The 144179-nt window shown below is 40.3% G+C and overlaps 1 protein-coding gene across 1 annotated transcript; it reads right to left on the bottom strand.

The window, feature by feature from the left end:
- Positions 1-35924: 35924 nt before the first annotated feature.
- On the bottom strand, positions 35925-101026 carry LOC126262774 (V-type proton ATPase subunit C). The gene is made up of 10 exons (XM_049959589.1): positions 100880-101026; positions 100479-100631; positions 98408-98561; positions 93299-93485; positions 93105-93203; positions 92838-92999; positions 86784-86877; positions 47852-47949; positions 37329-37464; positions 35925-37218 (listed from the first exon to the last, which is right to left on the bottom strand). Exons 2-10 carry the CDS (start codon positions 100608-100610, stop codon positions 37123-37125), a joined length of 1158 nt encoding a protein of 385 aa, XP_049815546.1. The 5' UTR covers positions 100611-100631; positions 100880-101026; the 3' UTR covers positions 35925-37122.
- Between the last annotated feature and the right edge of the window lie 43153 nt (positions 101027-144179).

Consider the following 144179-nt stretch of genomic DNA (forward strand, 5'->3'; position numbering starts at 1 on the left):
AGCCCTGAATGTTGAAAAATGTAAGTTAATACAGCTGATTATACTCCACATGTTGAGAGAAGAGCTCTGATGGCTGGCAGCGCAGTTGCCAGTATTCGACACGGACGGGTAGCAAGCCAGCAGTGGAGGGTGGAGCGGTTGTGACAGATCTTCCCGTCCTACCCTTCGACCGGTGGCAACACTCGGCTCCTTCAGAGCCTAAAAATGCCGATTCATTCATTGCAGCATTCCTGTAGGGGCAGCATTCTGCTGACTGATGTGTTCCTTCATGGAATATTTTTTCACATGCTCTACCAGTGTTTGTCACCTTAGACAAACCTGCACATAAATATTTTCTTTAATGATGTTGCAGCCATTCGACTGTGACAACTTTTATGTTGTTGTTATACAGTTCAGATTTTGCTGTATTTGATACCAGTTTGATATCTTTTGACATATAAATAAGTTACTGTACTTGAAAATCGCCTATGGCCAAACTCTGGATCGTATAACAATAAAATAAAAATTATTACTGTCAAACAGCGGTAACATCATTAAAAAAAAAGTTACCATGACTGTGGTTCCAGCCAAAATAAAAATGACACACAATCAGATTTTCAACATAAACTAGGTAAAGCAAATTGCACAAATGTTATGTGTAAAATATTGAATAAGGATGTTACCTCTATTTTTTGGGCGGGAGAACAAGAACCCCAAGATCATTGTCATCTGATTGGTCAACTCTCATCACAACCACATAGTCTTCGGTATCTTCGCTGCTGCATCTGATAAAGAAATTACGATATTTTGAACAGATTCTTCTTTTACACCTTCTTCACGTGGTTCACGACATTCTTACAATTTTTTGGTGTTATTCGTGTGACAGCCTCATTTACCAGCCTCTGTGTCTTGCAGCATAAAGGTTTTGTTTTGCTCCACATCTGCTTTTATTTGAGCCCAGATGAGTTCAATTGCTTTGTAATGGCAGTGGTACACTGGAAAACATATAACTTTGTAGTCATGGTTCTTTACTAACGTATCAATCACATAATGTGTCTTCTGTGGTTTGTATCGTTCCACTAATTCCAGAAGTTCCACTTTCCACATATTCTGTTCAAAGCCTATTTTACTATCTTTCAACCAGCTGACTATTTCATCTCTCCTTGCAGCAGCCTTTGGTGCCTTATTTAATTGTACAGAATGGCACGGTGCATTGTCCGTTACAAAAACGCTACCAGAACTGACGTTTGGTAGCAAACAAGTAACGAACCAATCTTTGAATGTATCTGCATTCATCTCCTCGTGGTAGTCGACAGTTTTTTTTGACTGGAACATCATCATAGCACAGGCCACAAAACCATTCATAGAGCCAGCATGAACTATAATTAGTTGTTCTCCCTTACCAGCTGACACACACACAGTTTCGTGGCACGTGTCAAATGTCCATACAACGGAATGTGCATATTGCATGTTGACCCATGTTTTGTCAATCAATATTGCATTTTCCGGATTCACTGCTAGCAACTCGCACAGGAAACATCTCGTTGCTACAATGTCTCCACGTTCCATTAATACCTTTCGTCCTGAGAAGTTTTCCCGACAGAAGCCAATTTTTTTCAAAACAATGGAGAGACTTGTCATTCTGCCTGTGAACAAACCCCTGTCTGACACTGATGCCACCAACATTTTAAATGTCAGATATTCCTTCCTGCTGTAGTATGGTTTTATGTGTTGCCTGATAGCACTTTCGTCAAAGTTGTCTGTTTCAGTCACATGACACGATCTCTTCCTTGACTCTCCAGGTGCCACAATAACAGGGCTAGTAGCTGAATTGGTAGCCTCTTTTCATTTGTGACACTCTTCACTGTCGCTGTAGAGATGTTCAATGCTTCTGCCACTCTGTCAACTACTTTACTCACTGATATCAAAGGCCCACCATTGTCCCTTTCCCTTTCAAAGTAAACAAGCAATCTGTATATAAATTTGCATGCTTGGGATTTCAGCGTAGTTCCTTTCCCAAAAGCCCTCTTCTCTGCACTACAGGCAGCCGTTTTCCACTTTTACACACTTTTACACTTATAAGCAAGGCAAGAAACTTGCAGAAGTAGCGAAATGCACATGTATACACACAAACTTGAACGTAGCACATGGCGCAACTGACTGAAAGCAGCAGTCGCCCAGCACTACGGCAACACTGGGGCGTTGACACGGAAACAAAAACAAAAGCTCATGATCTGATTGACCGTCGTGGATGCACGAAGCATGTGTGCCAAGGCCGCATCAATTGTCAGAGCTTTTCTCTTGGAATATAGAGTATAGGAAGATCAAATCTGTAATGTTCAGATACAGAATCACTAGTGTCCTGCTTGACACAGTCAAATTGTTTAAATATCTGGGCTTAATGTTGCAAAGCGATAAGAGGTGGAATGAGGATGTGAGAACTGTGGTAGGGAAGGCAAATAGTTTACTTCAGTTTATTGGGAGGATTTTAGGAAAAAGTGGTTCACCCATAAAGGAGACTGCATATAGGATGCTGGTGCGACCTATTCTTGAGTACTGTTAGTGTTTGGAATCCATACCAGGTTGGATTGGAGGAGGACATCAAAATAATTCAGAGGCTGGCTGCTAGATATGTTACCTGTAGATTTGAATAACACATAATTCTTACAGAGATGCTTCGGGAACTCAAATGGGAATCCCTGGAGGGAAGGTGACATTCTTTTCAGAAACACTATTAAGAAAATTTAGAGAACCGGTATTTGAAGCTGACTGCCAAACGATTTTACTGCCGCCAACATACATTGCACTTAAGGACCACAAAGATAAGATACCAGAAATTAGGGCTTATACAGATAGTCATTTTTCCCTATCTCTATTTGCGAGAGGAACAGGAAAGGAAATGACAAGTAGTGGTACAGGCTACCCTCCACCGAGCACCATACAGTGGCTTGTGGGGTATCTATGTAGATGTAGATTTCTGCACTTGACAACACTGAATTTTTCTTGCCTTTTTTAAGCAACAAAATATTTACTGAACTTCTGACATCAAACTTTATCACCAAAGTGTGGGAGTTGATCAGATGGTTCAATCCGCAATAGAGCAATGCGCTAATCATTGTCCAAAGTAAGACTTCCCTGAAAAATCAAACTAAAACTATGGAGATTGTTCACCAGCTCTGAGGGAGCAAATTTTATGCAACATTTCTGAAGGAAACGTGAATGGATTTAAGTTTCGGAAAAAAAAACTTTGTCTGACATCATTGTTTAAAGAAAATGACTTCACTTTTAAACTGAAATATTTATGTATTCTGCATTAAACCTTTATGCAAACTCAAACAAAATGGAAAAGCTGACTTTAGTTTAATGGTAGCTCATTCGCTACTAAATGCAAAACACTGTTGTGCAATGTGACTAAAAACTGAGGACTCCATTATCTTCCCAGCAGACAAGGGATCTATCACTGTGGTACTTGACTGATGGGAGCACGTAATCGCGGATCTACACCATTTGTCTTGACAACTTTACATACCGCACCTGCCATCAAGATCCCATCCCTGTGACACAAACTTATCTACAGTACCTCTTCAAAACCTCAGGCCCCCTCACAAGGGTTAACACCTCACTCCCTAGACTTTCTTGGCCCAAGTAAATCAAGCACCTCCAGCTTTTACCTTCTTCCTATGGCCCACAAACCCAGTCTCACTGGCAGTCGCAGAGTTGCTGGCTTCAAAGCACCGACCGAATGTATATCTGCATAATTGATCAAAAGCTACAACTCGGAGTACGAAGACTTCCCTCCTATATTAAAGACACCAACCATTTCTTAGATAGTTAACCCATTCCCACCGCCCACCTTGCTTGTTATCATTGATGCCACCTCTCTCTATGCCAATATCCCTGTGAACATTTTCTCAGTCGGTGTTCACTTGATTCCAAACCTTTGAAGCCCTTCCTGCTCACCTTAAACTGGATGGCTCCTTCCTCATGAATCGCTTGAGGGGGAGTTCTTTCCTGGAATCCATAAGCCTTCAGCACGTGGTTTGGTTTAGATCAGGACCACGCACAGTGTGCCGAACTTAACACGCATTGGGTATACGGGACACGTGTTGGCCAAGGCTCAGCCTGTTTCTCTCGCAATTTATAATCAAATACCTTTAAAAATTAATGTGAAATACAGAAGAGAGGAATGAAAATTTTCAGTATCTGTTATGCAGTCATATAAGTGACGGGTACTGCACATATGCTATGAAAAACATTACAATATCACAGAGAGAGAGAGAATCTAAAAGATATTGTTGACAATGAAAGAACAAAAAATTGTGATCTTCAAATGGAATCCATTGTTCTGTACATCAAGAAGTACTCTGTGCTAAATTTGCAGCCATAGAGCAAAGGAAGAAATTGGTGGTACAAATAGTAAAATTTCTGAAGTCACATTCATTGTTCCACTGTCATACACTTGAAAATTCAGAATGGAATACATCGTCTTCCTTCCACTGTCAGTTGCAATGGTTTACAGTGGAACTGAACTAAGAGTATAGAGAGTTCGTATTTTACTGGAAAGTATGTTGGTTAAGTCAAAGAGCATGCCTTGGACAATTTTTTGATTTCAAACCAGCTGTTGTTGAATTTATGAAGGAAAAAGGAGTGCGGGAACGAAAATTAGAACATCCATAATGGATTACAGACCTTATATTTTAAGTGGATGTGGCTGCTCACTGGTCACAGAGAGACATTGGAAGGTGAGAAAACTTTCTGATTTGATGGGGATGCATTTAAAAGGAAAATCACATTGTAGGATGGACACGCACATTACAGTTCCCTGAACTTCCTGGTGTTAAAGAAAACATGAGGTTTGAAGAATTCATTGTGGCCTTAAAAGAATTACAAGGATAGTTTCCTAAACATTTTTAAGGAAACTGGCAATCAAATATCTGTTTTAGAGCTGTTTTCGAGACCGTTTCAGTTTAAAGTAACCCTGTGCATGAGCAGATGTAACTGATTTTAAAACTGCCCAGGACTTCTACATTGTTTTCCTCAGGTAGAGATTCTGTGGCTCCAGAAAGAGCCAGCAAAAGTATTACAATATCTCGGTCAACATGAGTGTATGAAAGACCTTTTTCTGATTACGAAACTAAATGTGTGTCAATTATATGGCAGTCTGAATGCAAAAATCTGTGAAAATGTCTGCATCTGTCCATATAAACAGTTGGAACCAGATAAAAATTGTATCTTCAGTGCACCAAAAATGAACAATGCAGAAAATTTGTTTTGAATCTGTGTTGTTGATAAATGTGAAATATAAAACAAAGTTCTATGCAGTGTGATTTAAATGTAGTGTGTTCACAATTTCCCCCTCCTTGCAATCAGACAGTGTGGCATGGTGGTGGGGAAAGTGTGCCAGACAGACTGAGCATTGTGACACTTGTGCTCACAAGCCGAATCCATGTCCATCCCTGGTTTATATACATCGATGCCTCCTTTGCCATTTGGACAAGGTATGGCCGACCTGTTACAATTATTGGAACCTCTGTATACAGTCTCCCAATTAAATTTCACATGATCCTATTCTGAATCTGATGCCACTTGTTTTGACATCATCGCTGAGGATCAGATAAACACTTATATTCACAGTAAACCTACTAACAGCAGTACTTACATTTTGACAGTTGCCATCCTTTCCTTATCAGATGTTGCCTCTCGTACAATCTTGGCATTCGAGGCAAACACATTTGTTCAGATGCAGACTCTTTACAGCAACACCCCACCATTCTCACCTCAGCATTTAGTGGATGTAATTACTCCAAATATCTAGTTAAAACACAGATTTCCCAGGCCATCACATCCGATCCTGGTACTTCTGATACCCTCCAAAAACCAACTTAGGAGTCTACCTCTTGTCACTCAGTATTAAGCTGTTTTTGAATGTATTAATCAGCTTCTTCAACAAGGCTAAGATTTCCTAGAATAATACCCTGAAATGTGTTCCATTCTGTCTGTCATATTACCCACCACACCTAGAATACCTGTTCGTTGCCCTCCTAATGTCCACACTACCCTTGTCAGACCCTATACTTCTGCACCCATCTCCCTAACCTATAGCCCCTACCCTGTGAACTGCCCACTACAAGACTTGCTGTAAACACCCTCCTACCCTCACCTATACCAGCCCTGTAAGTGGCAAAACATATACTATCAAAGAGATAGACACCCGTAAAATGACACATAATATACCGTCAGTTATGTAAATACTGTTCGGCCTTTTACATTGACATAACTACCACAAAGTTATCAGTTATGTTGAATGGGCATAGGCAAATGATGTATACTTAGGGTGACCAGATGCAATTGTTTAAAAAGGAGGACAAACGGCTTCAAAAAGGAGGACAAAGGATGAAAAAAGAGGACACATCAAACGGGTCAACTGCAGATGAGGATACCACCTGTCAGCTTTGGACAAGTCACGTGACTGCTGGGCCGGTAAAACTAGTAGTTAATTGTTACTGGTGGTCAGGTGGTGATTCCCAGAGCAATATTTTTTTTATTTTAAATTAAAAACATTGATTGTGGTGACAGTGTGGCATCAATTGTTTTTATATTTATATGTAGTTTTAAGATTTAACAAAGACAGCTTCCTAAAACGCCACTCCTGATTGACTACTTTCATGTGACTTGTCCAAAGCTGATGGGTGGGATCCTCATCTGCAGAATTCCCCATCAAACATACGTTCATTTTAATAAATGAATTTATTATTTATAGACATAACATACACACATTCTTTAACAGGTATTGATACTTCTCGAAGGAACCAATGGGTTTAATCTATTCCTCTCATCAGTGCACTGTGTGGTAATTAGAGAAAATATTCTTTCAGCGTTAGCATTATGCCCTGAAATACTGAAAAAGTACTCAGCAAGTTTCAGTAACTCTGAGTGACAGTCAACTGACTTACTGCCACAAAAAAACTTTGCCCACTTTTTACTACAAAATAAAGTCCTAAATTCTGGATCATCATTATTCCTTTTTAGAAATTGCAAATGATCAAAACATTTTGCATCTTCAGTTTCAAAGGCTTTACATTTCTCCTGCAAATACTCAAGGCTTTTCTCAACATCACTGTGGCAAAAATTATTTTTAAGTGACATCCATCTAAAACGTGAGAATTCCTCAAACATACAGAGCCACTGTTTCAAATATTCATGGCATGATTGATAAAGTAAAATAGCTTCCTCCATAAAAAGTTTGACTTCTTTCTCGAAGCCTTCCTCTGTCACAATTTTCAGGATCTACTTGATCTTCAGGCAAATGAATTTTTCACTTAATCTGTCTTCAAGCACCTTACATACTGACTCTAAAATTAGTATGACGTCAACCACAGAGTTGTCCTCCTTTTCTAATTCCAGAATACTTGTACTGAACAAAGACATGAATGAATGCAAATACCATACATAAGCTTCACTCAACCTGTTCTCAAAATATTGAAACAAAACCTTTGATGGTTTGCTTTCAGAGAGAAAGTAAACTTTAAGAGCAGCATACATTTCCAGTACCCTTTCAATGGCTGGAAAAAGAGACAGCCACCATGTCTTCGCATTAGACAGGACTTGTTTGTGACTAACTTCAACAAATTCACAGAAAGATCGCAACTATTCTGTTCTAACTGTGTAAATAGAAAAATAATTATGTATTTTTTCAATAATACTCTTTAAATCAATAGAAAGACAACCAGTAAATGACACACACTTATTAACAATACCCAAATGCTGTAAAGTTTCTGTAACGTGCTCTGCAACTGTCTCAGATGTTTCATTTGGAGTAGATTTTAGCTCGATTACTTTTGTTTTTAAACCACTCTGTTTGTAGTCAAAATATTGTATAACAATTGGAAACATTTTTATATTGCCATGGTTACTTCCATCAGTAGAGACACCAAAACAAGATATGCCACTCAAATCTTCCATTGTTACAGTCGAAGGCATGCAGAGCAATCGCATTATTTACAATACTTTGAGTATTGGTGCCACCTACTAACACCACCTTCGTGTGTGTTTATCACAAAGGCTGTGCCAATAGTTAAAGTATTTCCATCCTAAACCTGATGGACAAAAAACAGGAAACAATAGGAGTCTTTATCGACTTGTCAAAAGCTTTTGACATGGTGGACCATAAAATTCTGCTATCAAAGCTAGAAAGATATGGTATTCGAGGTCTGTCCAATAAGTGGATCAGTTCCTTCCTGACTAATCGTATGCAGGCAGGCAGTGTGCATCAAGCACACAAATATTGAACTAAAAAATGTATCTTATCATTTATCCGACTATAAACACATTAAATGTGGTGTACCCCAAGGATCAGTATTGGGACCCCCTTCTGTTTCTTCTGTACATAAATGATCTAAGCTTAAATGTTGACGCACACAAAACAATCATATTTGCAGATGACACCATGATTCTACTAAAAGGAGACGACAATGAACAGTTACAGCAGACAGTAAACACGGTCACGAAACAACAACAGTAGCTGGGCACAGAGTAATCAGCTTGTAATAAACAGTAAGAAAACCATTGCTCTAAAATTCCACGATGTTCCTAACAAGGACATGTTTATCTCCTCAGACTCTATCAACGACGAACCAGTTGGTAACAATACTGAAACCAAATTCTTAGGACTTTGGCTGCAGAGTAACATCAGATGGAATAAGCATATTGAATATCTCAATGCAGAACTGAGCAAAACATGTTACCTTCTTTGTTCATTAAACTCATGCTGTAGCGAGAAAACAGTATTGAATGCATATCATGCGTACTTTCATTCTCGTCTTAGATATGGGGTCACCTTCTGGGGAAGCTCTAAAGCAGCTAATAGCACTTTTAAACTACAAAAAAGGGCCATTAGAATCTTGTTTGGATGCAAGCCTAGAGACTCTTGTAAACCCCTGTTTAAGAAATCTGGTATTCCTCCATTACCATGTGTATACATTATGGAAACCCTTTTGTTCTTTAAATTAAATGTAATAGGCAAGGACCGGAGACTGCAGAAAAACTGTGATATACATGAGCACTTTACCAGACAAAACAGAAACTTACATATGACTCAAATCAGCACAGCACTGTGCCAAAAAAGTACTTTTCACATGGGAGTGAAAACATAAAAGCTATCACTGAGGTCAATACATTTGGAAAATCTCTAAAGTCATATTTACAGCATCACTGCTTTTACTTCATTGAAGAATATTTAAATTTATGAAATGTGTTATATAAATACATACGTGTAAAGTGTATTATTGTAACCTTAAATATGTATGCCTTGTAATGACTTTCAGCCTGTATATTTATAACTTGACTTGTCCAATGTCTTATGCATAAGCTGCTATGTAGACAACCGGACCAATAAAAAAAAATACAAAAATACGAAAAGAGCAATAGAACGGGATGAATTGTAAATTTAACTGTATTACGCTCAACTTTGCGAAAAAGCCGGACAATGTAAAAATCCGCCCGGACCCCGGACAAAGAGCTAAAAAGGAGGACATGTGCAGCTTAATCTGGACCTCTGGTCACCCTATGTATACTGGCAACACACAATATCCTGTTGCAGAGCATGTTCAACAACATGACTCTACAGTGCCTGTTTCAACACACATGCCATGTAGACTCTGCTCCCAGATGCCAGTTTCTCAGAACCTTCACAGGTGGGAACTGGGGTTACATGTTCTTGGTTCTCACCACCCACATGGCCTTGATTTATGTAAATTTCTTCAGTCTCAGCATTCTGAGTAACTATTCTTTTCTTAACTCCCTTTAGTTTCCTGTATATTTTATTTTCTGAGCTATCTATTCCCCCTCCCCTTACCACATACAATGCACTTAGCTTTCCACTCTTATTAACTTGAGCACGATGTTTTGTCAATAAGCTCTGCCTTGCGTATTACCTTATCTTCCACCTTTAAGCCCCCAGATTTTCAAATTTCAACCAATGCGTTCTGCAACAATCAGTCTTCCCATCTCATCCTGTCTGGTAAGTCTCCCCTCATCCAGGATTCTGGGCAACTTTTTGAACTGTCCCCATTTTCTAAATCCCATCAGTCCTTTTCCCTCGGCCCTCTTCCTTCCCCCTCAACCCTTCTGGCAGAAGAAGGAGCCACTGGCTTCTAAAGCTTGCAAGTTTCAATAACTTTATGTGTGTGTTCTGCTGCCACCACTTGGTGAGTAGATATTTTTATCCACCCAGTTACAACATTTTTTTATTTTCTATTTTTTTAAAGTTATGTTTATAATTACTTTAGGAAATTCGGTCAAGAAGATTAAACTGAAACATATTCTCAGCAAATTTAAATAAGAAAAGCAACCATAAAATTTATTATCAATTCTTTAGAGGTGAGGTAGCATTCAATGTATTCATACAGGGTGTTTCAAAAATGACCGGTATATTTGAAACGGTAATAAAAACTAAACGAGCAGCGATAGAAATACACCGTTTGTTGCAATATGCTTGGGACAACAGTACATTTTCAGGCAGACAAACTTTCGAAATTACAGTAGTTACAATTTTCAATAACAGATGGCGCTGCGGTCTGGGAAACTCTATAGTACGATATTTTCCACATATCCACCATGCGTAGCAATAATATGGCGTAGTCTATGAATGAAATTACCCGAAACCTTTGACAACGTGTCTGGCGGAATGGCTTCACATGCAGATGAGATGTACTGCTTCAGCTGTTCAATTGTTTCTGGATTCTGGCGGTACACCTGGTCTTTCAAGTGTCCCCACAGAAAGAAGTCACAGGGGTTCATGTCTGGCGAATAGGGAGGCCAATCCACGCCGCCTCCTGTATGTTTCGGATAGCCCAAAGCAATCACATGATCATCGAAATATTCTTTCAGGAAATTAAAGACGTCGGCCGTGCGATGAGGCCGGGCACCATCTTACATAAACCACGAGGTGTTCGCAGTGTCGTCTAAGGCAGTTTTTACCGCCACAAATTCACGAAGAATGTCCAGATAGCGTGATGCAGTAATCGTTTAGGATCTGAAAAATGGGCCAATGATTCCTTTGGAAGAAATGGCGGCCCAGACCAGTACTTTTTGAGGATGCAGGGACGATGGGACTGCAACATGGGGCTTTTCGGTTCCCCATATGCGCCAGTTCTATTTATTGACGAAGCCGTCCAGGTAAAAATAAGCTTCGTCAGTAAACCAAATGCTGCCCACATGTATATCGCCGTCATCAATCCTGTGCACTATATCGTTAGCGAATGTCTCTCGTGCAGCAATGGTAGCGGTGCAGAGGGGTTGCCGCGTTTGAATTTTGTATGGATAGAGGTGTAAACTCTGGCGCATGAGACGATACGTGGACGTTGGCGTCATTTGGACCGCAGCTGCAACACGGCGAACGGAAACCCGAGGCCGCTGTTGGATCACCTGCTGCACTAGCTGCGCGTTGCCCTCTGTGGTTGCCGTACGCGGTCGCCCTACCTTTCCAGCACGTTCATCCGTCACGTTCCCAGTCCGTTGAAATTTTTCAAACAGATCCTTTATTGTATCGCTTTTCGGTCCTTTGGTTACATTAAACCTCCGTTGAAAACTTCGTCTTGTTGCAACAACACTGTGTTCTAGGCGGTGGAATTCCAACACCAGAAAAATTCTCTGTTCTAAGGAATAAACCATGTTGTCTACAGCACACTTGCACGTTGTGAACAGCACACGCTTACAGCAGAAAGACGACGTACAGAATGGCGCACCCACAGACTGCGTTGTCTTCTATATCTTTCACATCACTTGCAGCGCCATCTGTTGTTGAAAATTGTAACTACTGTAATTTCGAAAGTTTGTCCGCCTGAAAATGTACTGTTGTCCCAAGCATATTGCAACAAACGGTGTATTTCTATCGCTGCTCGTTTATTTTTTATTGCCGTTTCAAATATACCGGTCATTTTTGAAACACCCTGTATGATGTTTATGATGATAAGCTTTGTTGTAATCATGAAGTTCTAAAAAACTTGAATTATTCTATTTTCCAAAATTGCGCCACATATTATGAAATATTAATTGAGCCTTCTGACAACTCTGAAAATGGTTAACAAACATAAGAACTGCTGTGCCTCAAGTATGTAGATGTTGAGATGCTACTATTGAGAGGTGGTGGTGGATGACTGATCTGATGTCCTCGTGTTCTAGTATGGGTGACTATTATTACAACAAGCCCTTGTACTCATTGGTGCAATTTTGCTCTTTGTAGCTGCACCCAATGTTGCCATCAATTTTAGTAAAGAAAATCTTGCATTCCACAACTTACATAATAACAAACAAATGACTTTTTCCCACACCTGCTGCTGCGACTTTTGATGTTAGAGATGGTCACATTTTTCTGAAATCTCAACATTCCTAATGTGAGTAATGAACTCTACTCATGTCCGCACCCGTCTATTTCACCGTTTGCACATGCTCAGCATTGCAAGGTCACCTTGTCTGCCATAAGTAAAGTTCAAAGTGGGACCCCTTTATATATGCATTTACATCACTTAACTGATCAAAACTATTAAATTTGAGAGAGTGTCAGTCAATTTCTTTTAGAAAAATAACAGTGATCTACTTGAAACTATTAACATTTATTGCATTACATATCTTCGTTCATATATGTTGCATGATGGTCACATTCTAGGTGTCATGGCATCCCCAATATGAACGTACCATCGGTAAGAGAAATTTCTTTTACATTTTTTTTTTTTTTTTTTTTTTTTACAGGTTATGAAAAATTCTGAACATAAATTTAGGTTATGTTACATATGCTGCACTTCTTATGAAATATCCTTATGAGATAGTTCAGTAAATAGTAGTCTGCGTAATGTAACCTTTTGCATTGCAAACTCAACAATGATACTCTGATTTATTCCAACAGCATAACACCCCAAAAAACTTGTCCATAATTATATACTGTAACAACAATTACCAGTACTTTTCTCTATTCTTCTATATAAGTATACCTTGTACATTAATTCTCGTGTAACACTATGTAAACGTGTTTTTCCATAGTTTTGTGGAATGTACCAAATTCAGAGTATCAGAATATCCCTAACTAAATCACATATTTTGATATGAATATACATAACAAAACACTTTATAATCTAATGCCTTCAATTTCTCATGCGGATGACACATTCTGTTAGCATCTTTCGCCTTTATGCCACCCTTCTCCTTCCATATCAGTTCCATTACTTCTTAATGAGTTTTCTGCTCACACTTTCCATTTCACTACGTATTTTACCTGACGTGTATACAAGGCTTATTGTGAAGCAAAGTTTTTCACAGTGACATTACTGGTTTCGAGGTTTTTTGTGACTTGGAGAACTCTTTTGGTATGTGATGCTTACATGAATGTTACATTCGAACAGACGCAAACTGAATACATACACACTTTATATATTCTCTGTTTCCTCTTAAATCTTAACATTTAGATACATACAACAGTATTTTCTTAGAACTTTACTGCGTCTCAAATCAGACTGGTTTATACTCTAGTTTCATAACTCTTTAAAGCTCTCATACTTCTGCCCCCCTAGTGTGTGCCTCTTATTGTTTATTCAAAATACACTCCTGGAAATTGAAATAAGAACACCGTGAATTCATTGTCCCAGGAAGGGGAAACTTTATTGACACATTCCTAGGGTCAGATACATCACATGATCACACTGACAGAACCACAGGCACATAGACACAGGCAACAGAGCATGCACAATGTCGGCACTAGTACAGTGTATATCCACCTTTCGCAGCAATGCAGGCTGCTATTCTCCCATGGAGACGATCGTAGAGATGCTGGATGTAGTCCTGTGGAACGGCTTGCCATGCCATTTCCACCTGGCGCCTCAGTTGGACCAGCGTTCGTGCTGGACGTGCAGACCGCGTGAGACGACGCTTCATCCAGTCCCAAACATGCTCAATGGGGGACAGATCCGGAGATCTTGCTGGCCAGGGTAGTTGACTTACACCTTCTAGAGCACGTTGGGTGGCACGGGATACATGCGGACATGCATTGTCCTGTTGGAACAGCAAGTTCCCTTGCCGGTCTAGGAATGGTAGAACGATGGGTTCGATGACGGTTTGGATGTACCGTGCACTATTCAGTGTCCCCTCGACGAACACCAGTGGTGTACGGCCAGTGTAGGAGATCGCTCCCCACACCATGATGCCGGGTGTTGGCCCTGTGTGCCTCGGTCGTATGCAGTCCTGATTGTGGCGCTCACCTGCACGGCGCCAAACACGCATACGACCATCATTGGCACCAAGGCAGAAGCGACTCTCATCGCTGAAGACGACACATCTCCATTCGTCCCTCCATTCACGCCTGTCGCGACACCACTGGAGGCGGGCTGCACGATGTTGGGGCGTGAGCGGAAGACGGCCTAACGGTGTGCGGGACTGTAGCCCAGCTTCATGGAGACGGTTGCGAATGGTCCTCGCTGATACCCCAGGAGCAACAGTGTCCCTAATTTGCTGGGAAGTGGCGGTGCGGTCCCCTACGGCACTGCGTAGGATCCTACGGTCTTGGCGTGCATCCGTGCGTCGCTGCGGTCCGGTCCCAGGTCGACGGGCTCGTGCACCTTCCGCTGACCACTGGCGACAACATCGATGTACTGTGGAGACCTCACGCCCCACGTGTTGAGCAATTCGGCGGTACGTCCACCCGGCCTCCCGCATGCCCACTATACGCCCTCGCTCAAAGTCCGTCAACTGCACATACGGTTCACGTCCACGCTGTCGCGCCATGCTACCAGTGTTAAAGACTGCGATGGAGCTCCGTATGCCACGGCAAACTGGCTGACACTGACGGCGGCGGTGCACAAATGCTGCGCAGCTAGCGCCATTCGACGGCCAACACCGCGGTTCCTGGTGTGTCCGCTGTGCCGTGCGTGTGATCATTGCTTGTACAGCCCTCTCGCAGTGTCCGGAGCAAGTATGGTGGGTCTGACACACCGGTGTCAATGTGTTCTTTTTTCCATTTCCAGGAGTGTAATAAGCATTTACATTAGGAATGTCTACTGTTTTAAATGGGCCTTTGTAAGTGAATATAAATTTGCTGTTCTCACTGTTTATTTCATTTGATTTCTTGTAGGTTTTCACAAGTATGGGATCACCTATCTTAAATTTGGGCATTCTAACACTCCTGTTGTGCCTACAAATTCTTTCCACTGCTGCTTTTCCACCTTGTCTTTGAGCATCAGTTTTATGACACTGATGTTTACCTCATCCCATTTAGGCAACTCTAGTAGCTGCTACACTAAATTCTTAGCTCATCTTTCGTTTAGGATCTCTTCTGGAGTGAAACCGATGCTCTCATTTGGTAATGAATTCATAATTTCTTCAAAATCATTTCCATACATGCCTCAATTCTTATGGTTTCTGTGACAACACATCTGACATACATGGCCTATTTTACACATGTACTGTTCTGCCAGTTTACTCAAAGGATGGTAGCTGAAATGGGGACCATTTCCACCTTTTGCTCAGCCATTCCACTTCACCATTAATTCGAGCAAAACTGAACACTGTCATCTGACAGTATTCTTTTCTGCTTCCCTACATTCACGAAATAGTCTCAAACCATCTTTTCCAGTGTGTATACGCCCTGGGGCAACCGGGAAATTCGGGAAAAACCTGGGAATTTTTCCATCCCGGAGAAAACTGGAAGAGACCCTGGAATTTTCTAGAATTCTGTGAATTTTTCATTGTTTTAGTAGTAAAATACTTGTAATTTTGACAGGTAAGAGCTGAAACTTAGCCCACTACTACACCAATAAAACATAAATGAGAGAAAAACACCAAATTAAACTTAAGTTGTGCAATTAAACATAGTGCACAAACAAGCGTCTGCTGACAGCAAAATGTGTCAAAGGCATTAGGAAAAAGACTATGCAATACTTCATAACAACAAACTGTGTTCGATGAGTGTGAGGTCGCAGTTGTTTGAATTAGGTTCATTTGAGCAGTTGCCAGCATGTGCAAGTGCAGAGCTGAAGTCACATATAAGCAGTGCTTTCTCCCATTTCTGGCTACTTGAAGTGTGACTGTTAGCTTTATGAGAAGCAAGCAACTAGATGCTACCCTGAATTTTTTTTTTAGCAAGTCCGTGCTGCCAATTTCGCACATGCATAGAGCAGTGCAAGTTGTTGGGGGGGGGGGGGGGGGGGGGAGTGACCTGTGTTTAGTTTTATGATTTTGCTGTTTTCTCTTTGTTTACAGCTCTTACATAAAATGAAAACAAAATGGATTTCCATGGCTGGGAGCTATCAAGTGAATTAACATACATTCACGTAATTACGGAAGACGAAAATATGTTATTAGTTTCAGTTTTTTATTACTTTATTTTATTTCCACATAAATGGCAATCAAACATTAATCATCTTGCAAGACAATGAAGCTATTTTTGTCACTTTGTTAAAGAAATTTGGATTTTATTAATCTTCTCTGCAGAGGCAGTCAGTTTATTAAAAACGAAGTGTTTCATTACACACTACTGGCTGGTTTAAACTGTTCACTGAACTTCAAGTGCACGTTTTCATCCTCTGGCACGTATGGCATTATACCATAATAAAGAACCAAACATGAGATAATACAGGTACTCCAAAAAACTGGCTTCCTGAAAACCACACTAAAAAGCTTAATACCAGGTAGGGGCCTACTTCATACCGAATCTGGACATACAAATGTTCACTTTAATCACAATTATGTATTTTAGTATGGTTTATGAAATTCTGATGCTCTGTGAGTGTTCTCTGATGCCCTGGTTCTTTCGTGACATAATGCAAGATCTCTTAATACTATATGCGAACGAACAAAGGTAAATTTTCACTTGAAGATGAATAAGCGGGCATATTTAGATAGTAGTGCTGAATAAAATGTTTTGTTTCAAATATATTGACAGTTTCAGCAGAATTTTACCTATCTGCCTTCCATAAACACAGTGTTTTTCAATCACAAGACATATTTCAACACTTGTCCGCCCCTTCCTGTAGCTTGAAGTTATTTCTTAATTTGTGTTGCAGACATCTTAAATTTACACGTCATTCTTAATTATAGATGGGCAGCACACCATGTTTTATCATTGTAACTCCCCACAAGGCTTTTCATTTAGTTTTGGAGTAGAGTGTAAGCTGCCAGTTATACAGTTTCTTAGCTTCACAAATACAGTAACTTTGCTAATTTTTTATACTTTTTGAAAAAGTCATGAAAAGCAAGTTTTTTTTTTACTTTTGCAAGAAATTGGTATTCCTTTTTACTAGCTTTTTACAGTGTTGTGTGGATGTAAACCTGATTGGAAATGTTACATAACAGGATTGCAGAATAAGAACAAAAAATATGCAAAAAGTTACAATACCTTGAGTTGTAGAGTCTAGTTTTGAAATGGATATTGTGCCAAGGACTGTTTTCTTATTTTGAATTCCTAGTCTGTATAGGACCCCTCCAGACAACATGCTGCAGTGTTGCACATGGTCACGTGATGCTCCACCACATGAAATGCCAAACAGAAATGTGATGTAAGGCTTATGAGGAGAGCAAACACCAAGCACTGGCTTTCTATGCCATCACTGCTGCACATGCACAGAAATGTGCGTTTCCTAGTGCTCTCTGGCAGCTGCTTAAATGAACCTATTTCTAGCAGGTCATGGGAAAAAATGGCGAATGGTGTAATTTCATTGCTTTGGAAACTAATATGCTATGTTTAGTGGAATTCATATATATATACTTCTGTGCATCACAGATCTTTCCAATAGTCTTTATTTTTTTTTCTGGGTTTTGTTCCTTAAAGTATTGGTTCTCCCTTCTATGCCTTCCTTGTTGGGTATAGTTTAATATATTTAGAGAAAAAAATTTTCTTGAATTAAAATACACCCAAACCACTCTTTGGCAGTGGACAAAAAATGTCTGCAGTCACAATATCCAGTACTACTACTGGCTTTATGGTTTGTGTTGGTTGCATAGTCACTTCTGACTTATGGCAAAGGTCACATGACTTTATCCTATGTGCAACCTTGTGCACCATGTTATTAAATGTCACAGACTAAGACATCTTCTTACTACATTGTCTTGTCGTAAAATGTCCGTAGGCTAAGTGAAAATGGTCTACAATTGCTTCTATGTGCTGCTAAGGCCAACACACTCTCTGTACGCATGGCGTAGGTATTTTCTTCATATATGCGCCCCTTTGTATATTATATATGAAACTCTTTGGTTCCTGAAGAGGGGCAGTAGCCTTCTCAGTAGTTGCAAGGGCAACAGTCTGAATGATTGACTGATCTGGCCTTGTAACAATAACCAAAACGGCCTTGCTGTGCTGGTACTGCGAACGGCTGAAAGCAAGGGGAAACTACGGCCGTAATTTTTCCCGAGGGCATGCAGCTTTACTGTATGATTAAATGATGATGGCGTCCTCTTGGGTAAAATATTCCGGAGGTAAAATAGTCCCCCATTCGGATCTCCGGGCGGGGACTACTCAAGAGGATGTCGTTATCAGGAGAAAGAAAACTGGCGTTCTACGGATCGGAGCGTGGAATGTCAGATCCCTTAATCGGGCAGGTAGGTTAGAAAATTTAAAAAGGGAAATGGATAGGTTAAAGTTAGATATAGTGGGAATTAGTGAAGTTCGGTGGCAGGAGGGACAAGACTTCTGGACTCTGACCACAATCTATTGGTTATGACCTGTAGATTAAAACGGAAGAAACTGCAAAAAGGTGGGAATTTAAGGAGATGGGACCTGGATAAACTAAAAGAACCAGAGGTTGTACAGAGTTTCAGGGAGAGCATAAGGGAACAATTGACAGGAATGGGGGAAAGAAATACATTAGAAGAAGAATGGGTAGCTTTGAGGGATGAAGTAGTGAAGGCAGCAGAGGATCAAGTAGGTAAAAAGACGAGGACTAGTAGAAATCCTTGGGTAACAGAAGAAATATTGAATTTATTTGATGAAAGGAAAAAATATAAAAATGCAGTAAATGAAGCAGGCAAAAAGGAATACAAATGTCTCAAAAATGAGATCGACAGGAAGTGCAAAATGGCTAAGCAGGGATGGCTAGAGGACAAATGTAAGGATGTAGAAGCTTATCTCACTAGGGGTAAGATAGATACTGCCTACAGGAAAATTAAAGAGACCTTTGGAGAGAAGAGAACCACTTGTATGAATATCAAGAACTCAGATGGATACCCAGTTCTAAGCAAAGAAGGGAAAGCAGAAAGGTGGAAGGAGTATATAGAGGGTCTATACAAGGGCGATGTACTTGAGGACAATATTATGGAAATGGAAGAGGATGTAGATGAAGATGAAATGGGAGATACGATACTGCGTGAAGAGTTTGACAGAGCACTGAAAGACCTGAGTCGAAACAAGGCCCCCGGAGTAGACAACATTCCATTGGAACTACTGACGGCCTTGGGAGAGCCAGTCCTGACAAAACTCTACCATCTGGTGAGCAAGATGTATGAAACAGGTGAAATACCCTCAGACTTCAAGAAGAATATAATAATTCCAATCCCAAAGAAAGCAGGTGTTGACCGATGTGAAAATTACCGGACAATCAGTTTAATAAGCCACAGCTGCAAAATACTAACACGAATTCTTTACAGACGAATGGAAAAACTAGTAGAAGCCGGCCTGGGGGAAGATCAGTTTGGATTCCGTAGAAATACTGGAACACGTGAGGCAATACTGACCTTACGACTTATCTTAGAAGAAAGATTAAGGAAAGGCAAACCTACGTTTCTAGCATTTGTAGACTAAGAGAAAGCTTTTGACAATGTTGACTGGAATACTCTCTTTCAAATTCTAAAGGTGGCAGGGGTAAAATACAGGGAGCGAAAGGCTATTTACAATTTGTACAGAAACCAGATGGCAGTTATAAGAGTCAAGGGACATGAAAGGGAAGCAGCGGTTGCGAAGGGAGTAAGACAGGGTTGTAGCCTCTCCCCGATGTTATTCAATCTGTATATTGAGCAAGCAGTAAAGGAAACGAAAGAAAAATTCGGAGTAGGTATTAAAATCCATGGAGAAGAAGTAAAAACTTTGAGGTTCGCCGATGACATTGTAATTCTGTCAGAGACAGCAAAGGACTTGGAAGAGCAGTTGAATGGAATGGATGGTGTCTTGAAGGGACGATATAAGATGAACATCAACAAAAGCAAAACGAGGATAATGGAATGTAGTCAAATTAAGTCGGGTGATGCTGAGGGAATTAGATTAGGAAATGAGACACTTAAAGTAGTAAAGGAGTTTTGCTATTTGGGGAGCAAAATAACTGATGATGGTCGAAGTAGAGAGGATATCAAATGTAGACTGGCAATGGCAAGGAAAGCGTTTCTGAAGAAGAGAAATTTGTTAACATCGAGTATAGATTTAAGTGTCAGGAAGTTGTTTCTGAAAGTATTTGTATGGAGTGTAGCCAGGTATGGAAGTGAAACATGGTCGGTAAATAGTTTGGACAAGAAGAGAATAGAAGCTTTCGAAATGTGGTGCTACAGAAGAATGCTGAAGATTAGATGGGTAGATCACATAACTAATGAGAAAGTATTGAATAGGATTGGGGAGAAGAGAAGTTTGTGACACAACTTGACCAGAAGAAGGGATCGGTTGGTAGGACATGTTCTGAGGCATCAAGGGATCACCAATTTAGTATTGGAGGTGTTTTTCTTTCAAAAAAATGATTTAAAAGTCTCTTTCTTTTTTTGACGAAGGCGGGGGCCAAAAGCTTGTGTGTAAGTGTCTTTTAATTGTACATGTCTGCAACTTAACATGTCATTTTTAAAGTAGCAGTCTATCTTTTCCTATGTTGTTGAGTTTCCAACCTGGGGTTTCCATTCTTCCATTTAAAAAATCTGTATTACATAGATTTTTAACAGTGTCATAAGTGGAACTTTTTTACGGCTACTTAAAAGTTGCCATTTGTCTTACAGTACATAAAAAGGATCCATACCCCCAGGCCTAGCCCTTCCACCCTTACAGACTGTCATTCAAGAGCCTTTCCTCCATACCCATGGCCCAAGTTACCTGTAACCATATGTAATGGCTCATTTGATTTAGCATGCCACAACTTAATATTCTTGGCTAAATTCTCCTTAAGTCGATTAAATGCTGCATTATATTCATCTGTCGAACAGGATGCACAGTGTTCTTCAATAAGTTGTTTAGATGTGCACTATTAAATACCTGATTGTCCACATATTTGTGGTAAAATGAACATAAGCCAATAAATGACTAATTGGTTACACGTTCTTGGCACCAAATGACTTTGACAACTTTTCAAGATCTTTTTCTGTCCCTTGTGCCATAGAAATATGTCCTAAGAATTTTTTTTCTTGACAAACTCACACTTTTTTTAACCACATGGTCATCCCTCATCTTATTAGAGCTCAGAACACCCTATCAATCGATGTCAAATATTCTTGCCACGTCTTCAGGTTTTGGTTGTGATCATTAGGTCACCTACATATAACGCTATCAACAAACTGATTGTCTAACACACTTATGAAAACAGTGATGGAAGTATGCAGTATGAGTGGGACCACAGTGTAGTGATAAAACTTTCCTGCAAACGGAAATGCTGTATACTTCCATGATGCTGCATCCATTTGATTGTGATTGTCGTACATCTGGTTCTGATTGCGATTGTCATAAATCTGGTTCCTTTCCTTCCCCTTCTAGAATACTCTGCAGTGGGCACTATTTATATCTAGATTCTAAACCTAAATTCACTGATTTTTCATACAAGTTACTTTGAAAGGAAATCTATTAACTTCCCTCCTGCATAATATACAATAGTTTCTCAATCACAGTCCATTATGATCGTCTTCTTAACCAATCAAACGCTAAGATAACCTCTGCATTTAGTTCCAGTACAACGAGAAATATGTAACTGAATAGCTCTCCTTGTGTTCTAAAGTCCAATAACACTTTGTACTTTATGGCCTTCCTACTTTTTCTCTTAGCACCTATTACTTTAATTCCCATTACTAGCATTAGTTCAACCTGAAATTTGTGCATGATCATTTCAAAGAAGCATTCAAAATAGCACTTACTTGCACTCCTGTGTCCAAAATTACAAACATCTCATGTCCATTTACTTTGATGTGTATGATCATATGCAACCTAGTATCTTCCTTTCAATCTTCTTTGCATACCCACAACAGATCCTTTTCGACTGCAAGGTCTTGCCATGATATCCGGACTTTACACAGAACGTCTTACCTGGAAGTTGTTTCCTCCTCTTCACCTTAACATTTTGCCCTATTTTTTCCCATAACCCAATGGCTATGATTTCTACTGCTGCATCCTCGTCTACTGCATCTGTCGCATGTAGAAAACTTCTTCCTCTCCTACTTCTTCAGCATTGTTCTTTGATGATAATGATGCCTGATCATTTACAGATTCTTTCTGTCCAACCTCTTCTTTAAATAACTCACTCAAGTTAAAAGCAATTCCATCTATCTCTTTTTCTTGAAAAATAAACTCATCATCACAGCTACTTGTGTCTTCCTTGTCTTCCTTTAGATGCTCTAATTCATACAAGATGTCTATGAAAGTACAGTTATGTTTTTAAGTTTCATCACTGTCAGATACCGCTTGTTCCTTTCTAATATACGATTCACTTCTGTGGGTATGTACTTCTGCTATCACTAGGACTTATTGACTCAGAAAGGGTCTCCACAAACATCATGTCAGGATCAGAATTACTCTCATCTTTCAAAGTCACTAGTTTGCATGAACAGGATAATCTCTGAATATGCATGTGTGTCTGCACCATGCTCCTTTTAACTATCTCTCTTTCCTGTAAAACTCCTTCTTGTCATAATTTGTTGACTTTTTGATTGAGTTCTGTATACTGCTGCTGTATGCAGTCTCTGTTGACGCCATTTATGGCAACATGTGCCATGATCGGCATTTCCTTTTATGATTCCACTTGTTGACCTCAAACCCGCTTATCTTCTTTACTTCTAGCTGTGATTCTGCTCGATTCAACTGTATCCCCTCTCCTCCACTAGCAATTGTTTCTTCTTCTCTTTCCACAGTTTGAATCCCGATGGTAGTCCTTTTATAGGTTTGGTTTCGAAACTGCTCTTCATGGGAACACCACTTGACGGTTTTGCTGCTGTTGTCTATTTCCCAGTACTTCGTGAAACGCCTATTATTGTTTTTGGCCATTTCTTCTTTCCTGTGAGCATTAGGTCTTCAACCTGCACTACACTCACTTTTTCACTTCCTTGGACCCCGTTACTACTAAAATTTCCTCTGCCACAGTGAGAATGACTTCCTTGTCCTCAACTCATCATATTAGACTGTGGGCCGTTTTGGTTCCTGAACCCTCTATCTCCATTCTTGGACAGCTTTTTCAAAGCTCCCAAGCAAACTCTGATTCAGACCTCCTACTCTTCAAATATTCCTTCAAAATTATCAATACTCTTTTTTTGGATCCACATCCATGTTTTGGCATTCTAGTAGCGACAGATTCTTGTCATAGGCTGTCCTCCTTCTGGATAGACTAAAACTCTTCCAGAAAACTTAAAATTTCAACTTCTCCATGTCCAAGTTCAGTCCCCAGTTCTTAGTATGCCCTGCTAATGAATCAATCACCACACTGATTTTTCCTGTTTTTGGCATATCTACGGATAAAATATGCTCACAGGTTTTTAATGAAGTTACATGGATGCCAACATCCCTGTCTTCTGAGGATCAAACTTACTCTCTTTACTCAAGATCACAGATGTCTGTACCACAAATGGTATACAACTATTATGTGTCAGGCTCTGGACTTTTACTCTCAACAGTTCCATCTCGCTATGAAGTTGCTGTCGCTCCTTGCTTCTCTATACAAGAACCTATGCTTTGTTGCACAGTGTTACACAACTCTTTAAATTCAGCCATAGTCAATTCTGAATGTTCTGTGTTCACTGCAGGTACTATCTTCTGCAGTTTCCCATAAACTAGAGGTTCCACCATTTCCTCTATCCTCTGAATTTCAGAGTCAAACCTTTCCTAAATTTAGGTAAACTTTGTCTGTACTTTTATCACTTTTTCTTTCACATTACATACTGATTTACTTATTTCTGTGATGTGTTGGCTTTGTATAGTCAAAATAGGTAAGTTTGCCTCAATTTTTTCTGAAAGGTTTGTATCCAAATTTGATGTTATGCCTTCTAACTTAGAATACTCGGTTTTCATTTTGCTCTTGATTTCATTTTTAGATTTTAAATTCCCTACTTGAATATTGGTTTCCAACTGATTCATGTTGGTTTCCATCTGGGTCATAATACTTACACTCATATTGTTCATATTAGTTTACATTTGAGCCACCACACTGTTTAAAAAACTAACAAAATCAGCACCAGTATCCAACTGTGCTGCCTCCATTGTTAGATTTGTTCCACTTTTAATTTTTATGGGAATCGTATCCTGCTACACAGTTCAAATCAGGGTAGATTTGTTCAACGGATTGTGTAAGCCACTTGCACCATATATATTTCCTACTAACAACATGTTCTCTGTGGTGTCACAGCCAGACACCACACGTCCTAGGTGGTAGCTTAAATCGGCCGCGGTCCTGTAGTACATGTCGGACCCGCGTGTCGCCACTGTGTGATCGCAAACCTAGCGCCACCACAAGGCAGGTCTCGAGAGACTGACTCGACCTCAGCCCCAGTTGTACGGACGACAGAGCTAGCGACTAGACGTACGAAGCCTTTCTCTCTCATTAGCCGAGAGACAGAATAGCCTTCAGCTAAGTTAATGGCTACGAACTAGCAAGGCGCCATTAGCCTTACAGTGATTGTAATTAGAGTCTCACTTGTGTTCACCATAGAGATGTACAAGAAGACATTAAAGATAAGTATATGAGAAGCTCCGTTCTTTTCTTCATAGCATTAATTACGTATCCTGTTCCAGTACTTCACGCCCGTCTGCGTTAGTCTCGCGTGCCCTTTAAGCCACCTCTATCTACAAGGTGTTGGCCCAGCTGCCGACACATCATTCTCCATTTCTGATGCTTGTTGAAGCATGTTGGAAATGTCTGCCAAGGTGTTGTTCTGCCCTGCTTTATCATCAGGAATCTTGTGATCCATGCACAAGGTGTCATCTTGTACATTATGACCTGATGCCATTTTGTACTGCATTTATTTGGGCCTAATTCAATTTTTCACACAGTCAAGTATTAACTGTTTAATTGTTGTATTTGGTCATTTATCTATTTTTTACAGATAGTCATCATGAACCTACCAATTTTGCTATGCAGTTTAGAACACAAGACGCACAAAACTGAAGGTTATTTTCATCAAAATTTTGTTGTGATGACATGCAAAATTAACTAAGTCCTGTCACACAGCACTATGTATAACTAAATCACTTGTCACAACTTTCACTAATATCCCATGTGCAGCTGTACGTGAAGGGTTAGAAACTTAAGTTCACAAAATTGTGACCCACTATATCTTTTCGTAGTATTGTAATTCAAGTTTAACTGTGATAAACAGTAACTTATGCACCTGGGCATGTGGTTACTGCCACATTCGTTGAGAAGATTGTACTAAATGAAGAATTTTTCTCTGCCTTGGAGGAAGTTAACAGAATCTGCGCCCATGCACTACAAACTTTGCCAACACATCTGCCTGTTATTGCTGCAGAGAGTGGCCACACAACTCTTAGTCACAAAAAAGAACCATCAGTCCTGCCTTCTGTGTGTCACTGCTCTATCACTGTTCACCTGCATATGCCCAGTTAGTCCACTGCACATTTCTACATTTGAAAAAACTAAATCTTTTTCACCTTTTTTACATTACAAGATAATTGCTGTACTTTTGACTGTTGTTGTTTCCTAATTTGATAACACATTTTATAGTCTCAAAGTACATTGCTAAAGTACAAGAGTTGACTGGATGGTTCAATACATGATAGAACAATATCCTAACCATCACACAAAATAAATCATGACAAATCTTTTTGTGGTTTTGATCAACTTCCACAACAGCAGTTAGCCTCAGTGAGACTTGATGAGAGCTGTGGTCACTTAGCATAAGACTTCCCCTGATAAGTTGAACTAAAACTATGAAGATTGTTCACCAGCTCAGAGGGAGCAAATTTTATTCAACAAATCTGAAGGAAACATGAACAAAATTCAATTTAGGAAAAAAACTTTTTCTGGAATCATTGTTTCAAGAAAAGACTTTGTTTTTATACTGAAATATTTCCGTATTCTGTGTTAAACATTTCTGTGAACTCAACCACAACATGGATAAGCCAACTTTAATTTAATGGTAGCACATTTCCTACCAAAGCAAAACCCTATTGTACAATGTGACTAAAATAAGTTATGTTAGTAAGTACTTCTTTATTCAAAAGAATCTGCTTTAACTGAAACATATTCCCAGCAATTTTAAATAGAAAAGGCGCCACAGAAATTATTAACAATTCTATAGCTCTGAGGGAGCATACAACATTGTATACTTATGATGTTTATGATACATTTTTGTCATAATTTTGAACTTCTGAAAAACTTTTTATATTCTCAAACTTATCAGTTAAACTCTCTGAACAGGGGAAACAGGAAAGTTGTTAAGGCAATTAACTTGAATTGCTCTCTTCGCCAAGACTGCACCACATTATTTCAGATACTGTACTGACTGACATTCTTACAATTCTGAAAACAGTTACCAAATGTAAAACTACCTTCCCTTCAGTATTTAGTTGCTGACATGAGGTGGTGGATGATTTATGTCATAACGTCTCAGTATGGGTGACCATTATGACAAGTCCTTGAGTTCATTGACACCATTTGGGTAGTGATAGCCATACCAATGTAGCCATCAATTTTAGTTAAGAAAATCGTACATTCCACAACTTACATAGTAGAGATGACTTTTTGCCATCATCTGCTGCTGCCACTTTTGATTTTAGAGATGATCACATTAATTCTGAATTCTCAACATTACTATTGTGAGGACAAAACTCGACTCATGTTTGCACCCTCTGCCTACCCATCCCCATGTGTCTTTTTCACCACTTGCATACAGCTCAGCATCGCAAGATCACTTTGTCCACCAAAAGGAAAGCCCAAAGCAAATTCCCTTCATAACTGCATTTACATTATTTTACTGATCAAGAGCTATTAAATCTGCGATAGCATCAGTCAGTTTCTTTTGTAAAATAACAATGATCAACTTGAACCTATTTGAATTTATTGCATTGCTATCTTCATTGAGATACGTTGCATGATGTTGCTTTCTGGGTGTTATGGCTTCCCTGATACCACTGGTATGGGAAACTTTTACCACTTTTTCTATAAATGAAGAAAAATTCTGAACATAAATTTAGGTTATGTTACAGCCTTTGAAAGATGAATTAGCAGAGAATCAAATAGGCAAAAAGATAAGGGTCAATAGAAATCCTTGGATAACACTGGAGACGCTGGATTTAATGGATAAAAGAAGAAATTTTTTTTAAAAAATGCAGTGAAGTAGGCAACTGGGAAAACAAACATCTAAAAATGAGAGTGAAACAAAGTGCAAAATTTCTAATTAGAAATGCCTAGAGAACAGATGCACAGCAGTGCAAGTATGTGTGACTATGGGAAAGATATTTGCTGCTTACACGCAAATTAATGAAACTCAAGCTGAGAACATTCTCAGGTGAAGTATGTTCTTAGACTCACTTTATTCGTGCAAACCTGAGAATTTTCTCTGATATTCCGAGAAAAAGGTACATTCTCTGCTTTATTTCTATGACCCCTTGAGGCAGTTGTAACAACAATGATTATCAAAGTACAAAGGGCAATTAAAATGAGTAGAAAGATTTACATGTTAAGTAAACTAGATAAAGAAGTAGTAGTGTCAGTTTCAATGAAGAACTTGAAACTTTTAGCCAAGGACAGAAGGATGTAAAGCAACTATAACCCAGGGTTAAAAGAATAGTTGACTATCCTCTAGAATCATAGATGGATGTGTACCCAGTGAAACAGTTAATGATGTGCTGGGACCCTCCATGATATACCGTCATTGCAAAGAAACTTATACAGAAAAAGAGACTACTGCATAATAGGTGTAAAATAAAGCATAGGGTTACACACAGATTGATGCTGAATGAAATGCATTTGGCTGCCAAAGACAATGCAGAATACTGTTGAACGATCTCTCACAAAACTCACAGAAATTCCGGTCATATGTAGAGGCTGTTAGTGGCACTAAAGTGTGTCCACTCACTCACACGAGATGGGGTAGCACAGCAAAAGCAGAAGTGCTCCACTCCATTTTCAAATGTTCCTTTAAATGAGAATTGTCCCAATTTAATCATCATACCACTAAAAAGATGAATGGAATAAGTATTAGTGTCAGTCGCATTGACAAACCGTTGAAATCGCTAAAATTGAACAAAGCTTGAAGGCCCAATGGAATCACTATCAAGTTCTATACTGAAATTGCGTTGAGTTATCAGCTCTTTTAAATATAACATACCATAGGTGCCTCAAACAAAAAACTGTGCCCAGTAGTTAGAAGAAAGCACTGATCACACCCATCTACAAGAGTAACAGAAGCGATCCACAAAACTACTGTTGAATATCCTAGACATCCATTTTTTGTAAAATCTTAGAACTGATATCAAATGTAATGAGGTATCTCAAACAGAATGACCTCCTCGGTAACAATCAACATGGATTCTAAAAACATCAGTCATGTGAAGCCCAACCCACTCTTTTCTCATATGAGATTCTGAAAGCCATAGATCAAGGCAGGCAGGTAGATGCAGTATGCCTCGATTTCCGAAAAAAATTTGACTCAGTAACGACAGTTATGCTTATTATCAAAAATATGACTGTATGTGGATGTCAAGGGAAATTTGCAACTGGATTGTGGATTTTTTGCTAGAGAGGACACAGCAAGTTATCTTGTATAACGTGTCATCATCAGATGTAGAAGTAACTTTAAGTGTGCCCCAGGGAAGTGTGTTCGGCCCCCTACATCTACATCTGTACTCTGCAGAAGGTATGTCCCACTGGACCAGTTATTAGGGTTTTTTCAAGTTCCATTCACATATGGAGTGCGGGAAGAATGATTGATTGAATGTCTCTGAGTGTGCACCAATTATAGAAGTAGAAGTAGTAGCAGCTGCAGTCATCCGTAGATCTCTTTTTACAAGGAATATAGGACATGTCAAAGTATTTACCAGTTTAGACCAATTTAAAATAAGCTAATTCTTATACATATACATTTACAGACTTCTAGTTAGACACACACACACACACACACACACACACTGGTGATCTCTGGGTCATTTTCTGTACTGCAACTTCCCATTTGCTATCCTGAAAAACTGAGTCAGCATCCCTCTATAATGAGTGAGATGTTGAGCTCAGAAAGAGGAAGAGGTGTTGGTATTGTGCTATGCATAGCTTGGGGGGGGGGGGGGGGGGGTTATGTATTTCTAGAAAAGAAAAAAAAGGAGAAAAACAGTGTGAAGGCATTATGTGGAATGTTGGATGTTTTATAATCATTATGATTTATTTATTTGTAAAACTTTATTTTTACCAAACTCCTACTCTGTTTTATCTAAGTAATCCTTCAGTGTATAATATGTATTGCATAGCAGGTATTTTTAGCTGCCTTTTTAAATAACTGTATTTTTGCTGTTTTTTAATCTCTTTTAGCAATTTATTGTAGAGTTTTATTCCTTGGTAGAAAATGCTGTTTTGAGTTTTCTGTTTATTTTTTCTTAGTAAATGTAAGTTGAGTCTAGCTCTTGTTCCATGGTCATGGATAGAGCTGCTTGTGCAGTGAGATTTTAAACTTTCCCAGCGCACATATTGTTCCACAAAATTTCGGGAGAACTGCCAGATGTTTGTAACTTCCTGCCACAATATTTCAGCACAGAGTCTTCTGGCCATCTTCAGGTGCTACTGGCGAAAACTCCCTCAGCTCTGGTATTTAACTGTGGAACTGTTTGCACAGTAATTACCAATGTTATTTTTGATGCATACAACTGACTGGTAAATGTATTCACACGGAGCAGTTAAAATCCCCAGTATTTTGAACACACCTATACAATGAGCTCGACTACTATTTTTGGTTATTATTCTTATGGATCTTTTCTGGAGTTTGACAATTGTGTTTATATTTTGTGCATTTGTTCCCCAAAAAAGAATGTCATAGCTAAGAATTGACTGTACACATGAATAGTATGTAACTAAAAGACACTACCTGTTACACACTGATGATAGGATTCTAAGGGCTTAACATGTTGGTGACATTCTGTTTGTACCTTTGTGTGTTCACACCACTTCAACTGAGAATCAATATTCATTCCTAGACATTTTGCATTTGTTACACAGTCTATAGAGGTGTCATCTACATTTAATTTAACACTGTCATTTTCCCTTTTCAAACTGAAATTCATGGCATTAGTTTTCGTTATACTCATTGTCACTTTATTGCTTATTGACCAATCGCAAACTTCCTTCAGAGCTTCATTTGCTTTCGCTGCAAGTAGTTCTCATTTTCTCAGCGACTATAATATTGCTGTCATCAGCAAAGAGAAATTTTTCGCCATGAGTAACACTACTGGGAAAGTAATGGCCCTAATATGCTACCTTGTGAAACCCCCTATGTTGATGTATTTTGGTTCTGTTTTACTAAATGTTTGGATCTATTTGAAGTATGTTTTATTTCTACTCTTTGTACCCTATGTGCTAGGTATGACTGAAACCAGTCATTAGCTGCCCCTCATATTCCTAATGCTTCTTATATAATAGAATCTTGTGGTCGACTGTATCAAAGGCCTTAGAAAGATCCAAAAATATGCCTGTGACATACTCATCTTTATCAAGAAAGTACAGCTTTTGTGAATTCTACAATGGCTGACTCCGTATTTTTGCCACTTCGGAAACCAAACTGTGTTTTGCTTAAAAGATTGTATTTATTCAGATAATTCATTAATATCTCTTTCATAATTTCTTCTATTATTTTTGAGAATGGTGACTGCAGGGAAATGGGCCAGTAATTTTCTCTGTCTTCTGCATTACCTTTCTTAAGCAAAGGTACAACTCTTGCCTGTTTTAATTGCTTTGGAAATGTCCCTGATGTGAAGGATTCATTTATTATATTTGTCAAGAGGCCTTGTATAATCTCTATGCATTGTTTCAATACACACATTGTTACATCACCTGAGCCTACTGACTTTATTTTTTTTTTAGTTTTTGAAGAGTTTTATTGACTTCATTCTCTGTGGTTGGATGTAACATCATAGTACTTAGTGCAACATTATTTACCGGTGTTATATTTGCTTTGGGGAATTTTTGCTGTAACTTCTCTAGAATACTTGAAAAATGCTTGTTTGCATAGTTTGCTGAGTGTTGTGGATCATTTATTATCTTATCCCCCTCTCTTAGCAGAATGTTATTCTGCCTTTGTTTGTCTCTCCCCGTTTCCATTTTTAGAACATGCCAGACTGCTTTGCTTTCATTCTCTGCATTATATATAATTTTGTCATTAAGTGACTTTTTTGCAGCAATCAGCACCTTCTTATAGATCTTTTTGGATCTATGATAGAAATTTAAGAATTCTGGATAATTGCGACTCTTTTTCGTGGAAGTGAGGTATTTAAGTGTTTGGGAGGACTTCTCAATACCTGCTGTTAGCCACCTATTTTTGTGAGATGTTTATACAGACATGCATACTTTTGGAAATGCCTTTTCAAAGTTCAACTTAAAAAATGTGGAGAATTTAGAGAATTTCATATTCACATTGATTTCCTTATACACTTCATCCCAGCTTTCATTTGCTAGTTCTTTTGAGAAATCTTTAATTTTGATTTCAATGTAGTTTGTAGGCTTGTAGTTTAGGGAATGAACTGACATCTGATTTTACTGTTGTTATTTGACAGAGAGGGTCTGATAGTCTGAGATCTTTTACAGCTACATCAAATTTTTCCCTATCTGTATTTGTGGCCACATGGTCAATTACTGATGCAGTCATTGTATAACCCTTGTTGCACTGTAGACTAACAGGGACATGCCAAAACTCTGAAGGATATTTATGCTGCTGGATTCATTTATGATATTAGTGTTGATGTTAATATCCCCACACAGAATTATGTTGACCTTTGTACTTGAGACTGTATCTAGAACTTCTGTTAATTTATTGAAAAAAGTGTCCACACTACCACTGGGAGATCTACACACACAAAATGATTAGTTTCTTGGTGATATCAAGCCCTGCTAATTCAATAGCTGATATTTCAAAGTGTTTGTCTTCACTTACTGTACTGAGGTCATGTCTTGATTTGAACTGTGTTCCTTTTCTAATATAAATGTGTGATCCTCCACCCCTTGAAGCAGTTCTGCAGTAAGAGTTTGCCCTTTCATACAATGATAATACTACATGTAGGATTTCTGTGTCTCTACACCACTGCTCAGTAACACAAACTACTGTGCAGTTCAAAGACTGGAGCTCAATTTCTAATAGTTGTATTCTATTTGTTATTGACTGCATGTTTTGATGGAGGATTGTTAAGTCTGTGAAATGACCATGTTACTCTTTCCAATGGTTTGTTTTTCTTTGTCACATCTGGTACGTGTGATATCTGAAGTGTTAAAATCTGTCTTGCGAGTGATTGTTTCAGAATTTTTTAAACTGCTGGAGATACTCTTTAGGCAGGGGAACCAGTTGTCTGGATTTATCCTAAAAAAAGATATTATTTTTCTAATCTTATCTTCACATCCCCTGTGTGAGCAATACATAGGGGGTTGTAGCATATTCCTAGAGTCATCATTTAAAGCCGGTTCTTGAAACTCTGTTAATGGACTTTCTCGGAATAGTATATGTCCATCCTCCAAGAATATTTCAGTTCAGTTCCTTCAGTATCTCAGTGACTCTCTCCCATGGATTAAACACACGTGTGACCATTCGTGCTGCCCTCCTCTGTATACATTCAATATCCCTGTTAGGCCTATCAGGTGTGGGTCCCACACACGTAAGCAATATTTTAGATCCAGTCACATCAGTGATTTGTAAGCGATCTCCTTTGTTGATTGATAGCACTTTCCCAGTATTTTACGCATAAATTGAAGTCTACCACCTGCTGCTTTATGCATGACTAAAGCTATGTGATCATTCCATTTCATATGTCTACAAAGAGATATACCCAGGTATTTGTATGAATTGGCCGATTCCCTGCTGTTCCTGTTGTATATTAATGACCTTGCGGACAATATCATAGTAACCTTAGACTTTTTGCAGCTAACACAAAGACCTGGGTGTAACAACTTGCATAGACTGGCAATGGCAAAAAAATGCATTTCTGAATAGAAGAAATTTGTTAACACTGAATATAGATTTAAGTATTATGAATGAAAACATACACAACTCTGCTGTAATATTGTACAGTATTTATCAGTTATTTCACAAATTTCAGCTGTTACGCCATTTATTTTTTTTTTTTTTTTTTTTTTTTTTTTACCAAAGATTTTAAACTAGTGTGTCTACAATGTACCTCCATTTCCAGAGACGAAAAATGTTAATTTCATATTTAGGAATAAAACATAAGGGATTTGTAACTAAATCTAACATTAACATTTTCCATCTCTCAAAATTGAGAGACGCTTTAGATATACAAGTTTAAAACCTCTGATCCAACAAAACTGCACCACATACTTATCTTTGTATCTGCTGATGGTGTAAAAGCTGAAACTGGTTTGTGAAATAAGTAATAAATATTATGCCAGTGCTGTGTGTATTTTCATTCACAATGTATAAAATATTCAACCAAAAACTGACAGAACAATCAATCAGTGCAATACATTTAAATGTCAGGAAGTCTTTTCTGAAAGTATTTGTATGGAGTGTTGCCATGTATGGAAGTTGCAGTAATCAACTGGAGATGAAGAGGCTTGCAAAGACTAGAGTTGCATGGAGAGCTGCATCAAACCAGTCGTTGGACAGAAAACAATAACAACGAGAATTTGTAGGAATATGAAATGGAATTGTCACGTAGACTCAGTGGTAAGTAAAGCAAGCCGCTGACTGTAAATCATTGGTAGAATACTAGGGAGGCATTATCAACCTACTAAGGAGACTGCATAAAAAGCGTTCCTGCGACCCGTCCTAAGAATACTGCTCCAGATCGCGGTACACAGACCAAGTAGGTCTGACCGCGAATATTGAAAAGATACAATGAAGGGCACCATGAATGGCCAAAGGTTCATTTGACCCACAGGAGAGAGTCACATAGAGGCACAAACAACTGAACTGGCAGACACTCTAAGATAGATGCAAACTGCCCTGTCAGAACCTGCTTAGAAGTTTCTAGACTCAATTTTAAAAGTGATGAATCTAGGAATGTAGTACAACCCATGACGTATTGCTCCAATAGGGATCACGAGGACGAGATTAGTCTAATTATAGCATTCAGGCTATTACTCTTCCCATGCACCATATATGAATGGAATGGGATAAAGCCCAAAGAACTGGTACAATGGTATGTAACCTCTGCCATGCACTTGGCACTGGTCTGCAGGATATAGATGCAGGTGTAGAATAAGCTTTCACCTCAAAAAAGCCAAATCTTCTGTTCACCAATTTTTGCAATTTGACTAAAATTATGGTGGTTCTTATCAGACAAATGCTACACATTTGGCACAAGAATGGTGATGTATTTTAAATAAGGATTTTTTAGTTACATTTTACCTCAGTAAAGAAATTTCCTTACATTAAAAATGTATGCAAAGACACAACAGCTAAAAATCATAGCCTTTCATAGGCATTGGTCTTGCCACAGATTCAGTCTCCAGAAATTTCAAGAACATTATGTGGAACAGATTTAGTTTCCAGTGATAAGCTTACTTTGAAAACACACAAAAATTCTTAAAGAGTTCCATGAACCTCTGTACAGTCCTGCAATAATTGTGTACAATAGCATCAAGTATGATTTAATCATCTCATTTCTTTTGCTATAGAAAGAGAACTACCAAGTGGCCTGCCCATTTCCAAGGCCTTTAGATGTGTTGCTATTTTCCTGAGGACATTTTAACTGTGACATCGGAAAAGTGGATGCAAAACCCGCGTACACCGCCAGAACATATGGAGCAGAAGTTACGCAAACTGGATCTACAGCCAATACTGATGATGGAAACACGGCTTTAAAGAAACAGGATTGTGTTCCTGTCTTGACTGTGGGTGGTGGATAAAAACTTTGCCACTAACCGCTTTTACATACCGCCAGAATTTCTTTGGGTTATGCGAAAGAAGCTTTTTTTAATTGGTTTATTGCTAAAATCTTTTGTGACATCTCTCTTCAGTTACCTCTCTTCAGTTGTCTGCTATGTAGAAATCAATGTCTCTCTTGAAGATGATTTACTGCATGGAATATCCACAATGTCAGATGTATTAGATTCTGAAACTTCACATCAGTGCACACTCCGCTGCAAAGCGAAAATTTCATTCTGGAAAAATCACCCAGGCTGTGGGTAAGCCTAGTCTCTGCAATATCCTTTCTTCCAGGAGTGCTAATTCTGCAAAGTTTGCAGGAGAGCTTCTGTGGAGTTTGGAAGGTAGGAGACGAGATACTGACAGAATTGAAGCTGTGAGGACGGGGCGTGAGTTGTGCTTGGGTAGCTCAGTTGTTAGAGCACTTGCCTACGAAAGGCAAAGGTCCCGAGTTCGAGTCTCGGTCCAACATACAGTTTTAATCTGCCAGGAAGTTTCATATCACTACACTCTCCACTGCAGAGTGAAAATATCATTCTGTATTAGATTCTGCTTGACATACATCCTACTCATTTCAAATCACTGTGGTTACCCAAAGACAATCCTTATATTTCTTCAGCGACATCATTTTATTGGATATATCATTAGGCACTGAGGCATTCAATATTTTAGGCAAATGTAGATGCAATTTTTTTATTTAATAAAATAACACTCATAAAATATTCAGGAAATCTCTTTAATTTATTGACAACACTGGCATTGCATATTTACTTCACAACTTGGAATGTTATTTACAAATGAATGAACAGAACCACAAATTCTTCACTGTACAATCTATGGGTAACATACCCACAGAAAGAGGGACTTCAATGATCAGAGATAAAACATTTAACTTGCAACCATATCTTACACACTTGACTTCATGGCTGTACTCTTGTGCTTACCAAAAATTTACAATAAATTAGTCCTGACCAAAACCAACAGTTATCCATGTACTGGATCCAGGCACCGGAGCACTAATGAACAGTCTAAACATCGCTTCTACAACAAGTAACAACAAAATTTAAAATATCTACAATATATTACATAAGGAGAAAGGTGCCCTACCATATAACTTCCTCCAGCACTCCACACTGAGCTGTAACACTAATCCCTCATAACTGTCAAGTTATTTTTATATACACACTTTCAATAAAAAAGAATGCTCTGCATACTGCTGACTATGGGAGACACTTTTTTGTAGTTAGTAACTAAAACTGAGTGATCATATATGACAAGTTCAAGTATGTTTTAGTTTTTATTGGCAATGTGGTATGGTCTTCAATAAAATCTAGTAAACTATGCAATAAATATAAACATAAGATAAAACTGTAATTAAGAGAGATAAGACGGGTGAGGATATTATATGAAGCAGGAGTATTGAGTGAGATTCCACAGATTACCATTAATAAAATGCAATTTGGAATCCAGTTCCTTTCCTTTGGGAAGTTAAAGTACTACTGTTATTTGATTATAAAATATTCCAATAACAAATAAGTAACGTTTGATATCTCAACGGCAAGGCAGATGCATGGAGAGCATTTCTTTTTTAGGTTTAAAGTGAAAAGCTTCCTGGAAGTAAAAACTTGAAGTTGTGCTACAGACAATGTACACACAGTTTCAGCTTGCTGCATTTCAGATGATTCTCTCTCATCTAACATTCAATTTATTTTAAATACCAACATTCCAGTGGAAGACTGAATGTCACTACTACAAGAATACTGGCAGCACTGTGCCATCTACACAGAAACAATGTCTGATACAATGTGGAATGTTCTGGAGAAGCTTTTACATTTAAAAAAAACGAACACATACCAACTTCCCTTATTTGCTGTACATAATACTATCCGTAATGAGTTGGCAATATTACAGAAAAGCTTTTTACACTTTAGTATCAACCATATCAACATTAATTTTGTAATAAACATATGGGTAATACTCAGCATGGCCAAATCCAAGTCCTGGTATCTCCACACTCTGCAAAAACATAAAACAAGTTTTAATTGTGGATAAATACTTAGTTTCAAGTCTCACATTACACGTACTTTTTGTGTCTAATTATTTAAAGTACCACGAAAGTTACTCACGTCATGAGCCCCCAGGCCTTGTGAAGCACTGCTGTCTAAATGCCCATACAACTGGTTTAAGAGGTCTCGTAACCTCTTGGTACTTTTTTTGTGTGGATGTAGCAGCATGGCTTGAAAGTTAACTGGCAGTCCATACCTGCACAATTAAAATTACTGTAAAACATGATGATGTTAAGTAAGGTAGCACTTTCACTTTAGGAGATAATTATTTTTTACTGTGTTTAAATAATCATGTTTCCGCAACTATTGGACTTCAGCTGCGGCACTCAACTTTTTATATTCCTGCTGGTGCATATTTTTCACATACTTTAACTCTTCAGGGGCAGATTGTGTGAATTAGTGCTTCCTCCTGGAATTTTGGTGAAACTGTTTCGGACTACCTTATTTTATAGCAAGGCACACCAAAATTTGATCAAAGCAAATTTATCTTTTTTATATTGACGTTTCATGTTGCACTACTTCTAAGGGGAAGACATATGAAAAAAACACACAACATGCATCCAATCTGTACTTAAAGAATTTCTGCATTTAAGGAATACACAGTCTGAGATCCACTGATGGAGAGAGAACTATTTTACTGACAATAATCTGTTCCCAAATGACTTTTCATTGTGCAGCATTGAGTGCGCTCATTTGAAACTTCTTGGAGAATTGAAACTATGTGCTAGATTTGAACTTGGAACCTTTGTCTATTGTGGGTAAGTATTTTACAGGTTGAACTATCCAAGCTCCACCTACTTCTGCCAGTGCCTCTCTCCTACCTTCCAAACTTCACAGAATTTTTCCTGCACATCTTGTAGGACTCGCACTCCTGCAAGAAAAGATATAAAGAAGAAATGTCTTACCCGCAACCTAGGCATTGCTTCTGGAATGAATTTTTGCTCTGCGGCAAAATGTGTGCCGATTTGAAACTTCCGGGATATTACGTAAAAGCTTAGCACACAGTTTTAACTTACCAGGAAGTTTCAAATCGGCGCACACTCCACTGCCAAGTGACAGTTCATTCTGGAAACAATCCCCAAGACTGTGTCTAAACAATTTCTCCATAATATAGTTTTTTTTCTGGACTGCTGGTCTCACAAGGTGTACAGAGGAACTTCTGTGAAGTTTGGAAGATAGTAAGGATGTGCTGGCAGTAGCAGAGCTTTGAGAGTGAGTAATGAATCATATTTGGGTAGCTCAGGATGCAAAGGCCTTGCCCAAAAAAGGCAAAGGTTCCGGGTCCAAGTCCAGTACCGGCACGCAGTTTTAATGTGTCACGAAGAAGAGATCTTTTGTGTGCTTACGGACAGTTAAGACAGAAAACCCAATGGAGAATGAAAGATCCTGTATCTGAAGCCAATGTGTACATTATTGTTTGAGAAATCAGTCTTTCAATTGGTTTGATACTGCTCTCCACATGTGACTACTTCATAATAATTTTTTTCATCTACCCTTACTTACTACCAGCATCCTTTGAAACCAGTTTTACATATTCTAATAGTTGTCTGCCCAAGTGTCTTTCACTTAAACTGCTTATCGCAGTATCAGTTTCACTATTCACTGAGCCCTTGGTATATATTTCATTAACTCATTTGTTCATTCATTCATTCATTATGTTTCGGAGATTCCTCTTCCCCCCCCCCCCCCCCCCCCAGGAGGAAAACATTCTTGGATGTGAAATATGTTGAGGCAGACAAACGAAAGATGAGGAAATCACAGAAACTTAGTCAATACATTGTATTAACATTAAATTATCACTAAACTGTTTAATGTTGTTTGTACTTTTGGCAGCTAAATTTAACTTAGTAAAGCTTACTTTCAAGAAATGTTCTGCTTCCTTGATACTAATCAGTTACTGTTTCTATTCTATTTGTAGGTGGTTAGATGTAAAAGAAGGACCTAATCTTCATCTACATATACATACATACTCCATAAGCCTTCGTATGGTGCAACGTGTTGGGTACCTTGTACCGCTACTAGTCATTTCCTTACCTAATTCACTCAGACACAAAGCAAGAGAAAAATGACAGATCATATGCCTCCATACAAGCACTGAATTCTCTTATCTTGACTTAGTGCTCATTATGCAAAATGTATCTTGGTGGCAGTAGAATTGTTTTACAGTCAGCTTCAAACACTGGTTCTCTAAATTTCCTAAATAGTGTTTCATAAAAAGAATGTCGTCTTCCTTCCAAGGATTCCCATTTGACTTCTTGAAACATCTCTGTAACACTTGCATATTGATATCTAGCAGCCGGTACCTGAACTGCTCTGATGTCTTCCTTTAATCCAACCTGGTGGGGATCTCAAACATCTGAAGCAGCACTAAAAAATAGGTTGCACTAATGTCCCGTAAGTGGCCTCCTTTACAGATGGGCTACATTCCCTAACATTCTCCCAATGAACCAAAGTCTACCTATCACCTTCCCTACCACCAGCCTTAAGTGCTTGTTTCATTTCATATTGCTTTGCAATGTTAAGCACAGATATTTAATGGATGTAACTGCGTCAAGCGGCACGCTACTAATGCTGCATTTGAATACTGCAGGATTATTTTTCCTACTAATCTGCATTAACTTACATTCTTCCACATTTAAAGCAAGGTGCCACTCGTCATACCAACTACAGATGTTGTCCAAATTATCTTGTATCCTCCTACAGTCACTCAATGACAACTTCCTAAACACTACAGCATCATTAGTAAATAGCTGCAGGCTGCTGCTCACACAGTCTTTCAGATCATTTATGTATATAGAGAACAAGAGCGGTACATCTCGTTTCCCTGCGACACACCCAACAATACCCTTGTCTCTATGAACATTTGTTGTCAGGGACAAAGTACTGGATTTTATTACTTATGAAGTCTTCGACCCACTTACATCTGAGAATATATTCCATATGCTCATACCGTCATTAACAGTCTGCAGTGGGGCAGTATTTCAAATGTCCTCTGGAGAGCACTGTGTCAAACACCTTCTGGAAACCCAGGAATATGGAATCTGCCTGTTACCCTTCATCCCTGGTTCTCAGGATATCATGTAAGGATAGATCAAGCTGAGTGTGCTGAATTGTGGACAGAAGCTTTTTCATCTTCAGGAAATTTATTGTATTCACATTCAGAATATGTTCAACAATTCTGGCAAAATCCAATGTGGGTCCATTCTTTAATAGTTCATATATACAGTAGTCACCTGCAGTTTTTTCCATTGCTTGGGACTTTGCAAAGGGTGAGAAATTTGTGATAAACAATAGTTCAGAAAGTGCCAATGCCAAAGATTCCATCTGGACCTGGCCTTGCCAGGGTAGATATCTATTTATTTATGTAACATTTCCTTGATTAAAGTGGTCTTCTTGAAAGAAAATTACTTACATCTGTAAGTACCAAGTCATGTTTACAATTCGTTAATATTTGATACGCTGTTTTACAATGTACACTTCTAGTTGCCTTGTAGCTCACAGAATATTTCTACCATTGAATTTAAATATTCAGATGATTTGCAGAAGCAGTATACAATATGGCATGGTTTTACTTTTATTTTAAATTGGTTAGGATTCACAGTTTCTTCCTTTATGTTATATGTGAGCCTGTGGAATACAGTTGCACTATAGTACACAACTCCACTCTGAGCCCGACACAAAGTCTACCTGAAATTTGATTTTGTGTCCTGCACTGTGTACATGTAGACCAGAGTTCAGGTGAAACTGTTTTTTACTGTCAGTAACAAAAACCATTAGAAGCAAATGTGTGAGTAAGTGAGTGCAAAAATTCCAAGAGCCTTAAAAATACCTCTGCATGAAGTGCAGTTACCTGCTTCACAGAACATTCTTACAGCTTACTTCTTTTGAATGAATACTTTTCTTTAGGTGCACTGCCCCATCAGATAACACCATAAGCAACTGTGTGGAAATACACAAGTTAAGTCAACACTTGTTCTTAGGTCAATACAATGAGAAGACTTCTAAGGGTGAAACATACTGAACTAATCTCCTTTGCCAGTTTGTCTAAATGTTGCTCTCATTTTAGTTCATTATCTAACTGGACTCCTAAGAAAGTATAAACAGTGTTTCACTTACTGTATGATCATTAAAGTTTATTTCCTGTGCTAGCAGGTCATTTTTGCTTTTTGAAATACTATGCGTATTTGTGAGATTAAGGTGGAAAGTGTGTGCAATTAACCAATTGTATAGAGATAATTAGAAATAAAAGAACTCTTAACTGGCCAGTATGTAGACAGATAAATTTATTTTTTATATTTTTTAAAAGCTGTATATAAGTATTCCATGTTTGGTTCTGTTGACACCATTTCAAACTGCAATGTTTGTCAGGAATTTGATACATGGAACTAACTAACTAATTGTTCAGTTACCACATGAGCTGTCCCTGCTAAGATTAAGTTTAGGACCTTGATAAGAAATCTTGTTTCATCAACAAGCTTAGCCTTTGAACTGCTGCTTAAAGTCACCGGATGATCATTTGTGTATATTAACGACAAGAGTGCATCCAGTGTTAATTGTCGTGATCCCACATGTTATGTCCCCCCTTTTTCTGAGGTTAGTGGAACGGTCTGAAAGTGGTTACATAATATACCAACAGGATCATTTTTGTTATTTAGTTCTGCTAGCACTTAACTTATGAGTTATTTCATTGCTTTGTCAGTGGAGAAAGATTTACAAAAGCCAAACAAATGCAATTAACAATTTTTGTTTAGAAAAATAAGTGACTATTCTAACATAGACCTGTCTCTTCTTGATTTGCTCCAGATATGGCAAATGGCCTGCATCTCGTGGTCGTGCGGTAGCGTTCTCGCTTCCCACGCCCGGGTTCGATTCCCGGCGGGGTCAGAGATTTTCTCTGCCTCGTGATGGCTGGGTGTTGTGTGATGTCCTTAGGTTAGTTAGGTTTAAGTAGTTCTAAGTTCTAGGGGACTGATGACCATAGATGTTAAGTCCCATAGTGCTCAGAGTCTACCTATGGCAAATGCAAATTCTGAGAGATACAGTGTTAATTCTTTATGCACCAATTCACTGTTCAATGTTGCATCTACATGACGAATGGTTGCCTTTCCTCACACCAATGTTTAACACGTCACCCAAATCACTTCAATGATATATTGGTTCAGAATGAAATACTCGTAATATTTGGCCATTACAATATTCTCTCATTACTCACTCTCTGTGGTAATAGTAAGTACCATGAAGTACATTAGTTCATACCGTGTCTAACATTCATTTTATACCTTAAACTGTGCAGTGAAAGATATGTAAAGACTGCTTCCTGTCAGGAAACAGAGTTCCAAGCATAACTGAATAAAACAAAAGCTGTAAATGTTACCATCAACACAAGGTAATTAATCATTAGATTCACATTATTTGGTTCTTAAGAAAGAAACCTTGTTTAGGAACTTGGTAGTATTTTACTATCCCATATTATTTACATGTAAGCATTTTAATATAAATTATCTACATAAATAAAAATCAGCTGCCACATGTTTGAAAGATCGCAATTCAGAATATCTGGTGGTGGAGGGAAGGATCCAGATGGCACGGTTAGGGAAGCAGCCATTGAAATCAAGTGTGTTATGTTCAGCTGGATGTAGTGCCACAGGGTGATCTACTTTGCTCTTGGCCACAGTTTGGCAGTGGAAGTTCATCCTGGCGGACAGGTGGTTGGTAGTCATACCAATCTAAAAAGCTGTGCAATGATTGCAGCAGAGCTGGTAAATGCCATGGCTACTTTCATATGTGGTCTGGACCCTGATGGGGTAGGATGGACCTGTGACAGGACTGGAGTAGGAAGTGCTGGGTGGGTGGATTGGGCATGTTTTGTACCTGGGTCTTCCACAGGGATCCTTGTGGCAAGGGGTTGGGATTGGGAATAGCATACAGACAGAGTAGGATCTTGTGGAGGTTGGGTGGGTGAAAGAACATCACTTTAGGAGAAGTATATTGGGTAAGATGTCCCTCATTTCAGAGCATGATGATAGGTAATCCAAGCCCTGGCAAAGAATGTGGTTCAGTAGTTCCAGACCAGTGTGGTACTGGGAGATGAAGGGGACACTACTTTGTGGCTGGTTCTTGGGGATGGTGGGAGGATTGGGGGAGTGTGAGGGGAAATGGTACAGGAGATCTGTTTGGTGACTGGGTCTGGGCGATAGTGACGGCCTTGGGGAGACCCTCAGCATACTGACAAGGGAACCTCCCCATCACACCCCCCTCAGATTTAGTTATAAGTTGGTACAGGGATAGGCCTTGAAAAACTGAACACAGATCAATCGAGAAAACAGGAAGAAGTTGTGTGGAACTATGAAAAAAATAAGCAAAATATACAAACTGAGTAGTCCATGCGCTAGGTAGGCAACATCGAGGAGAGTGTTAGCTTACGAGTGCCGTGGTCCCGTGGTTAGCGTGAGCAGCTGTGGTACGACAGGTCCTTGGTTCAAATCTTCTCTCCGGTGAAAATTTTAATTTTTTATTTTCAGATAATTATCAATGTTCAGGCACTCACACATAATCAACTTCGCTCTCCAAAATTCCAGAACATGTTCAGATTTGCTTGGACATATACAGAATTTGACGGTCTACGCACGGAAACATTTGAAAACATAAAAAACATATGTTTTGACAGAGCACAGGGAAAACTGTGCGACTCTGAAACTGTTGCATTCATTTGATGCAGTTTATGTGACAAACTCTTATGTTTTCATCACTTTTTTTGGAGTGATTATCACATCCACAAGAAAAACATAAATCGGGCAAGGTAGAAGAATCTTTTTACCCATTCGCCAAGTGTGCAAGTTAGATGGGTCGACAACATATTCCTGTCATGTGACGCACATGCCGTCACCAGTGTCGTAAAGAATATATCAAACGTGTTTTCCTGTGGAGGAATCGGTTGACCTATGACCTTGCGATCAAATGTTTTCTGTTCCTATTGGAGAGGCACGTCCTTTCGTCTACTAATCACACGGTTTTGCGGTGCGGTCGCAAATCACAGACATTAAACTTATTACAGTGAACAGAGACGTCAATGAATAAACAGACAGATCATAACTTTGCGAAAATAAAGAAAGGAAAATTTTCACTCGAGGGAGGACTCGAACCAAGGACCTTTCGTTCCGTAGTTGCTCACTCTAACCACGAGACCACGGCGCTCATCAGCTATCATTGTCCTTTATGTTGCCTATCTTGCACATGGACTACTCAGTTTGTATATTTTGCTTATTTTTTTATAGTTCCACACAACTTCTTCCTGTTTTCTCGATTGATCTGTGTTCAGTTTTTCAAGGCCTATCCACTGTGTCAATTTATAACTAAATCTGAGGGGGGTGCGATGGGGAGGTTCCCTTGTGAGCATGGGAGTTTTTGTCACAGCAGATATGCCATCCCTGGGTGGACAGGCAGTATGGGAGTGATTTTTTGGTGTGAAAGGGATGACAGCTCTCAAAATGCAGGTACTGTTGGAGGTTGGTGGGTTCCATGTCAACAGAGTTGTGCATGGAGCCATCAAAGAAGAGGTGGTCAACAGCTAGGAAGGTGTCACATGGATTGAGGAGAACCACATGAAGCAGATTGGGGAGAAGGTGTTGAGGTTGTGAAGGAATGAGGATAGGGTGACTTGGCCCTGAGTCCAGATCATGAAGGTGTCGTCAATGAACCTGAACCAGACTAGGAGTTTGATGTTTTGGCCAGCTAGGAAGATCTCATCTAGATGGCCCATAAAAACATTGGCATAAGAGGGTGCCATTTGGGTGCCCGTGGTTGTGCCGCAGATTTGTTTGTCTGCCTTCCCTTCAAATGAGAAGTAGTTGCAGGCTGGGATAAAGTAAGTAACCTGCAACTACTTCTCACTTGAAGGGAAGATATACAAACAAATTTGTGTCAAGCCAGGGGCACCCACATGGCACCCTCCTCTGCCCACCTTTTCATAGGCCATCTAGAGGAGATCTTCCTAGCCTCGCAAAACACCCAAACTCTGGTCTGGTTCAGGTTCATTGATGATACCTTCATAATCTGGACTCAGGGCCACGACGTCCTATCTTCTTTCCTTCCAAACCTCAACATCTTCTCTCCCTTCCGTTTCACGTGGTCCTCCTCCATCCATCTTACCACCTTCCTAGATGTTGACCTCTTCCTCTCCGATGGCTCGATGTGCACCTCTGTCCACATTAATCCCACCAACCACCAACAGTGCCTGCATTTTGAGAGCTGTCATCCCTTTCACATCAAAAAATCCCTCCCACACTGCCAGGCCACCCGGGGACAGCATATATGCTGTGACAAAAACTCCCTTGCTCAGTACACTGACGGTCTCACCAAAGCCTTCACAGACAGACACTATCCTCTAGACCTAGTCTGCCAACAGATCTCCCCATGCCATTTCCTACACATCCACAAGAACCAGCTACAAAGAAGTGGCTCCTTCATCACCCAGTACCACCCTGGACTTGAACAACTGAACCACATCCTTTACCAGGGCTTGGGTTACCTACAATCATTGCCAACCCAACCTCCACAACATCGTAATCTATCCCTATGTCATTCCCCATCCCAACTCCTTGCCACGAGGATCATATCGCTGTGGAAGACCCAGCTGCAAAACCTGCCCTACCCACTCACCCAGCACTTCCTATTCCAGTCCTGTCACAGGTTTATCCTAACGCATCAAAACCTGGGCCACCTGTGAAAGCAGCCACATCATTTACCAGCTGTGCTGCAAACATTACACAGCTTTTCATATAGGTATAACTACCAACCACCTGTCCACGAGAATGAACTGCTGCCGCCAAACTGTGGCAAAGAGCAAACTAGGCCACCCTGTAGCATAAAATGGTGAACATAACACACCTGATTTCAGTGGCTGCTTCCCTACCTGAGCCATCTGGATCCTTACCTCCTCCACCAGCTTTTCTGAACTGTGCAGATGGCAGTTATTCTTATAATGCATTCTCCACTTTCTCCACTCCTCTGTCCTATATCTCCTCCCCATTCTCATCTTCCACCCTGTTTATTTGCAGTCCTTTGCCAATGCATCTGCCCATCCTTCTTCCCCACTCCTCCTTTTTCACTCTTCACTCCCACTCCACTCCCCCCCCCCCCCCCCCTGCATCTCCCTGCCTCAGAACCTCCTGACACTGCACCTTTCAGCAGTCTGGTCCCTGCACATTCCACCAGAGAGCATTTGTCTCTCTCCCCACCTATACACTACTATCCCTTCCCCTTCCCTGCCTCCTCCAGATTGCCACTTGCATCCCATGTGATAACTGCATTCTTGCCCAAGAAGCTGGAGTTGGCACTCGTGTGTATGAGATGTGCTTGCTTGTATGTGAATGGTGTCTCTCTCTCTCTCTCTCTCTCTCTCTCTCTCTTTTACTGATGAAGGCTGTGGCCAAAAGCCTTACATAACTGTCTTTTAATTTTGCCTGTCTGCAACTTGTCGTACCTGTCTTTTCCTACAGTGTTGGTATTTCTTCCTGGTGTTTCCATTGTTTTAATTTCACCAGAAAAGTTTGGAAATTTGGATGGCATTTTTGTATGAAAATTTCAAAGAAAGAAATGTGATGGTCCAACTGACAGTTTTGCCATCACTCGTTTTCATAACAACAACAAATTCCGCATTGAATGTTGATATTAAAAAAAAAATACAACCGAAAGCAAAATAATCATACCCGTAACTTTGGTGTGTTGCAAAGATCAAACTGATCTCAGTTAGTGTTAATTTGATGTGTTGCAAATATTCAGTTGATTTCAGTTCGTGGTTTATTTCTTTGGAAAAAATGCCATCAGTGAAGCGTCAAAATTTCACCGGCTTGTGCGTAACACAAACCGGCTACGTGATCGAGTCAATGAGATTGACAAAGAGCGTAGACAGCATTTGGAGGCAAATCGAATAAGAACTATGCAATAAACAGTTTCTGTTACAGCAGCTGTGAGAAAGAACTCGCTAAGTTGTGTTGTGAAAATGTACGGTTTTGTTTTCGCTTTTTGCGGCCATTTTTAACAGAAAACAGAGAAGCTGTGTTAATGGCTAACTTTATAATCCTACCCTGTTCATAGATTAAAACCATGCAAAATACTGTCACTAAAGCTACTTTCCTCACAGATCCAGCAGCTGCAAAGTTCTCTCTCAGAACCTGTGTACTGACGATTCCAACTGATTCACCCACTCATTTTGAGTTATATTTCCAATCAAACTTCCATTTGCAATAACAATAAATAACGTCATAGAGGGGGGGGGGGGGGGGGGGGGAATGAGATGGACAGAGAAGGTGACAGAAAATGGATATATAGAAGGAGCAGGAGGATATGAGGAAGGAGGAGATGGATGGACAGAGTGTGGGATAAGAGATGTACAGGAAGCAGGGGGGAAGGCGATAGACAGAGATAGGGGGAAGAGGAGGAAGTGGATGAGGGAAGAGGGGAGGAAGAGAGGGAGGAAGAAGGAGATTAGTACATATACTAAATGCCCATGCACATTTAGCAACTGCGAAGCATTGCTGGGTTCGCTAGTCTACGTATAATTATTGTTACCAGGAAATACTCACCTTAGAACAGATTCTACAAACACTCTGAGTGCTTTAACATGTATCCACGCACAGAAACATTCACTGAAGTTGACTTTGAGCCAGCGTACTAATGGGCCCTGTAAAGAGATGTTCCTTTCAGTGTATGCTTTAAATTTAGCTCACAGTGTATTTTCCATAAATATAATTCCACCCCCTCCATGCCCCCTCCTCTCTCTCTCTCTCTCTCTCTCACACACACACACACACACACACACACACAAAGACTAATGGTGCAACTTTAACAAACAAGCCCGACGAGAACTGATTACTGTAGAAAATACATTGAGATAAAAGACACTGAGGTAGGTGCACCCAAGAAGTCTTCATACATTAGCATTCATTAATAACTAGTAATTACAACAAATTTAAGATTCAATGGATTCAGTGACAACACTTTCAGTACACACAAACACACATACATTCTCTTAGAATTATGCTTAAAAGTGTCCAAATGAAGCGGGAATATTTCAATACACTGCTACCAAAGACTGGATATTCAGCCTGTATCATTAATAGCTCAAAATGCAATGAACACTAGTGTTAAAAATATTAAACAAACCACAAAAATGCTTTAATTAAGTTAAAGCTTTTCTACATAGTCCGAAAAGGGTCTAATTACAATGAAAGCAAACTGGTACCAGCATCATGACATGAAATTCTGAAATCTGCTCCAAAATGTGTTTTGACAGCATGAAGTTTCTGAACAAGTACATCACTACAGTGATACTAGCAATATATGGTATGTCATCTGGAAATGCAAACACTGTTTGCAACTGACTACAATCTTCCACACATCTCCTGAACAAGTACATCACTACAGTAATCGGTGAGAAAAGGAAATTGACGGAGATCCGAAATGTGAAATAATTTGGGTAAAGGTCACGGTTAAAGCAGGCTCAAACATGATAAGTGGATGTCTCTATAGGTCCTCTGGCTCAGCAGCTGTTGTGGCAGAACACTCAAAGGAAAATTTGGAAAATATTTCAAGTAGATTTCCTAACCATGTTATAGTTTTGGGTGAAGATTTTAATTTACCAGATACAGACTGGGAGACTTAAATGTTCATAAGCAGGGACAAATAATCCAGTGAAATTTTTTTAAGACCTTCTGGTGACAAACAGACCCGAACTATTTGAAACAGTTAACGCACAACAGGGAATCAGCCATCATAAAGCGGTTACACCATCGGTGATTTCAGCCATAAATAGAAATATTAAAAAAAGGTAGGAAGATGTTCCTGTTTAGCAAAAGTGACAAAAAGCAGATTTTGGAGTACTTGACAGCTCAACACAAAAGTTTTATCTCAAGTACAGATAGTGTTGAGGATCAGTGGACGAAGTTCAAAACCATCGCACAATATGCATTAGATGAGTATGTGCCAAGCAAGATCGTAATAGATGGAAAAGAGCCACTGTAGTACAAGAAACGAGATAGAAAACTGCTACGGAAGCAAATGGAACTTCACAGCAAACATAAAGATAGCCAAAGCCTTGCAGACAAACAAAAATTACACGGAGCGAACTGTAGTGTGAGGAGGGCTATGCAAGAGGCGTTCAATGAATTCGAAAGTAAAGTTCTATGTACTGACTTGGCAGAAAATCCTAAGAAATTTTTGTCTTATGTCAGAGCGGTAGGTAGATCAAAACAAAATGTCCAGACACTCTGTGACCAAAATGGTACTGAAACAGAGGACAACAGACTAAAGGCCGAAATACTAATTGTCTTTTTCCAAAGCTGTTTCACAGAGGAAGACTGCACCATTGTTCCTTCTCTAGACTGTGGCACAGATGACATAGGGATAGAGAACCAATTAAAATTGCTCAAAAGAGGAAAGGCCGCTAGACCTGATGGGATACCAGTTTTATTTTACACAGAGTATGCGAAGGAATTTGCCCTCCTCCTTGCAGCGGTGTACCGTAGGTCTCTAGAAGAGCGCTGCGTTCCGAAAGATTGGAATAGGGCACAGGTCATCCCCATTTTCAAGAAGGGATGTCGAACAGATGTGCAGAACTATAGACCTATATCTCTAACGTCGATCAGTTGTAGAATTTTGGAACACGTATTATGTTCGAGTATAATGACTTTTCTGGAGACTAGAAATCTACTCTGTACAACATGGGTTTCAAAAAAGACGATCGTGTGAAACCCAGCTCGTGCTATTCGGCCACGAGACTCAGAGGGCCACAGACATTGGTTACCAGGTAGATGCCGTGTTTCTTGACTTCCGCATGGCGTTTGATACAGTTCCTCACAGTCATTTAATGAAAAAAGTAAGAGCATATGGACTATCAGACCAACTGTGTGATTGGATTGAAGAGTTCCCAGATAACAAAACACAGCATGTCATTCTCAATGGAGAGAAGTCTTCTGAAGTAAGAGCGATTTCAGTTGTGCTGCAGGGGAGTGTTGTAGGACCGTTGCTATTCACAATATATATGGTAGACAAGTGTAATGTGCTGCGAATACATAGAAAGAAAGATCCCTTATCATTTAGCTACAATATAGCATGTCAGCAACTGGAAGCAGTTAATTCCATAAATTATCTGGGAGTAGGCATTAAAAGTGATTTAAAATGGAATGACCATATAAAATTAATCATTGGTAAAGCAGATGCCAGACAGATTCATTGGATGAATCCTAAGGAAATGCAGTCTAAAAACGAAGTAGGTTACAGTACACTTGTTCGCCCACTGCTTGAACACTGCTCACCAGTGTGGGATCCGTACCAGATAGGGTGGATAGGGGGGAGGGGGAGAGAGAGAGGAGAGAGGGGGGGGGAGAGAGGGAGAGAGAGAGAGAGGGAGAGAGAGGGAGAGAGAGAGAGAGAGGGAGAGAGAGAGAGAGAGAGAGAGAGAGAGAGGGAGAGAGAGAGAGAAGATCCAACGGAGTGCAGCGTGCTTCATTACAGGATCATTTAGTAATCATGAAAGCATTACGGAGATGATAGATAAACTCCAGTGGAAGATTCTGCAAGAGAGAGACGCTCAGTAGCTCGGTACGGGCTTTTGTTGAAGTTTCAAGAAATATACCTTCACCGAGGAGTCAAGCAGTATATTGCTCCCTCCTACATACATCTCGTGAAGAGACCATGAGGATAAAATCAGAGAGATTAGAGCCCACACAGAGGCATACCGACAATCTTTCTTTCCACAAACAATACGAGACTGGAATAGAAGGGAGAACCGATAGGGGTACTCAAGATACCCTCTGCCACACCCCATCAGGTGGCTTGTGGAGTATGGATGTAGATACTAGCAATATATGGTATGTCATCTGGAAATGCAAACACCGTTTGCAACTGAATACAATCTTCCACACATCTCTTTCAAGTGTATCCTATAAATATCTTATGACCATGGCTAACACTAAAAATGAAATTTTTACCAGTACTTATTATGTTAACATAATACTCTTTTCAGTTACAGTGATTTCCCAGTCCCCCCCCCCCCCCCCATGTTCATTAAATTAGTTTGCCTCTTCGCAATATGCAATAAGAAGTAAATTTTTGTACTAATTTTTCTTTGGTTTATAATATTAGTGACAATTATGGTTTTTGTGTTTCCTTTCCAAAACTATCATTTCAATGCTTCATCATTTTCCTGACCAACAATGCAGTGTTATACCTGAACTGAATTTGCTAGGTTACTGCCTCTCAAATTGCTTGCAAAGGTACATTATAATAAAACTATAATTAAATACAAAGCTTAAGACTGCAACACATAAGACAGCAGGGCACAACTTACAAGCACTTCATTTTAACTAGTTTACTTATTACTTTCAAGCAACTCCAATACTAGCACACAGAAAGCGGAGTAAAGACGTGGGTTCTCTCTCTCATATTCTGGCACCCACATTCTCTTTTTCAATAACTTTATCATGTAATGATAATGGGTCATATCTAAGTGGGCCTTCATATGGTAGTAAATAGCAGTGATGTGTGCTGGAAACACCAATGAAATGTTGGTAGACAGTTACAACCAATTTTTGACATGGTAACATAAGGGCGATGAATATTGAAACGTGAGGAACTAAAAGGTAGACAGAATTCCATTCAAATGTTAGCCTTGTAACACTAAATGTGGCTAACAAGTTTTATATTGAATGTTATGTAGAAGTAATAGCATAGTTCATTTTGAAAAAGAAAGTAGAAATTTATCTACATTAAAGAGCATTACACTTACAACAGATTTACAGTTTAAAATTACTCATAATAACCATAAATACAATTCAAGTGTCATTGTAAATGAGTTTCATCGTATTTTGTAATGGGGTTGCATTATTTTCAAAATGAGCTGTTTGAAATATTATTTAATTGCAAGCAGTTCGAAGGTGATAAATATATTCATAACAACAACTTCATTACGGATTTACTGTTTTTTATACTATACAACAAGGAAATGTTGAGAATCTATCTCACCATCAGACAGTATACCATAAAGTGCTTTTCATCTTACAGAAAACCTGAAGGAATTTTAATACGTGGAATGATGACATACACAGTTGAGTAGCTCATAGCACGAATTTCCATGTGATTAAGAGCTTTTCACAAATTACATTTCTGGCCTTTCCTATCATAAAAGTTCACAAAAATGGTGGGTAGCTCCAACAACAGAAAAAATATTTTCTTTTCTGTCATCACAACATACCCTGAAGTCAATAAGTAAAATATAACCAAATCAAAGCCACGCAATGTTTACAACAAATAAAAATAGTTAATGCAGTTCACAGTTACGTCCAAACACACGATGTTAACATGAACTAAACAGTTTTCAGCTGGCACAGAGAGAGCACATCTGCACTACAGAAGCAGATAATATATTTCCAGCAAGCTCACGCTTCAGCATTTATGATCATTAGCAACACATTAGTCTATCAAATGGCTAACATTTGTTTGATTCAATTCTTGTTACAGCAGCCTTTAACAAAAAACAGGCTGTAAAATAGTACCTTTTGCTAGGAATGTTATTCTTGTACAGAATTTTTGTTAGCAAAACACTGTAAATCAATAAGTTTTCAAAAAAAGCCTTCTGATATCACTGCAAAAAATTTTAACTCTACAAAAAGCTCTAGTGTTTTCATGCTGTCTCAACAATTATGATATTTCTTTTAAAATTACACAAAATCTGTACTACCAATGCATAAAATATTCCAAACAAAGACAGAGAAATTTTCTAATAAAGCTGTTTCTCTATTCGCTTGACATAGCAATCATGTATAAAGCCGAAACATTATTTGTCTATTGTTAACTTGGGTCTTTAAATCTGATTTACCAAGTTCTATTTTTTAGAGACCACAATTCTGTTTTGTGTTTTCTATGCATTATATGCTAATTATGAACATATTTTTTTGTCTAGGAGGGCTATTTGTGAAAAATTTTCCAACAAAAGTTTGTACATTAATACCAGGCATGGTGTTTTCAACAGTACCAATGTAGATTTGCTGATTAACTTGAGAAGCCCTTTTCATTTAACACTGCAATAGGAACTGTAGCTATGACAGTTGGCTTATATTTAACAAGTTCTGAGAAATGAAGCTCTACTAATCAATTTCTTGTGCCTCATACCAGTATGCAGACACAGATCATTGACTGTGAGAGCTTCACCTTTTCCTTTAAAAGGCAATCCAACTTTTTCCAGCTTTTAGTGTCTCCCGTACTGGCTGAACAACAAACTTCCAGCTGCAGAAGCTCACAAGTCAGTGGCTCAATTTTTTCACCTTTAGTGACTTTGGAACTGACACTTAACAATATTTAAACTACATCAGATTTTGGATTGAAAGATAGTACATGGTGCATTTTAAAATTGAGATCTGGCCAATGAAAACAGAAGAGTAAAGGTATTGTCTTCCATTAGACAGATTTGTAGGGATTGTAATGTGATGAAATGAAATGCTGCTTAATATCCAGTTCAAAATAAATACAAAATATGTTAGAAGAATGTAGCTAAAATGGTGATCTACAGGATATCAATCATCTTCAAAAAAAGGTAGGTCCCTCCTATTGTGGGATCTGAGTGTCCTCCCCTTCCTCTGTAAATTTCCCAAACCCATCATTCTCCTCCTCCCCACCCAAGTAAGGAACTATTACTGTAGTTCTGCCAAAAGCCAGGGTAGTATTACCTATAAGTAAATGTTCCTATCAGCAATAGTGATATTTCACCTCCTGAAGGTAAATTTTGGCCAACACTTCTGTCTCATATTTTCAGTCATTCTACATTTTGTTCCCAATCACATGAAATTTCTAGTATGCATTCAACTAAGTTGTACACACTTATCACTGGTAAAACCAGTTGTTGATACATTCCAGGCCATAAATAATTCATTCACTCATACAGTGACATAGCCTGTACTGTAAATTGCAGCATGTAGCAGAACCTACGGGAATGGTATAAGAGTAATTTTATACATTAACAGGTAGAAGCAGCCACTAGAGGCCAATTCAATAAGATATACCAACAAAAAATTATGACCAGTGCTCATCTGCTTGCTCCCACAACTATGCGAATTACTGCTAAATTACTTCATATATGTGTGTTAGGAGAAATACAGCTACTTTGAAAACAGCTACTGCTACTTGTCCTGTACTACTCAACTGTTGTTTTTATCCAGTGCAACAAATAATGCTTTTGTGTAGTGATCCGTCCAATGCCAACATTAGAGTTGTGCAGTATTTACATCTCTGAGTCGAAATACTCTGATAAATTGTAGAAACAGAGGTTGATGAGACGTTCTTTTACTTTTTTGAATATCTGGTGATTTTTAAGTATCTGCCTTATGCCAGTAAGTAGCTTTTATAAGACATTTGTGTCAGAATATAAAACTCCATTCTGAGCCCTAGTTTACATGAACATTATTTTTACTTCTAACACTATGGTTGAGAATTTTACAGTTCATTCTATATACTAACACATGTTTTACTAGGTTGTTTGTGTGTTGGCATGTAGATGTTTCAATGTTTAGGTCTCTGAAGAGACTTCTGCAATTTTTTTGTTATCAACCATACACACTATTCGCACTTCTGTATGATAAATACCTTTTAGCCTTATTGTGCTCCCCGCATAAGATTATGCCACCAAATAGTGTTAAGAGAAAATAAATAGCAATCCTGTCTGCAAGTCAAAATAATGAGAAAGTTTTCTAACTATAAGCTGGCAGAACTGGGCTATTTGGTTAACCTATCCATGTGGTGGTTCCACTTTGGTTCATTATCCATATGGATGTGAAAGACATACTGTTTGCTGTGAACAAGCTGCAAGCCTATTCCATTATTCTCATAGGTATGCCTGGTATGGATGTGTCTGGGCAATTTACAGTACCATTATACTGGTCTCATCAGCAGACCACAATTTTTTATGAGTACTCTATGTCCCAGGTAAATCATTTGTGAAGATAAAGAACAGGAGTGAGCCATGCACCAAACCATGCAGGATACCATATCAAATATTTCCCCATTCTGAATGTAGTCTTATTCCTATCCTACCGTTCATTAATGTGATTTTCTTATTTTCAAGAAATGACTTCATCACTCACACAAGGGGAATGCCTTTAATGCCATACCATTTTAGTTTCTGTTGCACAGTTTTATAATCTATACCATGAAAGGCCTTGGCAAGACCACAGAAAATGCCAACAGCATTCTCGGTTGGTTACAGCAGAAGTGATTTTGTGAGGTCATAGGTGTCTTTCTCAGTAGGGAAGTGTTTATGGAAAAGACAAACTGTGTTTACGTTGAAAGATTATTCTCAAGAATGTGGCTCAGTAGTCTGTTGTAAGCTAAATTCTCAAATATTTTTGAGAACACAAAAAAGAGGTACATGGATCTACAATGAGAGATCACTCATTTATCTCCATTTTTATAAATGAGTGTTATTACCACATACTTCAGCCTTTCACAAACTGTACCTTGATTCATTTACTTATTACATAGATATCTAATGATTTTTGTGATCTCTGTAGCAGATGATTTGGCAAAACTGATGTCTGGTGGCACACGAGGAACCCTTCAAGCGCGAGGTCGCAAAAGGCCAATGAATTTTACAGAATTTGATGCCCCACATATTGTCTACAATGAAACTACAATATTGGCTTCTAATGGCAGCAGTGGGCATCACTGGAGATATCCAATGGTGAGCACAGCAAGAGGCTATGGAGTGTAGTTGAACTGGTTAGTCAACAAGAAACTCACAACAGTGCTGGTGGTGCTAATACAAAGTGCAACAATCAACAATGCGGCCATTACATTACATCTACAGCAGTTGTTGAAGTTGACGTTTCATCAGAAAGGAACTCAAGGAATTTTGCAAAGTGAGAAAGAAATGGTAGATGGAATATTAGCACTTCTGCAAGATTAGTCACTGGAATGTGTGGTGTCATGGACGTTCAACTGTGTGGACAATGTGCACAGGGAGTACAATCAAGATGGTACATGCATAACATGTGAAAGTATTGAAACAGATGTCGAGCCATGTAGTTTATCATTCTTGTCCAGCAGGGAGCCACAAATCCTGTCTTCAGTGACATGTAGTAAAGGAAAATTGTTTTCCAAGGAGCAAGTATTAAACATAATTACATATATGGAAGATCACCCGCAGCATAGTTTAAAAAAATATCAGCATAGTTAAAAAAAAAGTACAGACTTCAAGTAAGTCTACAGCAATATGACTGTAGTGCATAAGAAAAACTATGGCTATTCAAAGGAGAACAAGGCACACTTGTTACATAAACAGGCATTTGCACATTTCAAGGATGCTCGATACAATTTACAGGAAGTGCATAATAGTGAGTTTCTATGTTAAGCACATCAAATTGTGCATGATATAGACTACAGTGATTTCAAGGGAAGCAGTGGATGACAGCATGATTTCAAACAGTGCTACAGAATTGGAAGACATACGATAATTTCAAAGAAAGTGTCAACTTAATGGTGCAAAGCAAACTGCAGAATCAGCCCAAAAATTTGAAGGTGAGAAACAAACTTATCCCATCATTCAGTAAGGAATTTGTTTCCAACTGAGACCAATCAGGATCTGAAGAGGAAATGCACATGAAAGGAACCCTGGAAATTAGAGGTATCACAAGATTTGCATCACGATCCAGTAACATCAATGCCTTAATGAATTCGTATACAATTATGCTGACTGTTAATCTGGATGGTAAATTGGCTGGAAAGTTATTTATTGTGCTGTGACAAGTTGGAGGTGCTGCTCCTGCTCCTGCTCCTGCTCCTCCTCCTCCTCCCCCCTTTGTGATTCTTTCTTGTGTGTGTGACCTTGCAAGGGCAGTAGGGAATATTTACAAGAGATCTACAACTATGGTATGAGCACTGCTTTTGGCCAGTAGTTGATCAAAATAACTTCATTTTCCTTGATTCCTGGTCTGCATATAAAAATCATACTCCTTTAGAGAGAATTACCCCTCCTGGAAAGTGCATGAAATTCTAAGTCGTACCACCTGAAACCAGTGGACAAATTCAGCCTCTGGATGTTTATTATTTCTGTACCTATAAAACCTATTATCACACTATCTGCACAATAAGCTCCACAACAGACTAGTTTGCATTCAGTTGCATGCCATCAGTTCTCATCCCCCCTTACATTCTGTGCATATTCTTTAAGAGTGGATACTTAGCTGAACCTCCTGCACAATTTATAATTCCCAAGGAGTTTGCTTTCGATCTTGATGGTGCGAACCTTTGTGATCATTGTGGCATGCCATTATTCATTCAGTGTTCATGATGCTAGTTAATGGTTTGTTTTGAACATTTCTTGAATGTCAGTGATGTCCATTTTGTGAAGTGTAATACAAACATGTCACAGAAGGTTGATCTCTGCACACTCATTTTCTGTCAGCCTCCTGATGCACATGGTGAGTCATCAGCAGTTAATATTTTAAATGATCACTACTAAAGACTGAACTTGCAACATCACACTCAAAGGGTTCCTCGTAAGAAAGTCTACAGTATCTGCTTTCATTGCTCCATTTTTCTCCCTGTGTTTTCTATTACTGTTAAAAAAGAATTCATTGAATTTAGTAATCAAAGACTGGAATTTAATATAATCTTCATTTTTGCTGCTGTTGTCAGGGAGTCGAATATAATTTGCCTTACCAAGTTAATTCATTTTATACCCAATAATAGTCCAAATTGTCTTTGCTTTGTTATTGGAAAAGGATTCCGTGTGTTTTAAAGAACATGATCACAGGCATATCCTGTGAGAGTCAGGGGAGACTAGATGCTCTCAACTATTAGGGAGAAACAAAATCATCATCTTCACAAACTGAACTCTCATCTTATTCATGTTTCAATTCAGTGACTGTCTGAAGAAAGAAAGCCAGAATGTGTAATGGATACTCACTAGCAGCAAGTGATTCAGAGATATCTGCCATGACACTGTAGGCTTAAAATAAACTGTGTTCTTTTAAAAAAAATTTCAGAACAGTAGGCCTATCTTTGTTCAAAATCATTCTATTACTTTAATGTACAGTTACATGATAAACAGGTTATTTTGAGAATTTTCGGATGCTTACAAAATTATATTTTTGTATGTTACTGGTACAAGTGTTTTGGATGCGTAATTTATTTCATAGTGAATCAGCATCTGTGGTTTACAGTTCAACCATAGAATATATCACCCATGAATCTCATTGTGTATCAATGCAAATAAATGTACATTTTCGAGAATTTTCAAAAGCTACCACTGTCCTTTGCATATCTATGAGCAATCTGTAGCAAATCAGCATTTGTGATTTAGCTCCTGTAGCAGATTTTCTAACTAACATATTGTGCTACACCTAGCTTTCCCTTGAATAGGAGTAGCCCTATATATTATCTGCATTTATCGTAAAGTAACCCTTTCTTCAAGTTTGCTAACAACTATAATTAACATCAAAACATTTTAGGAAACGATTAATTTTTACCACAGGTTTTTGTGTTGCCTTAATAGAAATCTCATTTTTGTGTATCTTGTTCAGTTCTTATGGAGAATTAGCAACTTTTTAGCTCAAAATCTTAAAAGATAATCAGTGGGCTTAAAGTTATTTGTTTACTGCCTTGTAATACACTGAACCAGCCAAAATGCAGGCCCACTGTGAACGTTCTTCTCCAACATGGGATGAGTTGGTTGACATTCATAAGCAGCTGGAAATTGCCCTGACTACAGTCAAACGAGTGGCAGCTGCTGCGAATCAGTGTGTTGCAAGAGCTCCCAAAAGTCATGTGCCTATACCAGAGGTACCTCAAGTACTATACTCTCCTGTGGATCTTGTCTCCTATGCAGAAAGTACATGATCTGTCATTACCTGTCCATTTGACTGTGAGTGGTGTGTCAATGGTACAGCATCCTGTACGGGGTGGATGGGGACCAGGGAGAACTCAAGGTGCTCTACCAATCCCCCAAACCAACAAGTCTGAAGTGCTGCCCTTCACTGAAACTGAGCCAGTGGGACTCACTTCATCTGTTTTGCAGAAACCTGTTTTGTCTGGTGTCAGGAAGAGGCAAACACAAAAGAGTACGGGTCTACTAATTGTCAGCATTTCTTAGGGAAATGGCAGCAAGGGACAGAAAAGGACACCAGGTGCACTCTGTGTGTATGCCTGGGGGGTCTCATTCAACAAGGTGAACAGGCTAGTCCGACAGCCACTGAGTGAAAAGGATGCAACAAACTGCAAATTTTGGGCACACTGGAACGAATGATGCCTGTCGTCTGGGCTCCGAGGTCATTCTTGGATCATTCCAGCAACTGGCAGAGGAGGTTGAGAAGACCAGCCTTGTGCATGGAGTTTCACAAGGCCCACAATTTGCACCATTATCCCCAGAACTGATCATGGCCCTTTGGTTCTGGGTCGAGTGGAACAACTGAATAAGAAACTTTGAAGGTTCTGTGACAAGCCAGGCTGTGACTTCCTGGACTTGCACCATATGATTGGCTGTGACTTCCTGGACTTGCACCATATGATTGGCTGTGACTTCCTGGACTTGCACCATATGATTGGCTGCGACTTCTTGGACTTGCACCATAGGGTTGTGCACTGTAGGGCCCCCCTAAATAGGTCAGGCGTGCATTACACAACAGACTGCTACTCAGGTAGCTGACTGTGTGTGGGTTGCACACAAGGGTTTTTTAGATTAGGCAACTCTCCATCCAATCCAGATAACAATAACTGTAGGAAAATCTAAAGTATCAGTGTCTGGTCGAAAGAAATGCCTCCCACAGGTGAGAGTATTAAAATCCTAACGGTAAACTGCCAAAGCACTCGCAACAAAGCGTCGGAGTTTTAAGCACTTATGAAATGCAGTGAATCTCACATAACACTAGGTAGAGAAAGCTGGTTGAAACCTGAAATTGATATCAGTGACATTTTAGGGGAAAATTTAAGTTTATATTGAAAGGCTAGGCAAATGGGAAATGGAGGTGGTGTATTTGTTGCAGTAGACAAAAAACTCAAATCTCCCCCACAGTAGAAACTGAAGCTGAATGTAAGACTGTTTGGCAACAATTAGTATCAGGGGTGGGCACATAACAATAATTGGATCCTTCTATTACCCATCAGACTTGTCTCCTGATGTAACTGAAAACTACATAGAAAACCTCAGTTAACTTGTATGTAAGTTTCCCAGTCATACTGTAATCATTGTGGAGACTTTAATCATCCAACAGTTAATTGGGAAAATTAGAGTTATGTTAGTGGCAATCGTGATAAGATATCCTGTGAAACTTTACTAAATGACTTCTCTGAAAACTACCTAGAACAATAGTTTGGAACCCCACTCATGATGGAAATACATTGGATCTAATGGAAACAAATAGATCTGACCTATTTGAGGATGTCCACATCGAAACTGGTGTCGGTGACCATGACGTGGTTGCGGCAACAATGATTACCAAAATACTAATGATAACTAAAACAAAAAGAAAGGTATATGTGTTCAGTAAACTAGATAAAAAAATCACTAGTGTCATATCTCAATGAGGAACTTGGAAGTTTCAGCACAGGGCGCAAGCATTAGATGAACTCTGGCAAAATAGCTGATCATGCGCTGGATAGATACGTACCCAGTAGAACAATTCATATCGGGAGGTAAGCTCCGTGGTGTATAGTCACTGTAAAGAAACTTCTGAAGAAACAGAGATTACTGCATGATAAGTGTACAACAAAGGGTAGGGCTATAGATAGAGAGATGCTGAAAGAAACATGTTTGGCTGTCAAGAGAGCAATGTGTGATGCCTTCGATGACTACCATAGCATAATATTGTCAAGTGATCTTTCACAGAACCCAAAGAAATTCTGCTCATATGTAAAGAGGCTGTTAGTGGCACCAAAGTCAGTTTCCAATCCCTAGTGAATGAGACAGGAATTGAAACTGATGGCAGCAAAGCAAAAGCAGAAATGCTTAACTCCGTCTTCAAATGTTCCTTTAAAAAGGAAAACCCAGGAGAATTGTCCATTTTTATTGCTCATACCACTCAGAAGATTAATGAAATAAGCATTAGTGTCAGTGGTGTTGAAAACAGCTGAAATCATTAAAATTGAACAAAGCTTCAGGGCCCAATGGAATTTCTGCCAGATTCCATACAGAATTTGTGGCTGAGTTAGTCCCTCTTCTGACTATAATCTATTGCAGATCCATCGAACAAAAAGCCGTACCCAGTTCTTGGAAAAAGACATAGGCCACATTTGTATACAAGAAGAGTACAATCACACTTTTCTCATAGGACATACTGAAAGCTTTGGGTCAAGGTAGATACAGTATTTCTTGATTTCCGAAAAGCTTTTGACACAGCACCACACCTACACTTATCATCAGAAGTATGATCATATAGGGTATCAAGAGAAATTTGTAACTGGACCGAGGACCTTTTGGTATGGAGGACAAGCATGTTATCATGGATGAAAAGTCATCGTCACATGAAGAAGTAACTTCAGGTGTGACCCAGGGAAGTGTGTTGGAACACTTCCTTTTCATGTTGTATATTAATGACCTTGCAGATGACATTAATAGTAAAATCAGGCTTTTTGTAGATGATGCTATTATCTATAATGAAATACTATCTGAAAGAAGCTCAGATCTTGATAAGATTTCAACATGTTGCGCAGATTGGCAACTTGCTTTAAACATTCAGAAATTTAAAATTTTGCACTTCACAAAACGAAAAAATGTAGTATCCTGTAACTATAATATCAATGAGTCACTGTTCGAATTGGCCAGCTCATACAAAATACCTGGCTGTAACACTTTGCAGGGATATGAAATGGAACAATCACATAGATTCAGTAGAGTGTGAAGCACATGGTGGACCTTGGTTTATTGGTAGGATACTGAGGAAGTGCAATCACTCTACAAAAGAGTGCTTACAAATCACTCATGAGACCCAGCCTAGAATATTACTCAAGTGTGTGGGACCTCTACCAGATAAGACTAACAGGGGATATTGAACATATACAGGGAAGGACAGCACAAATGGTCACAGGTTTGTTTAATCCATGGGAAAGTGTCAAAGAATTACTGAAAGAACTGAAATGGCAGACTCTTGAAGACAAATGTAAACTATCCTGAAAAAGTCTATTAAAAAAGTTTCAAGAACTGGCTTTAAATGATGACTCTAGGAATACACTACAACACCCTACGAATCGCTCAGATAGGGATTGTGAGGATAAGATTAGAATAACTGCTGCATGCATGGAGGCATTCAAACAATCATTCTTCCCACGCTCCATATGCGAATGGAACAGGAAGAAACCCTAATAACTGGTACAATGGGATGTACTCTCTGCCATGGACCTCACGGTGGTTTGCAGAGTATAGATGTAGATGCAGACACCTTAATCCTGTTCCACAAATTGGCATCTACATCTACATACATACTCCACAAGCCACGTATGATGCATGGTGGAGGATATCCTGTACCACAACTAGTCGTTTTCTTTCCTGTTGCCTTCACAGACAGTGCAATGGAAAACTGACTGTCTATATGCCTCCATATGAGCACTAATTCCTTGTATCTTATCTTCGTGGTCCCTGCATGAAATGTATGTTGGCAGCAGCAGGATCATTGTGCATTCAGCTTCAAATGCCAGTTCTCTAAATTTTCTCAATAGTGTTTCTCGTCGCCTTCCCTTCAGCGATTGCCATTTCAGTAGGGTGAGCAACCGCAGTAGTATTCTTCTAAATGAATGTCCTCTTCCCTCCAGGGACTCCCATTTTAGCTCCCGAAGCATATTCGCAACACTTGCATGCTGATCGAACCTACTGGTAACAAATCTAGCAGCTCGTCTCTGAATTGTTTTGATGTCTTCTTCCAATCCAACCTGGTGCAGTCCCAAACACTCTAGCAGAAGTCAAAAAAAGGTTGCAATTGCATCCTATATGTGGTCTCTCTTACAGATGAACTACCCTTTCCTAAAATTCTAACAAAAAACTTCCCTAGCACAATTCTCAAACACTTGTTCCATTTCATATTGCTTCACAGTGTTATGCCCAGATGTTTAAATGACATGATTGTGTCAAGCAGGAACTGCTAATGCTATATCCAAACATTACAGGTTTGTTTTTCCTTCTCATCTGCATTAACTTACATTTTTAAGAGCCAGCTGCCATTCATCTACATCTACATTGATACTCCACAAGCCACTGTATAGTGTGTGTCAGAGTGAACCCTGTACCACTACTTATCATTTCCTTTCCAGTTCCATTCGCAAAAGGAGCGAGAGAAAAATGACTGTCTATACGCCTTGGTGTGAACCCTAATTTCTCATATCTTATCTTCGTGCTCCTTACGCCCAACATATGTTGGCGGCAGTAGAATCACTTGACAGTCAGCTTCAAATGCCACTTTTCTAAATTTTATAAATAGTGTTTCTTGAAAAGTAAATCGTCTTCCCTAAGCATCTACATAACACTATGTGTTGGCTGGTGAAAAATCTAGCAGCCTGCTTCTGAATTGCTTCAATGTCTTCCTTCCAACCTGGTACGGATCCCAAACACTCAATCAATACTTAAGAATAGGTTGCACCAGCATCCTATATGCGGGTTACTTTACAAGTGAACCACTCTTTCCTAAAATTCTCCCAATAAAACAAAGTCGGCCATTCGCCTTCCCTACCACAGTTCTCACATATTCATTTCACCTCATACTGCTTTGCAATTTTACACTCAGATATTTCAAGAACTTGACTGTGTCAAACAGGACACTACTAATTCAGCATCTGAATGTTACAGGTTTGATCTTCCTACTCATCTGCATTAACTTACATCTTTCCACATTTAGGGCTAGCTGCCAATCACCATACCAACTGGAAATTTTGTCCATGTCATCTTGTGTCCTCCTCAACACCTTACTGTACATCACAGCATCATCAGCAAACAATTTCAGATTGCTGCTCACCCTGTGTGGCAAATCATTTATGTATATATAGAACAGGAACAGTCCTATCACACTTCCCTTGGGCACTCCTGACGATACTCTTGTCTCTAATGAACACTCGCCATTGAGGACAACATACAGGGTTCTATTATTTAAGAAGTCTTTGAGCCACTCACATGTGTCTGAACTTATTTCATATGCTCGTACCTCTAGTAACAGCCTGCCCCATCTGCCTGTTCATGCATAGTTCACAGCATATCATGTGAGAAAAGGGCAAACTGATTTTCGCATGAGAGATACTTGCTAAGACCATGGTGATTCATGGACATAAGCTTCTCAGTTTCAAGAAGGTTTATTATGTTTGAACTGAGAATATGTTAAAGGATTCTGCAGCAAACAGCAGTTAGGGATAATTGGTATGTAATTTTTGTGGGTCTGTTCTTGTACATTTCTTAATTACCGGGGTCACCTACGCCTTTTTCCAGTCGCTTGGAACTTTGTGCTGGGTGAGAAATTCACAACACATGCAAGCTAGGTAAGGAACCAATGCCATAGAGTACTCTTTGTAAAATCGAACTGAGATTCCGTCTGGACCCGGTGATTTATTTACTTTCAAATCTTTAAATTGTTTCTCTATGCCAGAGGTGCTTATTACTATGTTTTCCATACAGGAGTATGTCTGATGATCAAATGATGGTATGTTTGTATGAATCACGGTTATTCTCCCTAAAATTGGAAATGCCAGGTGGACTTGTGTTCTAAGAGCTTCCAGTAACATTGTAACTTCAATTCACAATGTTTTTTTCTTGTCTTAACAGCCAATGTCAAAAATAACTACAAAAGTGTATACAATTATTCATATGTATCCAAAGATTACATGACCCCAAATTAATATGTACAAATCTAACAGAAATAACAATCACTCAATTACATTTACTGTCGGTATTAATATAGGAGCATTTGTATGTTTGGTGTTTATTAATCACAGTTGCACAATAGTTTCATAAGAAACTGTGCTTCGTCTTCTTTAAGGCTCCCCCTTCCAGTAAACTGATGTTAGTTCTGAAACAGTGATCTGCACAATCTTCTTACTTTTATTGACACACTATCAAAAAAATTTAATATATTACTGATGAGACTTAAACCTAAGAAGCTTCACACTGTGGCTTTGTCATATAACAACTGAATAATACTACATCACTGTTTTATTTAATTTATTAGTTTTGGTCATGTATCAGATAAGGTACTATATTCTAAGTTGTTTTACAATTTCTATTCCCTTGTATAATCGAACTTCCTGTAATTTAATTTTATTATTTTTTACTTTTTCACCACTGATTACCTATGCCTGTGAATACAGTGTCAGTTTACTCTTTCAGTACAGTTACAGTGGAAGGATTATACAATGAAGCTTGTGCGTGCTGACTAAGTAACATACACTTCTGCGTGATGTGACAGTTTTAGTAATAAGAGCATGCTGAATGTATCATAAGACCTGATACAGGGCAGGTAAGTACACCTGAAAGACACCACTGAAAAAAGAACAGTCACATCAGTAAAAGAAAGAGCACAACCTAATCAAAGGAGTTCCCTGGAATGATAACTTTGATCATCTTTTCATTTGTTAACTTGAGCATTAACAAAAAGCATAGGGTGTCATGCTGCATCCATGCTAACATTGAATGATGAGTCGAAATCAACAGCAAACAATGATTAAAGCCACTATTACCAATATCCAGTGAAACTAATGAGGGGCAATGTTTCTCTACACACAGATTCAGCAAACAGATTTTCTGTACAGCCTTAAACTACGATCACATCTGTCACTCTGGAACAGTAAAAAGTGTACAAAGTTGAGAAATCACTTAGATGTTGATTCATGAAAAGGGGGCACTGTTCCTAACGACACATTCATTAGTACAGCACCTACATCCTGCACAATTACAATGCCATTTGTTCATGAAGCTCAAGGAAATGAATTGCAATTTGTGATACTTATGCAAAAATAAACTTGTGCAGAAATAAATTTTAACTGAAGAGCATGAATATTCCTTTTCATAAAATATATTCCTAAAAAATCAATTTGACTTCAGTGCATCATACATGACGAACATATTTAATAATTTTTTATGTATTATAATATACACAGAATGTACTTTCTTTACAGAAAACTTTTATGTTGCACCACAGATGTACAACAAATAATACCCAACATCACATCTTTCACTTACAGTTCATCAATCCATGTTCCTCTTTACTTTTCATTTGCTGAAACAAGTTCACACATTTTGCCTTGTACATTGTTCCTCAATACTGAACACTACCTACGTGTATTTGGGCCTAACAAGGAACATTTGAGAAATAAATAATTAGCTTCTGTATGTGTGTGTGTGTGTGTGTGTGTGTGTGTGTGTGTGTGTGTGTGTGTGTGTGTGAGCAGCTCAGTGGTAAAATGCCAACCTATGGCTGCAAAATTCTTAGATTCGACCCCTGTTAGTCCTAGGAATTTTATCTGTCATTTTTCATGTGTTTCAGTTCTGGCAATGTTCGTTAATGTGAAAAGCACCGAGTTGCAAGATAGTTTGGAATCAATCTTTAGTTCCCTTTATAACATCTGGGTAAGTCAGTTCAGAAGCAGCCAAGGGCACACCAATGGCTGTAGGACCATGACTAACTTAAAACACTGTGGTGTTCAAACCAACTTTTGGGTTGATAACAGTTCCAACCTTTTTTTTATGAGGATCTTAACTGTGATTGCTGCATTTACCTGTCTTACAATGTAAACAAGGATAACCATGCTAGGAAATAGGTTCACTGTTGCATTTTTACATAAGATTACAAAATTCCTTTAGTTATGGAAATATATTCTCTTGTTTTCTATGCACTGCATTTGCTCATTCATTTATATTATAATAAAATACACATAACATAACAGAGGTGTGTGAAAAAAGTTGACAGCCATGGGAACCAGGATGGCTCCCTCCTTATACCAACCATTTATTGGGTCATTTCAAGGGGGCCTCCCAGGAATCCTAGAACTTTCAGACTCTTGTGTAGTTTCAATACATTAACAGTATTACATTTAATTATCCAAGATTTGTAGTGATAACTACAATTTTGTAACTGAGAAGACATCCTGTTACACAATAACAAATTCTTTCTCTGAAAACTACTTAAAACAGATAATTAGACAACAAACTCATGGCTGAAATATATTAGATTTAATGGCAACAAATCGATCTGCTGTCTTTGGGTGTGTCCTGGGATCAGTTATTGTAATGCAGTTGTAGCAACAATGATTACCAATTATTTTCTGTTTACTTCAGTCCACAGTACTGCAGTATTTTAGAAATGACCATTTTCTGTCTGGAATGTTACTACACTTATTTGACCACAATCACAATTTCAGCCTATCATGTCATTATGATGTGTCAACTGAAACAACATAAATCGCTTAAGGATGAGTTAAATCTCAAGACAACATTCTGGTCTCAAAAATTATAAAAACAACGTTCTTGTTTTTAAAAATTATACCTCTTCTTACCTCACCATGACATGGGTTAATGCACAATCATTCCTTTTAACTGTTACACATATTAAGACAGGAGTCTTTGTCATTTATATACACTATAGGTATTACCTTAGGTAGCAGCACCAGCACATTTATACAACATTAGTTGTCAAATGTCACAGCTGGTGGACGCACAGTGAAAAATGAAGAGTGCAGATGACAGGAACTTGATGAGAATTATTACAGTAAGTAATGGGTGTATAATATTGCAAGTGAATTCAACCTTAAAGATCATCATCAGCATCATATGCTGTAGAACATTACAAGATAACAAGGTATTTCGAACAGAACAACCTCTTCCATCTCAGAAAATATGAATTCCAAAAACACTGGTCACGCTAAACCCAATTTACAATCTTTTCACATGTATCCTGAATGTCATGAAGCCAGGCAAAAAGATGGATGCAGTATTTCTTGACTTTCAAAAAGCACTTGACTCAGTACCAGACCAAAGTTTATTAACAAACGTATGATTGTATGGGGATATCAAACAAAGTTTGTGATTCTATTGAGGATGTTTAGGTAGACAGGATGCACTATGTTATTTTGGATGGGAAGTCATTGACAGATGTAGAAGTAACTTGAGCTACGCCCCAGGGAAATGAGTATTTTTCAAAATTTGATAAATGCAAAAAAGGAAATTTTCAGGAAACACATTTTTTATATATCATACTGAAAAGCTAATTATATAAATGACATATTTTAATGTTTACACAGCTTCTGTAGGCACCATTTCAATTGTCTGTTTGAATTTTCTAAAATTTTCATTGCTTATTTCTGAATAGTAAGACAAAGTTTACAAGTTTTTCCAGAGATCGATAAATGCAAAGATGGAAGTTAAAAGTCTTTTTGATGTACATTTTCAAGTTAATTTTTCTCCATTTTTTATCTTTAACATTAATTACAGAGGAAGCTACTTTATTGTTCATTTTGCAAAGAAATACAATAATGTACAACTTCCACTTTAGTATCACACTTTTCCTTAAATGTATGATGAAAAGAAGTGCAACTTGTGACTGCTTTCAAAAACTTTTGTTTTAATAGTCACTCCCCTAGCAGGCAATGCCTGCTCTTGCTACACTCTGCACTGTGACTGTAGAGTGTGGAACCCATAACAAACTGCAATAGCAGAGAATACTGTATGTATACAAAGAAGGGCAGCACAAAGGGTTACAAGTTTGTTTGAATCAAGGGAGAGCACAAAAATGCTGGAAGGAAACTGAACAGGCAGATACTATCTCACAAGGGCCTATTTTAAAAGTTTAAAAAAATCAATATTAAGTGAGGAGTCTTGAAATATGCTGCAGCCTCCTACATATCACTCCCATACGGACTGTGAAGACAAGATTGGATCGTCTGTAGTGGGCACTGAAGCATTTACACTGTCATTCCTTCCATACCAGAAAGGAACAGGAAGAAACCCTAACATGTGATACAAGGGAAAGTGCCCTCTGCCAGCACTTTATATTGACTTGCAGGGTATGGATGTAGATGCAAATTTTTCATCAGGCCTCCATAGTGAGATTAACTGTTGGAATTCTGTGGTCTCTTGCCTCCTTTTCACAGTTAAATTTCACATGGCTCTCTTCTAAATCTGATGCCATTTTCCTGGATGTTGGATTCAACATCACTGAAGGCCAGTTCTACACTTCTGAATCTGTGTGTCAAGCCAACAAATGAAACTCAGTAGTTACACTTTCACAGTTGTCATATCAATCATAGTAAACATTTCTGCTTGAATGCTGTGTCCTCCCATGATTGTTAGTTTGTAGCCTATCCGTCTTCACTGCCCTTAACTATGACAATAGCTTACATCAAAGTTCACTTGGCACTGCTGATTTCTCTCAGTTGTACACCTCTCATTACCCAGTATTAACCTGTTCAAAAATGCATTAACCAGCTTCTTTGGTTATGGCTGTAATTTTCAGAAATCATAATCTGAAATAATGTCCATCCCACACACGAACAAAAAATCTCCATAATATCCTGGTAAAATGCCAGTTTGTGTGACTACTCCCACCGAAAGACTAGCCAATGCATTCTCCTATCACTACCAACATCCTACACCAGCCCCATTACCAGAGAGACCATAAACACCACTTGAGAAACTACTACTGTCTTGTACCAATTATGTGCAATCCCTGCCATGTCTCTTGTGCTGTTATGATAACCACCAAGTTTCCAAGAAGGATATGTTGAAAAAGAGTGTACTACTTTACTAGCTTCACGCAGTATCCCATTACAGAGCATGCTCTGCAAAACAATTGTGGAGACTATGTTCAAACTAACTATATCAGAACAAAGGTCATGTTCCTCCCATTATTACTATTACAATTCAGGAACTGCTGGCTTTCTAAAAGGAAATGGTTCAAAATCTTATAGCAATTTTTTTTCTAGACAAAAATGAAAAACAGCTACGTATGTGCAGGAGTCTGACTTCAAAGTGTATTGTCTCTTGTAGTTATTCTGACACTGTGTGCAAGTGTCAGCTTTGCTATAATGCTTTGTTTAGAATATTTTATCATTGTATTAACTGCTGTGTTACAAATGGTCATATATGCTGTGCCTACCACAACCTCGTCTTTCAGCACATGTAGATCTGTGCCATTGACAACAAAATCACAGTCGCATTCAATCTCCTTATTTTCATTGGAAAGCTGTTTGAAGAGCAAAAATGTCAAAAAACATGCATTGTTTTGAACAAACAATAAAATATTTATACAAGTGAAGTACACCAATCCTCCTCAACAATCTTACCATACAGTTTTAAATGTTCATTACTGTATCTGTAACAAGTACTTTATAATTACCTAACAATGCTACATTGTCCTCTTCTTATAGGAAAGTCAATATATATGGGTCAAACATGGTTCAGAGGATTGTCATCAAAAAACTATTAAACTTATATAATTAGTTACACAAATATTGTCTTTGATTGTAAAGAGCAGTGTTCTGAGACAGCAAACACAATTTCCATGCACTTGAGCAGTATTCATGTGATGCTTCAAGGAGCTCACCAATTCTTATGCTGTAGTATTAACAACTGATGTGTTTCATGCTTAAAACACAACAAGTGCCACACATAAAAAACCAATTTATTCATAAAGATTAATAACATGTGATCCACAGTATATCTGGATATGGTTACATAAGAAATCTACTCATCAAGATGCAGCAGAAGGAAACAGATAAAAAGATGTGGAAACACACGAGCTTTCAGAGCCAGTGGCTTCTCTTCCTGGCAGAATGGTTAGCAGGAAAGGAATTGGGATGAAGGAAAACAACTGGTGTTATTTAGAGAATGGGGAGAGTTCTGTAAAAGTTGCACACAACCCCAGGACAAGGGAGGCTTATTGAATGAGATGAGGAGGAAAGACTGGTATCTACATTAGACAAGATTTGAAAGTCAGAGCTCTTAAAACTGGAAGTTACAGTATAAATAAGACAGAGATTACTGGAGAAACATCATGAAAGAGTTCTAAGAGTGGTAAGCTAATTGGATTATACGTAGTAGCAGGTGGCAGGATGGAGAAAAATACACAGGACAGAAAATAAATCATACAAAAAGAAATAAATATAATAAAAAATGAAAGATAAAAGGAAGTAAAGAAAAGGAATAGTTACTTACAAGAAATTCTGAGGTCATATAAATTAACGTAAATTTAGAACAACTGGATAGTGAGAACTCAGCACGTTGTGAAGCAATTTCCATCTGCGAAGTCCTGTGGAACTGGTGTAAAGAGTGAAAATTTAGATGGCAAGTGTGGTGAAATAGGCACCAAGGTTACAACTGTCACTTTGTGTGCTCTGCAACAAGTTGTTTTCTGTTGACGTCTCCTGTTTATCACCTTTCATCCTTACTGATAACTTGATGGTAGTCATACCAATGCAGAAAGCCAAACAGTGTTTACTTAACAGTTGGTACATGACATATGTAGTTTGACAGGTGCCCCCCCCCCCCCCCCCCTGGTAGTATATATTTTACCGACTACGGGGCTGGTGCATGAAGTGGTACGACGATGCATTGGGCAAATCCTACAGTGGCAACAATCACAGAGATAGAAGCCATTGAATACGGAAATGGTAGCAGAAGGAGCATAAGGTCTGACCAGAACATTGTCGGGAGGGACAGAAGGTTAAAAGCTATTCCATCAAAATATCAGACAAAATGGACCTCATTTCCGGGCATATTTTAGGAAGTCATAGCCCTCTCATAGTAGCTGATTAATATATTCAATACCAAGACAGTACTGAGTAACAAGAGGTTTACTCATAAGCTGTGTTTCAGAAACATCATCAGTACTATGATTGATGACCTTGGAAATCTGCTTTTGATCTAGGATGGTGAGATAACTGCACACACAGTGAAGGCTGAGGTAATACTAGTGCTGTATTGCTGTAAGGAGATTGCTTGTGAACAAGTATGTTTACATCAAATGCCATCCCTGTGTGGGAAAGATTTACAAAGAAAGGATGGTAACTGACAAAATGAAAGTATTGTTATTTGTTTACTGGTTTGATGTGAACAGAAGTGTGTAGCTGACTCTTGGTGAGCCTGAGATCAATACCAAGGAAAGTGGCTTGAGATTTGGAATAGGACTATGTGAAATATAATTAGGAGAATGTATTACACAATTACAAAAACTTCAACAGGTGAGCCTCACCCTGAGTCTCTATGGGAAAAATGTCATCCATGTATCTAAACCAAACAAAGGGATGAAGCCTTACGGATGTCATGAAAGCCCACTCCATGTGACCCACAAAAAGGTTGGGCATGGGAAGGAGCCATCCTGATTCCCATAGTGATACCCCTGATCTGTTTGCATACCTGCCCCTTCAAAGATAAAGAAGTTATTGGTAAGTATTAAGTTGGTTAAGGTGAGCAGGAAGGGCATCATAGGTTTGGAATCAGGTGGCTGCTGGTTGAGGTAATGTTTATCAACAGACAGTCCACAAAGATTGTATTGTGAAGTATATTTCCAGTTGACATTAAGTGTGAAGGAAAGTAAGTCTTTAACCAAAGCTGTATGATTAAAAGCAAGGTGGGGCTGACCTTAGATGAGAGGAAGAGAGTACTTCACAGTTATGGCTGGTCCCTGTGATCAAGAGTTGCCACTGCTCTAGGAGACAGTGCTGTAGGCTGAGGGATGTTAAGAAGAATGACCAGATTTGTTTTGTAGGAGAGGAGTGGCAGTCGATGGTATGCCTGTTTAGGGAGAAAGAGTGGGACAGGGATGCGACACCACTGGGATGGCTTAGGAGAAGATAGGATAGCTTTTGGAGATGAAGTCTCACCTGTGGTTGCACTGATGGATGATACCATCTAAGGAAACATGAAGAGCAGATAACTGCAGGATTTTATAAGAGAAGCCTGGTGGACTGAAAATTGGCAGACAAGTTGTATATGTTGCAGATTAGGTGGGATGCTGTATTTGAAACTGTAAGAGGGGATGGTGAAAATTGAGATTACATCAAGAAACAGGGACCTCCCAAATTAGCTCTTTGAGCATAACTCCCAGGGACAACAAGGTTTGCATAGTGCAAACACATGTTTTTGAAAGGACTGAATGTCATGTGTGATGGGATTCACTGTGGCACTAGATGAAGGTTTGGATTGGAAATGGTGGGAATGATGAATAACGCGAAGAGATAACAATCAAGTTATCGGTAAAGAGTAGTGGCGAAAGACAGAGGGTGTATACTGCCAACACACAATATCCTGTTGCAAAGCACACACTACAAAATGACAGTTTTGACCTCAATGCCTGTTTCACCTCACAATGCCATATTGATTCTCCCTTCTGACAACAGTTTCCCAGAACTACGCAGATGAGAACCACTTTACAACTTGTGCCTAGTTGTTGCCATTTAGCTGGCCTAAATTTATGTTTATTTCTGCGGTCTCCACATTTCTTCCCAGTAGCTAGTCCTTTTCTTCACTCCTTTTTATCTTTTATTATATTTATTTCATTTTTTATTTTCTAACCTATTTTTCCCCCCTCTTACCTGCCTACCATGTATAATGCACTTAGTTTTCTGCTCTTAAGACACTCTCACGGTCTTTCTTCAGTACTCTGTCTTGCTCAAGTCTTGTCCAGCGAAAGAAACAACAATGAGTTTTTACTTCTCATCCCATCCAATAAGTCTCCTTAGCCAGGTTTCTGGGCAACTTTTACAAAATTCATCCTATTCTCTAAATCTCACCAGTTCTTTTCCTTCACACCTCTCCCTTCCCTTCAACCGTTCTGCCAGGAGGAGCCACTGGCTCTGAAAGCACTCATGTTTCCTCATCTTTAATGGGCTTTATCCCACAGCCACTTGGTGAGTAGATTTTTTATCTATACACATTATATTTGCAATACCTCTAGAGAATTTTAGTCAGTGTTTTAACAGGAGAGTCATCATCTCAAACTGTCCTCAAATTATGTTGAGGAAACTAATGCTAAAATTAACAAAACTTCAGGTATCCTAGTATGAAGCAAACCTTCAGCCACACAATCATGATATTATATACCCAGGCACACCAGTTAATATCAATTACTCGTACAACTAAAAAGAAAAGGATTTGAGTGCTAGCTGAACAAGAGAGCAATAATCAAGCATATCCCTGGATCTAAACTAAACAGCAGCTATTCAGCATGAAATGCACGTCACACACATTTCAAAATTAGGTCTTTCAACTATTCAAGAGATTAGTAACTTTCATTTTGCTGCCAAGTGATTCATGCACTGTTTTGAGTGGTGTTACTGAAACTTCATTGTATTCCAATAAAACATGTATTCATTTGCTACAGTCAATGTTTGTGAGCCTCAGGAAAGTACAAACTTTCCTCAGAGAATAATTATTGGGTGTATACGTGGATTTGTGTGTCCAGCAATCACAATACTTCAGTAAGCAACCACACTGCCATAGTCATCCACCTCAAAATACAGTGCCTGTTGGAAACCAAGTTGTTCTATCATCATCATCATCATCATCATCATCATCATCATTACCACCACCACCACCACCACCACCACCACCAATGCCACGAGAAACTCCTGAGCCACAGTAACTGTCTTTGGAAAATAAGGTGTAGGCAGTGGCCAAGCAATTATTTTTGGCACCAGGAAGTACAGAGCATCCTAAATTTCTGAAAGATGATTAACAGACCCTCGGCTAGAATGCTGAATACAAGGGTGCAAAGTAATGAACCTTTTCTTTCTGTTGTTGTGCCATTCTCCATAATTTATGGGATTTTAGCGTAACTAATCACAAATCCTATGGCTTGCTGAGACTGTATCCAGTATTAATTTAATTATCAGTTGTGTGGATCAAGAGAATCTACCTGCCCCAGACAAAGGAAGTAGCAATGAGAATTTTTGTAAAGCTTTCATGTACTACACATCTGGAATCACAATAGCTACAACCGTAGTAGTGAAAATAACAAAATTGGTGAATGAGTTTCTAGTTCACTATTCATAGTAAATACCTTAGGAAGAGAGATTAATTCACTAAAGAATGAAAACTGTGAACTACAATCGAAGCAAAAAGAACAAGAAAATTTGCAAGCCACTATCACTTTCTGATAAAAACAAATGTGATGTTATATAGTCAAGTGACTGTGAATAGCACTGTCCAAATTATTGTGAACTTACAAAAATCAGTGAGGAGAAAATGAATGGTCATTTTGAAAATAATCATAACAGCAAAGATGTATCATCAACAAAAACAGATAGCCAAGGAAGAAATCTATCTAGCATGTTCTGAGAGATAAATTGAGACATAGCAGCGATTAGCGTGGTGAAACAGAGAGGGGGAACTAAACATATTGCAGACACTGACTTTCAAACAAAAATAACACAACAAACAGACTATCATTCATATAACTGGCTTGAATCATATAGCAAAAAATGAAGCTGTGGTTTGTGCAAGGAAAAAGGTTTGTGTGAGACCGTATCAATGAAGTAATCAAAGGCAGATTTGAACAGAATCAAACTATTTATCAGAAACAAAAATGAACAAGAAAGAAGACAGAAACTGTAACATTAATGGTGATCCTAATTTAAACTAAAGGTATGAGAAGCTGTGAATATAACACACCTACCCAGCTGTGAATAGACACAGCCTAAAAATTTGTCACCGTAATGTACAGTTCCCTGTATAATAAGACTGGCAAAATTAACACACTATTAAAAGATGAATTAAAGGATATCTCAGTATTTGCATTTTGAGGACTGGCTTAATCCTGAAATTATTTAATATACTAAAATACCTAAATTCATTTAATCTTCTTATTATAACAGCAAGCAAGGTGAAGCAGAAATTTACATAAAGGAAAACAGATTTTACTACCCTACCCGACTTAACTGGAAAAAAATGCAGAAAAGAACTGAAATTGTAGCTCCACAAATTATTAATAGCAAGATGGATTAACAACAAATTACAGTCATTGTAAAGCAAAGTAAATAAAATGGAATGTGATTTGATAATCTGTGTCGACTTCAACACTGATTTTTCTCCCAAATAGTAGAAACAGAGGGAGGCACCCTTTTGAATGTTGCTGCTTCCTACAATTTAAAGGTTGAAGTAAGTAGTGCTACCAGGGTAACAAAGACACTTATGAAACAGCTTTAGATCAGTTTATAATCCACAAGAATTTACACAGTACTTCACTAAAAATTTTCAGTGGAGCCTTTCGTGACCATCTTGTTCAAACACTAGGCTTGAAAATAAAATCCAGTATTGTCAACAACATGTCTTTAAGAACTACAAGTAGAAGCTATCGTCAGTGTAACATAAACTACTTCCACAGCTTATTAAACAAAGAAAAATGGTCATAGGTTTATAAAATTAGTGACCTAAATGAATAATGCAACACCTTCACTGATACAGTAATACATTTCTTCCAAATTGCAGTTCCATGGAAACTACACCTCTAAGGGCCAATTGTTCTAGAACAAATAGTTGGATCACAAGGGGAATAAGGATTTCATGCCGGAAGAAGAGACTGCTTCCAGAAATGTATAATCTGAATAATTCCTCGCTTGAATTACTCATGTACTAAAAAAAATATTCCAAAATACTAAAAAAGTACTATGAGCAACAAAAATACAGAATGATGATTAAAACATTTGTAATTCAGCGAATAAAGTGAAGACTGAGCTTGATTGGTCATTAAAATGGGAATGGTGAAAACAGAGCACCACGTAAAAAAATAAAATGAAAAAGTAACAAACCCCTTAAAAGAAGCCAAAACATTTAACAACTTTTTCACAGGTGGTATTGACAATATGAAAATATCAACCATAAATAAGAATATCCAATTCAATGAACATAAAACAAGCTCACAAAGTAGGTCAATGTACACCAGCACTGTGTTAGAAGATGAAGTAGCAAAATCAACAAAAGGACTAAAAAACTCCAGCTCTGCAAGCATTGTGACACCCTACAACAATCTTAAAGAAGAGTGCTTTAAACCTAATTGTAGTACTTACACACTTATGCAGCTACTCACTTCAAGAAGCCACTTTCCATGATGTTTATTCCAGTACAGAAAAAAGGTGTGTGTGTGTGTGTGTGTGTGTGTGTGTGTGTGTGTGTGTGTGTGTGAGAGAGAGAGAGAGAGAGAGAGAGAGAGAGAGAGAGAGAGAGAGAATGTAAATAACTACAGACCTATCACAATTACCTCTTGTATTTCAAAAATATGTATGACAAACTTACAAAATTTGTAAACAGAAACAATATCCCCTGTAATGAACAAAACAGATTTATAAATGAGAGGACAACACCACCTGCCATTTATGAGAGCGTCAACTGTACACTAGACCTGAGGGACAAAAAATGTGAATCGACAGGAGTATTTACAGACCTATCAAAAGCTTTTAACAAGGTAGATCATAGCAGTCTATGGACAAAGCATGAAAAGTACAGTATTGGAGTTCTGTCCAACAATTGGATCAGTTCCTTCCTGAGCAATCGTGAACAAGCTATGAGCATAAAGCACACTAATGTTGACCTAAAAATTATTCTGAGCACTTTTCAGACTACAAAAAAGTAGATAGTGTCTGCCCAGAGGCTCTGTCCCTTCTGTAGATTAATGATCAAAGCTTAAATGTGGATGCTAATAAAATGATCATACTTGCAGATGACACCAAAATTCTACTAAAAGAGGAAAATAAGGAAGAATTATAGAGTTAGGAAGTATTACACAAAACAGTAAACATTGTCAGAAAAGAACTTACAAGGGGAGGCCGCCAATTGTGAAATTCAGATTCGATTCATACTGCGCATAATAAAAGCTCATGGCCAGAGGTGTAATGTGGCAAATCACCAAGATGCACTTCTCAGCCGTTGCTGAAAAAATCGACGGTTAAAAAGAAACCATTGCGGTGAAATACGCTCTACGATTAATAATTTTCAACAGCGTCGTGGCGCAGCGGTAAGCGCTCGGGTTCGTAATCCGAAGGTCGCCGGATCGAATCTCGCGCCATGCAACTTTTTTTTATTATTAGTTTTTTGTAATTCACACACACACACACACACACACATATATATATATATAAAAAGATGATGTGACTTACCGAACGAAAGCGCTGGCAGGTCGATAGACACACAAACAAACACAAACACACACACAAAATTCAAGCTTTCGCAACAAACTGTTGCCTCATCGGGAAGAGGGAAGGAGAGGGAAAGACGAAAGGATGTGGGTTTTAAGGGAGAGTGTAAGGAGTCATTCCAATCCCAGGAGCGGAAAGACTTACCTTAGGGGGAAAAAAGGACGGGTATACACTCGCGCACACACACACATATCCATCCACACATATACAGACACAAGCAGACATATTTAAAGACAAAGAGTTTGGGCAGAGATGTCAGTCGAGGCGGAAGTGAAGAGGGAAAGATGATGTTGAATGACAGGTGAGGTATGAGTGGCGGCAACTTGAAATTAGCGGAGATTGAGGCCTGGTGGGTAACGGGAAGAGAGGATATATTGAAGAGCAAGTTCCCATCTCCGGAGTTCGGATAGGTTGGTGTTGGTGGGAAGTATCCAGATAACCCGGACGGTGTAACACTGTGCCAAGATGTGCTGGCCATGCACCAAGGCATGTTTAGCCACAGGGTGATCCTCATTACCAACAAACACTGTCTGCCTGTGTCCATTCATGCGAATGGACAGTTTGTTGCTGGTCATTCCCACATAGAATGCATCACAGTGTAGGCAGGTCAGTTGGTAAATCACGTGGGTGCTTTCACATGTGGCTCTGCCTTTGATCGTGTACACCTTCCGGGTTACAGGACTGGAGTAGGTGGTGGTGGGAGGGTGCATGGGACAGGTTTCACGCTGGGGGCGGTTACAAGGATAGGAGCCAGAGGGTAGGGAAGGTGGTTTGGGGATTTCATAGGGATGAACTAACAGGTTACGAAGGTTAGGTGGACGGCGGAAAGACACTCTTGGTGGAGTGGGGAGGATTTCATGAAGGATGGATCTCATTTCAGGGCAGGATTTGAGGAAGTCGTATCCCTGCTGGAGAGCCACATTCAGAGTCTGGTCCAGTCCCGGAAAGTATCCTGTCACAAGTGGGGCACTTTTGTGGTTCTTCTGTGGGGCATTCTGGGTTCAAGGGGATGAGGAAGTGGCTCTGGTTATTTGCTTCTGTACCAGGTCGGGAGGGTAGTTGCGAGATGCAAAAGCTGTTGTCAGGTTGTTGGTGTAATGGATCAGGGATTCCGGACTGGAGCAGATTCGTTTGCCACGAAGACCTAGGCTGTAGGGAAGGGACCGTTTGATGTGGAATGGGTGGCAGCTGTCATAATGGAGGTACTGTTGCTTGTTGGTGGGTTTGATGTGGACGGACGTGTGAAGCTGGCCATTGGACAGGTGGAGGTCAACGTCAAGGAAAGTGGCATGGGATTTGGAGTAGGACCAGGTGGAACCAAAGGAGTTGAGGTTGGAGAGGAAATTCTGAAGTTCTTCTTCACTGTGAGTCCAGATCATGAAGATGTCATCAATAAATCTATACCAAACTTTGGGTTGGCAGGCCTGGGTAACCAAGAAGGCTTCCTCTAAGCGACCCATGAATAAGTTGGCGTACGAGGGGGCCATCCTGGTACCCATGGCTGTTCCCTTTAATTGTTGGTATGTCTGGCCTTCAAAAGTGAAGAAGTTGTGGGTCTGGATGAAGATGGCTAAGGTAATGAGGAAAGAGGTTTTAGGTAGGGTGGCAGGTGATCGGCGTGAAAGGAAGTGCTCCATCGCAGCGAGGCCCTGGACGTGCGAAATATTTGTGTATAAGGAAGTGGCACCAATGGTTACAAGGATGGTTTCCGGGAGAACCAGACTGGGTATGGGTTCCAGGCGTTCGAGAAAGTGGTTGGTGTCTTTGATGAAGGATGGGAGACTGCATGTAATGGGTTGAAGGTGTTGATCTACGTAGGCAGAGATACGTTCTTTGGGGGCTTGGTAACCAGCTACAATGGGGCAGCCGGGATGATTGGGTTTGTGAATTTTAGGAAGAAGGTAGGGGTGCGGGCTGTCGGTGGGGTCAGGAGGTTGATGGAGTCAGGTGAAAGGTTTTGCAGGGGGCCTAATGTTCTGAGGATTCTTTGAAGCTCCGCCTGGACATCGGGAATGGGGTTACCTTGGCAAACTTTGTATGTGGTGTTGTCTGAAAGCTGATGCAGTCCCTCAGCCACATACTCCCGACGATGAAGTACCACGGTCGTGGAACCCTTGTCCACTGGAGGAATGACGATGGATTGGTTAGCCTTCAGATCACGGATAGCCTGGGCTTCAGCAGTGGTGATGTTGGGAGTAGGATTAAAGTTTTTTAAGAAGGATTGAGATGCAAGGCTGGAAGTCAGAAATTCCTGGAAGGTTTGGAGAGGGTGATTTTGAGGAAGAGGAGGTGGGTCCCGCTGCGACGGAGGACAGAACTGTTCCAGGCAGGGTTCAATTTTCCACGACCGTGGTACTTGATCGTCGGGAGTATGTGGCCGAGGGACTGCGTCAGCTTTCAGACAACACCACATACATAGTTTGCCAAGGTAACCCCATTCCCGATGTCCAGGCGGAGCTTCAAGGAATCCTCAGAACCTTAGGCCCCCTGCAAAACCTTTCACCTGACCCCATCAACCTCCTGACCTCACCGACACCCCGCACCCCTACCTTCTACCTTCTTCCTAAAATCCACAAACCCAATCATCCTGGCCGCCCCATTGTAGCTGGTTACCAAGCCCCCACAGAACGTATCTCTGCCTACGTAGATCAACACCTTCAACCCATTACATGCAGTCTCCCATCCTTCATCAAAGACACCTACCACTTTCTCGAACGCCTGGAATCCTTACCCAATCTGTTACCCCCGGAAACCATCCTTGCACTTCCTTATACACAAATATTCCGCACGTCCAGGGCCTCGCTGCGATGGAGCATTTCCTTTCACGCCGATCACCTGCCACCCTACCTAAAACCTCTTTCCTCATCACCTTAGCCAGCTTCATCCTGACCCACAACTTCTTCACTTCTGAAGGCCAGACATACCAACAATTAAAGGGAACAGCCATGGGTACCAGGATGGCCCCCTCGTACGCCAACCTATTCATGGGTCGCTTAGAAGAAGCCTTCTTGGTTATCCAGGCCTGCCAACCCAAAGTTTGGTATAGATTTATTGATGACATCTTCATGATCTGGACTCACAGTGAAGAAGAACTCCAGAATTTCCTCTCCAACCTCAACTCCTTTGGTTCCACCTGGTCCTACTCCAAATCCCATGCCACTTTCCTTGACGTTGACCTCCACCTGTCCAATGGCCAGCTTCACACGTCCGTCCACATCAAACCCACCAACAAGCAACAGTATCTCCATTATGACAGCTGCCACCCATTCCACATCAAACGGTCCCTTCCCTACAGCCTAGGTCTTCGTGGCAAACAAATCTGCTCCAGTCCGGAATCCTTGAACCATTACACCCACAACCTGACAACAGCTTTCGCATCTCGCAACTACCCTCCCGACCTGGTACAGAAGCAAATAACCAGAGCCACTTCCTCATCCCCTCGAACCCAGAATGCCCCACAGAAGAACCACAAAAGTGCCCCACTTGTGACAGGATACTTTCCGGGACTGGACCAGACTCTGAATGTGGCTCTCCAGCAGGGATAAGACTTCCTCAAATCCTGCCCTGAAATGAGATCCATCCTTCATGAAATCCTCCCCACTCCACCAAGAGTGTCTTTCCGCCGTCCACCTAACCTTCGTAACCTGTTAGTTCATCCCTATGAAATCCCCAAACCACCTTCCCTACCCTCTGGCTCCTATCCTTGTAACCGCCCCCGGCGTAAAACCTGTCCCACGCACCCTCCCACCACCACCTACTCCAGTCCTGTAACCCGGAAGGTGTACACGATCAAAGGCAGAGCCATATGTGAAAGCACCCACGTGATTTACCAACTGACCTGCCTACTCTGTGAAGCTTTCTATGTGGGAATGACCAGCAACAAACTGTCCATTCGCATGAATGGACACAGGCAGACAGTGTTTGTTGGTAATGAGGATCACCCTGTGGCTAAACATGCCTTGGTGCACGGCCAGCACATCTTGGCACAGTGTTACACCGTCCGGGTTATCTGGATACTTCCCACCAACACCAACCTATCCGAACTCCGGAGATGGGAACGTGCTCTTCAATATATCCCCTCTTCCCGTTACCCACCAGGCCTCAAACTCCGCTAATTTCAAGTTGCCGCCACTCATACCTCACCTGTCATTCAACATCATCTTTGCCTCTTCACTACTGCCTTGACTGACATCTCTGCCCAAACTCTTTGTCTTTAAATATGTCTGCTTGTGTCTGTATATGTGTGGATGGATGTGTGTGTGTGTGTGTGTGCGCGCGAGTGTATACCCGTCCTTTTTTCCCCCTAAGGTAAGTCTTTCCGCTTCTGGGATTGGAATGACTCCTTAACCTCTCCCTTAAAACCCAAATCCTTTCGTCTTTCCCTCTCCTTCCCTCTTTCCTGACGAGGCAACCGTTGGTTGCGAAAGCTAGAATTTTGTGTGTGTGTGTGTCTATCGACCTGCCAGCGCTTTCGTTCGGTAAGTTACCGAACGAAAGCGCTGGCAGGTCGATAGACACACAAACAAACACAAACACACACAAAATTCAAGCTTTCGCAACAAACTGTTGCCTCATCAGGAAAGAGGGAAAGACGAAAGGATGTGGGTTTTAAGGGAGAGGGTAAGGTGTCATCCCAATCCCGGGAGCGGAAAGACTTACCTTAGGGGGAAAAAAAGGACAGGTATACACTCGCACACACACACATATCCATCCACACATATACAGACACAAGCAGACATATTATGAGATCCATCCTTCATGAAATCCTCCCCACTCCACCAAGAGTGTCTTTCCGCCGTCCACCTAACCTTTATGGATCTCATAAAATATGTCTGCTTGTGTCTGTATATGTGTGGATGGATATGTGTGTGTGTGCCCGAGTGTATACCTGTCCTTTTTTCCCCCTAAGGTAAGTCTTTCCACTCCCGGGATTGGAATGACTCCTTACCCTCTCCCTTGAAACCCACATCCTTTCGTCTTTCCCTCTCCTTCCCTCTTTCCTGATGAGGCAACAGTTTGTTGCGAAAGCTTGAATTTTGTGTGTGGGTTTGTGTGTCTATCGACCTGCCAGCGCTTTCATTCGGTAAGTCACATCATCTTTGTATATATATATATATATATATATATATATGGACCGCATCTACCTTCTTTCGAAGTTAGCAGGCAACTACGCTGTTATGCGGTGGCTCGTTTCGGCCCATTCAACATCTGTCCTTCAAGTGTAATGAGCGAGTAACGGAGTTTATATTTCATACCTGCCACAGCAAATTTGTGTTCGTGGGGTCTCTATTCTAATTCGAACGTTTGACTTAGGCTATACGTATTCGTTTCGGAATATCGTTTCTACGTCTTCCGTTAACTATACGTGGTTAACATTATGAAGACAATAACATTTGTGAAATACAACTTTGTTTGCGGAAAACATAATGATGTTCGAAGTTGCCAGTTTTTCCACGACAAACGACTTTCAACAACTTATTATATGCATAATTGTTGCAATTGATTGCCGGGAATATATATATCTGATATCGACCTGCCAGCACTTTCGTTCGGTAAGTCACATCATCTTTGTTTATATATATATATATATATATATATATATATATATATATATATATATATATATGTGTGTGTGTGTGTGTGTACACATACATTTGAATTACAAAAAACAAATACTAAAAGAAAAAAAAAAAAAAGGTTGCATGGCGCGAGATTCGATCCGGCGACCTTCGGATTACGAACCCGAGCGCTTACCGCTGCGCCACAACGCTGTAGAAACTTATTAATCATAGAGAGTATTTCACCACAACGGTTTCTTTCAACTGTCGATTTTCTCGACATCGGCTGAGAAGTGCATCTTGGTGCTTTGCCACATTACACCTCTAGCCATGAGCTTTTATTATGCGCAGTACGAATCGAATCTGAATTTCACAATTGGCGGCCTCCCCTTGTTAGCTACTGGGAGCAATACAATCATCTTTTAATAAATAGTAAAAAAACTAATGCACTAAAATTTCACGATGCTCCACACAAGGATGTGTACATCTCATTTCTCTCTATCAACGACGAACTACTGGTAACAGAAGACAAACCAAATTTCAAGGACTATGGCTGCAAAGCAAAATAAAATGGAACAAACATTTTGAATACCTTCATGCAAAACTGAGGAATACCTGCTACCTTCTTTGCTCACTAAAATCCTGCTGTGGAAAGGAAACAGTTAAGTATGCATATCATGCCTGCTTTCACTCTTGCCTTAAATATGGGGCCACATTTCAGGGAAATTCCAATGCAGCTATCAGCACATCAGTACATTCAAACTGCAAAAAAGAGCTTTTAGAATCATGAAATCAAACAATGGAAAACCCAGGATGGAATGTAACAATATGCATGAATCATGTTTGGATGTGAAGCTCGAGACTCATGTAAACCTCTATTTGAGATCATTGGTAGTTCTCCTTTACCATGTATCGACATTATGGGAACCATTACATTATTTATAATAAATGCAATGGGCAAGGACAGTAGACCGCAAAAAAGTGATATTTATGATAACTTTACCAGAAAGGTCAAAACCCTTGGAAAATCCTTATCATCATATTCACAGCATCACTGCTTTTACTTCATTGAAAAATATTGAATTTTATGAAGTGTACTATATTAATACTTTATATATACAGTGTATTATTTGTAATTTTAAATAAGTATGCATAAAAAATCACTTTCATCTGTATCCTTGTAAACTGACTTATCTAATGTCTTCTGCACAGGCTGCTTTTGTAAACAACGGGACCAATAAACACAATACTATACTGAGACAGTATTCAACAGAAGCTGATTTTTTGCATCTTTCCTATCTGTGATATCACCAGATCCATCCTTAACAAAACAATTTAGAAAATATAAAGTTTGATCAATATGGGTGTTCATGCAGTTGAATAGAATCTCAAGTACTTATTGTCTGAAAAACAGGTTGGCATTTACAGAAACCAGGAGAATGCAGACGATGTGAAAGGGAAAAAAGAACATTTTATCACTTAAAATTGGCTGGATCCTTAAAAACAAGAATGGACTTTGAGCCCTTATTTAGGGTGTGTGTCCTCTCAAGTTCTATTAACATGTTGATGCAGGTGATTGTGTGTCACTATACCTAACAGACACTGAATATAGACTCTAAGGGCTGTGGGATCTGATGCTGCCCATGACATAGAGGATCACATATCAAGAGAATCAAGTAGTCACCACTTTCCACGCCAGCCCACTTTTGTTTCCTTTCAGTACAATGCACCGTTAGCCATTGTTTGATATTTGTGCACCAACTGTTCTGCTGCGAATGTTTGCAACCTCCTGGCACCTTTTACCAATAGTGATCATCGCCATAAGATTGTGAGCTGATGCTCTACTGTATTGTATTAAAGTTTCAGTGACAACATCCAATGTAATGCCAGAGAACCTCCGTAAAATGTATCAAACCATGCAATTCTTAAATAGCACAACTTTTGTTGTATTACCTTAGTTGTCAAATATTTTGCAACATTGCTCATGATGAATTAATGTATTTATTTTCTCTCTGTAACTGTTTGAAATGCATCTGGACTTTTCTTCTCTTTTCCTTTAAAGTTTCACAGTGTTATACTGAACTTTGATACAATTCAAAACAAATGCTATGTGAATGCACTGTGAAATATAATTGTCAATGTCCTTTTCATCAAATAAGTGAGTCCTTTTCAGTAAAATCACTGCATCCTTGTGCATTTATTTGCAATCTGTTCTTTGATGTTTTGTCTGAAGGACTGGTATTGTAACGTTCAAGACAAGAGTGAAATGCAAAACTCAGTATAATGTTGATTAAGACTACATTGAACACCAAATGATTTTTAAGCCACAAGTTTATTTTAAAAGCTTCTCCCATTGGTTAATACAGTAATAGTGTTAAATCTGTGGTTTTATGAATATTGTTATCATTGTTGGTAAAGCACGACTGTGCGTGCATATGAAATGCAAGTGTGCCCACCTCAACAAATGTACCATATTTATAGCTAAAAAGAAATAAATCATGAGTGGACTAACAGTACAAGCTCCTACAACCCCTGCAGCTTCAGATGCTCTAAATAGATATAGACACTATTAAGTTGCTTAGCAGGTGTTGCAGAATTCACACTCCCCAATGAAGCTTACAACTGAATGTACCATCTGAAAACTTGAATCATGGAATACCTCCAGCAAACCTTATACTACGTAACATCTCTCCATTAACAGAACAAGCAATTTTCTAACTTCATCTCCGATCAAATCTACACAAATCACGTAAATATATGAGGGATACAATTGTTACTACAATACAAGAAAATGTGAATTAGATTATTTTTTAAAGGTACTCACAAATTGTTTCTTTTTGTCTGTAACCAATTTTGTCATCTCATTTTTCCCAGCTAATAGTTCTTCCTCATTGTACGTAAAATCTCTCACGACAAACCTGAAACATTACAATAAGTTAAAAATACAAAGGCAACTGTAAAATTAACTTTTTCAGTGATGACTTTCCAATTCGATGTGAATTCAATGGTCTAGTTCATTAACATAAATTTCTCGTACATGGATGATGTGAAAGTTGAAAAACAAGCTTTCACTACTGTGATAATATGATTGCTGTTCAAACTCTTAAGTCTTGGTTGTTGTCTTTATCCAAAGACTGATTTGATGGAGATCTCCACCCTAGCCTATCATCTGCATGTCTCTTCATTTCAGTATGACTACTGCAACCTACATTCATTTTAATCTGCTTATTATAGTCAAGCCTTCGACCCCTCTACAATTTTTAACCTCCCCCCCCCCCCCCCCACACACACACTTCCTTCCAGTACTAAATTAAGGATTCCCTCATGCCTCTGGATGTGTCCCAGCATGTGATCCCTTCTTTCAGTCAGTATTTCCTCAGCAGTTATCAGTACCTACCTAATCTTCAGCGTTCTCAAGTATCACAGTCCATAAGTTTCTCTTCTCTTCTTGTCTGAACTGTTTATTACCCGCATTTCACTTTTGTAAAAGGCTACACTCTATAACAATACTTTAAGAAAACACTTTCTAACACAGAAATTTATAGATGATGCTAACAAATTTCTCTTTTTCAGAAATGCTTCCAAGTGACCCTTTCATAAATACACAAAGTATAAGGGTGCAGCAGAAGAAAAAAGGGCACATCTTTTTACCATTCATTTCCAGACAAAGGACGATTATTAATGCTAAAATAACATTTCAACATTTTACTAATATTCTATTATTATGTTTGCAAAGTTCAAAGGTTGTTTTTAGTGTTTACTCTCATTTTAGGATAATTTTTCTCAGTATTTGAGGAAAAATGATTTTTTTTAAATTCTACTCCATAAATAATTAAAAAAAGTAATTTATGTACAAAATGTAATTAAGAAATTAAAAAACATATAAAAAAAGACATTATACAAGTACCCGATATCATAAAAGACGTATTGAAGCACTCCTATCTGCTTATGGAATCCACTAATCTAAAATGATGTTACATTTTATAATGTAACATAAGAAAACTACTGAAGCAGTTGATACATTACATTTACTTTCAAGAGACACTCGCATTACTATTTCTTACAATCCTTAGGTTCATTCATGTTTTCTCCTCATCTCTTTGTGAGCAAGCAACTGAGCCTGGTCACGTTACAATGTATCAGACCTTACACCTTAATGAGTGTACTACTTCCCCATTTCACAGAAAAATGGAATAAAATAGGATAGCAATTTGTGTTTCTTTTATCACTACAGCAATCACAAAACCAATGATTCCCTTTTCAAGCAGATGGTTCATACCTGCAAATCTGAAAAACAGTTCTTCAAGTAAATTACAACACAATATTGTACGTAAACTCATGGAGTGTAAGAAAGATGTGATGGCGTCAAGCCATGTCGTAGGCCTAATGAAGATTGAAGAAAGTTGCGGCAAGATGTCGGCACTGAGAAAAGGTCTGCCGAACTGCAGTTTCCAATTGAAGCAGATGATTGCTGGGAGACTGTCCCTCCCAAAAGCCACACTGGCAAGGAGACAAAAGGTACCGAGATTCGAGGACCCAACTGAGATGACAAGCTACCATCCATTCATATAACTTGCAGGAAACATTCGTCAGATTGGTTGGTCGATAACTATCGAGGGATGTCAGATGCTTAATTGGCTTGAGGACAGGAACCACAGCACTGGCCATTCACTGAAAGGGTGAAACATCTTTGAGCCAAATACAGTCTTACAACTGGGGAAAATATTGATGTTGTGGAGGATTGATGTGTTTTGGTAATCTTGGAGGGTCCGGAGCATAGCCCATACCCGTGATGAAGAGGCAGAAGAACCTACGAAGGAGACAAAGCATACCCAACACACTCACTTGCTTTGTCTTATTACATAATGGGCTTTGGCATGAAGATGTTTAGTGAGACCAGCAGAGGACTGGTGTCGCTGAAGGCAACACAAGGCCTGACAGTGATCACAGATGGCAATGGCACGCTCCACCGAAGGACCAGCTGGTGGTGAAAGGGACCTGTCAAATGGAGGATGGCAACGCCGGCAGCATGAATAAGTGTATTTGAAATGTCGCGGACAACATCATTAATACAACCTGACATAATCTGAGAGGTAATATAGGACAATCAGTGCAATGGAAAGCACAGCGAGGTAACCTGATCATCATGAGATGGGAAGGGAACAAGAGACTCAACGGGAAGTAGTCACTATCACAGAGGTCATCATGCAGTGACCACTGAATGAAGAGAGAAGGGGAGGGTAAGTGAGAGAAGGATCTATGGCAGAGAAAGTGCCATATGCAGCACTGAAATGGGTAGGGGAACCATCATTAAGTAGGCACATGTCATGGCCTGTAAGAAACTGGTCTATGGGGAGACCCTTACTAACCAAAGAAGCACTGCCCTGTAAGGAGTGATATGCATTAAAATCCCTAAGGAGTAGAAAGGGAAGGTGTACTTGCTGAAGGAGGAAAGTTAGGGTAGCAGATGTAGGTGGCCTGTCAAGGGGAGATAGAGATTGCAAACTGTGACCACAGAGTTCAAGTGGACCTGAATGGCAGCCACTTCCAAAACAATACAAAGGGGGATCCATGTACTAATGACATCCATGCGGACCAACTTACAGACACCACTGCAAGATTTCAAAGGGCTGACACTGTTCCGACAGAAAGTATGATACCTATGAAGGCTTGGTGGGTGAGCATCAGCAATATGTGATTCCTGAAGAATGGCACAAGCTGTGGAGTAAAAGGAAATATGAGACTGCAACTCTGGAATGTGACAGTAGTATCTGTTACAGTTCCATTGAATAAGCACCAAATGGGAGTTGAATGGACCAAAACCAGTCATGCTGCCGGGCCACCATCCAGCACCAACAAGGATGGGGTGACATCCATAAACAAAAGGTCTGACTCAGATTTGTGTTTGTGTGTGGTGATTGGAGGGGAGGGGGGTTAAAAGAGAGGTCTCATCCTATGACTTCTTCTTCTCTTTCACAGTTCAAAAAAGGTAGGGCCCAGAGATGAACTCTGGGTCCCGCAGCCAATTATTTGTGGCAGCAGATCTCCAGTCTGGGAGTTACAGGGGGAAGGTGCAGGGGGGGGGGGGTTCTGGAGGGGGCAGGCACTGAAGAAGTATTGAGCAATAGCAAAACCTGACCGCAGCTTACTCAGAAAGTTCAATTCAACAAACTTTTCTTCAATAGTTTCCAAGCAAAATAGTGGCTTGCTGGTGATGAAAGTGTCCCGGTCAGTTCTGGTGCAAACTACATAGCAGGGAAAAGGTTTCACCACAAGCGAGCAAGCCTGGCCGTGCTCCCAGGGTGTAGCCAGGCAAGGAAAGGCCACAGGGTTATAAGAAGTCAGCATTAAAAGATCCACTGCCAACTACAAAGACGACCACAGAGGAATGGCCAGCTTGAAGTTTAATGTATTTAATACGCAAAGTGTCTGCCCTGATACCACCCTCTACAATCAGAGGTTCTCCCTGTGAATCCCATCCACCCACAGCAAGGGACATCTGAAACAGCAGCTGTTGCTGGGAGTGTTCCAGAATGACAAGCAACCACTCTTAGTCATAGATGGGAAGGTATCAGTAGTGTGATTTCTGTGTTCAGGGGGCTCAACCAAAAGGGTTGATAACAACCTCACCACATGGACTAGTTAAAGAACAATGGTGTGGAGGAAGAGATGGAAGAAGTGGTAAGGCCACACACCAAAGATACTAGGTGTTCTTCCCCAGTTGGCTCACACTACGGAGAGAAAATTTAGAAGGGTAAGTCACACCCCAAAGGGGGGACCAAAAAAAGGTAAAAAGGAAAGGTGCAAATGAAAAAGCAAGATGAACAAAAACTAGAAGGAATAACAGAAACCAGGAGGATAGCCGGACCATTATAAGCCAATGACACACACAGACAGGGAGGGGGGGCAGCAAAGTGGAAGGAGCAAGGACAAGGGAATGCAGCCCTAGAGGGAAGAAAGAGCCGCAACAGCTCAGGGTCTGTTTGTACCACACACAAACTCATAAAAGAAATGTGATCCCAATTGGGCATTCCAGTCCAGTGGGCCTGCATGAGATATACTGTGTCATCCACTAAAATGACAGGAACTGCACTTCCAAGGCAAAGAGGTCATGTGTCAGTCTGAGATTAATGGTTGTAAGGAAACAGTAACAAGCTGAGAAGGGCCTGACCAATGTTTCAACAACTGTGTGCCTCTTTCCAGTCATTTAGGCAATGATCTATAAACTGATTCCAGCCACAGCAATAGAGCAACAAGAATGTGACAGAACACTGGAGCTGTGTTCCTGTTACCAAAACATTACAAAAAGTGCGTATGAGCTTGGGTCTGAAAATCTTTTGCTAGGAGTTACTTGGCTTTATTACTAATGTTATAGGTCATACATTTAACAATGTACATATACAAAAATTGCTTGAAGTAACATCCTCCTGTTTCAATGAAGGCCCTGAGCCTCCCTTCCGTGCTTTGTCGTAATGTGTTGAAAAGTTCTGGAGTGCACTATATTTGGTCAAACCTATTTTGGACAAGATCCCTCAGAACATCAACATTAGCTACAGGAGTTAAATACAACAACAATTGTAAATATCTCTAGACATAAAAATTGAATGGATCCACATCTGGTGATTGAGCAGGACTTCAATGAATCCCTCCTCCCTTTCTCTCAAACTATTTATTAATTTTGAAACTTGTAATTATGATGTTTAGAGAAAAGTGAAGTGAAGCACTACTGTGCATAAACCACAACCATTAGATGTTTCAAGGTACATTATCAACTGACAGAAGCACCTCATTTCTGAGAAATCTTGTGTGTTTCATCCAGTACAAGGTTCTGAGAAGAATTACAGGTCAACGAGATGAACATGAATGATTCCAGCCCCACACTCATGTTGAACAAATGACAATCAGACAAAAAAAAAAGGCCAAGACTATCTGTAACGAAGAATGCAAGTAAAAATGCACATCTGAAGTGCACTGCATCCAGTACAATGAGACTGTGGTGCCAATCAATGAGAAATTATTTTAAATTTTTGATGTCAATGCGAACTTCAAATATACTTAATTGCCAAGAATGGTTTAAGTTTCTTCAACAGCTTTACTGCCCTCTTTAGGGTTCTTCTCACACTTTCGCAGTATTCTTTAACACCTCTTTCATTTTTATCATTACAACAAAAACAATAATTGTGACTGGTAGTAGCAAATGTTTTACAATGAGATGGTCATTATCTTAAATTGAGAGACAAAATTGTTGGCTATTACTTACATTTATGAGTTGCAATATTAGGTACTGTCACAAGTAAAAGCATACAACACTACTGAAGCTTTCAGAAGTATCAGACAAAAGTGTAGGACCCAGCACATGGGTTCCCTCTGAGTGACCTACCCATCATTTTTAATCTTCCCTGACCCATTCCTTTCTCTCCCCAAGGAAAGAACTGTTAGTTCTGAAAGACAAACGACAGTGTCATTTAGTTTTACGTGCACCTATTGGTATAGTCCTCTATATTTCACTTCCTGAAGGTAAGTACTGAGCCAGAAATTCCATCTTGCACTTTAACAGTTTTCTCAATTGGGTTTCTCTTTTCATACAATAAATGATAGTTTTACTACAACAGGTTTTCACTATCATTTTAGAAGGGATAAAACAACTACTTCAGTATTTTCCCTTAATTTTTAGTATTGTTCTTTCTATTGTAATCTGATTTCCTGAATTCATTCCAGGACAAAACAATTTTCTCCAATAAAGTTATATGATGATTAGAATAAATGGAGAATATGAAGGCAAATGATGAACAGACAAAGCAATAATTGAAAATATGTTAGAAAATTGTAGGGAAAACACAGCAAGAACAGATTAATTTATATGTGAATGGTCACTCACTTTCTCTCCCGAGCATGGAGTTTAAATTCATCCACAACTTTCTTGAACAAAGTCACTGTGTACAAGCCAAAATCTGAGTCCTGGTAAATTAACTGGCTTGATCGAGGTACAATCATATCTGTAATCTTCTCATAGTTCTGATTCCATTCATTGAACATTATTCTGGAAAATTTGGCATAAAATCACTTAAAAAGTATGTTGTTGGGCTTCTAGCTACACCTAAAGAGCTAAAAATAATAGCTGCAAACTTGTAATTTCTATACATACTTTGGTACAATAACCAGTAGGGTAGTAAGATATTCAGAATCCAATATGAAGTGCTCTTTCTTCACTAAATCAGCAAGATTTCGTGTCATTAGACTTCCACTGTAAATTTAAAAAAAATTGACAATTTCACAATCGCAATTTGCTCAGATGGCAAGTTTGACAACTGCACTTAAATTAAAACCATTTATACTTACGTCTGTTTCTTCTCCAGATTCTGTAGGTTGCCTTTCAAATTATTATAAGCAGTAGATTTCGTTTTCAAATCAGCATCTATCTGACCTACTTGTTTACTGATGATGTCAGCTATGTTCCGCAAGGATTGTTTGATGGGATACTTTGCCATATCCCACTGGAAACGTGTGATGTACCCAGGTAGGTCACCTATTACAAAAACATATCTCTGACTTGACTTTGAAATGAACAACAACTAAAAGGCAGCATGAAAACCACCGAAATCGATGTTTCAATTTCTGTTATTTACAAGTGTATAGTTTTTTTCCCCACACATGTAATATTTCTTGAGATTATGAGCTGTGATCAGATTAACACCAGGCAAGGAGGGGATAGATGGATGGAGGCACTCGGCAGTGAGGACATGAGTGGTGAGTGAATAGGTAGTAACACAGGGTGAAGCAAGGAGATCTTGTGGGAGCAGGGTTGATGATATAAGCAAAGAATTATTGGTGGAGGGGGAGGGGGGGGGGGGGGAGGAAGAAGGAAGGAAATGCGAGGAGGAGGAAAAATGAATGAGAGGGAAAGCGAGTAAAGGCAGATACAATAAGTGAGGGCGAGAGGCAGTAACAGTGATGAAGGAAGCAGAAATAGCATGTTAAAGCAACAATACCAGTGAAAAAATTGCAAGAAGCATCAGCAATGCTTGCTAAAAAAATTATTAAAACACTAGAAGCTTTTCAAGGGAAGAAAAAGTCACTCTCCATTTTATGGGTTCTAAAAGACACAAGGAGTATCAGGGCGCCATTTAGATCCATGACCACTCGGGAGATACACACAACTCCCATAGATCAGAAAGAGTAGGTTCCAAGAAAAATAAATACATTTGACAGAATTCAAAATCTCCATGACAAGTGCAAGATCAGACAACCCTGGGGGCTTGGGGGGGGGGGGGGGGTTGAGAGGAGGGGGGCAATAAAGGATCCCAAAGTATTCCACATGCATTACATTTCAGAAAATTAAGAAATTCAGCCTTCAGTTGCTAGGTAAAATTTTATTAGTTTACCTAGATTTCGATGCCAATAATGGTATCTCCTTCAGAACCTGTAAAATGACCCATACGGACATATGTTACACATTGAGATACATTATAAATCTAATGGTTTTACAATAAAGAAAATCGTGGTACTTACAAAAATTAAATTACTTTGTGGGCCAAACATTGGCCATGTCGCAGAATAAAATTACAACAAAATAAAGATGCATAGTCACAAGATTATGTCTGTCACAACTAAAAACATTAAGACAAATGTAGACGCAGCTATGCCGGCCAGGAATAAGAGTCACACGAAAACAAGGAAACTAGACATCATGAGCAGATCCGCAGCGCGGCTTGGCCAGCAGCCAAGTGCATGCTCAAGTGCTAGAGACAAGCTGTCTCAAAATTACTTAGAGCAAACGTAAATTGTAAACAAATTGTGATGGGAAGCAGTCCTACAAATGGACAAACCTACCTATTGGTACAGTATATTAAACAATTTACCTGAGCACTAGCTACAAAATCAGTGCATAAAAATTTATATTCAAATATTATAATAAGAGGGCGAAGCCCCACTACAGTAACTAATAAATTAGTATGGGAAACACAAGCGTGTGAAGCATAAAATATCTTGAACATAAAACAGGTAAATTAAGAAACATCTTAGCAACTAGGTGTCATTACCAGAATAATACAAAACACATAGACACACAACGTACAATCACACTACAATAAAGGGACAAAGCAGATAGGAAACTGCATCGGCCATTCGAAGCAGATGGTGGGTCAGCTCCACTGAAGTACAGGTTGAATTCCTTCGAAATAATTTCCATTTTTTAGTTGCACCTGATCATTAAGTAAATTTTCTCTATCAACAATAAAAAGATGTTTAAAAATTTGCAATTCTTCAAGGGTGTCTAATTTACATTCTTTGAATCTTTTAGAGGCTTGGGAGCATGGACCATATGGACTAGATATTTTATGCTTTGCACGCTTGTGTTTCCCACACTAATTTATTAGTTACTGTAGTGGGGCTTCGTCCTCTTATTATAATATTTGAATGTAAATTTTCATTCCCTGATTTTGTAGCTAGTTCTAAGGTAAATTGTTTAATGTATTGTACCAATAGGTAGGTTTGTCCATTTGTAGGACCGCTTCCTGTCGCAATTTGTTTGCAATTTACATTTGCTTGAAGTAATTTTGAGACAGCTTCTCTCTAGCGCTTGCACATGTGCTTGGCCGCTGGCCAAGCCTTGCCGTGGAACAGCTTGCGACACCTAGTTTCCTTGTTGCTTATGTGTGGCTCTTAGTCCTGGCCGGCATAGCTCTGTCTACTTTTGTCTTAATTTTTTTAGTTTTGACAGACATAATCTTATGACTATGCGTCTTTATTCTGTTTTAATTTGGCCCTCAAAATAATTTAATTTTTGTAAGTACCATGATTTTCTTTATTATGAGATCATTAGATTGATGGTGTATTTCAATGTGTAACATATGTCCGAATGGGCCAATTTATAGGTTCTGAAGAAGATACCATTATTGGCATCAAAACCTAGGTAAACTAATAAAGTTTTACCTTGCACCTGAAGGCTGAATTTCTTAATTTCTGAACAATTCTCGGTTGCTGAAGTGCTGAACTACGTTAAAGATTTGTAAACATTGTACATTTGCTAAATGAGAGATCCATCCGAAACTGATGGATTACTGCAGTGTACAGCTACAGGTACCATCTCCAGGGTATTGCTGTAGGCATACTAATGGGTACACACAACCTTCCTGCAGCTCCCTATACAGTTTGCTTTCATTAGTTTGTGACTGTTATATCTGCTTACAAACATTCAGTCTGAAAGGTACAGTAATCACAAGAGTATTCCATCAAATGTATTTTCAATGCAATTGCACCAACACCTACTGACTCTTAATTCTTCATTTGTCCAGGTGACCACCTCTGATGCTTAAAACATCCAGTGGTTGTGTTTCACCATCTACATCACCTCTGTTTTCCATGACAAGTGATTAACAGAGTCATTTGTGTTGGATAGAGACTTCCGGACTACATAAAGAGGAAATGGTTCAAGTGCAATGCCCCGACTTAGCAAGTAACCCGACTGCATATTGGCTTACTCTTCTGCAGCTACAAAGTTGAGTGCACTTATGACCCAATCATCATGGTTCATAGAGCAATTCCCAAATGACCACTCCAATCAAGATTAAAATGGTAAACAACACTGGCATGTTAAAAACAAATCCAGCAGTAGAATACCATGTGTGTTTGGCTGAGTGCAAATGTGAGCAGTTTTTAATTGGTTTCATTGAGAAAAGAGTTACAAATGGGCACCAAGTGTGGCAATAAATATCTTTAATTTTAAATTAAAAATTCTGATCATGGTTTTGGCACTGGCTTAGATCACAGGAATTTATTCACACTTGCCGAGCCCCAACCTAATCATAACCTTGTTTTGTGCTACATATTGCAAATTCACAAACACTCAATTTTGGCACTGAATACGAATTGGCTGTTATTGCACTCCACTGAAAAATGTCCTGTAACAGATATGACACCCTCCCTTTTTTAACACTTAACAAATATATTCAGTTACTGGTGGTTAATTTCAAAATAAGACCCACTTAACTGCATATGTGAGTCTTTCCTTCTCAGCCCATCTAGTAAGTCTCCCCTGATCTGGGGTTCTGGGCAACTTTTCCATAACTCTCCCCATTTCCTAAACCTCACCAGTCCTTTTCCTTCATCACTCTTCCTTTACCTTCAACCCTTCTGCCAGAACAAGGAACTAATGGCTCCGAATGGCTTCTCCAGCTGCCGCTGGTGAATAGATTTTATCTATCTATCCAGTTATAACATATGTTCCTTCTGTTGCACGAAACATTTTCAGTATATCATTTTCCATGAGTGTCAGCAGGGTCTGTTCAATCTATTTCACACGGTAATTTTCTGACTGAAAAATTAATCTTTCTGGATGCCGCCCCTCATCTCTGATGACTCCAAACAAAACCTATGCCCTCACTAAAGCCAACAAACACGTGCAATGCCTTCACAGCGAAAAGACAACACACTTCAGTAACAAAAAACTTTCCCAAAATTTGAATGTCTTGCTAAGGCCATTGCAAACAAACACTATCCTGAACATCTCGGTGAAAAACTGATACTGTTGCTTCGAGAAACTGAATCAGGCCTCTGCCAGGTCCATGAAATGGAGCATATCTTCCAGTTGCAAGACAACGCCTCTAATCTTACGGAACATGGGACTGAACAGGGAACCATCTATATTTCTCTTACTTTTTGGGTGATACAATGTGCCATTCATCAAGTCCAGTGCTCTAATATAAGATAGTATGTGCTGGATTGTAAGCATCATTGCTCACCCATAAAGTTTGCAACATCAACACTGCCAAGATGACATGTCAATCAATTTCTCTGCTGCCATTACACAGTAGATTGTCTGATACTATCTGACCAAAATAGTTTTCAGCTGGTGCACACAAATGCACATTCTCTTTTGATTCTGGCACTGTCTAAATTACGGTTTAATAAATATAACAACAAAAATAAGCAATTTTTGACAATATAAAGTAATTGGACAGATTTAAAAAAAATCTACTCACCAAGCAGAAACTGGAGAACATATACATTTAAGGGAAAAAAAAGAAAAGGTTTTAGGTATGCATGCTTTCGGAGCCGGTGGGTCCTTCTGGCAGAAGGGTTCCAGGTTTCTCATCCCGACTGGTAAGTTTCCCCTGATACAGGTTTCTGTGTCACTTTCCTGAACTCTAACACTTTTCCTAAACCTTTCCAGTCCTTTTCCTTCACCCCTCTTCCTTACCCTTCAACCCTTCTGCCAAAAGAAGGCACCACTGGCTTTGCAAACTTGCAGTACCAAAACTTGTAAATTTTTCTAAACAAGAAAAGAAAATGCAGTTTCTATCCGACAGTGAATAAAATAATCACAAATGCACAAATAGAAGCAACAAGCAGAATGTACCTCAGTTATTAAACAGTGTCACACTTTAGGTCTATCAGTAATGTTATGAAAGTGAATTATGTAGCTGGGGCTAATAAAGGTAACAAACTCACTATTATTTGCCAGAAGGTTTTCATGGAGTTTGTCTCTTTGGTCTTCCAGTACTTCACCAAGATAGGCTGCTACTTTCCTGGTCACTTGTTCAACATAACTGTCTAGTTTTCCTAAATCATCAGATAAACCAACCAGCTGATCCAATGTCCCAACCTGCAAATCAAAACAACAAAAGTTGCCAATAACCAAGTACAAAACATACTAAAAAAATGAGATGTACTTCATGCAGTAGCTAGTCTTCAACATATTTAGAATTGTGCGTCATCATCATGATGGGCAATCTTTGTTATAGAATCATAATAAATGATAACTAACTGACAACCTCAGCTGCCGACAGGTGTTGTTGATATAACTCGATGTGGACAGCTGAAAATGTGTGCCCCGACAGGGACTCAAACCCGGGATCTCCCGCTTACATGGCAGACACTCTATCCATCTGAGCCACCGAGGACACAGATGAATAGCGCGACTGCAGGGACTTATCCCTTGCACGCTTCCCGTGAGACTCACATTCCCAACTGTCCACAATTCTACATATGTATTGTACCTTATAGAGTAATGAGTGAGTGCGCAAATGTCTATAAGGTACAATACATATGTAGAATTGTGGACAGTTGGGAATGTGAGTCTCATGGGAAGCGTGCAAGGGATAAGTCCCTGCAGTCGCGCTATTCATCTGTGTCCTCGGTGGCTCAGATGGACAGAGCGTCTGCCATGTAAGCAGGAAATCCCGGGTTCGAGTCCCGGTCGGGGCACACATTTTCAGCTGTCCACATCGAGTTATATCAACAACACCTGTCGGCAGCTGAGGTTGTCAGTTAGTTATCATTTATTCCAGGGAAAAGCTGCACAGTCATCAACAGTAACTGTTCTTTCGAGAACAAGTTACTGCCTTCGTATATATAGAATCATAATAACTACACATTTATTTGTGTTCCAATGTTACTTTGCTTTTCTTGAGTAATGTGACATGAACAAAGAAAGACTCCCAGAGAGTCAGACATTTTCAATTTGGGTTTGTGGACAGTACCTAGCACAGTCAAAATTGATTACTGGGTCACTGTGTATTATTTTCACACTGCTTCAGTATAGTCTTGAAAATTTTCCATTTGGTGTGAAAATACACAATTTGTAATTTTATTACGAGAAGTATCCAAGTTTGTGGTAAAACTGACGTAGCACAGTTTGGTTGAAATACATGTGTAGCAAGTTGCTGTGAATGTCAAGTGGTGAAGACTGTAACATGTGATCAGGGTCACAATGATACATTAACACCATCACAGAATGTCAGAATTACAATGCTCAATGAAACCTAAAACAAATACATCAGGATTATGATGTAACAAACAAGATGGAAAGTATCATATTAGTAACTTAGTTGAACACTCACATTCTAAACTCTGGCTATTGTAAATCAATAGTTACAACTTCAGTTTTTATTGAGAATATAAACTCTTCTATCAAGAATGATACTGAAATAGCTTAGACTAGGTGTTAATTAATGGTAAATTACAGTTAAGAACACCACTGGAAACCAACAAAAGTGATGATACAGGTCATATGTAAACCAGTGAGAGTTGATCGCATGTTAGCTCCAATGAGGATTTAATGTTAAGTCAGTCATGTTTCTGACAGTTAATAGGAAGTTGACTATTTCCAAAATGTTTCCTTCATTCTGCTGTTGTAAATGTGTGTGTCTTGCGACTCTTACTGTCAGATTAAAATTATTTTCCACACTGGGACTCGCCCCTGGACCTTATCTTTTGCAGCAAATGTTCTTAATGACTGAGCAATCCAGCCATAACTGTCATTGAAGCTGCCAAGATATTTGAGATTCGTTCTCATCTCACAAGTCACATAGACATAAATAAGCCAAAACAATCACTATTGCATTATCCAGTTCAAAATCAGTGTATTCTAATAGGTAAAACTACTCTCAAGAAAGAAAAGGTTCTAAATCAATCCAGAAAGTCAACTGATAAAAAGGAAAGGGAACAAATTCGCCACTTTCTTAAGTTGATGACAAATCTGTTCCAACAAGTAGATTTACATATGAATAACAAACATCACCTTCAGGTCTGGAATATGGAATTTGTAGTTTACAGATACATTGTTCTGTTTACTGGTCAGATTATTCAAAGTTTCCCATGTCTGCTGGCAAGTTTTGTCTCCAGGAGCAGATATTAGCCAGTATTCCGTCATGTTTCGCTATGTCCTAAATACCTGAAACAGAGAACACTAGATAATATTTGTAACTAAGAAATGGTATCACTCCACTGCTAATATGATCTCGCGGAACATAAATTCATTCTAAATATCTGTGTGTCCCAGTTTTGGTAGCTCACTTTTGGGCAGTGGTTACTCCCACTTCTGCAAACGAGCTATCAAAGTGACAAAATCTTTGTTACATGAAATCCAATACAGTTAATTATTCTCATACACATTAAAATGTGAAGTTTTTTTTATTTTACCGATCAATGACAGCCAAACAAGATTTAGCAGCCGAAATTTAGCACGCCCCCGCTTCAGCTTTGCAACGATATCCACTATTTAATTCACGTGACTCGCGCCTGACATCTATCGTGAGCACCGTTTACTGATTGCAACAAAACAGAATCTGGAAAATCAGCTGTTCCAGCTGCAGCATGCGTCATGAAAACCGCTATGTTTGAATGCAGCGTTGTTTATAATAGCATATCTTCACATCGTTCGGGAAATTACTGATATGCCGTCGATTTCATGGTAATCCATAACTTAAGCAATACAGAAAACTCATGCAGGACTTAAGCAGTCTATAAACTTATTTGGTCGCGTATTGAAAAAACATTGCAGCTACAACAGTAAAGCATATACGAAAATAAGATAGATTGATAAGTGTTTCATTGAACATTCTGGGGTGAGAACTTCGGATTTGGGCAGCCAGCTTCATGAGGTATGTGATTAAACACGCTCGCTAACAATGCGAATAATTCGTAATACTCTTTTTCTTTTGTTATTATTATCTAAACTACGTAGTATACCATTCCAAACACTAAGGTAACGACTCTAAAAGAAAATCATATCGAAGAGATGTTGAACTCTTAGCCTTCCATCTAACGCAATAACATAACATTTCGTACCGTCACTAAAGCGACCGTCACGACCATAGGCAACTCAAGGCCTTTCTCAGTCCTACAGCATTGGCAGTTAGTGATAATTTCAACTGTTGGTAAAAAATTCGCAAAATTAATATCTCATGTTTCTAGTCTAGAATGTGAGGAGTCCTCCTCTAAAGAAAATTCTTGCCATCTGCTTCGAAGCAAAAATAAAAACAATTACAAGAAATCTCTTAAGTATTTTTTGAAGGCAGCCTTTGGAAAAAAAAAAAAGAAAACGGAACCACTGTCGTATTTGGACTGAAAATAATACATGAATATTATTAACGCTTATAGATGCATCTGATACTCATTTTAGCGTTAAACCGTAACAGTATTCCGAGATAAAAAATAAAACACTGTAAGAGGAGTAAAACTGTTCCTTCTGTGTAACTAAACATGTCGTTCGTCGGTGATGAGTTCGCATTCTGTTGGACCTTGTAGAAACTTCCAGCGAGAAAATAGTTAACAAAGCTATGAACTTAATTTAGGTAACATCTGAGACATTATTGTATCGTGTCACGAATGAACACATTTTATTTACGAGTGACTCGGGGTGCGACAGCGCGCGAGTAGTTGTGTGCTGCCACCATGATTTTACAAAAGGTACTAGGAAAGTTTTGCAACACAGCTTTACTTATTTAATTTTTTCGAAGCAATTTCCACCACGTTGAATATAGCTCTCCATCCTCCGAAACCAATTCCTAAGGCAATTTTCCCAACTTTCTGTAGGGAGTAAGGCACACTCGTTGTCCCAAGCCCTCAGGAGGTCGTCATCACTTGAAAACTGCACTCCTTTCAGCATCATTTTCGCATGTGGGAACAATGCAGTTACGAAGTGCAAGGTCTGGACTGTAAGGAGGGTGCTCAAGAAGTTTCAGTCCTATACCCCACAAATATTTGGGGCATGCTTTGGAGCAGTGAACTGGAGTGTTTTCAAGATGGAGCAACCTAGTGTGCATTCTCGACTTTGGTCGCAGGTTCTTCAAAGATTGGATGACCTTGGGTAGGCACTGCTCAATGTACCACTTAACTGTAGCTATCTTCTGTGTGTCCAAAACTATACACACCACTCCCTAAACCAGTTCTCCCAAGGTTCTGTAGTGTAGTGGCAACTTCTGCCATCAAATGTATCCGGATGACCAAATGTAGCTGGAAGAGGTAGAAGGCACCATATTAAAACTCAGCGAGAACTTTCCAAGTGATTTATTGTTTCCAACTGCCGTGCCCTTGTTCCTCCTGATTTGCATCCAAGGGCCCTGCAATGCTGAGGAAGCACCCCAGCGGCCCGTGCAACTCATTGCTGTGTCGTGCCGGCCTTGGACAGCTGCAGAATTGTGACCACGTCAGGATGCGCCAACACTTGGCAGTCTGCATCCCTGCCGACTCAGCGCAGCTCGGTGTGAGCCGCATGCGGCCAGCTGCTGCTTATTCTTGCCGGGATGGCTGAGATCACAGGGACAACAACTGCCTGTGATCCGGCGTCCGAATCTGTGGCCCTCGCATTGGGATGCCTCCGGCGTGTGTTGGAAACCAGAACGACTGTCCGCAGTAGTGAGCCAAAGAATGGCCCACCACTGGCCGGCTGCCTCCGTACCCCACTTCAGCCTCAGGGGGTCGAACCAAAGACCCACCATGGACTGGAACGCTGGTGCCCCATCTGCTGCTGTGTGTAGCTGGTGGTGTTACTCGTCCTGCCGTCCAGGAGAGCTGCCACACTTGAATGAATCTCGTTAGAAAAACGGCACCTATTTATATTTGGCTGTGTGCCTCTGTTTTACCAAGCGCGCCACTTTGCGTCACATACTCATAACACGCTGGGTTGGCCAGTGGGCCCCTTCTGCCTGGAGCTTGCGACATGCAAAACAGCTACATATACTCTTTCAGCAACTTGATGGACCTGTGGCCTCTATTCTACTTCGCAACTGTTGGTATGCATAGCTCACTGCAATCAGGCCCGCACCTGGCTGTAACTTGTGCACAAAACTAACTTTCCCTATCCTAAATGGTGCTGCCACTACAGTAGGGAATAAGGCACTCGTTGTCCCAAGCCCTCAGCAGGTCCTCATCACTTGAAAATTGCACTCCTTTCAGCTTCATTTTCACATGTGGGAACAATGCAGTTTCGAAGTGCAAGGTCTGGACTGTAAGGAGGGTGTTCAAGAAGTTTCAGTCCTGTACCTCACAAAAATTGGGGGCATGCTATAGTGCAGTGAGCTGGAATGTTATCGTGATAGTGGAACTGAGTGTCCGTTCTTGAGTTTGGTCGCAGGTTCTTCAAAGATTGGATGACCTTGGGCCAGCACTGCTCACTGTACCACTTAGCTGTGGCTGTCTTCTGTGTGCCCAAAACTACACACAGCACTCGATTTGAAAAAAAAAAGAAAAAAACAGTTCTCATTTTCTTCTTTATTCATCGGCATTTTCTAACAGCTACAGGTGTGTTGTCATGTTCAAAGACCCAAACTTTGTTTTGAGTATAAGTCGGCACATCAAAATGGTACAGCCATGTCTCATCACCTGTCACAATGTCACTCACATTTACCCCCAAGGTACCCTCTATATGGTTATAGGTCACTCCCCTGTCTTTGTCTAGCATTTTCCTCACAGCACCAAAGTTTTCTTCTTTAACTGATGATTGTGACCTTTCCGTGCTCTCAGTGTCCTCCAGGATGAAATTTCCTCTTTGGTTCTGAACACCTGAATATGGTTGTACGATGTGGACACACATCACCGAGTGCAAGAGTCTTATCTTCAGAGCTCTTGTCTATGTTTAAGCCGTGCACAAAGTTGTACTGCAGAACTGCCCGAATCTCACTTTTCGACCATGATGTTATAAGAAGCACTTTGAACTAACACTGCTAATGAATGACTGCACTTGCAGACTTGACACAGCAGCTACAATAAAAGTGTGAAGTATTCTCAGAACACAGGAACAATCAGACTACTGCGACTTGTTGTTGTGTCATACTGCAAAACTTTCCTAGTAACCTTTGTGGTTCCAACGGCTCGCTTTTTCCCTGCCTCTGAAAATGTTATTAGCGACTCTTACTGAAACACAATCACTGCATCCCACAGCCAAATCGCTGACAACACACTATACAACAGCAACTATAGGTACATTCATTCAGGCCAATGTTTCTGTAGAAGTCCAACAAAATATTTTTTAAAGTATGGTTTTGTTGAAACCCAAGCATTATCAAAGTATATCTCATGACCGTTCTCCTCCCATGCAGTAAGCGCATTTTACACTAAATGTTGTTCTAGTTGGTGCAATGTCTCTGCATTTCATTATAAAATTTTGTCCATCATTGTACTGTAGATTACTGTCTGATTCAAAAATCAAATGAGCGGAGAAAACAAAGAACAGAGGTCTCTGAGCCAGGACAATTAATGTTTTCACGCAGATCACTCTGTATTTATCTAGTCATCAGACATGCTCCCCTGTTGTTTAACACAGTTGACACACATTATCGCCTGGAAAAACACAACATTTGGTACTGACCTGCACATGTGGCAACAGAGCTATAAGGCGGGACACCAGCGCTTAGCACCAGTGGATATGTAACCGAGGTGTCTAATTCCGTGACGGCAGCGTGACACTGTTTGTGTCATCTATCTGTTGGTAACAAAATCTGATAACCGAAGGAACGATACTGTTTGAGCTAGTAAGAAACACCAACAAAACAAAATATCAACCTGCCACAAAGTCTGGTAACGAGATTTTAATGTAGAGAAATGAAAAGGTGTGCACCTTACAAAATATAAAAACGTAGTACCATCTTTTCACAAGAGGATTAATGAGTCACAAGTAGAGCGAATTACAACATATAAGCAATTGGTAGTACGATAAGAATCTGGTGAGAGATAAGAGGTGGAATGGTCACACAGGTTCGGTTTTGAGTAAACCACTCATGAGCACTATAGTAGTAGTAGAGCAAAGTTAGTTCTGCCCTGCTCTGCATTATTGCCAAATTTATTCAATATGGCGGGTCCAAGATGGCAGCTCTAGATGTGGCAATATCGCAATGATGCTATGGCGGGAAGTTCAAATTTTGGCGGGAAAACAGGTCAATTGGGCTACCTCTACTAACCTAACCCCTTCCCCCTCGTCTCCTCCAAGAAAATGGCGGGAAAATTTTGGCAGTAAAATAGGTCACTTGAGCTACCTCCACTAACCTAAGAAAATAGCAGGAAAAAAGGGCGAGAAAATAGATCGATTAGGCTACCTCCACAAACCTATGTCATCCAACCACAACCTCTTCCTTGGAATTGGAGGGAAAAAGGACTCAGTCTGTACTGGGTTGCTGGATAGGATGGTTATAAGTTTTTATTCTGTATGCATTGTTTATTTAAACAACTTGAGTTGTCGTAGGTAGTAGCTCCATCCAGTATGTTCACCATGAGGTCCGGAGTCCAACTGAACTAGTACACAGTTCCGCCACCAGAGGGCACTGTCATCCCTCTCCCTCCCACAACGTAATCCAAGATGGCGGTCTGAGGAAAATGGGGGGAAAAGGACTCAGTCTGTGTCCAGCTGCTAGAGAGGAAGAAGTGTACTTTATTTATTTTCAGGGGGAAGATGGGGCAATTTAGTTAGGGATGGATTTCACGTAGTTTATTTATTATGCTGATACAAAACACTCGCCCTGATGTGCTTGGGGTCACGAGGTTTGAAAAAAAAGGTAACATGCCCCACAATACAATTTTAGTAATAATGCTTGATCAGTGTATCCAGAAAGGTGCATTCCATAATGATGGAAAATTGTAAGTTGATGTCTTCTAAAGTTTCCAAGATAATGGGTCACAAAATTCGATAATTTAACATTGTTGGCATAGGACATACACTGTCCCCTTAACAGCATTACATTCCACATGACTAATACATCAGAAACTGCAACTGTCTAACATTGTAGCCTGTTTTATGTGCAGAGCCGTGCAGCCTTAGGAGTGCATGTGTTTATGTTCTCTCTTACCAATACCTTCTTGGTACTGACCCCAGACACTAGAACAATACTTTAGAATTGATAGTGTATGGTTCAAATGGCTCTGAGCACTATGGGACTTAACAGCTATGGTCATCAGTCCCCTAGAACTTAGAACTACTTAAACCTAACTAACCTAAGGACAGCACACAACACCCAGCCATCACGAGGCAGAGAAAATCCCTGACCCCACCGGGAATCGAACCCGGGAACCCGGGTGTGGGAAGTGAGAACGCTACCGCACGACCACGAGATGCGGGCAATTGATAGTGTAGTTGATTTACATAAAATGCTTTGAACTCCATTTGTCTGGAGCTCCATTATGTATAAAAACTATCCCATTTCTTCTTCTTAACCGTCTGCTATTACAGGTAACACTTTCATATCTGCTACTATACACCGATAAGGGGTGCTAACCTCCTCGACATCTGGAGAAATCTTGTGCACTTGGATGGGTGCGGAACAGCAGCTACGGACTCAGCACACTCCATTCCTTTGTGACATGTGGACTGTAGTGGTCTTCTTCTGATCAGTTGCAGATTAAATCGGTGACAGTGCTGCAGGGAAGGCTGGTCAAAGACAGTGTGAGGAGATCTTTCAGTCTCTAACATTATCCTGAGAATGCGAGAATGACCTGTGACTCCCAACCAAATACAGAAGGATTGTAAATTACGCACTATGCTCGAAGTGCTAGAAATATGTAGATCACTGTCTGGTATACTTTGATGTATATGTTTGAGAATTAACAATGAATGGAAGTACCGCGCAGTCGTCTATCTACATTCACAATGGTAATCACAAAGTAGAGGAGCGGCGGATTAGCGACGATACTGAAATTGGGAAGCATGGTGCCGCGTCATTGGTCGGTGTTGAAATTATAGGTAAATTGCTAAAATTGTTCCACCATCAACTGTGATGATGATTATTACAGTACATTGGTGGTGTCTTTTCCATCTCATCCATTCACCGATGTTCTGTTGATTACCACATAATGACTGACTGATTTTGCTTGTTTGAGATGGAGAAATTGTCTTTGTGGAGGGGCAACACGTTCCAGGGATGGCTAGCACCAAAACAGTAATCGTGTGCATGACTACAATATTATGAATAGATCGAAACAGAACACTGAACCATTAGCTATTCCGTCACTGTGAAAGATGAGTTTAAATGTAGAGACTGTCCATCACCTTCAGACAGCTGTTTGGAAACGCTCCACAACACTGCAAAACTCTTCCAGTTTCAATATGCTGTGACTGTCTTTTATTTAAAATCATCCAGTGTGTGTGTGTGTTGTAGCAGCAGCAACAAAATTATTTACACCGTGCAACACCTAGTTGTTAATGTCAGTTTTGAACCTGACATAGACCTCAAAGTCGTGGCAGAAAAAACAAAATGTGTAGCAGTGTACAAAGTGTGTTCTAGCAGAAAATAATGTATCAAACAACAAAACAGGGCTCCTTCTTTGCGACTGATAGCCTGTGGGATATGGTCCTTCTACAGTATGGACTATGGCCTTACACTGGTCTGTGCAAGTGACGTCGATCACTGGCCTGCTCCAATGGATCAATACCTGTATATTTAACAGGATCGCTGCATATGCTTGATGCTGGCACACAGATGTTTTTTTTTTATATATTGGAAGAGAGAGATGCAGTAAAAATATTATCGAGTTCTCTATCAGTTTAAGTCAATGGAGCTTTTATAGTTCGTAATTTTTCTCTGTTGGATGGTACAGAATAATGATGATAGAATGTTTGGGTGATAGACGAGAATGTACCCTGAGGGATGCGGATCTGCTTTGGATTGCAGTATCTTCATGATGCTGAGTCTTCGTAACTTTCCCAATAAGAAACACCACTGTAACTGTTGGTACGGTCTTTTATACTACCTTGTGCAGCAGGAGCAGGCTTCATTTGGTGCTGACCTTACATATCGTATACGATTGGCAGAGCTACGACAACATGTTCCCATTTCCACCAAGTGGTCGAAACACGGTCTTGTCACATTAACTCAGTTCACTCTGTTTCTACACGGGTTGCAGAATGTGGTAGGCATAGCTCTCTCCGACTTCTGCTCAGTTCCGACCTAAATTGAGACGATCACATGCGCAAAGTTGCAGGGATGGCAGGGCAGAGTCTGGGAAACAGTTACAAGATGCTTAGGGACTATCTAAAACCACATTGGAATTTTACTATAACAGATAGGTTCGAAGAAGGTGACTCGTTTCGAGTTATGAGTATGAATCACTAGTGGCTGTAATCATTAAAAGACTTCCTCATAGGATCAAAGCAGGTATGTGGCTGAATGGAAAGACTTAATTCCAAATCGCAGACAGCATTTCTACTAGAAAGTGTAACACTTAGAGATCAGAAAAGCCAGTGTATATTTCTTACGACCTCAATCAGCACACCATCTACTATATATGATCATTCTGAATCAATCATCACCCATAACCCAGTGGATATATCGCAGAACCTCTGACATGACATTGAGACAGAATGCGTTACAGATAATGGAGAAATATCTAGCGGCGCCTTGAGGGAGTTGCAAATACAGGCTTCATACCACGTTCCTTAGCCGAATCACTTCCTAAATTTGGTGATTTTATTGCGAGCCTACACCATCAGGGACGCGTAAGTGCACTGTCGGTCTGTTAATACACACTCTGGCGATCACTGTCTATATTCAGTGTCGCAGTATCTGTGTGGAAAAACCACTTCATTCAGAGGTAATGCCATACATCGATTTATAAAGCTTGTATAGTTTTTATCGTGGATATCGTTAGCGATACTTGTGAGCACCTGCAGTACCAAGACCGCTTTTGGTAATATCATGGCCGTTGCGATCGTGTTTTTAACATATAGCGGTTTGTAAGACGAGTACGTGTCTCTCTCGATAACACAGTGGTACCATTCGCAAGAAAAACAGATGAGGCATGTCCACCCATCGCTGATTTTCGCTCAGTATTGTTTCATATCGCCAGCATTCAGTTATTGGTGAAGTATTATACGTAGTAGTAGGGGATGAGTAATAGATTCACCTTGAGCAACAGGCTTATAAAGTATGTGTGTGTTCTGGCATGTGCAAAGAAAATGACTATGTCCTGTTGTAAGGAAGATATAGATTTGACGTGGAAAACTGAGATAGCCACAAAGGAAATGAAAGATTTTTACTTGAAAAATTATGTTTTGTCATAAGAATGGTACAGATGTTTCTATTTCCATAGCCACATCCATCAGCAGGGGGTGCTTCTGATACTTCGCTCATTGTCGAATGTCGTACAATTGAGGCCGCAATCGAAATATTTAACTGCATGTACAGTGTTAAAATATTTATGGTTTCCTAGGACAATTCTGTCTGGGGTATGCGGCGCGCGGCGGCGGTGGCCTGTGGCGGGAACGATTAACGATTCTGGTTTATGGCCAGAGCCATCTGAGTGGAATTGCCAGCTGGGTTACAGCAATGTAGCTGACCTAACCGTGTCACCCTCTTGACGGATGGATAGCGAACAAATACTCAGTAGGTGTTGGATGGCCTTCATGATCATGTGTGTTCTCCATGGAAATTTGAGAAGATTCAGTAGGGACATGTGTTTGTGCTGGGCCATTATTCCCTCTCATGTAAATTGTCTGGTTGACTACCTCAGCACATTTCCCATCTATATTTGGTTTAGAGAACATCGATTGTGGTGTGTGCTGCGTGCATGTAGTAGGTGCAAGGTGGGTGGAAGACACGTTTGCTACCTCTCTAGACATGAGAAACATCCTAGTTTACTTTTTAAATTAGAAGACTGATTTGTAATCTGTTGTATCCTTGGCATAGGAATTCATGAGTGGAAATATCAACTCCCTTCATTTTTTTTAGTTTTCACGTAAAGATCTTCGCAGACAAGATAAGTTTCTAGTTACTCAGTGGTCTGCAGCACGTTCAACCTCGCTAAAGCTTTGGGTTTCTAGAGAATTAATTTCCGGTCTTTATCTTCGGAATTATACTGTGCAAGCGATGGGTACCATACTGCTATGTGCTTGATATCAAAAATCTTCATGTAAATGGTATGATATTCTGGCAAACCATGTGAAAATACATGTGTTCTTGTAATCCCAGAATCTTGATACGGGTGTAGAAAGCAAGCAAACAAGCATGTCGGGGCCAGAACCAGTGACGTTTTTGTGGTGAGGGGAACCAGCCCAGCCTTTACACAACAGTTTGGAGAGTTACCCCAGTCCACTGAGGGCACTGTGGTCACGCGTTGGGCCAGCATGCACGCAGGTGCAGATGACGTGTGACCACCGCGGTGGATGACCACCTGACCCTGCAGGAAATATCTAGTGCAGCGAGGAGAACATACAGTGCATGTGCCCATGCTATCTGTCTTCACAGTATATGTACGAGTGTCTAATGGTCGACAGCTATATGCAGGATGCAGAAGCGACGATCTTGTATGGCGCAGGATACAAATTGTGTTTTCTACATCAGTATGGTGTATGGCGATATATAGCCAGGTTGGAGATCGGCTCCATGCTGAAATATTCAAGCTTTGCTCGACAATAGCAGAGCAGTGTAATTGTGGAACTATCTTTCAGTATTTCATGATTGGTAGACCACTTTTGCGGAGTTTAACTGTCGGTGCAATATGGCGATCTGTACAAAATAGTTTTCCGGCTAAAAATCTCGTAATTTGCCTGTCTGCAGAAAAAAGTGACGGACAATGCTCCTACATTGGCAGCAGCAGCAGTTTGGTGGATAAATTCAGTAAGAGCCAATCAGAATGCTCCATTCATTCACAAGACAACCTTTGTAAGGGGCATAGTGGTCTCTATGGACTGGTTCGAACAAGCCGGGGGAAAGGCACTAAGGAAAGTTCCGAGAGTAACGTGATATCACATTTGTTCAAGCGTTCAGAGACGAGTTGAAACAGACCATCCATCTCTGGCGGGACGCCGTCCCTCCAAACAACAAGAACGCTTTTATGATTAACGGTGTTTTCACAAGCATGCACAGACATTATGGAGGCTTTTAGCAGTGAGAATAGGAGTAACGTTTACTGTTTCTGTTACTGTTTGTTGAAAGCAGGACGTCACGATTTCCAGGAAGTGAACCACATGATGGATGGGATGCCTCTTTAGGAGGCCTTGGATTTACATAGGGAATGGATCACTGATATGTCACGGTCGAATTTCTTAATGATAGTTCGAAAGCGTTTTTACATGCAATGAGTGATTTTGCACTGAATTATTTCCGCTGTTTAAGCTTTGTGAGCGTGTTTGTATAGCATTATGCACGCACTATTTTGACAATTTTACGCGTAGTGAACAAGTGTGTACACCAGTGTACTGCATTATTTTGTGAACAAGTCTGTAGGTTGTGCAGTGCATCATTTCGACACTTTACAATTAGTGAGTGTGTTTGCAGAGCGTTTTACATTCATTTTATGACGGTTTTACGCGTACTGAATGTGTCTGTACATCAGTGTACTGCATTATTTTCTGAAAATGTTTGTAGGTTGTGCAATGCATTATTTCGACAGTTTACAATTAGTGATCATGTTTGCAGAGCGTTTTACATGCATTATTTTGACAATTTATGAATTTTTTGTGTGTCTGTACAGCAGTGTACAGCATTAGTTCGGTAATTTACGAGTAGTTTGCAGGTCTGTAGGCTATTTATTGTGACCCCAAGCACGTCAGGGCGAGTGTTTTGTATCTGTGTAATAAATAAACTACATGAAATCCATCCCTAAATAAACTGTTTCAACTTCCCACTGAAAATAAATAAAGTACACTCCTTCCTCTCCATCAGCTTTAAATGGAATCCTTTTTCCGCCACTTTTCCCCAGACCGCCATCTTGGATTACGTCGTGGAAGGGGGGGGGAGGAGGGGGAAAGACGAAAGCGTCCTTTGATGGCGGTACTGTTTACTAGGTCAGTTGGACTCCGGACCTCATGGTGAACCCACTGGATGGAGGTACTGCCCATGACAACTCAAATTGCTTAAATAAATAATGCATGCTAAATAAAGACTTATGTCCATGCTATCCAGCAGCCCAGCACAGACTGAGTCCTCTTCCCGCCAATTCCAAAGAAGAGGTAGTGATTGGTTGACTTATGTTAGTGGAGGTAGCCCAATTGACCTATTTTCCCTCCAAAAGTTGAATTTCTAGCCAAGACGCCATTGCAACATTACCACATCTATGGCCGCCATCTTGACTAAATTTTGCAACAATGCAGAGAAGTGCATAACGAACTTATCCCTGCTAATCACGATATTGAGAATTAGCAGACTGTATGCAAAAGAGACCGCCTGAAAAGCACTTCTATGACACATACTTCATTACCGCTCAAGTGTATTACATGAAAATCAGTTTGGACTAAAAAATGTTTTACACAACATGGCCTATCTGTGGGAGTGCACATCGCACGACAGCAAAATGAAGCATCAAGCATGTTGTGAGCAGGCAGGTGACGCCAATGAATGACTGACTGCGCCGGGTGTAGATTCTAAAATCCTGAGTAAGCTGAAGACTGCACACAAATAGATGGATGGGATGTGGCCTCGTTGATGGCACTGGAAGTTACTCTGATGAGCTAAAATATCGTGGACATCTGTTTAATAGTGCGCTGGTCTACCTTTGGAATGCAATACAGCCATAGTTCTGCTTAGCAAGGATACAATAATTTCTTTGTAGGTTTCCAGAGGTATGTGGCACCAGATTTATACACGTAGGTCACAAAACTCCCGTGAATTACTCGGCAAAAATCAAACCTGCATTTGGATCGGACTTCCTTAACTCTTGTGCAAAAAGGTGTGCAGCATACTGCTGCATCCATTTTCAATAAGTTGCCACTCGAATTCAAAACTCTTAGCGGTAATACACGTGCTTTCAAATCGAAGCTGAAGAGTTTCTTTATGGGTCACTCCTTCTATTCTGTCGAGGAGTTCCTTGAAAAGTTAGGCTCATTCTTATTGTATTGCTGATAGCGTTTACTTAAACTTATGGACTGACTTTTTTCAGGTTCGTGAACATTTATTTTTATCTGTTATTACTTTTATGTTGTAATTTCATCTACTGACACGTTTCATGACCTTTGAGATTTGCTCCTCAATTTGGTCCTATGGAACTTGACGTGTAAATAACAAATAAAAAAAGCCGGCCGCGGTGGCCGTGCGGTTCTGGCGCTGCAGTCCGGAACCGCGGGACTGCTACGGTCGCAGGTTCGAATCCTGCCTCGGGCATGGGTGTGTGTGATGTCCTTAGGTTAGTTAGGTTTAAGTAGTTCTAAGTTCTAGGGGACTTATGACCTAAGATGTTGAGTCCCATAGTGCTCAGAGCCATTTGAACCATTTGAACAAATAAAAAAAAGTTGTTTGTGAGCCCACAGCTGGCGCCTAGTAGCATCCCCAACCTTCTTCTGGTTCAGATCAGGTGGATTTGGTGGCCTGTAGCACAATTATGACCTTGTGACATGGACAGTTGGTGCACAAGAAATTTCTTCTCTGTCGAAGAAGACAGCAAACACAAAGAGGTGCATTGTTCACAGCTGTGATGCCGTCTCCAGTCACTATCGCAGGTCCTAAAAAAAGCCCAGCTGATGGACCGTCAAAACATAACACTGTTCCCACAGCCTGCATCGTTGAAGTGGTGCATCTTTTGAGCAGCCATTCGCCTGGATAGTAGCATATCCAAACATGAACATCGAGGTGGCCTAACAAGAAACGTGATTAATTGAAATAGGTGACATGTTTCCGTTGATCCATGGTCCAATCTCGATGTTCTCGCGCCCTCGCCATCGTAATTGAAAACGTGGGAAAATGTAGGTGTCACCTGGTAGGGAGCCCTCTAATCAACATCGTTTACTGAATGGTGTAATCCAAAACACTTGTTCCCACACCGGCAGTGTACTCTGACGTTAGATCTTACAAGATCGCCACCTATCATCATTTACAGAGTGAGCAAGCCTCTGACTTCCACATTCTGAGATGAGGCGTGGACTTCCAACATCCTGTACATTACCCATGGTTTCATTGTCCTTAAACCAATCACGACAATATTAAACGAACAGTCGACCATATTCGCCCTTTCTGTCATATATGTTCCCAGGTGTTGTGACATAACAATATACCATTTGTCAAAGTCAGTTACGTCAGTGGATTTCTCCATTTTCGGTTCGGTCCGTCGCTAGAATGGTTCCCCATTTGCCTTTGTTCCACATACATACTTTCTTTATGTCGTCACCTGCCCATGCCACCAGACAGCATTGACTCGTGCAGCTGGCATGTGTCACAGTTCTTTGGCAAGCAATTCTTGCCCAGATCACTCATGTCACGTTAATAGATTATAAGTCCTTATGCCTACCTTATCTTCTATTCATGCTCACTTTGTTGTTACGTCACGCGTCTGTGAGGTAACGGGTGAGCTGTGGCGCCCTGAAAGTGTTCTAAGTTCGCAGTTGGCGTGGCGGCGCGGCAGCTCACGGGCAGCCCCAGGGCGTGGTCCAGGCCGACCGCGTGCCTGGAAATTCCATGTTGATACAGTGTCTGTACATGCCGGGAGTGCCAAAGATGGCGGACTTTGTGAAACTATAATAGCAGACATTCCACAGCTCATGTAGAAATTAATAATAGCCAGAGGAATCATAATACCTTTAAAAGAAACATGTACATTTCCATTATTTGCATGACGATTCTGATGGTGTAATCAGATTTTCGATATCTTTATTAGTTTAATGTTTAGTATCTGACTGTAAATTACACAAGTAACACCCAGCAACGAATTTCCGAAATCTAAACGGTTCATCCGATTTTGTCGATCGATGTGTCTTTAGATAGCTATTAGTGTAAACCTAAATTGGTATGAATTACAGGCATGTAACTTGCATAGCACATGAGTTATTGGAGGTCAAAGTGGGCGATTACTATTAATCGCGTCAGGCCATAAGTAATCCACAGTTACACGAAAAATCTGTAGCAGCATGCTTATCAATATATTTATTCGTCTATGTCTTTGTTTATATCCGATATATACTATTCATGAAGAAATTGGTCAAATATTTATTGTGTTTTAGAAAGCACAGAGACATTAGGCTACTGGCGTGCGTTTGTTTCTATTCCTTTGATATATGTTTATTTGATTTGTTTGTGTATTTAATAATGTGTGTTAGGGAGTGTTTATAGTCCAGCCATAGGAATATTTATTTAATTTCATGTTATTTAAATGTAAATCCAGTATTTTGTATGTGTTTCAATATTTTTGTGAGCGTGCGTTGGCTTGAAGAAATGGCGGGAGCGCTCTAGACAATCACAGCGCTCCGAGTACTGGACGGGAAGGCGCGACGGACGATCGCAGGAACTACATTGGAGCGTGGGGCAGTTTGCGCTTGGGCGCGGGAGATAGAAATATTTCGTAGTGCCGACTTGTGCACTTGTGAGATTTCCGTAGCTTCTGCAGTGAAGACGGAGTATGCGTTTAGAAGTGAATATCTCGCGAGCTATGTTCTTGTTCATAACTAATTACGTGAAGTAGGAATCTATTGTTTCCCTGTTATTCAACTCATATTTTATTTAGTTGCTGGACCATCGACACCAGTAAGTGTTTTGCAGTAATAAACAGCATTCTTAAAGGTACTTCTGCGATCGTATTTGTCATTTAAAGTCGTTAGTAACAGTACCTGAAGGTTTCATTTAATTGCAATCTTTCATTTATAAATTTCTATGTCACATTCAAAATTCGCAATTGCCGCGTGATAGGAACCTTCGACCATTCGATTCATATGTATATTCATATTGCATACTGTAGCCTCCCTCCCCACACGAACCATGGACCTTGCCATTGGTGGGGAGGCTTGCATGCCTCAGCGATACCGTAGGTGCAGCCACAATGGAGGGTTATCTGTTGAGAGGCCAGACAAACGTGTGGTTCCTGAATAGGGGCAGCAGCCTTTTCAGTAGTTGCAGGGGCAACAGTCTGGATGATTGACTGATCTGGCCTTGTAACACTAACCAAAACGGCCATGCTGTGCTGGTACTGCGAATGGCTGAAAGCAAGGGGAAACTACAGCTGTAATTTTTCCCGAGGGCATGCAGCTTTACTGTATGGTTAAATGATGATGGCGTCCTCTTGGGTAAAATATTCCAGAGGCAAAATAGTCCCCATTCCGATCTCCGGGCGGGGACTACTCAAGAGGACGTCGTTATCAGGGGAAAGAAAACTGGCGTTCTACAGATCGGAGAGTGGAATGGTTCAAATGGCTCTGAGCACTATGGGACTCAACTGCTGAGGTCATTAGTCCCCTAGAACTTAGAACTAGTTAAACCTAACTAACCTAAGGACATCACAAACATCCATGCCCGAGGCAGGATTCGAACCTGCGACCGTAGCGGTCTTGCGGTTCCAGACTGCAGCGCCTTTAACCGCACGGCCACTTCGGCCGGCGGAGAGTGGAATGTCAGATCCCTTAATCGGGCAGGCAGGTTAGAAAATTTAAAAAAGGGAAATGGATAGTTTAAAGTTAGATAGAGTGGGAATTAGTGAAGTTCGGTGGCAGGAGGAACAAGGCCTTTGGTGAGGTGAATACAGGGTTATATATACAAAATCAAATAGGGGTAATGCAGGAGTAGGTTTAATGGCTCTGAGCACTATGGGACTTAACATTTGTGGTCATCAGTCCCCTAGAACTCAGAACTACTTAAACCTAACTAACCTAAGGACATCACACACATCCATGCCCAAGGCAGGATCCGAACCTGCGACCGTAGCAGCCGCGCGGTTCCGGACGGAGTAGGTTTAATAATGAATAAAAAAATAGGAGTGCGGGTAAGCTACTACAAACAGCATAGTGAATGCATTATTGTGGCCAAGATAGACACGACGCCCACGCCTACTACAATAGTAAAAGTTCATATGCCATCTAGCTCCACAGATGATGAAGAAATTGATGAAATGTATGATGAGATAAAAGAAATGCTCCCTGCCGCCGTTGGATAAGCAGCTGCAGCAGCAAGTCGTATACTCCTAGCTCACTCATTTCTTACATAGTTTAATTCTTAATTTCTTTGCGTGTTTTTGGTACTTGCATTGTTTGATACATAAATTTCGGGCGTATTATAGTATTTGAGAGTTGTAGCATCGCGTTTTAATACTTGAATAGTGTAAATTCGCGTAGTCGTTTGTCTTTTGTTTTTGTTTTGAACGGCCAGTGTCGGTTGGTCAGTCAGTGTGCTCCCTGCCGCCGTTGGATAAGCAGCTGCAGCAGCAAGTCGTATACTCCTAGCTCACTCATTTCTTACATAGTTTAATTCTTAATTTCTTTGCGTGTTTTTGGTATTTGCATTGTTTGATACATAAATTTCGGGCGTATTATAGTATTTGAGAGATGTAGCATCGCGTTTTAGTACCTGAATAGTGTAAAATCGCGTAGTCTCCTTCCACTGCCGAGCAGTGTGTCAGCAGTGCGCAAGTAGTAGCATTACTGCATTTACTAGGCAATCTTGTATTTTAATAACCGTTTAAATTTTGTCGATTTGTTTGCGCTCTCTGTAGATTAGTTCAGACGTTCTTTGCAAAACAGTTTTTAGCATGGATAGGGACTGCAACTGCTGTGTTCGGATGCAGGCTGAGTTGGCATCCCTTCGCTCCCAGCTTCAGGCAGTGTTGGCTTCGGTCACACAGCTTGAGGCTGTTGCCAATGGGCATCACTGTGGGGGTCCGGATGGGGGTTTGTCGAGGACGGCCAGCTCGTCCCTCGCATCCCCCGATCGTACTAAGACTGTGGTTGCCCGGGATACTGCCCGCATTGAGGCTGATCCCTCACCTGTGGTAGAGTGGGAGGTCGTCTCAAGGTGTGGCAGGGGGCGAAAGACATTCCGGAGGGCTGAACGGAAGGCCTCTCCAGTTTGTCTGACGAACCGGTTTCAGGCCTGACATGGCTGCTTGTCCTGTTCCAGAGGTTGCCCCTCAGTCTGCAAGATCCAGGCGGTCGCAGAGGGTGGGCTTACTGGTAGTTGGGAGCTCCAACGTCAGGCGCGTAATGGGGACCCTTAGGGAAATGGCAGCAAGAGAGGGGAAGAAAACCAATGTGCACTCCGTGTGCATACCGGGGGGAGTCATTCCAGATGTGGAAAGGGTCCTTCCGGATGCCATGAAGGGTACAGGGTGCACCCATCTGCAGGTGGTCGCTCATGTCGGGACCAATGATGTGTGTCGCTATGGATCGGAGGAAATCCTCTCTGGCTTCCGGCGGCTATCTGAATTGGTGAAGACTGCCAGTCTCGCTAGCGGGATGAAAGCAGAGCTCACCATCTGCAGCATCGTCGACAGGACTGACTGCGGACCTTTGGTACAGAGCCGAGTGGAGAGTCTGAATCAGAGGCTGAGACGGTTCTGCGACCATGTGGGCTGCAGATTCCTCGACTTGCGCCATAGGGTGGTGGGGTTTCGGGTTCCGCTGGATAGGTCAGGAGTCCACTACACGCAGCAAGCGGCTACACGGGTAGCAGGGGTTGTGTGGCGTGGACTGGGCGGTTTTTTAGGTTAGATGGCCTCAGGCAAGTACAGAAAGGGCAACAGCCTCAAAGGGTGCGGAGCAAAGTCAGGACATGCGGGGACCAAGCAGCAATCGGTATTGTAATTGTAAACTGTCGAAGCTGCGTTGGTAAAGTACCGGAACTTCAATCGCTGATAGAAAGCACCGAAGCTGAAATCGTTATAGGTACAGAGAGCTGGCTTAAGCCAGAGATAAATTCTGCCGAAATTTTTACAAAGGTACAGACGGTGTTTAGGAAGGATAGATTGCATGCAACCGGTGGTGGAGTGTTCGTCGCTGTTAGTAGTAGTTTATCCTGTAGTGAAGTAGAAGTGGATAGTTCCTGTGAATTATTATGGGTGGAGGTTACACTCAACAACCGAGCTGGGTTAATAATTGGCTCCTTTTACCGACCTCCCGACTCAGCAGCGTTAGTGGCAGAACAACTGAGAGAAAATTTGGAATACATATCACATAAATTTCCTCAGCGTGTTATAGTCTTAGGTGGAGATTTCAATTTACCAGATATAGACTGGGACACTCAGATGTTTAGGACGGGTGGTAGGGACAGAGCATCGAGTGACATTATACTGAGTGCATTATCCGAAAATTACCTCGAGCAATTAAACAGAGAACCGACTAGTGGAGATAACATCTTGGACCTACTGATAACAAATAGACCCGAACTTTTCGACTCCGTAAGTGCAGAACAGGGAATCAGTGATCATAAGGCCGTTGTAGCATCCCTGAATATGGAAGTTAATAGGAATATAAAAAAAGGGAGGAAGGTTTATCTGTTTAGCAAGAGTAATAGAAGGCAGATTTCAGACTACCTAACAGATCAAAACGAAAATTTCTGTTCCGACACTGACAATGTTGAGTGTTTATGGAAAAAGTTCAAGGCAATCGTAAAATGCGTTTTAGACAGGTACGTGCCGAGTAAAACTGTGAGGGACGGGAAAAACCCACCGTGGTACAACAACAAAGTTAGGAAACTACTGCGAAAGCAAAGAGAGCTTCACTCCAAGTTTAAACGCAGCCAAAACCTCTCAGACAAACAGAAGCTAAGCGATGTCAAAGTTAGCGTAAGGAGGGCTATGCGAGAAGCGTTCAGTGAATTCGAAAGTAAAATTCTATGTACGGACTTGACAGAAAATCCTAGGAAGTTCTGGTCTTACGTTAAATCAGTAAGTGGCTCGAAACAGCATATCCAGACACTCCGGGATGATGATGGCATTGAAACAGAGAACGACACGCGTAAAGCTGAAATACTAAACACCTTTTTCCAAAGCTGTTTCACAGAGGAAGACCGCACTGCAGTTCCTTCTCTAAATCCTCGCACAAACGAAAAAATGGCTGACATCGAAATAAGTGTCTAAGGAATAGAAAAGCAACTGAAATCACTCAACAGAGGAAAGTCCACTTGACCTGACGGGATACCAATTCGATTCTACACAGAGTACGCGAAAGAACTTGCCCCCCTTCTAACAGCCGTGTACCGCAAGTCTCTAGAGGAACGGAGGGTTCCAAATGATTGGAAAAGAACACAGGTAGTCCCAGTCTTCAAGAAGGGTCGTCGAGCAGATGCGCAAAACTATAGACCTATATCTCTGACGTCGATCTGTTGTAGAATTTTAGAACATGTTTTTTGCTCGAGTATCATGTCGTTTTTGGAAACCCAGAATCTACTATGTAGGAATCAACATGGATTCCGGAAACAGCGATCGTGTGAGACCCAACTCGCGTTATTTGTTCATGAGACCCAGAAAATATTAGATACAGGCTCCCAGGTAGATGCTATTTTTCTTGACTTCCGGAAGGCGTTCGATACAGTTCCGCACTGTCGCCTGATAAACAAAGTAAGAGCCTACGGAATATCAGACCAGCTGTGTGGCTGGAGTGAAGAGTTTTTAGCAAACAGAACACAGCATGTTGTTATCAATGGAGAGACATCTACAGACGTTAAGGTAACCTCTGGCGTGCCACAGGGGAGTGTTATGGGACCATTGCTTTTCACAATATATATAAATGACCTAGTAGATAGTGTCGGAAGTTCCATGCGGCTTTTCGCAGATGATGCTGTAGTATACAGACAAGTTGCAGCATTAGAAAATTGTAGCGAAATGCAGGAAGATCTGCAGCGGATAGGTACTTGGTGCAGGGAGTGGCAACTGTCCCTTAACATAGACAAATGTAATGTATTGCGAATACATAGAAAGAAGGATCCTTTATTGTATGATTATATGATAGCGGAACAAACACTGGTAGCAGTTACTTCTGTAAAATATCTGGGAGTATGCGTGCGGAACGATTTGAAGTGGAATGATCATATAAAATTAATTGTTGGTAAGGCAGGTGCCAGGTTGAGATTCATTGGGAGAGTGCTTAGAAAATGTAGTCCATCAACAAAGGAGGTGGCTTACAAAACACTCGTTCGACCTATACTTGAGTATTGCTCATCAGTGTGGGATCCGTACCAGATCGGGTTGACGGAGGAGATAGAGAAGATCCAAAGAAGAGCGGCGCGTTTCGTCACAGGGTTATTTGGTAACCGTGATAGCGTTACGGAGATGTTTAGCAAACTCAAGTGGCAGACTCTGCAAGAGAGGCGCTCTGCATCGCGGTGTAGCTTGCTCGCCAGGTTTCGAGAGGGTGCGTTTCTGGATGAGGTTTCGAGTATATTGCTTCCCCCTACTTATACCTCCCGAGGAGATCACGAATGTAAAATTAGAGAGATTCGAGCGCGCACGGAGGCTTTCAGACAGTCGTTCTTCCCGCGAACCATACGCGACTGGAACAGGAAAGGGAGGTAATGACAGTGGCACGTAAAGTGCCCTCCGCCACACACCGTTGGGTGGCTTGCGGAGTATGAATTTAGATGTAGATGTAGAAATTATTCTGGTAATGAAGGGAGACGAAAATTTAATCGTCATAGGTGACTGGAATTCGAGAGTAGGAAAAGGGAGAGAAGGAAACATAGTAGGTGAATATGGATTGGGGTAACAAATGAAAGAGGAAGCCATCTGGTAGAATTTTGCACAGAGCATAACTTATAGCTAACGCTTGGTTCAGGAATCATAAAAGAAGGTTGCATACATGGAAGAATCCTGGAGATACTAGAAGGTATTAGATAGATTATACAGGGTGTTACAAAAAGGTACAGCCAAACTTTCAGGAAACATCCCTCACACACAAATAAAGAAAAGATGATATGTGGACATGTGTCCGGAAACGCTTAATGTCCATGTTAGAGCTCATTTTAGTTTCGTCCATCAATGCTCAATGGAGCACGTTATCATGATTTCATATGGGATACTCTACCTGTGCTGATAGAACATGTGCCTTTACAAGTACGACACAACAAGTGGTTCATGCACGATGGAGCTCCTGCACATTTCAGTCGAAGTGTTCGTACACTTCTCAACAACAGATTCGGTAACCGATGGATTGGTAGAGGCGGACCAATTCCATGGCCTCCACGCTCTCCTGACCTCAACCCTCTTGACTTTCATTTAGGGGGGCATTTGAAAGCTCTTGTCTACGCAACCCCGGTACCAAATGTAGAGACTCTTCGTGCTCGTATTGTGGACGACTGTGATACAATACGCCATTCTCCATGGCTGCATCAGCGCATCAGGGATTCCATGCGACTGAGGGTGGATGCATGTATCGTCGCTAACGGAGGACATTTTGAACATTTCCTGTAACAAAGTGTTTGAAGTCACGCTGGTACGTTCTGTTGCTGTGTGTTTCCATTCCATGATTAATGTGATTTGAAGATAAGTAATAAACTGAGCTCTAACATGGAAAGTAAGCGTTTCTGGACACATGTCCACTTAACATATTTTCTTTCTTTGTGTGTGAGGAATGTTTCCTGAAAGTTTGGCCGGACCTTTTTGTAACACCCTGTATAATGGTAATACAGAGATTAAGGAACCACGTTTTAAATTGTAAGACATTTCCAGGGGCAGATGTGGACTCTGACCACAATCTATTGGTTATGAATTGTAGATTAAAACTGAAGAAAATGCAAAAAGGTAGGAATTTAAGGAGATGGGACCTGGATAAACTGACTAAACCAGAGGTTGTACAGAGTTTCAGGGAGAGCATAAGGGAACAATTGACAGGAATGGGGGAAAGAAATACAGTAGAAGAAGAATGGGTAGCTCTGAGGGATGAAGTAGTGAAAGCAGCAGAGGATCAAGTAGGTAAAAAGACGAGAGCTAGTAGAAATCCTTGGGTAACAGAAGAGATACTGAATTTAATTGATAAAAAGAGGAAATACAAAAATGCAGCAAGTGAAGCAGGAATACAAACGTCTCAGAAATGAGATTGACAGGGAGTTGTAACCTCCCCCTCACTTATCGACCTTAATGACAGTGAAAAATTAAACCGCGTGTACCTGATGGAAATTTGGGAAAAGCAATCGTCACCGAAGTTAATCTGTCGGTAAAGAGGGAGGAAAGGGTTACATCTAAATGAAAGAAAAAATGCCAATGAAACTGGTGGAAATTAATTTTGAAAAGGGGTAAAGTTAATAAAGAAAGTAAATGTGCGGCCGTTACGTTAACAATTAACTAGCGGTAATTAGATATTTGAGATTTGGGGGAAATGACGGTCGCCAGTCCTATGGACAATTACTATAGTAACTGAAAAAGAAAGGTTATTGCACATATAATTAGCACTAGAAGCGTGGCAACTGAAGGTTGACACGTGTAGTGTGAAAACTGAAAGTTTGCCAGAAGTAATAAATTTCGCTACACTCTGACTTAATTTAGCAAAAGAATTAATAAAACCGGAAAATCGAAAGTTAATTTAGTGACCGAAGTTAATAGTGAGCTTTGTTTCTGAAGCACATAGAAACTCAGTAAAATACGGTTAGTCTTGGACTACCTCAACAATCATTTCAAAAGCTACTTGAATCTACGCAATTTAGAAATAAGAGATTTAACTTTGAACTTGAATTAAATGATTCTGAACAATTAAAAATAGTTAAATTTAGTACGTACCAAGCTGAGCTGCAGTCACAGGTAAGCTAAAATATGGTAACAAAACTCGCACTCTTAATTTGTGCTTGTGTAATCTAAATATTGTAGCCAGCTATGAATACCTTACTGAACTTTGAAATTAAAGCAGTGAAATGGAATAATATTATTTTAATGCTGGCATTTGAATTTCAACGACACTCGGGTTCATTTCGGAAAAGGAAGGGACCCTGCTTGGTAATGCAATTGGGACAATGAGCAACAAATGTTCATGCTAAGTTGCTGTAATTATAGTTACGAAAATGGAACAGTTTGAAAAGCTGAGGTCTGCCATACAGTTCTAAAACTTTACGTGCTTCCAGTCTTCCTTGTTGGTTGATTGAAGGTTTGAAGCCGTCGATCGAGGAGGTGGCGACAGTCACTCATTGTCGGCTGTCGCTGTTGCAGAAGCTGGGTGTTGGCGCGCCTTCTTCTCGACACGGTCACCAGGCGAAACGGGCTCTTGATGTGGGCCAGCTAATGCTTCCCGTCCGTGACACCGTGTCAGAAACTATCATAGCAAGTCGAGCGCAATTACATGCTGCCCAACCCCGAAAGCGCGGCAACTCGCGGGAGCGTCACACGGCACACCTGCTCCACTCACTACTCCAGCCAGACTCTCTCTGCTCAGCCCGCGCTCCACGCGGCAGAGTTAACACTCTCAAAGATCCTAAACACTTTCGTTCTCCACACGACCTGTCAATGTATTCGTTCGATAGTATAGTTTTCCCTAGGCCAGACCCAGCGTATAAGTACAAATAATATTCACAAAACAAACCAATTATACATCGACATAAATGCATATATATACAAATTGTAAAACAATCACAATATACAAAGACACAGAAATGTCATATCTTGAGGTAACAAAACAAGGGAAAAAAATTATAGTACAATAGATGGAAATAGGAGGATATGCATTTCCGGCGTTACAAAGTGCAAAATGGCTAAGCAGGGATGGCTAGAGGACAAATGTAAGGATGTAGAGGCTTATCTCACTAGGGGGTAAGATAGATACTGCCTACAGGAAAATTAAAGAGACCTTTAGAGAATAAGAGAACCACTTGTATGAATATCAAGAGCGCAGATGGAAACCCAGTTCTAAGCAAAAAAGGGAAAGCAGAAAGGTGGAAGGAGTATATAGAGGGTCTATACAAGGGCGATGCACTTGAGGACAATATAATTTAAATAGAAGAGAATGTAGATGAAGATGAAATGGGAGATACGATAATGCGTGAAGAGTTTGACAGAGCACTGAAAGACCTGAGTCGAAACAAGGCCCCAGGAGTAGAGAACATTCCATTAGAACTACTGACGGCCTTGAGAGAGCCAGTTCTGACAAAATTTTACCATCTGGTGAACAAAATGTATGAGAAAGGTGAAATACCCTCAGACTTCAAGAAGAATATAATAATTCCAATCCCAAAGAAAGCAGGTGTTGACAGATGTGAAAATTACCGAACTATCAGTTTAATAAGTCACAGCTGCAAAATACTAACACGAATTCCTTAGAGACGAATGGAAAAACTGGTAGAAGTCGACCTCCGGGAAGATCAGTTTGGATTCCGTAGAAATATTGGAACATGTGATGCAATACTGACCTTCCTACTTATCATATGAGAAAGTTTAAGGAAAGGCAAACCTACGTTTCTAGCATTTGTAGACTTAGAGAAAGCTTTTGACAATGTTGACTGGAATACTCTCTTTCAAATTCTAAAGGTGGCAGGGGTAAAATACAGGGAGCGAAAGGCTATTTACAATTTGTACAGAAACCAGATGGCAGTTATAAGAGTCGAGGGGAATGAAAGGGAAGCAGTGGTTGGGAATGGAGTGAGACAGGGTTGTAGCCTCTCCCCGATGTTATTCAGTCTGTATATTGAGCAAGCAGTAAAGGAAACAAAAGAAAAATTCGGAGTAGGTATTAAAATCCATGGAGAAGAAATAAAAACTTTGAGGTTCGCCGATGACATTGTAATTCTGTCAGAGACAGCAAAGGTCTTGGAAGAGCAGTTGAACGGAATGGATAGTGTCTTGAAAGGAGGATATAAGATGAACATCAACAAAAGCAAAACGAGGATAATGGAATGTAGTCGAAGTATGTCGGTTGTTGCTGAGGGAATTAGATTAGGAAATGAGACACTTTGAGTAGTAAAGGAGTTTTGCTATTTGGGGAGCAAAATAACTGATGATGGTCGAAGTAGAGAGGATATAAAATGTAGACTGGCAATGGCAAGGAAAGCGTTTCTGAAGAAGAGAAATTTGTTAACATCGAGTATAGATTTAAGTGTCAGGAAGTCGTTTCTGAAAGTATTTGTATGGAGTGTAGCCATGTATGGAAGTGAAACGTGGACGATAAATAGTTTGGACAAGAAGAGAATAGAAGCTTTCGAAATGTGGTGCTACAGAAGAATGCTGAAGATTAGATGGGTAGATCACATAACTAATGAGGATGTATTGAATAGAATTGGGAAGGAGAGGAGTTTGTGGCACAACTTGACAAGAAGAAGGGTTCGGTAGGTAGGACATGTTCTGAGGCATCAAGGGATCACAAATTTAGCATTGGAGGGCGGCGTGGAAGGTAAAAATCGTAGAGGGAGACCAATACACTAAGCAGATTCAGAAGGATGTAGGTTGCAGTAAGTACTGTGAGATGAAGAAGCTTGCACAGGATAGGCTAGCATGAAGAGCTACATCAAACCAATCTCAGGACTGAAGACCACAGCAACAACAAGAACAGCAACACTGTAGCCTCAGCAGTATTGGCTTGCAATGTGACAACTACGTATCCCAGTCTCTAGACAACGAAACCAGCCAAAACTTTGAATATTTCAACTCTGAGTCAGAGGGTACGTAGTTGAAGGCCGCTCTTCACATTTTCTATTTGAAAGCCCGCACGTCGAAGGTTGCACGAGGACTTGATAATTTTTGTAACGAGTGTTGTCCCACAAAACAGGCCAAATACCATATAGCAAAACGTTGCTTAGGTGTTACAATAACTGGCCAAGAAAGCGTACATTTTTCATTAATAAGAATTGAAATACTAGCTGACAAACGTTTTTTGGAAACAAATTTTTCCGGCTGTGAAACAGTCAACTTTGTTGAAAGAGAAGAGTAGTTTTGGACATTATTTCAAACCTAGAAGGAAAACAAGACGGAATGGATAAGGTAAAAGCATGATATTTACTGTTTTCTGTATATGATCTGATGTGTTTCAATGTGCAAATGAGCAAATATGACGTCGACAACATGGAACAGAAGGCAGTATCATCATCATCAAATGGCGGTCAGTTCACAATAAACAGAACATCAATACTGTTGTGTATGCAGCTGTAGGAGGTGGACCTTCTATGCTACAAACATGAAGACATATGTTGCATGGGTAAAATTCACACACTTTTATTTATAATGTTGGACATAACCAAGGTGGCAAAAGCAATTGTTTATCTAACTGAATAATTTCCTTCGTTTACCGATTCGTAGCTTCGGGTATACTGATAACTATGGTGGAGGTATGCACTCGCTATGTCGATTAGCATTTGATGGCGGTCTTGCAATGTTTGTTGTGTGTTCTCCCCCAGATCTCTGCATGTATCGGCTTAGGTTATGCTCACATCACAGAAATTAGACGTGTGTTTTCGAATTGCGCCCTTACACATGTAACATTCAACTGATAACTGATTACATGAGCAAGCGCTGACCTGCGTTATCGCAGCGTTTACATATATGGTCTCAAGATGCAGACTTCTGAGGTGTGGCAATAAAGGAACCAGACTCATGCTCTAACTCTTTACTGAAAGAAACATGTTGTTGTTGTTGTGGTCTTCAGTCCTGAGACTGGTTTGATGCAGCTCTCCATGCTACTCTATCAGGTGCAAGCTTCTTCATCTCCCAGTACTTACTGCAATCTACATCCTTCTGAATCTGCTTAGTGTAATACACAACTGAAATGTTGTCCCCTTCAGTGCAGTTCCCTCTCCGTTCCATGCACCAGTCCAAGCGAATTTTCCACTGCTGGAAGCAGTGCTGCAAGTCTTTTTATGTTATGCTGTTGACAATGCTCGTCGCTTTTTCTTCACTGCATTCTTGGAATAGAACCTGGTGCCTTTAAGTGCTGACTTCAGTTTTGGGAAGAAAAAGAAATAGCATGGGGCTTGGCCAGGCACCACTGGAATATTGTGTTTCGCCAAAAACCTATTCACCCAGCGCATTGTCCTGATGGTGAATCCGTGAGCGATTCTTCCACAGATCTGGTCTCCTTCATTGCACACGTTCATGGAGAGTCTTCAGAATAGTTGCATAATAAGGTTGATTGACAATCTGACCTTCAGGCACCCAATAAATGTAGATAGTCCATCGGATATCGAAGAAAACAATAATCATTGCTTTGAATTTTAATTTGCTCATTATTCCCAGAGGATTGAGGGCTCTTCCAACGCATGGATTGTTACTTACTCTCTGGATCGTACTGGAATATCCTTGTTTCTTCAGACACAGTTACTTCGCTGAGTAATGAGGGTCATTTTCGATGGCAGTACAGCAGTCCACTCGATGTTGCTTTTATTTGGATGTGAGGACTCTTGGAACTGCTTTAGCACAAACCTTTGATATGCCAACGTCATCGTGAAAAATTTGTGTAACGGTTTCCTTATTGATTCAGACAAGTTTTGAAACTACTCGAACGCTCAGGCGGCGACTTTCTCGAACAGTTCTACTGACCTTCTCCACATTCTCTTCAGTTTTCGAAGTGGAAGGACAGCACGATTTCGGATCATCTTCGACATCTTCCCTACGTCCTTAAACCTCTTAACCCACTCTAAAACTCGGGCACCAGATAGACACTGATCACCATAAACTTGCTTCAACAACTCGTAAATTTCAGTGTCAGATTTTCCAAGTTTTGTGAAAAATTTGTTGTTCCACTTTAGCGTGTAGCCTAATTCCGACGGAGCTCAGACACACGACCTGTTTCTAAGAAGGCTAACAGCCAGACTAACTACCACAAGGGCGTGAAATTTTGTACACTTGCCAGTGAGTCCCAAGGTTATTCCTCCACTCTTCTGTTGGTCATCGACGAAGCCACAAATGCGCAAAACAACCAGTCCAGTTTCTTTACTGCCAAACCTCATACGTGCGTTGACATGCAATTAGAAAGATGGACAGCATCCATGCGCTGTTCGGATGATTACCCGTTTCCCTCGTGACCAGACGTATTTTGTGCATGTTTTTGTTACTTTTGTTTGACGGACGTTGCGAAAAATTAGTGAAACCGAAGGCGAGAATAATGACGTTGAGCTACTAATGGCCAAAGTACAAAAAGGGCCAGTTATTTGGAATATGGCGCCTCAATTGTGTAAAAATAAAATTTTAAGACGACGAGCATGGCAAAAATTTGTTTTGATTTGCTATGAGGGAAGTGACTCAAAGAAAAATTTATAGGTAATAAAAATGTCTTCGTTAAATGTACACTTTCGCTTGTATCACACGTCTGAATGTTCTTCCCTACCTTCAGTAACAAAATAGTTGGTAAATTTAACCTGAACGTTATCCACTGATGAAGTTGGTCGTCCATTGTGGGTAGCATTTATATTTGTGAGATTTCCTTCTAAGATGCCTTCATGTTTAAATCCGTCTCTCATTCCAACATACAGTAGCTGTGAAGTACTGTAATCGCTTTTAAAAAGTGTTCAGCACAATCCACACTGATATCTAATGGGCAATGTAGTATTCTCCATGCTATACTAAAAGTATGTTCAACATATTTATGTGTTAAAGTTAGCCATAGTTAAATAGTGGATCATATTCATAAGACGTTTGCTTTACGCCATGGAGTCTCATTAAATTTTCCATCAACCCAAGTACTACACCACCTACGATCGTGTAAGAAAGTGCCATGTTGTGGTTTTCTGTTAAAGTTTTTTTGTTTCTGTAAGTCCGAAGATTTTCAAGTTCATTTAGAATGATATCCCTGAAAATTCCAGTCGCTGTCTTTTCCATAAGCGCCAATGTCTTGCCAGCTAAAGTGATAGTCAGAGTCACATAGCGCCATCAGCATTATGGAAAAAAAATGTTTGTAAGTGAAGTATAAGAAGAATGTTCCGGATTTTGAATCCTGATAGGTTTATGATTGAAAGCTCGCATGTAATGATAGGGAAACATTACGTACTGTTTAAATCCTTGGAATCATCAATAATTTTTCTTCATCTGGTGTTAGCATCATATTCCCTCTTAATTCCATCCAAATAATTTTGCATAGATGATGAATTATATCAGATATAGTCGATTTACCAATTTCATTCGGATAGTGTAGCTCCACCTGTAAATGGCCGCCTGCAAAATATCTGTAACTGAAACAGATGGCGAGAAACTACAGTGTCTAACGCTCTCTGTAGCTTGTCATCTGAACTCTCTTGAAATTCGATCGTATGTTAGCGTTTGTCAATACCTTGTAGAGATGCACAGATGAATGTGATATTAGTTACACTGGTTCCACGGCCTTTATTAGCTAACTTACCAAATGTCTCTCTGGTTGACAGGTATATGGATACCTCTAATGAACTTCTGCCTATCTCTAAGACATGGAACCACTCCTTCAGTGACACTACGGTTAAAATTACACACAACAGATTTTAAACGTCATTGACAAGAAATGTAGCCCTGTGTAGGGAAACTGAAGACAACAAATTACATTTTTGTTCCAAGACTACTCCTCTTTTATTTCCCATATACATAACTAAAATTAATAAAGGTGATCAAGGGATTTGGCCTACTTGAATAAAAGACAGAATTCAATAGCACGATACAGTTATTTCTCAAAGACATGAATCAAATGGAACACAGGCCATCATAACACATCGATTATATTCTTCCTCATGTTTTTAAGTGAAGTGTTCCAGTAGACAATTGACGAAAGTGAACAAAGGGTGGTGAACTAACACTAATTCTGACTTTAGAAGATCGATAACTCCATATGACGGTGATTAAAAGGAATGACAGTTATTGTGGACTATACCACGAAACAAATTACCACAGTGCACTTAAATCAGATAGCGACTGTTGCTGCTGTCAATGCATGATGAAGTAAAAGAAATTCATTGTAAAATACTCATCATGTGCATATAGATATCTCAAGATGCGGTGACCATTGCACCTCAGCTTCAGGTGAAACAGCTGACATCCATCTCCTCCTCTCTTCCTGATCCAAGTCTAAAACTAAATCTCTTCTCCAAGAGCGAATCGACTACTCTCCTCTGCGGTTGGTGATCGAATCCAACCACACTCCTCTGTCTTTGAAGATCAAAAATCTACCACATTCCTCCATGATTTATTGCCTAATCCCTCTTCACACTATATGATGTGCAAGTCCGCCATAAACTCCACATGGAATTTTCACCAAAAAGGTAAAACCATCAATCAAAAACTAGTAAAGCACTCCTGCATCATGGCATATCACTTCATGTACTTATGGATACTCCAATACTACATCGTAGCAGAAAGTACTAGAGACAAATTTTTGAATTATGTACAGTTTATTAATGACGTCAAGCTCGCAGCGAATAACAAAAATGATGTATGAAACATGGCTGAAAAAACACACACTGGAAACTCGTACCGAGGTGACTGCCACCACTGAGTCCCCCTATCACCCAGTAGTGTGAAGCACATGGGAGGTCGCAGGGGGGAGAGCTCCCTATGTGATGAAAGGCGAGTAGCCAGGAGTCTCATAGCTGCCATGAGGGGGAGGTGACGCTAGACCGTTGCTCTGCAAGAGAGAAGGGGATGAGGAAAGCATGTAATGTCGGTGCCAAAATCGAGGGTTGGGGTGGCGGGGGTGGGGGCGCGGAGGGGACAACCTACATAGAATAAAAGATTTTGAGGGGAGGAGTAGCGAGTGTACATTGAGGGCGTGGAGAAAAGAGGGATGGTAATGGTAAGCTGCCTGATGGAGTCAGTGGAGGGCAGTAATATTGGTCTTGTCTGTAGAAGTTTGTAAAGGGTACTGTTGACAGTGTTGGGGTCGTCAAAGGAGCAGAGAGGGGTATGGGGAAGGAAGAGGGCATCGCTGTGGATCTCGTTTGAAAGGTCTTCGGGACTGAATAGTGAGACGTCGACAGAGATCGTTGTGACACTTGGTGGTGCTGAAGAGAGATGAGTTGTCAGAATGAGCACACAAGAATCACTTGCCCCGAGCACAAGACTGGGGGAGTTGCAGTAGCACTGGGAGGGAGGGTGTCAGAAGCGGATGCAAGAATTGGTGTGCTTTGACCTAACGATGAGTCACCACACTCGAGTAGGTTCACTAGATGGCAGGTGGTACATCCTGGTCTCTACAGCTGTCCAGGCCTCTTTTAACCTGTGAAAGGATACAGTTTGTGGCTTACGGTTGAGGAGAATAACGGAAGTGTTGTTAGAGCGCGGTAGTGCCTTGTGGGGACTGAATAAGGGTGCTGCAAAGCTGCACAAACCGAGTTGTCGAGGAGCATGACATAGTCGCAGGTGGCGGGATCGCTGTGAATGAAGACACGTAGGGAGGGGGCACACGACTGTGTGAGATATGTGAGCTGACGCACTTGACTAATGTATGTAGGGCAGAAGGGGGAAGAGGATTGGAGTCCCTAACATACTCTGTGGGAAGGACCAAAGGTTTGAAGATGGAATGCGTGCCCAAGAGGACCCGTGGCAACGCTTCAAACCACCCACTGGTGTGGTACACGAGAGCCACTTTCAGAGTGTGATGCCAGTGCTATGCAAGTCCATTACTTTGTGGATGGTATGCATTGGTACAGAACGTGCCAACACCTCGTAGATTACAGAACTTAGCGAAAAAGAGCGATCTGAAATGCCATCCCTGATGTGTAGTGATAGATGACAGGCAGCCAAAGCAGGTCTGTCAGGTGTGAATGAAAGCACGGACTGCCAAGTCAGCTGATATGTCAGCGAGGGGGACAGCCTCTACCCACCTGCTAGTTTGGTCGATCATAGAAAGAATGTATGTGAAACCTTCTGAGGGCGGTATGGATGCAATCAGGTCGAGATGTACGTGGCGGAAACGTCCGTTTGGGATGTCAAACCGTCCGAGAGGAGGTACCTCATATCGACCAACCTTGCTATGTCGACAGGAAATACACGTGCGCGCCCAGGCATGGCAGTCACTTTTGATGTTTGGCCAAACAAAATGCTCAGTAAGTAGGCACGTGATGGCTTTGATGTCAGGGTTGACCAGGTCTTGAATGACACTGAAGACTGCATCATATGGCACAGGGAACTATGGGATGCGGCATGCTGCATGTTGTTAGAAGTGTCACGCAACACTGGAGTAGCCGATCCAGGTAGGAGTCAGGACTCCACTGTAGACGACGTAGACGAGTCTTGTAACAAGTTATATGCATCAGGGTCTTGTTGCTGCAAGTGAGCCATTTTGCACAGGTCAAAAGGTGTACACTGGCGGCATTGGAGAACTCGACTGCGAGATTTTTAAAAACTTGTAATATAGCATCAGACTAATTCACTCTACAGTATCCTCGAGTGCTGCTGGCTGTTGAAGCGTGAGTGAGAAGGGCTTGAAGTGAGGTGGCATGGGGTATGTTGGCGTCTGAAACGTTTACCACACCTAGACACCTGCGAGGATCACGTTAGGTTTCAGGTAGTAGTAAGTCGGAGATAAAGCCGACAGGGTCGGAAGTCGGCCGAATGCCTTCGGTGGTAACTTCTTGTTTAAGGAAGGTGATAGTAATGTGGCGAAATTGAGTTTCACCATCATTAATTTCGACACTATTGTCCGCGAGGACTTGTAACACTTGTGATAGGTGCTTCTCATGTTTGTTGTCAGTAGAGGAAAAGATAAGGTTGTCGTCCAGATATGGATAGCAGAATGGCAGCGAGAAAACAAGAGAATCAATAAAGTGCTGCCAAGTTTGGGTGGCATTTGTCAGTCTGTAGGGCATGAAACAATATTCGAATAGGCCGAATTGTGTAATAATGGCCGTTTCCGGACGTCATCACCATGCATAGGGATTTGATGGTAAGCCTTGCGGCAGTCTATGATGTTAAAAACACGCAAGGCGTGCAGCTACTGCGTGAAGTCTTGAATGTGTTGAATGGGTTGTTGACAATTATTTTCACACCTTCAGTTTGCAGTAGTCATTGCACAGCCTGTAGTTACTGTCTTTTTTAGGTACCAGTTGAATAGGCGAAGATCAGTTACTAAAAGACTATTCTTGCGTCTAACAGTTTCTGCACAGTGGCCTTAGCGTGATGCAGTTTGTTAGCTGTCAGGCACCTAGTCTTATAATGGAAAGTAGTGAAATAGCCAAACGTTGTGAAGAGAGGGAGGGTGTGTCGCATGCAACACATGCAGGAAAAGGCACTGACCTGTCAAGGCTGCAGAACAGCAGTATATGCATTGTTGACCAGAGTTGCAGAGGCAATATCGCATTGTGGAGAGCATCAACTTCATGACATGCATGTGTCAGGTTGTCAGAAGCATCTGTGACCAGCTGATGGACTGTGTTGTTCCTCATATGAAGGGTGCCAGTGTCTCAACGATGGAGTAAGAGCTCGGTGAGAGAGTTGGTGAGTTGAGCTGTCAGAAGTACACATTTAGATGATGGATGATCGAGTGTGTCACAGCAAGGCAAGTGGGCTGTAGCCAGCATAGTGAAGGAACCTGGTATGCAGGTGCCAGAAGTATGATGGAACAGCACAGCAAACTGGATGTCTAGCGAGAGGCCAAAGTGCTTAAGAAAGCCAATTCAGGGGACTGGACTCTCAATTTCCTCCATGTGGTACATGGGAACTGAAGATGATGGGTGAGCTGTAGCTGTACCACAGCTGCGCCATGGAATTTGATGTTTGAATTATTAGTCGCACAAAGTGTACTGGATGAGGGTAGGATGTTCAGTGGAGCAAGAGCTGGTGGGATAATGGCTGGTATCCATGCTAGTGTCAATCAGAAAGTACATGTTGATGGAACTGTCGAGCATATAGTGGCGAGCGTCCAAATGTGCAAATGTGAGGTGATCTTTGGATGGTGACTGATTTAGAAAGCGGCCCCCTGGAGAAGAAGCGCGGCATGTGACACTACTGCGGCCTGCACAGGGAGTTTTCCATTACACAGGGGGACGGCAATTACGAGTGGCGTCCCTGAAGTTTGTGTGGTATCAACACAGCAGGTAGGCGGAGTGGGGAGCAGGGCTTCAAAGTTCCATTGTCCACCGCCATGCTGCATTAGGAATTGCACTAGAAGTGAGGGGTGGGGGGATGGGGTGCAGGTAGTGTGGGTGGTCTGCCAGTAGGTGGGTACACTGACCCATTGCACAATGCGCCAGATCTCAAGCGACCTACTCTGAGTGGGTAAGGAGGAGTGGTGTCTGTATCCAAAGGATGACTGCCAATGTCGGAAGCCCAATCAGTCTTGGAGAAGTGATGAGCTGGCAGTGTCGGACAACTTGATACATGCAATTCACGTGTCAAATTCTACATTTAAGTAGTTCTGTAGACAAAGATAAGACATATAACTGGATTTCGTATGGAAGCCTCATGATCCAAGTGATCCATAAAGCAGTGTCTGGTAAGATATTAGAATTGACAAGGGCATGTAGGTGACATCAGAGTTGCCAGGGCCTCCTGCAGCCGATTTATTCCACATGAGTTACACAATGAAGCACCTCCTCCAGCCAATGAGAAAGACACTTGAAGATGACCTGCCTCACATTGAGATATCTGGGAGGAGGGGTCAGGGTCAGGATGATGCAGCTAATAAGGTCCAGGTTGGTGTGTAAATGTCCAATGAGGCATACAAAGTGTATGTCATCACAGGTGATGCTGCTAATGTGAAGCATAGAATCCACCAGGATGAACCATGTGGAGGTCTATCCTTGCTGAGGGGAGGCAGGTTAGGGAAGTGGCTGGGTGGGAGGGGGAGTGGGGAAGGCGTGGTGGCGGCCTGATCCAGCATCAGAGCAGAAAATCCTGTAATTGACAGAGGGAGCGTGGTGTGTGACAGTGGTAAGGAGCCCAGCGTTTTGGTCATATTGCGGTGGTGGAGGGGTGTTCTTTGGGACACAGCACGTTGCAGAAGACACGGTAGCCGCGAATAACGCGGATGACACGTTAGACACGACTGGCATGGTAGTAACAGCTGTGGCTGTTATATCGTAAAATAATCTGGAATGCTCGATCTGAAAGGACAGGGCAGCACTGCCTAAGGGCTGAAAAAAATGACACAAGCTGTAAGTGGTAGATGTTTGTATGCTGCACAGTCTGATGTGGGGCCAGGATGCCCGGATCCTGTTTGAACACCATTTGATCGATCTGGGCATTCATTGCGCTATACCTTGAAGTGTCGAAGATGGCTGCCATCGCCGCGGGGGGGGGGGGGGGGGATGACAGCAACGGAACTCAACCAGGAGACATGGAAAGCTGTGCTAAATGTACCTGCAGCCACACTCTATACTACACTCGAATATAGAGCACACAATGTCTGATTCGTGATACAATGAGGAAAAAACGGCTGTGTGAAAGATTGTTCACAATAAATGTCGATAATCATTGAGGAAAGTCAAAGTGATGTGGAAATGCACAAAAACAGTGGTCACCACTGTGGGTACTTCAAAGTACATCGTAGTAGAAAGTATAGAAAGTACTAGAGACACAGATTTGGGTTACATACACTTTATTACCAGCATCTTCACTCAAAGCTCGCAGCAAATAACAATGCATGAAATACGGCTAAAAAAACTCACACTGCAAAACAAGTTCGTTCTCACAGAGGTGGTGCTCGGCTTGTACCGAGTCCTCTGCCACCAGTCTTCCTCCATATGACAAGAAAAAGTTTTCATACAATCTTTAAACATCTTGAAGCATTGAACAGGCCTCTTCTATTACATTTTCTATCATCACAGTCCACATCCCAATCAAAACACTGTTATTTTGAACAGCATGGCTCGCGTGTCTGTGTGACCTTAAGAAAACACCACAGCTCTCTCAGCCACCCTGTGTCCGGCGTTTTGCAGTGTCGATCCATTTCGCTTGCTCTGGCGAAAAATTTTCGCCGGTCTAGAAGGTTCCGATTTTACAAGAAGTTTCCTAGAAAACAATATGAGAATCCCTGCGAAAATGATGGAATGCTCTTTGTCCTGGCTGGCAACAACTGCCACTCCCTCATTCCATTGCAGAAGGGGAAAAGCAATCGTAAATCGTTTTCGTTCTGGCCTCAGGGACAATATGCTCTGGTCGTACTTGGGGTCTCCTCTTCCTATGGCCAGTGACCCTTTTGCAGCTTAGGCAAAGTCCTCTGCAGCAGTTTCCGCTGTGCTAAAGTGCCAGTCTGGTCTCCCTTCGCTCTCTCTACACCTGCGACTTGCTGTAATCTCTGGACCAGCACTATATAGAGTCACCTGCCACAGCCCTGACTGTCCGACAAAACAAGCACTTGGCTCCTCCACATTTAATGACTTCATGCATTTAGCCATCCTTAAACTTCATATCACAGCTACTGTGGACCCTCTCTAAGTCACATTGACCATAGAGATTGTAATTGTTTGGCTGAATTAAACAAATAATGTTGAAGATATGCATTTCGAAATGATCTGCCATTTTTCACAACCCTCCACTCGCAATTAATTTTTGTGCATATCTTGTTTCACTTAAATTAGGACAACAGGTCGTGTACAAGCAAAAATTGGACACATAAATATCTGGTAACCTATTAAATATTCTGAACAAAGAATAAAAAGGGAAAGGGGACAACTTTGCCTACCATAAAAAAATGAAATAAGATGAACCAGCTACCAGCACACAAACTTTCTCAGAGATCGTAACAAATAACTATATATTCGTATGTACATAACTGCTGAAGGCCATGCTGGATGCTGTTAACGTTTGACAGACCCATATGTCCTCTACAAACATCACAGCCACACAGACAATTAAAATAAATAAAATTCAAATGGAACATATTCAGCTGCAAAAACCTAACTCATTTACTGAGAGCGGAGAAGAAATGTCCAAAACAATTTTAGAATATTAAAGAATGTCTGTACCTCCACAAAAATGTGATCTCCTTTACTATGTGTGTTTAAAATTTTGATGTATTATACTATGTAAACGGAAGCAAAACATGAAAGTTGCAAATACATATAAAAATAATATCTGTATTAGAAGTAGAAACATATTAACTTCATAATGATGAATTTCACAGAGTTATGTACGTTAAATGAAAATATTAAATACACATGAGAACAACAAAATGAATGCACAATGGCAGTGGAGATTTAGTTGACAAATGAATACAAAAAGATTATGTCAGATATGGTCGTCAAATGCAAGGCTACGAACAATGTAAAGTGTTACAACATTAAATATGAGAATAAGATATTACAGAGAGACAGTTTTTACCTATGTTGTTCACAAATTTAGTTGAACATTTTATGATGGTATTTGAGCAAGATGAGAAATGTCAGTCTCAGAGACTCGTAATCATAGCACTGAAAATTTCACACTACTTCACAATAACCTTTCATTACACTTCACAAGATACTATCACTTTAAACTGTGTGGTGAATTGTGGTTCGAGTTGTGCGGTAGGTATATTGTTCTAGGCTCACTGGGCAGTGGCAAGGCCTCCTCGCAGTTCTGTCTCTGGGTCTGGGACAGCTGTGGGCAACAGTGGACGTCTTTCCATCTTGTCAAAGGCAGCATGGGACAGAACAGCAGACTCGTGTTGTTGACAGCATACGGTGATGTATTGGCAGTTGCTGACAGCTGTATTGTCTCCATTAAATTGTTTTCTGATACAATCCATCTATTATGTACCTCTTGTAGTTGGCCTTCTTGGTTGTGAGTGGCTCACAAGACTGACAGTACATTACATGTGGCTCTACAGTGAGTAGGATACATTCAGAAAGAAAGAAGGAGCAGCATGACAGGCGTGTTGTCACTATCCAAATTCCAACTGATAAAAGGTAGTAGCTGGCTGTTCTTATTAGGAGGAAAACGATGCTCATTGCATGTAATGTCAAGGCACACAACTGCGTTCAGCTACAGCCTGGCTGAAGGTAGCGAGTCACTGGTACTCAGTCGTCAATGTAAACCTGTGCAGGTTGTAGAATCTGATTACAGAGAGATATCACTGTAGAGGGTCATGACAGATGGTGGTATGCCAAGGACGTGCTAAACTTTCCGTGAATCCTCCAGGGGAAGCGCTTTGTGGCTGTGTGCTGTCTGCTACATCCCCAATTCGTCAACGCCAGGAACGTCCACTTGGAGCATTTGATATCACTCTTGATTTCCTTCAATGCACTCACGCATGTAGGTGATGCCATGTGCATCAGAAGACCTGTTGCACTGAGGACTGTCAGCGTCCATCTGGGATCCCAGTCAGCTATCCAGCACCAGCTGGTTCTCGTCCAGCTTCCACTGCCCAGTTGCAAAAGATGCCTACCCAGCTGAAGCACTCTAATATGGCGCGCTGCATGTATGTGCTGTCATGTGCCGCGTTCAGCTCTGCACTAACCTCATCCATGCCATGAGTAATCGACTAGTGAGAATTTATTTACAAAAATAATTTACAACTAAAAGAAATGCATTGATAGCGTGAATACGAAAAGCTGAATACCATAATATCTAATAATTTAAATGGTTCCTGCACTTACTTAACTTATACTTGTAATATATACATGATGGGTCACAAGTATACAGGACATTGAGGGTCCTGTGTGTAGTGTGTCTAATTGCCTATGGTGAAGCAGGAGCTTTGAAAACTACTACAGCCAACTATTTACCTTCTGGCATCACATGTACTTCCCAGTGACATGCATTTTCCACAACCAATTATTTCTTAAGGTTATGTTTGTCTATTATCTCCACTATTAAACTGCATTCTTCTTATTATACCATGAACGCAACAACAGATTTGATACAGTGTTTTTGTGCAGATGCTCTATGCTCATATTTTATAAACTATTTAGAATGTTCCTTGTGGTGGTGTACATGGCCAGACAAAGGCAGTGCAACTCATGGAAATATTCACACACAGGCAACCAAAAATGATAGCTAAATTTTATAATCTAGTGTCAAGCTGATTTATACATACAGTGTGTGATACATTCACACCAAAGTATTATTATTGAAGAAAACAAAACGATTAAAGTTTCTTGATACTTTTTAACTGTAGACACATATCTTCCTTGGGGCTACATCAGACCAATGATGATGGCTTGGTTTTGTTTGGTAGCTGTCTGGAATCAGTCATATAGTGATATGTAAAAACAGGATCCATTTGTATGACTTTTTGCTTTACTCTTCCTCTCAAATCACGGTTGTGCATGAATGACATGATACACGTTCTCTTGCATGCATAATTATAATCTGGTATACTCACTTCCCCTCCGATCATTAGTGCACAAGGTATGAAATTTTTAGCGATTTTGATAGAAATAAACTCACGCTGCAGTATTCTTCTTTGGCATGCCAGCATAAACGTGTGTACAGTGAAAAATCCGTGCAATATGAGCGTTTATTTATATACAGGGTGTACAAACTCTATGGATTGATCAATGAGAGGATATGGACCAAAAATATCTAATGAACTTATATCCGGAAATGCATGGTATCCATACTAGAGACAATTTATTCAATCACACTTTGTTACAGAGATTGCGGTGTAATATGTACTTTACCCTGCAGCCACAGTTACAGTATGTGTTGAAAATGGTTTCCATGTGCCTCAATGCTTGCGTGTACGCACTGTAGCGTGTACACATCGGCCAGATTGCATTTGAACAGTGTCAAAGGCAGCATGAATATGCTGCTCCAGTGTCTCCACTTCTGTAATGGACTCCGCATACACGATACTTTTGAGATGGCCCCACAAGCAGAAATTGCACACGTTGAGACCCGGTGAACGAGCAGGCCATACAATTGGGTCCCCTCATCCAATCCATTCACCAGTGAAGATACGACTGAGATGCGTCCAAACATTAATGGCGACATGTCCCTTCCAAGCATCAGTGGCACTTCTTCCAGCTGGGGTGGCAAAGTCACCCGCAAGAAACTCCGATAGTTCTGGCCTGTTAGGCAATGTGGAAGGAAGACTGATCCCAAAATACTGTCGCCACTTTTCCTGGACTACACATTCCGTCTGCACCAGTGCTGATGATTCGACATCACCATACTTTGGGGGTTCTATTTACTGCCAGTGTCAGTCTAAAATTTCTGCCCCAGTAACTGCATAACAGAGAACACTTACAGTAAAGTAAAGTGATCAGATTAATCTATTAAACAGTATGATGCAGTACCTGGTGCACTAACTGGATTATGCGACGTGTGGCGTGGTTCTCTAGTACGATACCTTGACTGTATAGCGTGGAGCTCAAAAACCCAGATCCAAAATCTGACCATGATATTAGGCATGCTAGGGATGAAGAAATCCACCATTTGCAATCACACCATATTGCCCCACACCAGCAGTAAGCAGCCACTGCAGCACAGCACACAGTGACTCGACTTGAGTCCTCTCAGCTGCAGGGCTGTCAAGGTCACATCTGCAGTGCACACTCTCGACTTTGTCGATCATGATGTAATGAAGGGTGAGGATTTCATACCCAATTTCCGTTCTCGGTCTTCATAAGTTTATCGACGTGCTTCACACACTGATATGCATGTTTTTCTGCTTCAAATGGTATCTTCTTCCACAACCACTCATGTTTCGTTTTGGTATCCAGCTCATTCACTGGAGTTCGCCACCTGACGATGATTCTTCTGATTCTTCCTTTATTCTTTGATCTGTTGTGTGGTTTGTTCAGGTTCATACTTCTTTTTTGTATAATTATATAGTTTTGCAATCATGGTTGAAAACCTAATTTGTGTCCATTATCTGCCTGGGTCCAACTCAGCCATAATTGTCCAACAAATGCTGGTGGCAACAGTGACAACCATTAATTTTCTCATCATTGTCCTAGTTTAATTATGTAAACTCATTCTAAAATTGTGTACAACCTCAATGTTTATGTGCATATTGTTTGACTAAATATTATTTTATGAGATCAAACTCTATCATTCAGTTGAAGTAAATTACTCAAATGACATGCCCAACCATAAGCAATAAGCGACACCCTGATGAGTTCAGGAACTTATCAAATAATGTTTTCCGATGTGTGCAGCAGTTGATTTTTCAAGTAGCTTGTTAGCTTCATGCTGGTAATGCTTCATTTTGTATGATCTGGGTTGATAGATTCAATAGCAGTCTATACCCACAGAGCACCTGATTAGCATGAGGTCACACCACAGCACACCCAGCTTCTGGTACAGAACCCTTAAAATTGACAACCTCAGGCATACACTGCATAATAAATGAGAAAGTATAGGATTACACTTGGAGAAGAACTTTACAGTCCAAGCTGTAGCTATTTTGATGAGACTTTGCACATTTTACATGAGGTAAAACTTAACAGTTCAGCTGTTTCAGTGTCAGAGAGAGACTTGACAGCTCATACATTTTCAGTATTTGTCATTATATTACAAATAAAGTAATCAGTTTATGTATTTTGAACTGTTGTTCATTATTAGAACAGATAAAAATGTGGGTGGATTGCAGTTGCTCAAAAATTAAAGTATGTACAGGTGAACCAACAGGATGTCCATAGGAAGGGTGGAGGGAGGCTACCCTCTCACGAGTACCCTCATTACAGATGGCATGGTGCCATCTGATACTTGTTTAGGCTGGTATGACACAGCATTGTAGATGGGCGCAATGCCCAGAATGATGTATGGGATAATACAATAACTGGATTACACAGTGTATGGAATAGTTCTCTGGTACGATACCCAGACTATACGGCGTCCAACTCAAAAAGCCAGACACAGTATCTGAACATGACATTGGGCATGCTAGAGACCACCACACAGTACCCGAACTATGAAATACTTAACACCATAATCATGTGTGATACCAGACACAGTGCATAATGGACTAGCACTTGTGCAGGGAATGGCCTCCCTTCCTCCCTCCCACAGACATCCTGTGCCTACTTGAATGTTTGAACAACCACATCCCACATACATTTTGCTTCTTCTAATAATGAACAGCTAAGACCAACACTAGCTGAAAATGCATGAACTGCTAAGTTTCTCCCTATTATAGTGTCAACAACTGAAAATGTATGAATTGTTAAATCATTCTCTGACATTGCAACAGTTGAACTGTTAAGTTTCACCTTAAGTCAAATGAGCAAAGCCCTCTCAACGTAGTAATAACTCTAGGTGTAGTTTCACACTTTTATACGCATTATTCAGTAGATGTCTCAGGTTGTCAATTTTGAGGGTTCTCTATATAAAGCAATATAACATTCATGTATATCGAGATGTGTTTTGTTACAGTGTGGTTGGTGACATGAAGCATTTTGCTACAGCTTTACCGTAATAAAAAGGATTTTTTGCAACAACAATTGTCTGTGTCTCGCTCTCTGACATTGCAACAGCTGAGTTACTAAGTTCCATGTCATGTAAAAAGACACTAAGTCTCTTCAATATAGCAATAACTCCTCTGTAAAGTTGTGGTCCTTTATATCAAGAAATGTTTCATTAGACATGTATGTATCTGGTCCATGGACAGCTATTCTCTTAAACTTCAGCAGCAGTCTTCTACGTGCTCTTGCCTACAGGTAAATATTTCCAATTTCTCCTTGCAAGAAATGTCTCGACTACTTCTTTATCTAAGTTACTGAACATACAAAGAATTTTAGTTGTCATTTGAACTTTAGTAATATGAACTGTATACTTTACTCAACATGTTTGAAGTCTTTGATGAAATGGAATTCTGTTTAGAGAAAAATACTCATTTTTTTCCTTTTTTAAAAATTGGTTCAACATAGTAAGATACAAAAATAAATATAAATATGGACGTAATTCTCTGGCAATGTCATGTAATATGCAGATGCGTTGTATATGCTGCATACTGAAGTAACGCTCGTATCGAAATTTGTACCAAAAACTTCCTTTTAAGTGTTCAGACATTTTAGTTTTGCAAGTGCATGCCAAACATTTCCAAATATCCTTATACACACAGACACTATTCGACATGCTTATGCGCTGTACTCTGAGCTCCTGAATGTAA

The sequence above is a fragment of the Schistocerca nitens genome, chromosome 6 (assembly GCF_023898315.1).
Source record: "Schistocerca nitens isolate TAMUIC-IGC-003100 chromosome 6, iqSchNite1.1, whole genome shotgun sequence".
Classification (NCBI taxonomy): Eukaryota; Metazoa; Arthropoda; class Insecta; order Orthoptera; family Acrididae; genus Schistocerca; species Schistocerca nitens.

Coding starts and splice junctions, on each gene's coding strand:
- LOC126262774 (XM_049959589.1), bottom strand. CDS start 100,610: ATGACGGAATACTGGCTAATATCTGCTCCTGGAGACAAAACTTGCCAG. Junction 86,878..92,837: donor CTCCATGCTCGGGAGAGAAA/GTGAGTGACCAT, acceptor GTAATGTTTCAG/GTTTGTCGTGAGAGATTTTA. Junction 47,950..86,783: donor CAGACAAAAAGAAACAATTT/GTGAGTACCTTT, acceptor ATCTCTTTACAG/GGCCCATTAGTACGCTGGCT.